This window comes from Cajanus cajan, chromosome 4, assembly GCF_000230855.2.
Source record: "Cajanus cajan strain Asha chromosome 4, NIPB_CcT2T_4, whole genome shotgun sequence".
NCBI lineage: Eukaryota > Viridiplantae > Streptophyta > Magnoliopsida > Fabales > Fabaceae > Cajanus > Cajanus cajan.
The window spans coordinates 75,677,358-75,821,536 of NC_138520.1; the positions used below are offsets into that span (position 1 = coordinate 75,677,358).

General features: G+C 29.9%; 12 protein-coding genes across 27 annotated transcripts; 6 read left to right on the forward strand and 6 right to left on the reverse strand.

Annotated features, from left to right (window-relative positions):
- Positions 1 to 2,785: 2,785 nt before the first annotated feature.
- LOC109814819 (transcription initiation factor TFIID subunit 8) lies at positions 2,786 to 4,791 on the forward strand. The gene is made up of 2 exons (XM_020379329.3): positions 2,786 to 3,061; positions 3,277 to 4,791. Exon 2 carries the CDS (start codon positions 3,385 to 3,387, stop codon positions 4,513 to 4,515), a length of 1,131 nt encoding a protein of 376 aa, XP_020234918.1. The 5' UTR covers positions 2,786 to 3,061; positions 3,277 to 3,384; the 3' UTR covers positions 4,516 to 4,791.
- A 4,180-nt stretch (positions 4,792 to 8,971) lies between these two features.
- LOC109814820 (protein LONGIFOLIA 2) lies at positions 8,972 to 15,007 on the reverse strand. The gene is made up of 6 exons (XM_020379330.3): positions 14,817 to 15,007; positions 14,224 to 14,535; positions 12,272 to 12,324; positions 10,333 to 12,201; positions 10,076 to 10,229; positions 8,972 to 9,752 (listed from the first exon to the last, which is right to left on the reverse strand). The coding sequence occupies exons 2-6, from the start codon at positions 14,372 to 14,374 to the stop codon at positions 9,127 to 9,129; spliced, it is 2,853 nt and encodes a 950-aa protein (XP_020234919.1). The 5' UTR covers positions 14,375 to 14,535; positions 14,817 to 15,007; the 3' UTR covers positions 8,972 to 9,126.
- A 17,257-nt stretch (positions 15,008 to 32,264) lies between these two features.
- Positions 32,265 to 38,930, reverse strand: LOC109814822 (putative FCP1 homology domain-containing protein C1271.03c). Of its 4 annotated transcripts, XM_020379334.3 has the most exons (7): positions 38,783 to 38,930; positions 38,584 to 38,694; positions 34,411 to 34,492; positions 34,204 to 34,270; positions 33,006 to 33,191; positions 32,831 to 32,891; positions 32,265 to 32,690 (listed from the first exon to the last, which is right to left on the reverse strand). In XM_020379334.3, exons 2-7 carry the CDS (start codon positions 38,612 to 38,614, stop codon positions 32,530 to 32,532), a joined length of 588 nt encoding a protein of 195 aa, XP_020234923.1. In that variant the 5' UTR covers positions 38,615 to 38,694; positions 38,783 to 38,930; the 3' UTR covers positions 32,265 to 32,529. The 4 variants fall into 4 exon arrangements, with proteins under 4 accessions (XP_020234923.1, XP_082929216.1, XP_082929215.1 ...); XM_083073090.1 differs by having other exon boundaries at positions 38,584 to 38,898; XM_083073089.1 differs by lacking the exons at positions 38,584 to 38,694; positions 38,783 to 38,930 and adding an exon at positions 36,380 to 36,721.
- Positions 38,931 to 47,478: 8,548 nt separating this feature from the next.
- LOC109814823 (putative methylesterase 11, chloroplastic) lies at positions 47,479 to 53,041 on the forward strand. The gene is made up of 5 exons (XM_020379336.3): positions 47,479 to 47,964; positions 49,160 to 49,396; positions 50,378 to 50,521; positions 51,200 to 51,331; positions 52,111 to 53,041. Exons 1-5 carry the CDS (start codon positions 47,662 to 47,664, stop codon positions 52,381 to 52,383), a joined length of 1,089 nt encoding a protein of 362 aa, XP_020234925.1. The 5' UTR covers positions 47,479 to 47,661; the 3' UTR covers positions 52,384 to 53,041.
- A 9,308-nt stretch (positions 53,042 to 62,349) lies between these two features.
- On the reverse strand, positions 62,350 to 65,673 carry LOC109814833 (receptor-like protein kinase ANXUR1). 3 transcript variants are annotated; one of them, XM_020379347.3, is made up of 3 exons: positions 65,518 to 65,673; positions 63,114 to 63,783; positions 62,350 to 62,956 (listed from the first exon to the last, which is right to left on the reverse strand). In XM_020379347.3, exons 2-3 carry the CDS (start codon positions 63,763 to 63,765, stop codon positions 62,670 to 62,672), a joined length of 939 nt encoding a protein of 312 aa, XP_020234936.1. In that variant the 5' UTR covers positions 63,766 to 63,783; positions 65,518 to 65,673; the 3' UTR covers positions 62,350 to 62,669. The 3 variants fall into 3 exon arrangements, with proteins under 3 accessions (XP_020234936.1, XP_020234934.1, XP_020234935.1); XM_020379345.3 differs by having other exon boundaries at positions 62,350 to 63,037; XM_020379346.3 differs by having other exon boundaries at positions 62,350 to 63,037; positions 65,470 to 65,630.
- Positions 65,674 to 74,610: 8,937 nt separating this feature from the next.
- LOC109791409 (receptor-like protein kinase ANXUR2) lies at positions 74,611 to 76,852 on the reverse strand. Of its 7 annotated transcripts, none has more exons than XM_020350703.3 (3): positions 76,755 to 76,852; positions 75,416 to 76,076; positions 74,611 to 75,340 (listed from the first exon to the last, which is right to left on the reverse strand). In XM_020350703.3, the coding sequence occupies exons 2-3, from the start codon at positions 76,062 to 76,064 to the stop codon at positions 74,973 to 74,975; spliced, it is 1,017 nt and encodes a 338-aa protein (XP_020206292.1). In that variant the 5' UTR covers positions 76,065 to 76,076; positions 76,755 to 76,852; the 3' UTR covers positions 74,611 to 74,972. The 7 variants fall into 7 exon arrangements, with proteins under 7 accessions (XP_020206292.1, XP_020206293.1, XP_029125691.1 ...); XM_020350704.3 differs by having other exon boundaries at positions 75,416 to 76,165; XM_029269858.2 differs by having other exon boundaries at positions 75,416 to 76,437.
- A 2,154-nt stretch (positions 76,853 to 79,006) lies between these two features.
- Positions 79,007 to 87,628, forward strand: LOC109791404 (putative disease resistance protein At1g50180). Of its 3 annotated transcripts, none has more exons than XR_002239019.3 (4): positions 79,007 to 79,160; positions 79,968 to 81,002; positions 85,315 to 87,163; positions 87,278 to 87,628. XR_002239019.3 is itself a non-coding variant. In XM_020350695.3 (4 exons), the coding sequence occupies exons 2-3, from the start codon at positions 79,985 to 79,987 to the stop codon at positions 87,087 to 87,089; spliced, it is 2,793 nt and encodes a 930-aa protein (XP_020206284.2). In that variant the 5' UTR covers positions 79,007 to 79,160; positions 79,968 to 79,984; the 3' UTR covers positions 87,090 to 87,093; positions 87,278 to 87,628. The 3 variants fall into 3 exon arrangements, 2 of the variants coding, with proteins under 2 accessions (XP_020206284.2, XP_020206285.2); XM_020350695.3 differs by having other exon boundaries at positions 85,315 to 87,093; XM_020350696.3 differs by having other exon boundaries at positions 79,032 to 79,160; positions 79,975 to 81,002; positions 85,315 to 87,093.
- A 6,968-nt stretch (positions 87,629 to 94,596) lies between these two features.
- LOC109791408 (receptor-like protein kinase ANXUR2) lies at positions 94,597 to 96,120 on the reverse strand. The gene is made up of 2 exons (XM_020350700.3): positions 95,348 to 96,120; positions 94,597 to 95,264 (listed from the first exon to the last, which is right to left on the reverse strand). The coding sequence occupies exons 1-2, from the start codon at positions 95,988 to 95,990 to the stop codon at positions 94,876 to 94,878; spliced, it is 1,032 nt and encodes a 343-aa protein (XP_020206289.1). The 5' UTR covers positions 95,991 to 96,120; the 3' UTR covers positions 94,597 to 94,875.
- A 20,387-nt stretch (positions 96,121 to 116,507) lies between these two features.
- LOC109791405 (putative disease resistance protein At1g50180) lies at positions 116,508 to 123,873 on the forward strand. Of its 3 annotated transcripts, XM_029269864.2 has the most exons (4): positions 116,508 to 116,617; positions 117,442 to 118,508; positions 122,031 to 123,240; positions 123,327 to 123,495. In XM_029269864.2, the coding sequence occupies exons 2-4, from the start codon at positions 117,452 to 117,454 to the stop codon at positions 123,343 to 123,345; spliced, it is 2,286 nt and encodes a 761-aa protein (XP_029125697.1). In that variant the 5' UTR covers positions 116,508 to 116,617; positions 117,442 to 117,451; the 3' UTR covers positions 123,346 to 123,495. The 3 variants fall into 3 exon arrangements, with proteins under 3 accessions (XP_029125697.1, XP_020206286.1, XP_082929220.1); XM_020350697.3 differs by having other exon boundaries at positions 122,031 to 123,873; XM_083073094.1 differs by lacking the exon at positions 116,508 to 116,617 and adding an exon at positions 116,688 to 117,033 and having other exon boundaries at positions 122,031 to 123,873.
- A 1,709-nt stretch (positions 123,874 to 125,582) lies between these two features.
- Positions 125,583 to 127,216, forward strand: LOC145957536 (uncharacterized). The gene is made up of 2 exons (XM_083073809.1): positions 125,583 to 125,973; positions 126,519 to 127,216. The coding sequence occupies exons 1-2, from the start codon at positions 125,583 to 125,585 to the stop codon at positions 127,214 to 127,216; spliced, it is 1,089 nt and encodes a 362-aa protein (XP_082929935.1).
- A 2,209-nt stretch (positions 127,217 to 129,425) lies between these two features.
- Positions 129,426 to 130,243, reverse strand: LOC109791402 (putative receptor-like protein kinase At5g39000). The gene is made up of 2 exons (XM_020350693.1): positions 130,162 to 130,243; positions 129,426 to 129,757 (listed from the first exon to the last, which is right to left on the reverse strand). The coding sequence occupies exons 1-2, from the start codon at positions 130,241 to 130,243 to the stop codon at positions 129,426 to 129,428; spliced, it is 414 nt and encodes a 137-aa protein (XP_020206282.1).
- An 8,866-nt stretch (positions 130,244 to 139,109) lies between these two features.
- Positions 139,110 to 143,174, forward strand: LOC109791411 (PI-PLC X domain-containing protein At5g67130). Its single transcript, XM_020350708.3, has 8 exons — positions 139,110 to 139,348; positions 139,455 to 139,577; positions 141,176 to 141,313; positions 141,441 to 141,539; positions 141,666 to 141,969; positions 142,079 to 142,302; positions 142,418 to 142,504; positions 142,621 to 143,174. The coding sequence occupies exons 1-8, from the start codon at positions 139,262 to 139,264 to the stop codon at positions 142,654 to 142,656; spliced, it is 1,098 nt and encodes a 365-aa protein (XP_020206297.1). The 5' UTR covers positions 139,110 to 139,261; the 3' UTR covers positions 142,657 to 143,174.
- Positions 143,175 to 144,179: the final 1,005 nt, after the last annotated feature.

A 144,179-nucleotide genomic window follows, 5' to 3' on the forward strand; every position in this document is an offset into this window, starting at 1 on the left:
ATAATGTTGATAACATAGGTGACAACGATAATGATAATGTTAGCAATGACGTCACCAATGTCATTACTATCATCATCGTTGGTATTACTATCACCACTATCATTACCTTCACATGGTGACAACAATGATAGTGGCAGTGATACTATAAACACTACTACCATAATTCTTAATTCTTGATCAATATCATCATAATTTGTGACAAAAAATTATAGTTGAAGCCTTCAGGCCATAGAGAAACAAGAACCAATGTTAGGTTTTCATTTGGGTGTATGTAGTAAGCATTGGATGTGTCTTGAAGAATAGAAGTAGAAGAATAATATGCATCCATATATAAAAGACAAAGAAAGAAAGAAAGTTGAAAAGAAAAAAAAATGCAGCCAAAAGATTTCGAACTGATGCCATGTTAGCATGAAAGAAAGTGAAAATAAGACTCAAGAAATACATCGATGGAAAAAAAGTATTTATACAAAAGGTTAAGTTATTAGCTAATGAAAAAAAAACTAAAAATAAGTTATTTCATATTAGCATAACCTTATAGAAAAACTAAAAAAAAAAATAGGAACAAAAGAAATATATATATATAGGAGGGATCCTTTTACTTAGACTTACTCCATTCAATAACTCATGTTTTATATCAAATTTCAATGATCCAATCGTTCAATTTAAAGTTTTTAATACATAGATTAATTGAAAATCATTTGATACTTCATTTCATTAATTCAAATTAAAGGATAGTCATCAAATCATTTTATACATTGATTCGAATTAATGAAACGAAGTATAAAATGATTTTCAAATTTTCTAAAAATTTAAACATTTGATCTATGCATTAAGAACTTTAAATTGAACGGTTGGATCGTTGAAATTTGATGTAGAATATAAGTTATTGAACGGGGTAAGTCTAGGTAGACTTACTCCGGTAGTAAAAGGATCCCTCTTTATATATATATATATATATATATATATATATATATATATATAGGGGAATGCTAATGTACTCCCACCTATTTTTTAGTGGGAGTATGTTAGCAACCTACACCAATTTTTTAGGACAAAAAAATTACTTATTTATTTTGATTTGGTTCATTCGTACAAAGGATATTATAGTAATTTAATTTAATTTTAAATGAAAATAAAATATTTTCTCTCTCTTATTAATTTCATTCTCTAAATCATTTCTCTCTCTTATTAAATTTCTTCTCCAACTCATTTCTCTTTCTTATTAAATTTTTTCTCTAACTTATTTATCTCTCTCCTATTAAATTCTTTCTTTAACTCATTTCTCTCTCATATCTCATGATGTCTCCCTCCTCTCTCTCTGAACAAATAAAAATTAATTAATAGAAAAAATAAATGAATTGGAGAATGAAATTAATAAAAGAGAGAAAATATTTTATTTTCATTTAAAATTAAATTAAATTACTATAATATCCTTTGTACGAATTAACCAAATCAAAATAAATGAGTGGTTTATTTGTCCTAAAAAATTGGTATAGGTTGCTAACATACTCCCACTAAAAAATAGGTGGGAGTACATTAACATTCCCCTATATATATATATATATTCTTTCAACTACTGTTATTATCATTTTCATTGTTGCAACAAAAATGGTGTTAGTGGTGACAATGATAACACCAATGATGACAATAATGATAATAATGAAGATAATAGTAACAATTATAGTGTCAATAACATTGACTTTCGTCAACACCAACATTGTTACGATTATTGTTATTATCACCATTACTACCATTATTACCTTCATTAGCTTAGACGTTGATACTCATGCCTACTTCACCGCAACTACCATGATCATAGTTGTCCCATTTGAATTGAAATCTTTAGTTGGATTGCTACCATGTGGTTGGGGGCGGGGAGGGGGAAGGTTCGATACAATACAAATCATCCATGTTATTTGTTGTAGGGTTCATCTTTTTGTTCACAATAGGAATCATTGGAATAGTCATGAAAAGTTCTAGGCTAGACATTGCTCTACATGATACTAATTATATGGTTGCACATTTTCATTATGTATTTTCTATGGGAGCCGTTTTTGCTTTATTAGCAGGGTTTCACTGTTGGGCGAGTAAAATCTTTGGTTGGACATACCCTGAAACTTTAGGTCAAATCCATTTTTGGATCACTTTTTCCAGGACTAATCTAACTATTTTTTTTTCATATATTTCTTAAAACTTTTGGATATATGACGTCGCATTTCAGATTATTAAAATATTTACGTTACATGTAATGTCCTTAACAATTTTTACTCTTATATATTCATAGTTGAAATTTGATATTTCTTCGTGGTCATAACAATCACTTCAAAAAATGAAAATGAATAAATAATAAAATGATCAATTTCAAAAATAAATAAATAAATAAACTATTATAATTATAATTTATATTATTGTGATTCCATTTTGTTGAAAAATATTGCAAATAATTTTTCCCTATTTTGACCTCTAAAATCTAAACAAGCATGTTTTCAGCACAAATTTTCATTTTCACTAAAAATAAAAACAAAAAACGGACATATTAAATAAATCATAATGTTAGTGGGAATGGATATCTTTTTCTTTTTTATTTTGTTTTAACAGATACGGAATTGCTTTTATTGTATTTATTTATTCTAAATAATTCTTAAAATGATTTTAAAAAAAATGGAAAATGTTATCAGTTATCACAACGAAAACGACGGCGTTGGTTTCTTCAGGTGAAACGACGCCGTTGTTAGGGAGATATTGAAACATTTTTGTTTCTTCCAATCCATGCCCCTCCCCCCCAATTAACGTTGATTTATTAGAAGGGTTCAAATCTCGAAATCGCATCGTGTCCGTGACCGTAACCCTTCTTCCAAAGTTCCAACTTCCCTCTGCTTCTAAATTCTAATGGTATCTTTCGATCGAAGGGTTTGTTAGGGTTTAAGCTAAACCTACCCTAAACCCTAAACTTCCCAATTTCCTCTCTCGATCTTTCACTCTCTTTCCCCATTTCATAAATTGCGAACCCATACCCTCTCACCTCGTGCCCTCAGATCCAATCACCACCCTCTTATCACTGGTAAGCTTTTCTTTTTTCTTTTTTTGTTGCTCACTTTTTAATTTCCATTAACGAATCTGTATACCTGGTTCCCCCTCCCTTTTTAATGGACGAGTTAGGGTTTTTGCTTAGTTGATATTGTTTGTTTGTGGGAAACGCGGAAATTGTGATCTTGGCGTTGAACTCAACTTATGTGTATTCTGAAACTCGGTTTTATTATTACAATTTTTTCTCAGAAGTGGGTGGCGTTGTTGAGGTGTGGTTCTTGGTGGGTTTTGGGAATGATGAATAATAGTGGTTTGGGGAATGTGTGTTTGGTTTTCAAGTGATATGAAGTGCTGAATATGAGCAATGGTGGTGGGAAGACTGGAAGACAGCTTGATCAGCCTGGCACAGGGAGGAGGAGGAAAGTGGGTGATGGTGATGAATTTGCCCGGGCGATTGCAAAGATTGCGGTAGCGCAGTTGTGCGAAAGCGAGGGTTTTCAGGCGTTTCAGCAGTCTGCTCTCGAGACGTTGTCTGATGTTGTGGTTCGCTATATTTTGAACGTTGGGAAGTCTGCACATTATCATGCTAATTTTGCAGGTAGAACTGAATGCAATGCTTTTGATGTCATTCAAGGATTGGAAGATATGGGATCGGTTCAGGGGTTTGCGGGTGCTTCAGATGTTGATCATTGCCTTGAAAGTTCAGGTGTTATTCGGGAAATTGTTCATTTTGTTAATGATGCTGAACCAGTTATGTTTGCACACCCCATTCCCCGGTTTCCAGTTGTTAGAGAACGGGTGCTTCATCCAAGTTTTTTGCAAATAGGAGAAGAGCCTCCTGGGGAACATATACCTGCTTGGTTGCCTGCATTCCCTGACCCAGAAGCTTATGCACAGTCACCAGCGGTAAATGGAAGAGGGACCGTACCTCATGCAGTCAAATTTGAGCAAGAAAGAGAGAATGGCAAGGGGGAGTGGCCTCTGATGAATTTACAGCAGCAGATGGTCTCAAATATGTTTGAAAAGTCTGCCTTGATTGATCTGGCAGATGCTAAAGCAAAAAGAGTAGCAGCAGCTGAAAGTAACCCGTTCCTTGCTGCACCTTTGAAAATTGAGGACAAGGAAGTTGCTTCTGTTCCTGCTCCAGCTAAGGTGTTTAATGATGTAGCTATTGATAATCCTGTTTTGGGAAATTTTGTTGAAAATGAACCGATTTCAGCTTTGGAGGCATTTGCTCCAGCAATTGAAGCGATGAAAAGTGATTCCAAGGAAGATCTGACAAAATTTGAAAAGCCAACAGTGCGTTTTAAGATTGGGACTAAAAATAAATTATTAGGAAGGTCCATTGGTTTGATCCCACAAAAAGAGGAGCATAAAAAGACTTTGCCATGGTTTGCTATGGAAGATGAAAAGGATGACAGGAAAAGAAGGGCTGAAAAAATTCTAAGGGAATCTTTGGAAAACCCAGATCAGCTTGTTCAGTTGTAAATTAGATTGCTTTAATTAGAATTTGTATACTTGATCAGGAGAATGTCAGGATAGCTAGTTCTGGGATATTGAAATCTAGGTAACTGTCTGGTTATGGGCATTATAGAATGGATGTTACTATTTTGCTCAGGCATGTTCTCACTTTAACAATCTTTCAGGTATGTGCATGTCAATTGCTTGGTAGATCAATTTATGATTCTTTATTGAAGTCCTTTGGCACTCTGTATGATCTTAATGCTAAATTTAGCATATAAAAATCTCTATTTCTGACTCGTAGCAGTTACTCTTGTATTCTGAACCCTTTTACTTTGTAGTTAATGCTACATCTATAACTAAATTCCAAGAGAAAATCATATCCTTTCTGGTTAACCTATTATATATATATATATATATATATATATATATATCGGTAATACTCAATTAAGTCCCATTGTGTCAGTTCACATATTATATTTACTAACAATTGAGAGAAGGTTTCATTAAGTTAGTTAATAGTGACAGATGATCCTCTGGAAATTTTCATTGTAGTACTCATATAAACAAGTAGTACCAAGACTATATTATATGATTTAGTTAGCACTGCTTAATCAATCCCCAGCTGTTTCAAATCACATTAGATTCACTAACAGTTGAGAGGACGTTACATAAGGTTACCTGATATTGATGCTCTGCACATTTTCATTGTAGTATGCTATTGTATAAACAAGTAGTTTCTGAGCTTCATGCCGAAAATTTACAGAGAGAACTATTTGTTTAGTTATAAATTTGTATTTTCCATTATTTCTTCCTTATTAGCATCAATTATTTATTATCTAGGAATGCTCACATTTCTGCTAGTACACAGAAACTGAGTTCCACACTACCATTTTATCTTCATTTTACATATTTTTAATAGTTTTTTATATTTATTTTTCATTTTTCTTATTTTAATTCTGTAGTTATTCTTTCCCTACAGTATAGTGGCCTATTATTTTGGGATTTGTGTTTAAATTGTTTTACTGGACATCTATAAAAGCAGCAATACTTGTTGGCGTTGAATGTTGGACAGTAAAGTACCAAGAAGAGCAAAAATAAATGTAGAAGAAATGATAATGTCGAGATGAATATTTGGGCATGCAAGAAAGTATTAGATGAGGTATGAAGGTATTCAAGTTAAAGTTGTTTCTATTGAGGAGAATATGACATGAATTTGCTTGAAGTGTTTTGGTTTTGATCATGTGAGGGGAAGGTCAAAAGAAAGGCTTTTTAGTGAGAGAAAAATGTAATAATGGATCAAATTTGAAGATAGTTCAATTTAAATCATTAAAATGACGTTCATCAAAGTGATTCCATTGTAATTTGGTTTTTGATAGAGCCCAATGATATTTTTGCTTAATGTTGCTAACTTCATCTAATGTTTTTATCAAATTCTCCCGGATAAGGCATGGTATTTAATTATAGTTATGGTTGTGTGTTCATCTTATTGCTTTGTTGGTGATTTTCTGATAGGAACCATGACTTGGTAGCTGAATCCAAGTCTAAGTAAACCTGCCATCTGGAAGGTTTACTCAAGAAAGAACAATTTACTTGTACTTGGATTCAGCAACCGAACCTCCTCCATCCCCAAAATAGTCATGGTTTCTATAATTTTCAGTTGAGGTATGTGTTGAGCTTGCAAAGGCTTTTAAGTTTTTTCCATGAGTTGTTTGGAAGCTTCGTTTGTGCTCCCGTATTTTGTGCAGACATGTCATTTGCATTCGTTCACGGATTGTCATATGGACTTTTATTGCAAAGTTTTTTTATTAAAAAATTTTCTTTTTAGATAACATATTGACATGAAATGCATGTTGAGGTCCAATCCTTTTGACTAAGAACATATAAAATTGTAAATGCAGCTTGATGATGAATTCTAAATTGGAGCAATTTGTTTTTGAAATGTGCTATTAAACACAAATCCAATTGAAACATTTGTTCGTACTAGGCCTCGTCTGTCCCTCCCACTCATTTTGAACTAGGTGAATTATCTATATGTTGGATCTTGATTTGTTGGACTGTTCGTTCAACATTGTGGAATTAAGGTTAGACATGAACAACCCCTCCTCCCCCGGATCTCTTTCCCACCTCATCTTATTGTTCTGGAATATTTTCTAAATCTTCTTTCACTATCTTCTCTCTAATTCCCTACTTGTTTTATTCTCAAAGTTGTCCTGTGATATACTGGAGTGAGGACAATGTTCTTTTGAATGGGATAATCCTGGATATCAAATTTATCCTGTGTAATCACAATTAATAAATACGTGTTGTCATTGACAAGTGATTGAAGAATTTCTGCAGACTACACTTTCTTGATTTTGAAGTGGTACATTTTAATCTCAAATTTTTAGGATGATCTTATTATCTTATGGAATGCAAATTCAGGGCTGAAAAATGACTTTAGCCTGTTCAATTTGAGTCAAATTTTATCATTTTTTTCAGTTCAGTTTGACGTGACTCATGTTTACAAGCTGTTTGCTTCAGTTCAAAAGTTCGGAGCTCAAGTTCTTGAATTAAAAAAAAAAAAACCGATTTCTCCATTTTTTTGGTGTAGATTTCCCTATTTTTTTGTGTGTCGAAAATGATAGTGGAAAACAAAAATGTAAAAAGATTTCATTGAAAGGACTTCTGGTAAAATCGGGGCGTAAATATTGTGTAAAGCTAAAGAGTAAATTGATTGAGGGTTACAATCTTCAAAATTGGCTTTAACTCAATAATTTGTGTAACTCACTTTTTATATTTAATATAATATTTTCTACACTGAGAATAGGCACCCGTGTCTGTGTATGAAGTTCATGAATTAAACTGATCAAATTATAGTTAGTTCAAATTTAATTTATGTAGTCCATAAATCTATTTCATTAAGCTAATTATCGAGTTGAGTTTGAAATATTTGAGTTGGTTCAATTAATTATTAGTTCTAATTGCGACGATATGAAAATGGTTGTAGGTATGTGTTTTATTTTAAATTGCTAGAGATAAGCAAGTACTATACTGTTCAAAAGAATCAAAACCCAAACTTGTGCGGTCGTTTTTGGATTGGGTTACTTTGAAATTTTGGTTCAGATGACCCACATGACTTGGACCAACAAGATTCATCTTACCAAATTTATTATTATACTTTTAGAAAAGCTCATGACCACTTTTTACGAAGTTTTTTTCCCCCTCCTTTGTCAGTTTAATAAACAAGCATAGTAATGATGATTGTATTAAATGCTCACAATGCAAATCAAGTGAAATAAAAGAATAAAATAAAAAGAACCGTTGCATCTAGACGCTATGGTTGTTTATTGAAAAAATGAGACCATTTTAAGATGGAAGAATAGAAACAAAACATGAGAGAGCTATTAAAAAAAGAAAACAAAAAAACCATAAGAGAGAAGGCATAACAAATTAAAAATAAACAGAGCTGAGGGAAAACAATGTTCTGAAAAGTGGGATGAAATTTTTGATTAAAATAAAAAGTGAGATAATTTGAGAAATTCATTTAAGGAAGTTTTAGTATTACTATTACATTTATAACATTATATAAAATCCATATCTTCTTTAGTAACCATATTTGGTTTTTATTTTTGCATAGACATTTTACTCTAATTTATATTTTATAGTTCTCTTAGTCTAAAATATATATTCTACAATTTTCTAATTTTATTTTATTTAACCTTGAAACCGCTCATAAACGACAGTTTATAAAAGTAATTATTATTTTCTCTTTTGTTTTTTAATGCAGGGACGAAGTGTGTTTTTTTGTTAGTCCCCATATAAATAATTAAGTTAATATAAAATAAAATAAAAGGTTATAATAGATCTTTTGAAATTCAGTAAAGAAAAAAAACTATTGATATAGTTAATAAATAATAATTTAAGCAACTAATACGAGAAGCATTTTTTATTCATGAGTATACAAGAAGCATTGATAAAAAAAACCAATTGATTAGAAGAAAATATAATTAATATTTAAATAAATTTATAAGAGTTAAAAGTTGATTAATATAATTATCTAAAATATATTTTTATTCATCAAATAAAATTAAAATTTGTATAAAAAGAATCATATAGACATGTCCAAAGTTTAAAATAATTGGATGCTCAAGTATGGTTAGGGTTTTTTTAAAAATAATAAATAATATGGTTAGGTTGGATTCAATTCGAAATTGAAAAAGAAAGTGTTCCGTCCATAAACTAAACCGAATACACAGGAAGTCGGACATTGAACCCCACACCATAGAAATTGTGTTATGTTCGTGTAATATGAAAAACTCGTCGTAATATTTTCAACAGCCTGTGAAAGTCGATAATGATATACGTTTATCTGTATTTCTTCATGTATTTACGAAGACCGACTATAAATACATGAAGAAAGACAACAATTTATACAAAACAAGTGAAAACGGCCTAATATGTAGCTAATTGCCCCCACCAAACTATATCATGTGTAGCTAGATTAGAAAGGTAATATATGAAAGACTATAAATGATTCATGTGTAACTCAATTAGTCTCTCTCGGCCGAAGAATACTCTGGGCAACAAAAATAAATAAATGAAAGACTAGAGCTAGATATATTTTTTTTCCCTCAAACTGCATAATAGCCAAAATTACTACTTGGGAAACACCAGTTGCCTGCAATGTGTACGATGCTTTGCAACATCACCTCTCACAACCTCATTTACCAAATCTTTAAAGATCAAACGTTCAATATCCAACACAATATTTGGTACCTCACTGCAGCAGTTAGTCCAAATTGCATGGTGATGCTTCAAATCCTCATCCTCATGCACTATGCTCACATTCCCATTTTGAGCTTGCAACTGATCTATTTCTGTGCATAGCTCATCCAGAAGCTGCTTCCCTTTTAGTGTTGATGCAGAAGAACTGTGCAATATCTGTTTTTGAACTAAAATGTCATTTACAACATCAAATATGAGTTTTCTTTGCATTCTGGGAATCTTCGTGGCACTGACTTCATCATCAAAATGCCTCATCTTTTTCTTCATTTGTTCAAGTTCAAAGAACAAGTTTGGATTAATCAAGTGACCCGGTGAATGAAATATCTGGCTAGGGCTGTGGCCACTGAGAAGACCTGATGCTAACAGTATTTCTGATATGTACTTGTGGTCAGGATCCTTAATGTTATTGAAATTGATGAATTTCTCATCAAACCAGTCAATTTCTTGAATTTCCACCGAGTTCTGTTCACTATCATCATCAGTGCTTAAAGCTTCACCTGTAGCAGAAAATTTGAAGAAAATCAAAATCCTTTCCTGTGTTATTTTTATAATGCCACTAAAATGTGTATCCCGCAAGTTATGTTGGGATATAAACAAGTCCCATATAGATAAAATAAGAGAAGAAATAATAACTTATAATACACACACATATTTCAATGATTGAGAGATCTTTTGGGTGATGACAAAAAATAAAACTCTAAGGACTTAGATCCAAAACGGACAATATCTCATTGTGGAGTTGTGTGTAAAACACCCTTACAAAATATTTGAATGTCATAAATTATTTTAGATTATCCATGATTCAATCTTTGTTGCTTACACAATTTTTTTGAGTTGTCTGATTTCTTTTTCACTGGAGATGGTGGATCTTCCCTATAGAATGCTGCATCAAGAACAGACACAGGACTTGGTTGTTCTGCAGTGACTGTTGCCTCAGCCTTGGATAGTTCCTTCCTCAGATCTTCAAATGCATTCTGACCAACAAAAGAATGTTAACCAATTGATATAGATGAAAAATCTTACTATGCAAGGAACTAGGAGGAAAGAAATGCTTACAATATGATAAATGTCACTCACCTGGATGGAGGTGTTAATGATCTTTCCGGATTGATCAATGCGAATGAATTCAGCCTCACTATGACTGGCTGAGCTTTTGTCGTCAAAATCCGAAATGACATTAAGATGATGCTTAAAATCCCTCCAGTGACAGCTGATCTCACTGATGCGTTCATTTCTTTGCTGCGAAGTCGAGAACTTATTATGTCTCGGTGTTGTACTTGGAGAAGACAATTCCATAGGTTGCCTATTGTGCTCTCTTCTGTTAATCCTGGAATCTGATGATGGACTAATTGGTTGCGAACGCCTATCCAAACCATACTTCTTTTGTAATCTGGGGCTCCCAGTCACTGTTATATAACCGGAGTTGGTGGTACTTTCTTCACTTCTGTCTTGAGGAACTTTCAAGGATTGCATCGACTTTGAAGTTCTTATGTTATTATTTTTATCTGATGAAAGAACTTGTTGACCAAAATGATCCTTGATGCTTTTTGTTGTTGAACTGTTAACTTTAGCAGTTTGCTTCTGAATCAATCTTCCATTTGTGGGATGATTAGAAGAACACCTGCTGAGACCAGATTTACCATGAATTGGCAATTCTGTAGAAGAAGGATTATTGTGTTTTCTAGTAACTTTTGCTGGTTTCATGATGACAATTGGTAATTTACTACCGCGGGTTGAATTTGACAAGTCAATTGTGACAGATACCATGTCTTTTTGTGGTCCTCTTGGGCTTTGTAGTTTTGAGCTTTCATTGAGACTGGTACTATTGCTATTGTCAGATGGGGAATTTGAAGCCTGATCTCCAGCAATATCTAATGAATCTTTATGTCTTTGCATTGCTTCAAGAATCTGTTTAAGGGCTCTGAGATCCTTTCCAGACTTCTTGAACTCGAGTTCCGCCACTCTTTTCTCAATTTCCCCATATACAGTGAGAGAGGGCTTTGAGGCTTTTGTGACAGATTCACTTCCCTTGGAAGCTTGTAATTGAGAGCTTTGGCTTGCATCAGGTTGCCTCCACAGAGATGATTCTAGTGAAAATCGCGAATATGGTGTCACATTTGTGATTGAATCAGCCTTTCTAGACTGAGGCAAGGTGAATCTTTGGTGTTGCTTGTCTTCATCACTTGTGCTAGATCTTCCCAAGAGCTCATTCTTTTTGATAGGGCAATTAGGTGTTCCCATTGGACCCCCACAAGTTTGTGTGCACTCTGGGAGGGCTTCAAGTCCCATCAACTTAGCTACAAGACTGGAAGATCTTTTGGAAGTTTCTGGTTCATGAGGCTGGTTGATCATTGTGCTAGAGTTTCTCCCATACCCTTTATGTGAACCCTTCAACTTGTTTCCTTCATTGAAACCTTTATTGGACCCTTCTCTGCTGTCCAAGGAAAGCCTTGGAAGTTCCTTATGCTTTGTGGCAGATTTGAATGTGTCGTCATAAGAGAGTCGCGGCGAGTCCCAAGGTGTTTTCTTGGACTTGGCAAGAGGGTGTGATAGTTCACTGGAAACTGTATGCCCTTCATTGAAGGATCTGTGTGACCTCAAAGGCCTAGGGGAGTCTATATGTTTCAAGACATTAGTGTGAGCCTTCTTTTCCTCTTTAACCACAGTTTTCAGAGACAATCCTTGAGCTTCCTTATGCATCGAGTCTTTGACAATATGATGGAAATCTGGTGATTGCTGGCATGGCGTATCAAGTTGCTTCTTTGCTACTTTTGGATTTGTGTTTTCATGAATTTTGATATGATTTCTTGATGGGGATTGTGTCTGAATTGTTCTGTTAAACTCGAGGGAAGACATGCTAGATGAACAAGATGATGAAGACAAAGAAGTTATGGATGATTCTGTGGAGAATTGTTGCTTTTCTCTGGCATTCTTCAGATTCTTTGCCTGCATTCGTACTAATTTTTTACTGATTTTGCTAAAAAGTTTCCAAAGAGTTAAGCTACTGCTACGTTACCTTAGCTTTCAGAATTGTACCATTGAGCTCTTTGATTTCATTACCGCTTCCAACTGAGAAGGAAAGGAAATTTTAGTCAGAAGTAATATGGAATATTTTCTGAAAGGTTTAACTTCAACTCAGTTCATTTTTCTTCAATCTTTTTTCAAATGTCTGTTTACATGTTTACTTCTTAAATCAATGATATTCAGTAACTTTCAAGGATTTGAGTCCAGCATAAACCTGGAAGATGTGGTGAGAGAAACAAGGACGTTGAGACACAAAAATCTTTAAACATGCATGGAAAATCCAAAACATGGAATGATACTTGGGAGAATTTTCAGCAACTTCAAGCACCCTTGTTGCATTAAAAGAGGAAAATGAAATAATTCTACATATTCTACAATTTACTTAAAAGATATGTATATATTTGTATCTCTGACTCTTCATGATCACAATGTATCACTCTAAAAAAATTATTTTTCTTTCAAATATATCTGAAGGAGAACATTATCTGAACATCTATTAGTGTCCTTTTATATAAATTTCCAAATTCATATATTGAGCATCTGGCATCTTTTGAGTCTGTTTGGAGCCTGGCGCAATGGTTTGTTTATTGCAATATGGGTCTCTGGTTCGAGACATACATGTCCTCATCCAAACCAAATCAATAATAATAAAAAAAGCATCTGGCATCTTTTCTTTTGAATTCAAAATAGGAAAAATCAGCTTCATATATATATTTCGAAACCGGTTACATAGATTACAGAAGCTAATCGTTAGCTGAGCTTTTGATTAATTAGCTAGTTAGTTATTTGTTTTATCTTTTATGTAATTTTATATTCTGTTATCTTGTGCGTTCGTTAAGATAGGATCAAATTAACATAAAAGATAACAGAATATAAAAGATAACATAAAAGATAAAATAAATAACTAACTAGCTAATTAATAAGAGGTCAGCTAACAATAGAGGAAATACCCTACAGAACTTTTATCAACCAAATTGGAAAATATGTGAATATAGAATATGTTATTTTGAAAAACATACCAAAAAAAAAAAAAAAAACTCCAGCCCCAAAATTTAATTACAATTACTTGATTATCAAACCTAAAGTTGTCCACTAAATTTATATATTCAATAGAAGATGAAGTGTAAGAAATTTCATTAAAATGTGATTTTCTTACATCTGCGGCAACCAAACAAATCCTAGTTAAAGATTCGGAAACCAGAATGTATAAACTGCCATAATTTAAATCGAAGCCACTGAATAAAAGGCTATGCTTTCTTTTTTTAAGGTTCTATTCTTTGTCTTATAACTACATGCAGTGAAAGAACTTTAACTACCCCTCCCTCCCTCCCCTCAGAAAACCAAAATAAAAACGAAGGATTTAAATGAAAAGAACACAGAACTCTGTCCGAGGACAAGTTACTGACATATATTGAAATAGGTTAATTGTATCAGTATACATTACTGTAGAAGAAAGCGAATTCAGATATAAAAAAATATTAGTAATCCATACAAAACTTTCCACACATACTCCGGACATGAAGAGCAGCAATTGAATCAGCAACCCAACAAAAGTTCTGTCTCAATGTGTGAGAGATATCAGAGAAATTTTGCACGTACACCTAACTCTTTTAATTTTATGGTATGATTAAAAAACATTTAATATTTTGCATTCAATACTTTCAATTGTTTTCTTAAAAAAAAAAATTTTGTGCTTTTATATTATAAAAATACTTTCTATGTTATTAAAAAGAATTAATTTGTTTACTTAACCATAACTTTAGCATTTGCCTTAATTTTAATAAGCATGTCAATCAAATTTTCTCAATTATTCATGCTTTGTCAAATTCCCCCCCCCTCCCCAAAATATTAAAAATACAACAAAACTTAAAAGTAGTACTTAGCAGTTAGCACCGTTATATCACTTTCAGAATGAAGAACAGAAACAAGTATATCACAGAATACCTGAAGTATTGTGTTGAATGTAGCTACTAGTGCCTTGGCCTGTGATGAAACGGTGGCGGTCAAAGAGCTGAAAAAATCCAGTGATGCATCCAATTTGCTTCTGTAAATCTGGGTTTTCATCCTTCAAGGATTTCAAAGCCTTTCCAGACATTTCTTTTCTTCAACTTTGCAGACTCCAACACAAGGCTCTGAATTGTTAAGCAGCAACAACAACAACCATGTCTCTAATGAATAAAGAAGGAGAGATCTTATGTTTCCAGGGCTCAACGGAAGCAAAAGATTTTGAGTTGTAAAGGTGATTCTGAACAGGACCTGGCCGCAAGAATCAGAAGTTTCAAAACAAGATAGTGACAAGAATTTGCATGTTATATGCCTGGAATGCGTAGGCTTGGTCATGCAAATTTCATGTGGGGTGGTTTTTGTGTGTTACATGTGTGTGCATGTGTACAAAAAAGAGAATGTCCTTGGACAGGATCAAAGAGAGAAGAATGAGATGCAGTGGAGAGAATATTATCTACTGCAGAAGCAGAAGGAACAAAAGAGAAGTGGAAACAAAGCAATCACAAAGTGCTACTGCTACCACTAGCATCCACCTTCTATTGACCAACAATGCACAAATTGAAGAGAGAAAACTGAGCCACCCAAGGAGAGAGATGTTTTGTTAAATTCTTCTGGGTTTGCCCACAGAATAAAAGGAATCGCTTTTGTTTTTTGTTTCTCAACTGCTGCAGAGGCCAGAGTGTGTTGTGTTGTGTGAGAGAGGAATTGAGGTGTTGTAATTATTATATATGAGAGGCAAATGTTGAAAAACAGGTTGCTTAGAATATGGTATAAGAAGTAGAGACAATCTTTTAATTACATTACGTAAGAGAGAGGGAAAATGGGTGGAATTTGGGGTGTCAAAATCTGAGTGTCTCAGTGAGAGAGTTGTTAAAAAGTTGAAGGAAAATACTCCATTATTACTAGGTTGTAATTTTGATTAATTTTTATATGATATATAGCTTAGTTTTATTATATTTTTTTGTAAAATGATTTTTTTTTGTTACATGTGTTGAGATTATGGACATATAGATTTAACTTTTATAATAACTAAAATATAACTCCTTAATAAAGAAAGGGGAAGGGGAGGTGGGATAGGTGTGTGAATGTGTGGGTCAGGTAACTGAGTTCTGCTCTTTGGTCATTTCCTAGCACTTCCATGTGGACAAAACAACGTGGGTGGGACTGTGGCTTCAACCCCTCCCCATGAGCATGTGGAGTTTGTCAGAGAGGGAAAGAAAAAAAATGTACAAGTGAGGAAGTGGATTTTGTACCAAAAGAAAAAAGAAAAGTGAAAAGAGATCATTCATTGAAAGCCTGCAGGATCTAAAGCTCTTGTTCAACCATTCCCATACATATCCCACTTATCACCAATTTGCCCTTCATGCCTTCTCACCTTTTTCTCCATACTTGGGACCTGGCCTCTAAATGGACCTCATATCACATTTATTCACTTAGCCAATCAACATGCAAAAGAGCCTTAAACTTTTGTTTTCTTAGTCAAGTATTTATTACATGAATGTCACACACATTTTTACCTTAGTGCACTTGCAAGGCACAGTGGCATAAATAGTCCACATTATTATTCTTTGAAAGGGTAGTCACATGTTTAACCTAACACATCATACATCATAAAAATGGGAATCATAGAAACTTTATAGAAAATGAATTGTTATTAGAGAAAATATGCACTTTCATCCGAGCACAAATTACTAATTATGATAAATTATTATTAACTTTTATAAAAATAACTATTAAATTTATATTATATTCATTATGTTGCATATGCTAACCTAGAAAATAACAGGACTGGTCACTCTCCCACTGCAATATGGTGGGTTACGCTTTTAAGTTGATACATTTAGCACTAGTGTGGTCCTGCTCCAATATTGTGTGTCACAGATATCATGCAAAGCTAGACAGTTACAAACTCTAGGAATATGTTTGGGCCATGCATTAGCATTTTTCAAAATAATGAATATGAGAGATTAGGATAAAATCTTGAGGGAGTCCTTTTGGAAAACTCTTGTTTCCGCCGCAAAGTTTTGCTGCCACATTACTGATAGGACCACGTTATATGCTTTGGTACCGTATGAGTTAGATTTTACTTAGCTATATGCATATTTTATTTGATCAAATAAAAAGCTATTGATGCAATGCTATTAGAATTAAAGAAGATTATTCGTGAAGAAATAGTTGAAACAGATGAATGGGATTTTTCTCTTTTAATTCTAGGTGTCATTGTTTGTTTTCTGAAACTAGTACAAAGACATGAAAATTTTCCTCCCTACGATGCTATGCAAATTTTATATTAGTAAAACCAGGAAAAAGAAATAGGTCTATTGCTGAAAGAATTCATCCCTTCACTGAGATGGATTGCAGCATCATCATGGAAATGCTAACGTGTGATTGTCCATTATCGAGATCTCAATGGGAAAATACTATTCTTTAGTTTCTAAACTTGATAGAAACTCAAATGTTACGTCTTTTCTTCACTCTACTTAAAATAAAATTGGCATTATGACTAACCTAAAATAAATACATTTCAACCATAATTATTTTTGTTCCATATAGGATAGAACACTAGGATGAATGCTATATCTCACATTTAATCTAGGATGGAGCTTCACAATTTTAGTGTCTGGAAGAAAATATAATTTTGTCTTTACAAGCGATTGTTATGCTTGATTTTAATATATAATAATGCGAGAGATTACGTAACAACCTCCGGTTAGACCATATTTATAGAATCCTTTCACATGCATCTATGAAAATATAAGGTTTAAATTTACTTTACGTGTTCCATTTCAATATGACTTTTAATTAACGAAGGTAAGACCCATATTATATGTCTCACCGCATAGTCCTACAATCGATTATTCTCATAATAACCTTATGTAATGTAATATTGTTAAAGGGAGCAAAGATGATAATATAAATGGTTGTTATTTAATCAGAGATCGAAGTTAATCTTGGCTCATGATATATATAATTTTTTTTAATAAGTACATCTTTGTTTTTTTTTATTTTAAAAAAACACTCTTTTTTATACTTCTTTCCCTTCTATTTTCAATTTTCATATGCAGCTCCCTCTATTCTTTCTTACTTTTCACCCTTCATAGATAGTTTTTTTTTTAATGTTATTTTTTCTCTTTTTTCAATTTTTGCACTATTACCTTCTTCCTCCCCACTCTTAATTTTTATATGCATCTCTATTAAAAATATTTTAAGAATTTTTTAAAAAAATAAAAGACTTATTTTTTTTTTATAAAAAAGGGTGTATGTATCATGAGACTTCAATCTTTGTTTTGGATATTGAGTTATAATTAGAGGAATTTTTTTTCTCCGAAAGGAATGGATCTAATAAAAAAATTATACCAAAGAAAATTTAATTTTAATTGAAAATATTATAATTGAAATGATCGTATTGATGATCAAGGCAAATTCTAAGCATATACACGATGCTATTCATGTTTTTATTCATTCATTCATTCATCATATGGAGCATTAATATATGTGACAAGAAACCAAAAAATCAACAATCGTATTAAGCAATATTTGTTTGTTGATAAATTATCGGCAGAAATTGTGATCTTATAAAACACTAGGTTAATTGTCTCATAAATCTCACATTGATTATCGATAATCAATTTTATATATGAATAAAAAATAATATTTATTTTACAAGCTTGTAAAATTGAGTTACATGAAAATTTGTCATGCATGAATGTAAAAATAAAGTTCATTAAAATAAATTAAAAAAATTAAAAATTATTTTTATAAGTCAAATTAAATTTTATGAACTGTTTCAAACGTTACATAATTACTCGAAGTTATTTTAGTTGAATTAATAATATTTAATTTGAGTCTCGAGTATAATAATACATAGATGTATGAAATACTTAAAATAAAAATATTTACCATAATAATTTTGCTTTTGCCTGACTTGAGTAACATTATTTTCATTAAAGATAGAGGTGATTAAAATCATAAGGTCCCCGTATATATGTATGAAGGTAGAATGTAATTGAAGCCCTTAGTTTTCCAAAATTCTGCATATAGACATTAATGCTTGAGAGACACTATGCTCAAACGCCAGAACGATGCTTTTTCCATTAGTGGTGAAGTTTATTTCTGGACTTGAAATTTTGTCGCAGAACTAAAACTGCTGTCTGAATATTCGTCTTACGTATGTAATGGTAAATTTGGCTAACAAATAGTGATCATAATAGAATAATAGAGCTGCATATTGCTCGTTTTAGACCATTAGTAGTTGCATTCACCTAATTAAAATGTCACCTATATGGTATAGTTTTTGGACCAAGCAAATGTGTAGGGTAAGCCAAGTTCTGCGTACCTGAAAACTCTTCATCAAAAAAGCATATATTATATGTCCATGAATGGTATTGTCCTGCCAATTATAAATGCTACTATAATCATTTTTTTCTATCTAACTTTATTTTTAGCCATATAAATTAAACATGAGAGGGGAAAATGTTGTTTTCCTTGAGAAGTTTGAGTCATCCAAAACCAGAAATTTATATAGCTATTATAACTTTGCCCATAGTATAATTAGCTTCTAGTTTTAATTCGGGATCCATCTGCACGCTGTATCTATGAAGGTAATAATTGTCCTCCTCAATCTTTATTTCAATGATGTCTAAATTGATTTCACGAAGGAAAAAAAAAAAGAAGCTAATACTCAATTACTTATTTCACAAATTAAAAAAATAGTTAATTTAGTTACTAATAATAAATTTTTGTCTTAAATATATATATAAATATTTTTCCTTCTAAAATTATCCTTATATTACTTTTTTTTCTTCTAATTAAAGCTTATATATCTTTTAACCAATTAAAATGTATGACTTATACTATTTATTTTTTATAATTAATATTTATTTTTCTCCTAATTAATTAGTATATGTTCTTTAAAGAGTTTATAATTAATATATTTTATTAAATTAAGAGAACATATTTTAATTAAGAATATTTTAGTTTAAAAATAATTAATATATAAGACAATATAAATTAGATATTATATAAACAGAATAAATAATTATTTTAAGTTAAATTTTATAAATAAAAACGGAAATAATATTAAACAGAGATAGATAAAAAAAAAATTTATTATGCACGTGTATTATTATTAGTCTTTTGGAAGGGAGTATACTTAAACTTAGGGTCGATTTAACTTCAACTTTTGATAATTTATTTTTATAAACTAGGGCATAACTTTTTTCTCTTAATTAAATTTAAATCCTTTCCTTAATACGTGTTTCATTTAATGATATATTTTTATTTATCAAAAATAATATCTTCACGCAATCACTAAAATATATCTCCGAAATATCAAATAACATTATTTTTAAAAGATAAAATTTAATTACTTATAAATAAAATATTAAATATCATTCTATCTAATTTCATTCTTAATTTATACTCTTTTTAATTTAAGCATCAGAGTATTTTATTCATAATATATGTGTGAGTGAAAAGATTCAAGTTATTTTAGGAATAATTATATATATATTTTTTGACAAATACTTTAGAAATAGCTTCATTGATAAAATTACTCCCTTCAATAATTTTTTGCATAATTAACTATGGAAGATTTAAAATTATTTAAAAATCATGTAATTAAATTTTAATTAAACCAATTAAACATTGATAGTTATGTAATCTTATAGTTATATTTACTTATATATTTAAAAGTATATAGTTTGTTACGTTTAATTTATTTAATAAAATATTAAACGATTTAAAAGCTATATAAGAAAAAATTAAATTTAAATTTATTTAAAAAAAAACTTTAAGTTAAATAATTGAATTAATAAAATTTAATATGTACAAAAATTGAAGTCCAACAGATTTTATTGATAAATAAGTTTAATAAACTAATTAATTAAGTCTTAAAATATTTTTGAGTTGATATTTTATTATAAATAATTTTGAATTGATTTTTTTATTAAAAAAAATATATTACAAAGACGCGACAATAATCAAACTTACAATATATTTTCTCAATTAGATCTTTTGAGCTGGTTTGATTATATTAGCAATCCTAAATTGAAGTAGCAATTAATACCAAGTGCGACTTGTAACACTTATTGTTCACATGACAATGTCTAGAGTCCAGTTTACGAATAATGGTGGTTGGGAAAGGATTGCAAACACATAATTATCATCTATGAAATGGGAGCCAATATTTTTATTATGCACAGATTTTGCGTTGAAATAAAATAATTCATCCAATAAAAAAGTTACTAATAAACATAACACACACATAATTAATATATATATAGTCAAGTTGAATTTACATTTTATTTATTTATTTATTTCCCCATTAAAAATACTTCATATATTACTATGTAGTAATTGACTTTTTTTACTTATGTAACAAATATTACATTTAAATATGTCTCAACGTGAGGTATATGACGAAATATTGAAAATTAGGAGAATATGGTATTAATTGATTACACTTATTTCCGTACTCTTTAGATTAATTACTGTAATCGAAATTATCAAATGTTATTTTGGCCTAGTTCTTCAAATAAAATTAAAATTTTGTCTCGTAAAAATCACTTATAACATTAGGAGAAAAGAAATCTTATATATAACAATTTTATGAATATGGTAAATTGAGATCATAATTTTTAAAATGATTTTTAAAAATTTATATTATTTTTCATTTTTTTTTCATTTTTTTTGAAAAGTTTAGAAAAATAAAATTCCATTGCACTATTTCCATACAATATATAGTCATTTATTCTGTCATAATTATTTTTTTTAATTTTTTTTTTCAAAATAAATAAGACATGTAAAAAGTAAAATAATAAATATTTCAATTATACGATATAAGTATAATTTATTTTATAGATATGAAAATAAATTAATAAATAATTATTTTGTGAAATGGACAACATGAGTGACATTTTTTAGAGTCTATTTGAATAAGTTTTTCATATTTATAAAAGAGAAAGATAGGAAAGAAAAATAATTTTTTTTCCATAAACTAAAATAAATTACCTTCTCTAAAATTTTATTTTTTTAACTTTAAAATTGGTTAGTTTTAACTTATAGAAAAAATTAGTGTAATTTTTTTTAATAAAAAAACTCATTTTAATTTTTTTTTCTTAAAAGTGTTTTTAAAAAATATATCCAAAAAGATAATTAATCATGTGTATTATTCGAGTTGACTATTACTTGGCTAAGTCAAACTATTTGCATGGTTATTTTAGTATTAAATTGCAATATTAAAGATTGGTTTAGTGACTATTTTTTTTTGTCCATAATTTGTCATATTGTGAGAGTGACTTTAAAAAAGTGGTCATCGGATCAATTTCCATAAAATCAATAGTTACATTCTTATAAGAGGTTGCTAAATCAATCTTCTTTAATAGATCGTTATAACAAGTGTTATAAAGAAAATTTTTAGTTTAATTATATAAAATGAATTGTTTGATCAATTGTCAAATCAGTTTTTAAATTAATCACTGCAATTATCAACTAAAGGTTTAATTGTTTATTAAAGTTAGTTTGCAATTTAGTTATTAAATGATTTAGTGACTAATGTTTAAAATTAACGACTGAATTTTTGGTCTCTAAATTGAATTTTCTTTTATCATAATAAATAACAAAAATTGTGATTAGTGATCATATAAGATTAAGAAACAAACTTTTTTTTTAATAATTGAATTATATTTTTTTTACTTGATTTTAACTTTTAATCCTCTATCTTGAAGTTCTTGAAGTTGCTTAGTAAATTATTTTTTCAACTTAAGCACATAAAATACATCATTAACTAAATTCACAAATTCATTATTTATAAGTACAATAGTATAGCCTTAAGTCATCCTTAATAAAAGAGAATCAATTCTTTCCACATGTAATATGGTTGCTATAAATTGAATCAACGAACCACATGTCTTGTGCGTTTGATTCTCCATCAAATGAAAGTTGTGTCATGTGTAACATTGCTAATTCCTTACTAGCCTCAACATGGTTTGCTTTGCTATCTTGCAATATCTTTGGACTTTCGTATTAGAAATGTCCAAAACCTTTTATATTAGATATGTGTCTCTTCTGCCTCTACCTTTTTCCTCTGTAACTCCATCTCAAAATTCACTTCTATGACTATCTTCAACACTTGTCTCATATCTCATATGCAACCTTTTACACTATTACTTATCATCAGGTGAATTATATATGGTCATTCATTTGTTTCTCATGAGCTAATAAACTACTTTAACGCTCATATAGAATTATGAAAATCATGAGATTCTTCAATAGAACATACTACAAAAATTGTTTTACGAGGTCATAAGAATTTCTTCCCCGATAACATGCATTAAGATGATCACTTTTTCACATATACTTCCTCACTGTATTTCCAATGGTGGCTATTTTTAATGTAGAGAGAAAAAAGTGTAAATTCTCCAAATTTTAATTATTGCATTTATGATTCATTTTAATTTGGCTATAATCTTGACGATATTTTTTTTAAAAAAAATTAATGAATAAGAATTGCATGATATATTAATTCACCATATGGCGATGACCATGATATTCAATAAGTTTTAAGTATAAAATATCTTTACAAAAGTATATTGGTTCAACCATCAATCGCTTAAAAGATGCTATGGTACTCCACCTTCATAGGGAAAGATAAAAATAATTTGATTATTGGTGCATGCATATTCCTAAAGTAAAGGGGATGAAGGGAGTACAAGAGTTGAAGTGGAAGTTTGAAAAGGGATGCATAACCACATGGAAAAAGTGGAGCATCACGAGGTACCTTACTTTTTATTGGCAATGGACTAACTAAGCAATCCATCTACATCATCTTAATTCCCAAACTAAGGTTACAACAAACTTTATCATCGGTCATATTGTTGGCACATGGTGTTTTCATCAAAGTCATCACCAATTAATATATGTTATTAATTCAGCAAAAGTGTTGGTTTAATTTTAAGTTGATAAGGATAAATGTTGTCGGGCTGGCTTTAATTTTATTAGGTTTGATTTGGACTGAGCTATTTATAAATATTGTATAATTAATTTACATACATGTTTTGAAACATGGAATCCTCCTGTAATTTCTTTAATAAAATTTTCATATAGAGAAATTACATCTAAATGTCTTAACACATAATCAGAAAAAATTAATCAAAATACTAAAATTCTCTTACAACTTTACTCAACGTACAAATAATGTTAAAATTTAAGTATGAGTGATAAAAAAAACATTTTCGTAGCCAAATTTCTTGATGATAATTGATCATCAATAAAGTTAGTCGATACTATACATCGTAGATTCGTAGTTACTTAAAAAAAAATTTCATTAATTAAAAATAACTTATGTAAGCATCCTATGTAAAAGGATTTATACTTATTTTCTTAATCATTATTTTAGCTAACGATGTGATATCAGGTTAATTATTATAATTTGTAACTTACTCCATCGTTATATTATTGAATGTAACGAATAATTTGTAAGAGAATAATAAAATATATTGTTAATTTTGAAACAACGTCAACATGAAAACATTTTTTTTTATTCAATTTTATCAAGAAAGTTGTTAATGACATAAACAATGTTGCATTTTTCCTATATATAGAGTAATTATTATAACTAGAGTAAATACGCGAATTTCTTTTCCGTTTTACAATTAAAATTGATTAAGCAGTTTTCAATACGAAGATTTATAAACATATAAATAATAAACCTATAAAAGTATTTTTTCATGTATTGATCGATTTTGCTAAAATATAATGAATAAGCAACTAAAGGAATTAATTTGACAATAGAAAAATGCAGATATAATTTTTATAATGCAGAGTTTGAGTGATAAGCTGATGAAGTAAAATAGAAGTATAGTTTTTTGTGGGTTTTATGAAATAAAAAGGAGAGAGGATGACTAGAAGGAAAGAAATTGATCTGAAGAAAAAGAGAAAAGAAAAGGGAGCTAAAACTAGAATCTTATTAACATTTAAAGGAGTGCCCAAAAGGGTCCCTAGATGGTGTGACCATTAAAAAAGGGACAGATGATATTGTTAGAGAAAGGCATATTGAATCCTTCATCCTATCTTATCCTATTTCATATCACATGACAAGACAGCCTTTCAAATCTACCATGTGCCATCCAACCTATTTATATGTCATTAACATTCAATTACATACTCTAATTCTAATTGTGTTCGGAAACACAAGTTTTTTTTTTTTTTTTTTTTTTTATAATTTACTTACCAAAAATAAAGATCATTATGATTTTAAATATGAAATAGATAATATTGAAAGAAAAATATCCCGTTGCACTCTATGTCTTTGATTAAAAAAATAATATATTTTTTTCTTACACGTTCGTGGGACAATTTCAAATTCAATAATTGAATGTCGTTAGTTTCATTTCCTAATATTTTAAGATGAAGAAGGAAATTGAGTACCTAAACGATGATTTTTTTAACATCAAATCCGTATAACTATATTTAATTTTTGAATTTGGTTTGTAAAGTTCGTGGACTTGGTAGATTTAATCCACAGACTCGTGAGCTAGTTCATAGACTTCACTAATTAATATTTTTAAATATTATAATTTTAATATTAAGTTATATATTTAATTTTTAAATTATTATAACATTAAAATTATGTTTAGTTAGTATATATTTGTTATTTGAATTATTTTTATGACATTTTAATACTTTTACTATTAAAAGTTTGATACTATTATTTAAGTATTTGTAATTATTTTTATTTTAATATTTTAATATTTAATATTTTAAACTATTTTAACTATTGATAAATTTTAGTATGATAAAATTTAGTTTATAAATAAAAAAAATATTTTTATCATCTAATTTTATGTATTTTTATTTTTTAAAAATTTATTTTTTTAACAATTATTTAGGCTTGTGGAATAGTTTATTATCCGCGCAGGCCAGACATGAACTTAAAAAATAAGTCCATCTATTTTACAGACTGGACTTATTCAGCCCATATAAAACGTAAATTTATGGACCAGACCTTAAACGAGCCAGAGCGTGTACCCACCACTTTCATACGTGAGGATTCGGAGCTGGGTAGTTGATAACTTGCATAGGCAAAACTTGTGATATTTTCTGACAATTTCTTATTTTATGCAAAAAAGAAAAAAGATCGGCCACAAATCACAATAATAGGTGTCACGTGGAGTAAGCATTATAAAAATGTTTCTATTTAACGCAATCTTTATTAGAATATTAGAAAAATAAACAAAACATTTCATGTCAATGGTAGAGTCAAAAATAAATCATAACAGGTCATGAGAATCAAAACCGTTCAGCCTCACATGCCCCATATACGAGAGTCGCAATATTTTTGGCTCAAAATAAGAAGATTCCATTCTGTTTTCTGGTCTTGTCGTTTCGAAATTCAATTGTTCCCATGGGTCGCAATTTAATTTATTTATTTATTATAAAAATATTCTTAAAATTCAAGTACGATATACTTTGAATAAGAAAAAAGTATTAATTACTTTAAGAAATGGTCAATAAACAAGTTAGATGGTATTTTATTAAATAAATAAAAGATACATTATACTTTTTTGATACATTTTAAATATTTATTTTTTATACATCTATTATAATTAATTCAATTTAAAATGGATTCAACCAATCTGCTTGACACCCTTGATTACTTGCACACGTGCATATTACAATTTTAATCAACTAGTATTTTAGTTTAGGAAAATAAAACTAAGGGAGGAAAAAGAGTAAAAAATAAAATGTAATAAATGATGGAATAAAAAATTATTATATAAAATAAGTAGCGAAAATCGATTCATATAATTAGTAAATAATTTTTTTCTACATGCACTCTCTCGATCTCTCTCTAGAGGTGCATACACTATAATAACGTTCAATATGTTTTGTTAGACGAATTTTAAGAATACGATCCCATATCTCCAAAGTCCAAACCCAATTAAACAATGACCACGTTATTCTTCTCAAGTCTCATTTATAATAGCATCCGTACCTACTAATCTGCTATAATTTGACATATAATTCAGTTTAAATGGAAAGTCCAACCAATCTTTTGTTTAAGAGAAATTTTTGATATATATATAGTGATTGCAAACTTTGTTGATGCATGAATTAGTAAAGTTATACCTTTGCCTTTTAAAAAAAAATGGTGAAGTGTCTTGTTAATTTCTTAATCTTCTGGACAATCCACATGGTTTGAAGTTTGATGAAGTTAATTAATATTAATCCATAACAAAATGGCAATTTGAATCATGCCTTGAACTACTTCTGCTAAGTTTGTGTTAAAATAATTATGCCAAAACGGATCGACTCTCTTAGACCGGTTTCTTTTTGCACTACATCCAGACTCAACTATAATGCAATGACTTTAACTTTTAACATTAACTAATAGTATTGTATTTGATTCATGTGTCCACTTGTCCACTTGTATATGATATGATACCAGCACAATAATATTGTTATGTGGTAAAAGTTTTAATTTTTTTTTTTTGGTTCGTCCTTGGAGAATCCAAGGCCGACAGCAGTGACTAATCTCCTCGCTACGTTGGAGGCATCTCAAAGGGTGGGATAGCTGGCCCCAAGATTTAACGCGGCTGCATACATAAGGCAGGATTCGAACCCCTGACCTTGCTTAAGCGTGAATCAACCCCTACCGCTGAACCACACGCTTGGAGTTGTAAAAGTTTTAACTTGACGACCAACCTCCTAATATAATTATTTTCTTTATCTAAATTTGAGATAATAATATAACATTTTAAAAATAATGATACAGGCAAATAAAAAATAACAGCAAAAAATTGTATGTATTTTAAAAGTAGCCAAAGAATTGGTCTAGAACTATATTGCATAATATCGATGCCTGCCTGAACATGATTATGTGAATATGTATGTGCAATCGACCAATGTGATAATTTTCTTTAAGTGTGTGTATAAAAGTCTTTTTAAAGGATAAAAAAATTCTAAATATTAAATTAATTAATTTAATTGTATTTGGATTAATTTTTTTAACAAATTTATATCAAACCAATTCGACAAAGAATGGATTGATTCAGTTCCAATCATTTAAAATCTTAATTAAAATATATGAAGAAAAAAAATTCTAAATCTATCACAAACATTACCTCAAATTGTAAAGAAAATTACAGCAACTCTAATGCAATTTTTGCAATTGCTTAAGTTGATTCTTAAAGTTAAACAACTTAATAATATTAGTAAGGTAAATGATTTTTTTAATCAAATTCTTCTAGAAATTACTTATATAAGCAACTACAACCAAGAATGTTCAACCATTTAAAAACAATTTTTGTAATTAAAATAAGGATTCTTGTATTGTGGAAAAATAAAATGGATATACTAAAAAATAATTTATAAGAATTTAAGTTGGATTTTGTAACGACATGATATGTCCCTATATTTTACAACTTAGCAATTAAGCAACGAAAAATATAACTCTAATTATTTAAGGTTAACATATAAACGGTGTTTGAATATACATGCAATAATATATATGTGTGCATATATGTGTAAAATTCATCAATTGTAAACATAAATGTAAGCTCTTCAATAATGAGACTACCACTATAAACTACACATACATATATACAGTAATTTAAACTAAGAACATAAATTTAGATTGTTGGTCAAACAACTACTACAAGTTACCTGTATTAAAATAGCCCAAAACAACCTCGTTGTTCTCTAGCATGGCTATCGAAAAGTGCACATTCTTTAGCCTATTCTTGTTTTGCACTCATAACAAGTATGATCATTGTAATTCAATCATACAAAAAATGTAAGAGTAAGCTTGGATATAGAAGTATTAAACTACCATTTAACAATTTCAACATACAACTACAACTTGATAGCATATCCAACTTGATATATCAATAATACGACTATTCAACACGACATGTGGTTAACAACATAGCTCATTCAAGGACATAAAATCAACACAATAGTCCACAAGACAACTATTTAATAACACAACAACTTAAACAACATTACAACATAACAACAAATATCAACCCTCAACACACATCAATTTCACAACATATGAACACAACAACAACATGATGCATCATCACATATTTCAATTAAGAGATCGTTTACTACATAAGTGAGTAGTCTAAGTAGCTTAACCTTACTAAACCAACTTAACAATGCAACCTTTTAGGACTTGCTAGATCAACAATAAATTTGTATATTAATCTACAACACAATATGATTTCTCAGATTTCGTCACTTAAACTAAAAAAATTCAATATTCCTATTAGGGGTTGTTTTTCCATCCGTCGCAACCAAGATCGCGATGAGGGTAAAACAACTTGGGTGTGAACCTATCACGACCTTAGCATGCATAACTAAATTTACATGGAATTTTAGCTTGTTGACTACCTTCCAAATACTACACCTTTTTTTAATACTTAGTTAGGAATTCTAGCTCTCGATCTCATACCTTACTCAATTGATCATTTCATGCACGTATGGTTCGATCTTGCCCCCATACAGTTCCACATTGGTCGTTTATAATCAGTATGACTCAACCTGACTCCTCCACTGTATCAATTAAGGATCTATAGGAGACTCTACACTCTACTTCAAGAGACAACTATACTTAATAAGGATTTTTCAATAATTGGACTCGCAAAGTACCATAATATCAATCTTGACAATGACCAAGTTAGAGAGCTCTTCACTAACTCACACCTGACACTACCAATCCATGTTTAACATCAGTGAGGTAGAGAGCCTTTAACTTATCTCACGCTAGACATCATAAAGTTGCATTCGATGCAATGGGGATTTTTGCATTTGGCAAAATCATGATTTTTGACTCTCATTGCCTGAAATTCAATCCAAAGCAACATGCAACACCAAAAATCACAACTACACATCATGAGCTACTCATATATACCATAAATTTTAGCATGCAACCAACAACCATTCCAAATCAACACTTTCTCCTCAACTTCTTCAAAAAAACCCACAAAAGCTCAAAACATAAGCATTTCATTCCTTAAATCCAATCAACACAACCATGACAATGCACAATTCAAGCAAGGATTCAATAAAACAATTTAACAAAGAAGATCTAAGAGCTTCCCTTACCTTAATCACAAGAAAAAAGGAAAAAAGAAGAAGGAAAGACAAAGAGCACACATCCTTTGAGCAACTTCACATAACAACACCAACACTTCGATCCCCAACTCTTTAAGCTTTGAATCACAACACCACAACTCAACTTCGCTCTCAGGGAAGAATCAAAGTCTGCTATGGAGTCAAAAGGATGAAAGATCACTAATGGCTCATAGCTCATCTCTCTAACTTCTCCCTAGGTTTCTTAAGAAATGAACTTATGAAGTTCAAGTCTTAAAAAAAATCTTATATATTCTCTCCTAAATTTAATCAACTTTGACCTCTACTCAAAATAATTCCTAACCAACTATACTCATTAGAATTCCTTAATTCTTAGAGTTTTTACAACTATTAAACAATTAACCACAACAACAATTAAATTATTAAAATTAGCAATTACTAATAGATTTTTACTGTGCTACAAATGTTACTATTAAAATTAAAAATCAAGGAATATTTTAATTGAATCTAAAATATAATTAAGAATCTAAATTGAATTCTTGAGTTAAAGATGCACTTATTTATTCATGTTCCAATAACAAAGATGGACTATCACCGAAGGACTTAAGTATTTTACATTTTACTCTCTCGTCTATGTATCTCTCAAAATGAGCAGCATGCCTATCTTCCTTTATGAGTAAAGTCTACTTTTCTCTTATTGTCGTTCCTTCTTGTTGGATATTTTACCCTCTACCCTCATAATTTGGGAATGATCTTTTATCTATTAAAGATCAGGGATCATGTTATCGTTAAGCTTATGATAATAACTGACTTATCCTAACATGATATTCGCGTATCATGGGACATGTCCCGAACAATATAACTACTTTTATCTTGTTATTGTTGCTTCAAGTTAAAGATAAGTGACCATGCATTCTCAGGAATCACTTGTGTCAAACTAATCAACAATGACTCCTAATCTTGAATTTCAAATATATGATGGTTACGTAAAATCTTTTCACCCTAACTCCATCAAAGACTTATGAGGATACATAACTTCTGCGACTCGAGTCTTTGTAAAGACGAAGAATCTAAAAATACCTTTTTCTTCACCTGAACTTCGACGACAATCTAGAAAAGTATAAATTATAAGAATTTAAATTCGATTCTTATTGGTGGTAAAAAAAAAAATACACTTATTTATTTATATATAATTGATTAATTTGTGGAGTACTATGGTTATGGGAAAGGAGCCTAACAAAGTTAGAGAGTCAAAGATAATGATTTGGAAAACCGTACGTAGGCGTGCTCAAAGGTAGCTATCAATTTCAGCTACGAGTTAAAACTGGCACCATGATGGCCATGTAAGAAACCCTTGTGTACTCATCATATCACAGTGTATTGCATCGTCATAGCAGTTTTTATTTTTAAACAAACCATTTCATATTATCAAATTAAAATATGAAAGATATTGATATATTTTATATATAAAAAAAAAAAATTGCAGTGACATCTGATTTTTAATTTGGGTACATTAAATGGTAAGGTATATAAGGCGGAACGCAGAGTTTCCCTTGTTGATACTCGATAATGAATTAGTGATCTTATTCTACGAAAAGTATTATAAAGATATTTTCGAACAATATGACTCAATTTTAATATACACCTATAATAGTATTTAGTGCATTTCTGTAATAATTAAATTTCATTTGGTATTTTAATTTCGATGTAATAATATACTTCCCGCATTACAAAATAATTATTGTTAATAATTAAAAAATTGAAGTAAAATCTTTTAAAAATAAAGAAAAATTTAAAATTATTTTAGAATAGATGAAATATACTATTATACACTACTGCTTAATGTTATACAATGTTTTCAAAGTTGTTTATTTTTCACGATGTCACGTGTTACATTCGTCGTATCATTTTCATCACGCTCACTATATTAGGTCAAAGCTCCTTTAAATTCTTCCTTTTTCATGACTAGGGTTGATGGATTCAGATGTCATCTTGACAGTAACCAACTTCGATTCAATGAATTCATCATGAATTTTCAAAGCATTCGGCATTTAGTGTTAGCTGAAAATCGACACCTTTTATTCATTCAAAAAATTGCACCAAAATGACTAAGAATGTGTCACACAAAATGGGGACTAGCTAGTTAGATTTGACAAAGTTGAAAAGATTTTCACATGCACAATAATAATGGTAAGGGAAATATCATCAAACAGGAGCATAAGACTCATTAATCATATTCACGTTTACAGTGAAACTTGTCTCCTTTCTCAAGTACTTATCCTCTGCCATGCTTCCAAATGACTGAACAATACCCTTTACGATCATTTGACATGAACTGATCGACATTAAATTTGAAATTTCCTGCTTCCATCCTAATAATTGTATGATTGAAGGTTTCCAATAAGTTTGTGGCCCATTCCACGAGGTGTGGACCATGGAAACTTTGAGGCCAGAAATGACTCGGCCCAATCTTAAAGAGCCCTCACGTCACGTATATAACACCAAAGTAATTTTGGAGCAGACATTGAAGCAATTACAAGATTAAAGATATTAGAATTTTTTAAATATCTTTTTTCAGCTCTTATACATTTAGTTCAATTAATAGAAAAAACAAATAATCCATGATCAAAATGCTGAAGTAATGGATTACTTTCTAATGAAATCCAAATCAACACACATTTTATTGTTTGTTCATCTTCTAAAAAGTCAATTTAGTTACCTAGCAAACGGTCACTCTTTAACAAGTGTGTTGTCTTCATAAACAACGAACCAATAATATAAAAGCGTAATGAATGTGTTGCTAACATTCCTATATATATATATATACACACACAACGAGTATGTAGCAAATAACAAAAAATCTAATAAAAACAACATTGAAATTCAATGATAAACAATACTTCAATTTTGAGGTCTCACCCTCTTATATTCCTTCCAATAGCCAGCTTGCTGTTATAATAGTTTTGCAATATACTCAAAGAAGGTTCAAAAATGCAAAAAACAAAAATAAAATTGATGTATTATTGATGAGAAAAACAAAAGGAAACGCCTTTTATGTCTCTATCTCTTTGGAAAAACACTATCTCGTTTAGCTAGCAGTAAACATTGTTATCCATGTCGAGAGACACACTATTTCCACTTTTCAGGTTAACAGGTAGAAAGACTATCGAGAACTTTGAGGTAGAAGTTCCAACATTGACTTTTTTCATTGATACCTTCTTGACCGAATGGGTGCTGTTCAACATACTTCACCATATTTTCAGCATTTGCCAATCCATCCAAATATTGTCGCAGATCACCTCCAGCACCTGTCATAATTCATTTATGTCGTTAATAACGCTTTGCATATAAAAGCTTTGGGAATCATAAAAAGGAGTATGCACTGATCAGTGAACCACGATCCATAAAATATAAGTTAGTGGTCATTTTGTAGTAGTTTGTACCATACCTAGTGATTTGTCGCTCTGGCTCTGAAATTTGAATGTGTGTGGAAACACCGAGTTGCATGGCTAAAATATTTTATCAAAACATTTAAGAGTAAGTTGGTAAATAGTAGAGAAATATGCTGGTAATATAGATATTCTTAAATGAAAATTAGAAAAAATAAGGAAATAGTTATTTACAGGATTAAGTAATGCCTTGTATGGAGAATCATCCAACAGCAATGTATTTGATTCATTGTAGTATCCCTTTTCCCATGGAAGATTAGAATCATGCTTATCCCAAATTTTCCTCAAATCCTTGAAAACAACTGGCTTGTACTTGTTTTCAAGAGTTTTGAAACTTGTTTCGGTACAATGTGAAAGATCCTATCAAAATCAAGAACATTTAATGAGATGAAAGTAGGCCATTGTTTCGAGGTAACTCCATCAAAAGCAAGGGTTGAAAAAAAAAACATCACTCAAGAAAGAAATTGAACACAATTTTGCAAAGAAATAGCCCGCTTGTTTCTCAAGAAGAGATGGGAAACATGCTCAAAGTTTTTTTTCGTCTTATAGAAATTATTTTAGACCTCAATTTATTCAACAATTGGATCATTGGGGTTACCGTACTATTAGTCTAGGTTTTATCTTTTTAACGATAGGTATTATTTCAGGAGCAGTATAGGCTAACGAGGCATGGAGATCATATTGGAATTGGGATCCAAAAGAAACTTGGGCTATACAAGCAGCTGAATATTTATTCCATAAGGACTTATTCGATTCAATCGTACCGGACAACACATAACATATCGCCTTCATTTTTACAATTTTTCTATTCAATCTATTTATTCAATCTATTTAATATAAATAGAAAAATTGTATAAAAAAAAAGGGAGAAGCACCAGAATTTCCTGAAAATTCTATATAGTATATATATATATATATATATGCATAAGATACCTGGCATGGTAAATTGTACTACAGAATAAGTATAAATGTGTAATGCTTGCAAGTTAATGAAATCTCATATCATGCCTTGTACAAAACAAACATCCGAAAGAGGGGGGAAAAGAGAAAATTTATATTTAAATTTAATTTCCACTGATTGGCAAGATCACTAAGGAATATAATTATACAACTGAAAACCTGTATAGTCCCTAAAATTGAAATATGTAAGAAATATACTATCAAGTACATACAGAAACAAGAAAAAATACTAAAATCAATGTTAGCTATTACTTAAAATAGTCAGACAAAATATCACAAGACTGCACATATATGATTTATACGAAATTTACTATAGAGAACAAATGATTTGAAAATGAGGAACAAAAAGAGTAACATATAACATATAGTAGTATAACACAGTCAATTAAGAGATAACAGGTAAAATACTTACCCAACAAAATAGCAATCTTTGTTTCATGTTTCCCATCAAATAATCAATGATACTATCGATATTTTTCCTACAAAAAAATAACACCTTGAAATTAATACGCCACAGCTAATTGCTTGTAATATGAAGGGTCCACATAGGAAAATGGGGTAGCCACTAAAATGTAGACAATTTTTAAGTGACATTTTAGAAAAGATGGCAGAAGAATACTTGGTTCTCGAAGACCAAACACCCACTTCAAATTTCTCTAAGCAGAAGTTCAGGAACTCAAGATAAAAAGGCCTCTTGAATACTGAAATGAAACATAGCCCAATTAGTAAAGAATGCATAAAAAGGATGGCCCAATGCACGTGGTTGCAACCATTGTGAGGCCGGGGGAAAGGTCACAAAGCACCTCTTACTCTCTTAGTATAGAAAAGTAAAATAAGAGTATTATTTTTAATAAAATGATCTATGATTACTTCTAAAAAAAGAATAAAAAAGTAAAATATTTTTTTTTTCAAAATTAAAATTAACTTATACATTAACTAATTTGTATAAACTAATTTTAGTTTATAAAAAAGTTTATTTCATATTTTTTTTCTGAAGAAGTTTATAAACATGTTTTAAAATAGTTGTTTCTCACTTGCTCGCCTTCTTATGGTTGCATCAGGTTTGCGATACTTTGGAGGGGAAGAAACTATGTCCACAAGCAGCCCATTTACATCAAGAACAATAAGCTTTTTCTTCAAACAAACGATTGGTCGTCCAACTGAAGAAATTCGCAGAGCCTTTTCCCTATCCTCTTCATCTATGGTAAAAACAGATAATTTTCTCATTTCTTCACTACAAGAAACTTGTTTGTCACTGTTTGCTTCATCTAATTCAGCTGACTCAGTATTCATAGCAGTTTCTATACCTTCGTTTGGTATGTCAGCAACTACTTTTTTTCTCTGCTCTCTTAGGGGTTCCATCCTATGTATCTTTTGTACTCAAGTAAATTAATGACACAAGTAACACTGTAACACTATAATCGCTGTATAGATGAAAACAATCTTAATATACTTAGCTCCCAAGGGTTATAGAATCCTCTACTGTACAAATGAACTCTGCAAATATAAACACCAAAGGATACAAATGACGTAATGGAATTATATATAAAACAAGCTAGTAAAAACAAATATAACTTAATACTAACAGTTAAGGATTGCATTAAAATGTACATATTGTTAATAAACTATTAATCTTCACAAAATGATGCAGCTTGCAGCTATGGATAGGAATCACTTTGCAAGTGACCTTCAAGTGTATGCATGGTGTGCTTGAAGAAATAGGCGGAAATGAGAATGACCAATATTACTACATTATTCTTCAATTCTGGTCATAAAAAAACTGAAATTAGAAGAAACTTCGTTTACTACCCTGAAAAATGGATTGTTTATTTAGTATGTCAAATGCAACCCCATTCCCAAGGTCTCTTGTTCCCCAAGAAATAACATGGCAGTCTAAGACAAACTAGAAAAGAGTTAGTGCTTTCAGAGATTCTATTTCGAAGTCAGCAAAAAGCTGCAGGGTAAGGTACCCAAATTATGTTTGTCCATCAATAACATCATGGGGATACCCAAAAATAAAATAAAAGGTTAAAAACCCATTTTTTTACACTTTTAAAAAAATGATTTTTGTACACCAAAAAAAAACCAATTTTGTATATAAGAACATTGAATGTAATTTTACAATAAATGAAATTTGAAAATATAAACATATAAAAATGGGTTTCATAATGGAATAAAATCTAACTATAAAATATGTTTCATTTCTTCTAATATTCCTCTTTTTCATCATCATCATAAAAATATTTAAGCAACAGAATTATAATTTTATTATGATAAAAAAATCAAATTACATTAAAAATGTATTAGCAAGATTTTTTTTTTTAAAAAAAAAAACAGAAGTTTGGTTGCTGAAACAAACGAAAAACCCAGCAATTGATCGCAGAAAATTGAATTAATAAACAAATGGAGCGTACTATTGGCAAAAATTCCAAACAAGCAAACATTTTTTTTCAGAAACACCAAAATATATCATAAAACAGTAAATAACATGAGTTCTTGCAAGTTTGCAACAACATCTGGCTATCAAATAATAAACAGGATGACAAAGCAGAATTGCAAGAAAGCGATAAAGAAAGAAAGAAAGGTACCAAGAACATATATCGGTGAGCAAAACAAAGTTCCAAGAACACACTGCAACTTTGGAAGATATGCAAGGTAGAAGAGAATGGTTTTTCTTCTTTTTTTTGACGTGTTGCCGAAGAAATAGAGAAAGAAAACGTAAATAAAGACAATAGCATAGCATTGACGCTTAATTATAACTGCTTTTTGACTCGAAACAGTTGCGGAAAGGACTAAGAAACATCCAAGTAGAGACCTAAAGAATTTCATTTCATGCCTATATATACAATAATAAAGTCTAAAAGGAAAAATTTAAAAAGTGGGGACTATCTACAATGCACTAAACTTTTGAAGTTTTACCTTAGATTGATCTAATAGAAAAACCAAGGAAAGAAAGAAAACAGCATCCGATTAAAAGAAGAGAAGCTACTTTTTTTTTTTTTTTTTTTTTTTTTTTTTTTTTTTTTTTACCGTTTGGTAGTATGACATATGTTTTTGTCAAATTTTCATGAATGAATACACGGATAAAAAACATAGAGTGGCACGATTTTTAATACAATAAAAATATAATTTAATTTTCATGTAGCTTAAAGATTGTTTTGTTATTGACAAAAATAATCTAAATATGAGTATTTTTAATTAAAATAATTATTAAAAAATTGATAATCTTATATTCTTATCATATATATATATATATATATATATATATATATAATTATTTGTAATTGGATATGATAATATAATTTTTTCACACTATCAAAGAAATCTAATTAAATTCTTAAAATTCACATTTTTATCTTTATTTATTATTTTCATTTTTATTACTTTCTTATTTAATTTTTTTCTTTTTTTTTCGTTGTATCTATATTCTTTTCTTTTATCTTCTTTTTATTTTCGTTCTCAAACTAAATGCATTGTTAAAGAATAAATTATTTTTGTATCGTGATTTATTTTAATTTTAAAATTTTAAATTATATATTTTTTTGTTAAATTTTTGTAGTTTAAACATTATCATCAATAAGATATCACTGTACCTATTATTCAAGATCCATCATCAATCAGATGTTGAATTATAAAAATTAGAGCTTAAAATTCTACTACAATGCACTAGATCAATCATCAATCAAATGTTGAATTATAAAAATTGAATCTTAAAATTCAATTACAATGCCCTTACAATATAAAATCTTTTGATACGTGATATACATATAAAAATTTATATAACATCATTTTTTATGTATTTTTTTATCATATTATTTATTACATTTCTCACTTATCTTTCTATCTCTTAAATTATAAAAAATTTTGTGTATAGAAGTGTTAACAATGGCATGATTAAAAAAATTGAGTTGAAAAAGAATAGGACTATTTAGATAATTTAGTGAGCCAATAATTTTTACTCCTGCAATTTACTGAACCTATTTTATCTAATATTTTTATTTGTAAAATTTAAATAAAAATAAAAATAAAATGACTAATTTGTTATAGGCCAACGAACCAACCAGAGTCCAAGACTAAAATTATAAGCTATAATTTGTTAGGTAAAGAATTTAATTAAAGTATACAAAGAGCGGGTCCATGATAACGGCGAAAATTTGATTATTTTAATAATTTATTATCTATAATTGATTGTTGCTATAATTGATTATAATTAAAATGAATTTTTTTAAAATAAATTTGTTTAAAATAATTTTTAAAAAATATAATTTCATATAATTATAGAAAAACCAACTTTAGAAAAAAAAGTTTTATAAAAAAACAATTATAAACTTCGAATTTCTACATACCTAAAAATAATTTATTATATTTTTAAAATTTCAGCAATCGTTCCAGCTTAATTTTGCAAATAGTCTTTTTACTAAGAAAAATAAAACAGCTCAAAACTTCTAAACTATTTTTTTTTCAACCGCACTCTTAATTGTCAACCAAACTTTAAATTTTTATATCATTGAAAATCATTAATTTTCTGATAATCTATACCCATTTATAACAAATTATTATTGAGAATTTAAACTTTTAAAAAAATTACAAAATAATAAATAATAAATATGAGAAAAGACATGGAAATTGAAAGGAAGACACCAAATAGTTTTTAGCCGCTTGTTATTATAAAATTGATGTAGTCATATTTAATTAGTTGATACTACTAAACTCCTAAAAAAAATCATAGTAAATTAGAAAACAGTCTCAATATATTATTAATAGAGAATGGTAGTTGTATTGTTTTACTAACCTGGCAGTCGCAGACGGTTGATGGAGCCCATCCTTTTGCGGTGCCTGAAGCCTCTGCGGCGGCGCGTGGGTGTGCTTCAAGCTTTCCTTCTCGCTGCTCTCTTCCTTCGTTCTGAAGAAAATTGATAAAATATACTGTGCTAATGCTGTGTTCTTAAAATTTAAATGACCATAAATGAATCCAATCATAATTAACTAACCCTAAACCGCAACAATATCACGCTCTTTAGAGAAGAGCAGTTTCATTGCTATATTGAACTCAGGAACCATAAACAAAATTCAGTGTTGTTCTCTATGAATTTGAAATGATGGAAATGTTTGACATGTTAAATATTGTTTGATTAAAAGAAAGTATATTGGGAAATAAAAGATGCATTGTAATAATACATTTGTTTTGGGCTTGAGTATCTGTTGTTCGCCCATCACAAGCCCAACCTAATAAGTACAACGGCCCGTGATAAATTTCAACATCCCCTTCGAAAATTCAAGCAATTGCATGAGTGCGTGCTGACGCAAAAACACGAACAATAGTAAAAAATAAGAGACAACTTTAATTGGTACTCATAAACATATTTGTAATTTTGTACAAATTTATGGAAATGTAAAAATTACATACACCGTGTAAAGACATAAAACTTGTATATTTTGCATGATGGATAGTCGTAAAAAAATACATTAATTACATGTTATTAGATATAACTCTATGTATAAATAAATTATGTTAATGAAATATTTATATCATATACATTACGGTAATCATTAATGTTTTGCATTAATATAATATTCATAAAAGAAATTAAATGCATCCAGTAAAATATCTTTAGTCAGGTCATGTGATATAATTGAAGACGTTGAATCTTTAACAAGAAGCCTAACTTCTCCACAGAACCACAATTATTTGGAAATTAATGTTGAAATTATTGGTAGTACACCTCCAAGTGCAAGTGCTACGTAGGGCCACCAAGAGGACAGATAAGAAGAATGAAAGTTAAAACCTAGCATCATCACATGATAAGAAAAATTCTTCCGTGCAATGGTAGGTGCGTCGAATATTGAATCAAACTAAGTTATTTGTATATACAAAAAAAAAAAAAAATTAACAGGATTACCAGATTTTTTTTTATCAGTATAAATATAAAAAAGAAAAGAGAGTTTTTTTTTTAAGTGTTTTTTACATAAAGCAAAAAGGGGAAAAAATTTTGCTTCATGTAAAAAAAAAAATTTAAAAGTTATCTTCTTTAAGATTTGTATTCCTTGTGTCGGCGCTCATATGTACGACTCAAAACCAGGTCTCTTGCTTGCACAAGTACGTGTGAATTCGCCACAAACTTATATGCTACGCAATAATTATATGTTTTTCCAAAGGTGATTTTCCATTGAAGAATTCAACCAAGCCAGAGAGTTTTCTAAATAAATGAAGAAACATGAGGAGTTTTTAGTTTCAGAAAAATATTTTTTTTACATTTTAATTTTTAATTATAAAAACAATCTCTTAATTTTCTTACTTTATTTTTAATTTTCAAATGTATATTTAAAAATATTAAGAATAAATTTTTATTGTTTCCAATTTTCATACAAACTTAATTATTAAAAAAATAAGAATTCAAATATAAAATATGTTTTTTTAAAACCAAACAACTCGTACAATACAAAAAACAGTGGAAGAAAGAATTATGAATTTTATATAAAAAAAAAAAAAAAAAAAAACCTGACCTTATTGTTGTTGTAAACATGTGTTTAAAGTTTGTAAATGAGAAATGTATGTTTAGAAGGTGTTGGACAAAATATACAATAAATAGGAATTGGGTATGTTGTTTGTTGTTAATAAAACAAGATGAGAAGGTTCATAGAGGAATTGTTGAGTTATATCCGCATGATTAATTAGGGAACAAACTTTATTAAAGGGCACCGCCAGCCACCCACTACTTACAAACAATATATGAAGAAAACTAATTAAGGTAGCTATGAATATTAAATACTGTGATGTCTCCTTAATTCATGGCTCATGCATCATCAAATGTCACACCTAATTTTCCAGTGCACCGACCGACATGTCCGTGAAACGAGTTCGCAGTTCCGACCACGCATCAATGCCACAACCACATTTTCACCCGCGTCTCCAAAATATTTAAATACTCCTTATTATCTTTTTTATTTCACACTATCTTTAAATCAGTTTTTAGTATAAACCTCAAGCGTGTGGTTCAGCGGTAGGGGTTGATCCACCTTTAAGCAAGGTCAGGGGTTCGAATCCTGCCTTGTGTATGCAGCCGCGTTAAATCTTGGGGAGCTATCCCACTCTTTGAGGTGCCTCCAATAGGTGCACCTAGATTTGTAAGTTAATAGATACATTAAAAATATTTGGTAGAATTAACTAATAAACTATTTAAAAATGTAAAATGACATAAAAGTAAAATATAAAAGAAGGTAAAATAGTTTTGAGTAAATGAGTGAAAATAAAAAAAAATAACTTATCAGTTAATTAAAGTAGTTTATGAATTATTAAAATAACTCATATTAAATGAAATTATTTTAATTATAAGCTAGTAATGTTTATACTACTAGGTTGAAACATGTGCGGCCATTAATTTTGCAACTATGAATTTACTAGTAGTAATTTAATTTACTAGGTTCGAACATGTGCGAACATGTGCGAACATTGATTGTAAAAAGAATCTAATGAAACTAGCTTAGAGTCTTAGACTAACTTGTAAGTTAATAGTAACTTGTCCGATACACTCTAAACTATATTAAAGCCGCGTGCAGTCACAAACTCAACGTGTTTACAAAGTAAAACCAAATTTTAACCTTTGTTAAATATTAGTTATGTTACTATAATGATTTATTGAGATTAATAATAAATAATTAAATTATTTTCTTGTCATTAATAATATCTTCATTTAAAACTTTACTAAAAAAATACTCATAAAATTAGACAATATAAGCGGTAGTTGTATTTAATAACAGTATTACTTAAGAGTGAAGGAATAATTTTTTTCAATTAATAAACATGCCTTATAATATTAATTGTTCCATATATGCATTTATTTTCATTGAAAATAAGTAAAAGATCAGTTAATAAACTTATATTAAATTAAAAGTATAAATGATTATATTTAAAAATAGACTTATATTTCTTATTATCAAGACTAAAATAATATTCTTATTTTTCACTAAATATTTCAAAAGACTCATCTGTGTGTTAGTTCATCAATTAATAAGTGTCGATTTTACTTAAATAATTTGACTTTTTTGATAATTATTTAATTAGTTTTAAAATAAAATCTAATTTTTACACCTAAAATATTGCAAGAATAAAAAAAAGTGTAAATAAATTAGTTTGTGAAGAGTTGATAAATGTTGGACTAATGAACCTTTATTTTTCACACAATTTTGATCAAGTCCTAAGGTTTTTAAAATTTACAAAATCGCTCAACTAATTTGAATGTACTCAATGAATCAAAGACAGAGAGTAAAAGATCACATTAGAAAAATCTGCTCAACTATTTAGAAACAATTGAGTGTATTTGACATAGAGAAGTAAGAGATCTATATACATTCTAGAAAAAGAGTTGGATGCATTAGAAAGGACTCAACAAATTAAACTTTCTTCATCATGAATAATTCAAAATCCACTTAAGCGTTTGAAAATGATGGAGCAGATTGGTCACTTATAGCATATTCTATTTTAATTTCTTGGACATATATAAGGGAAGAAGAGAGAGAAAAATGGGGATAAAAAAGATACAAAAAGATAATAGAGTTTTGAAGGAGGAAAGTATCAAGACCTTTTGAGGAGAAGGATTTTAGGTTCAATCTTTTCTTTTGTATGCTTTTATTGTAAATAGAGATTGCTCTCACCATCATGAGTAGTCAATCTTCTTTTCTATTGAGATTGAGTGTAATCTATCAAACCCTTTTGGTTTATATATATAATACCTTGTTATTTAGTGTTAGTGGTTTTGTTCTTAAGGCTTAAGGAGAATTGATCACTTACCTTTAATTTGTGATATAAATCTTGATTGAGAAATATATTATAAATATGATTTGAATCAAATTACCTGATGATTATAAAGGTTAGGAATAAATTTATAATTGTTACTTGCACAAATTTTTGAACTTAATATAAGGACTTTGATTTAGTAAACTAAGGAATTGGTTATTGAATTAGGATCCTTAAAATTTCTAAAGACAAGAAATTGATTTATAATGACCTTAAATAATTCAATAATACTAAGTAATAAGAATCATATATAGATATCTAAGAAAAGAAGAGGAGTGAAATAGATGAAATTTAACCCCAACAATCTCTCTCACTGTCATCTTTACAAAGTTACGTTGCCATTTGATTATTTGTTTACTTACTTATTTAATGTCCAATTTCAAAACAACAAATTTATAAACAAGTGTAAATCTTTCTTTTACAAGCTTTAATTAGAATAATAAAAATTACAAAATATAGTCCAAATTTGTGTGGATACAACACTCAAACTTTAATTTATAATATAACAGACTTGGTATGCTTATCACAAAAATCTAACACCAACCTACTTCTAAGTGAGGTAGGCCAAGATTTTCAGTCCGTTTTAATCAAGTAAGTTAGCTCATTTCATCCTATTTTTGATAGATTGGGCCAAAATAAACTAGGTCAAACTAACCCATTTTGTCATTTCTACTAACAATTAATGACTGATTTGTATTTTTTTTTTACTAATTTAACTGTTACAAAAGTATTTTTTTATATAATTATGATATTAGAATGAAATATTTATTAATTTTATTAATGACTAATTTGTGTAAAACAAAAAATTGAGACATCACTTTTATGGAAATCTTTTTTTCAACCATATATTTTTTTTATATATTCACAAAACTTAAATATGATATCACTTATTTAAAAAAACAAAGTTTTGTCCCACTTAGAAACGACTTATTGGGAATTGTTATAATGCGATTGCATACAATTAACTAAAAATGACAAATTGGAGTACGAACAGGAATAGCCACATATATCTATATTGGACAAAAGAAAAAGGAATCGCCTAGACTTTAAATGGAACTCATTACATAGGTACATGAATCATTGCAAGTATGATGTAAATAGAGGCACTCATCCCTATCTTTAAAAGTTTTATGGAGAATCATAATCATATGTTATAAAAGCATTTACCACAAAAACATATCTTATGTTATCCAAGTTATGAGCAGTCTTAATTGACCAGATCCTTGAAGTTAATTGGTCTGGTCTTGCCAATAAGTTCAAACATCAGTATTTCATATTGTAACTTGTTACGTTACTTTGCAGAAGGTTCACTGGGATCATGTGCATCTCATGCACGCCATGATTGTAGATTCACATGCTTGAGCAGATTTGCAGATACAATGTTCATAGTTGTAAGATATAAATTGAACTCTTTTGTAATGGCCCCATAGAAGCATCCTTCTGCTGAAAAGCTACAAGAGAGAAGTGTGATAGCTAGTGGTCCTGATTGAGAAATTTTTAAAGAGTGGTCCTGAGGGAATGGAATTGGTATATTTGAGTGGATCATTTTCATATTTGAAGAAACCACATATGTAAATATATGGTATCCTGATTGAAATACTAAGCATGTTCCTCTTTTCTTAACAATTAACAAATCGGCTATTCTGTTTTTCAGCGTATAGAAAGTTTAGTTGCCTTCTTTGCTTATTATTAACACACACTTCCGAAACTTAGCTTTTTCCGGAAAAAAAGGGATGCCAATTGCCAAGCACGTTATCTAATTCGCTTTCGTAGGGACTACTTTTGGTTTGGTAGCTATAATTTGTGTATACGATTCACTTTGTACATGTCTAATTTTATTTTCTAATTTTTAAATTAACCTTCAAAATTTTAATTATTTTAATACTCTATTATTGAAATAATCTATTATAATCAAAATTATTATTTTTGTTTATTACCGAAAAATAATTTCAAGATAATTAATTTTTTTAAAGACACTTATTTATAAACATTTTTTTAATATGTTTAAACAAGTCAATCCATAATGTATTCCTTAATAATTTTTAATTTAAAGATCATTAAAAAATTTAATGTAATATATATATATATATATAAAGTCTAAATTATATAAAATTTAATACTTATATTCTAAAAAAATATTAAAGATATTGAATAAGTTTAAACTTATATTCTAAAAAAATATTAAAGATATCATTGATTTTAATATCAGATGTCAATAGAATCTCACTATTAAATAATATTATTTTCGTTCCTTTTTATTTATCATTTAATGTTTATATGCATAAATAAAGAAATATAATACATTTTTTTATATGTTAATATGAAGTTTCCAATTTTATTCATTGTATTATAATTATATAATAAATAACTACATATTAGTGTTTTTTCATTTTCATTGTGAGAAGTAAGGATATATTTAGTAAAAAAATAATTAATGTTATCTTAAAATTTAAAAATATATCTAATATGAAAAAAATGTTCCAAAACCATGATAAGTCAAAAGAAACAAAAAAAGTTGGAAATAAATGTTCTTAGTTCAAATAATTCAATACATATTTTTTTTAATAAAAATTATATTTTGATTCCCATTTTTGGACGTTGGAGATACTACTTATAAAAGTAGACTTCCATAAATAAAAAAAAAAGTTATATTTCTTTATAAAACTAAGGGGGGTGTATTGGATTAGGATTTTAAAGGACTTTTTTAGTTAAAAAAAATCCTGCGGATTTTAAAAGACTTTGCAGGATTTTCATGACTTTTAAGATTTTGCAAGAATCTACAAGACTTAAAATCAGGATTTTAATGGATTCTGCAAGACTTTTAAATTAGGATTTTAATGGATTCTGTGGGATTTTGTGGAGTTTTGACATTTGATAAGATTTAAAAAAAATTATACATTCAAATTTAAAAAGAGTCAAAGATAAAAATAATAAATAAAAAAAATAATGTCTAGATAAATAATAATAATAATTCTCTATAATATTCTATCCTCTTTTTATAGCATCCACTATTAATTGTAACAATTCATCGGAATCATCCTTAATCCAAGCTTCATAGTTTTCTTTCTCTTTTCATTTTTCTTTATTATTTCCTTGTGAATCTCCCATTTGAATTACTAAAACAATATATGTTAAAAAATAGTTATATAAATAATTACGGATAATAGACAAAATCAATAAAATTATATTATTATTTTTAGAAGCACACCATCATACAAGATCGAATATATTTTTGCTATCCAAATGGATCAAATACCTCAGTTATTATAAAAAAAAATGTAAAAACGAAAATATAGAAACATAAGATAATTTTTTATATAAAAAAATTAGTATATTCGATACTGAAAAAATATTTAGATATATAATTTTTTTTATATAAACAGAAGTATTTAGATATAGAGAATATATATATATATATATATATATGATAATTTTTAACGATATTTATAAATATAAATTATTCTAACAAATATTTTAACAATATTTTCTTTTTTAAAAAATAAGTTAATGAAGGCATAAATCCTAAACTCTAAAAAATTAGATATTGCAATGTCTTATGTTAATTTTCTTTTTTTAAAATATAAAAAATCTTAATTTCATAATATAAAAATAAAAAAGAAAAATTCATAGTAAAAAAAATAAAATAATTGTTGAGTCATAAAAGGAGGAGGGATAAGAGTAACAAATTCAAGGGAAAGAGAGAATTCGCAATTTTTATGCTAAGAGGGTTCTTCCCCCTACTAAGATCCATTTTTATCTCATTTTACTCACAAAACCCTAACAAATTCATCTTTTATATATATATATATTGTTGAGATTATGATATCAATTTCATCTTTCACCTTTTTCTTTTCTTAACGTGTGTCATAAAAAAAATTACCACTTAAAAGTTAAAATTTCAAGTATTTTTTTGTGTTATATAAAGGAACAAATTCAACTACATAGAATAAAATAAAGTAAGTCAATTAAAGAGAACGAACAGAAAAATAAAACAAGTCAATGACACTATCATTTACATATTAGAGTTTCACAAAATAGGAGAATGGTATGAGAATAGTATTATATATGAGCAATGAACAATAGTGTAGTATTATTAGTAGAGAAAAAATGGAGAAGACAGGAGCATAGAAAAAAAAGATGAAAAACTCACTTGAAAATTCTTAAAACACTTGAAAAATCATTTCAAACAATCCTTCAAAATCCGATGGGTTTGGATGGGATTGTTTTATGAATCTGGTATTTATAGATAACACTAGAAAGTCTTTCAAAATCTCTCTCACACAACAATCCTTTAAAATCCTTAAATTTTTGAATACCAATGGATTGTTTTTAAGTTGTAAAAAATCTCAAATGAATACCAGTGGATTTTAATGGACTCTTTAAAAAATCCTAAAAATCCAGATTGAATACCACTGGATTGTTTTTAAGTGACATAAAATCCTGATTGAATACCAATGGACTTTTTTACTCAAAAAAAAGTCTTTTAAAATCCTACGAAATCCTAAACCAATACACCCCCCTAAAAAAAAAGTCACTTAATTAATAGAATAAATGATTATTTTTACCTTTTGAAAACATTCTCCTAAGTTAGAAAAGAGTAGTTACGCAAAGTTTGATTATGAATTTATGAGGGAGATCCGATTATTATATTATACACGTTTCCCATCCGAAAAGGAAATTTCAAAGTATCAATTCACGACCATTATAATATTTAATTAAAAATTAATTCCTGGCAGACCTTGAGCACGTCGTTTGGAAAGACGCAAGAAATCACGTCGAGTGAGGGAAAAAAAAGGCGAAAACCCACGTGGAGAGCAGAGAAGCAAACAGAACGCAAGGGTAGTATTGTAGTTTGTGTTTGTGGATCCATAATAATACGTACGTTAGAAAGGAAAATGTTATGTGAATTGAATTCCCGTAAAGAAACAAAGTCTCTTTTCTCCTGTTGCTGCCAACTCCACCTGAAGCTTCCCCAACCCCACGCCACGACGCTTTCCCTCTTTATTATTATTATTATTATTATTATTATTTGTTGATAGTGTTGTTCTGCATGCGCCACCACAATTGATTCCGATAATGGGAAACATCTGCGCCCGTTTGAAGCGGTCGCAACAACCACCCTCTGCCAAGAAGCGTTCCTCTTCGCGCAGAGAGAGGAAGCTCAACGACGCCGCGATTCGCGAGCAGGCCATAGCCGCCGCGATTCTCTTCAAGCACCACCACCACCAGCAGCAGCAGCATTTCGATCGCTCCACTTCGCTTCGGTACCCCAATGGAGGCTCCAAGAAGAACAGCAGCAACGCCTTGCCCAGAAGTTCCAGTTCCAGGTCGAGGTCCCTCACCGACCCCCTTCTTCAACCGCATCAGCTTCTTAATCAGGTTCTGCTTAAGCGATTATAACACTCTCTTTGCTTCTTCTTTTGTTAATTCTGGAGGATTTGATTTCACGATAGCGTCTTAAGTTGCAGTCACTGTCGCTCCTTTGATGTTGCATGAAATTATGGACAATTGAAACTATGTAATTTCCAGTTTTTTTTAGCACTTTTGAGGCGAAAAAGGGGATTTTTTTTTACTAATTTTTGCTTGGTTGATTTAGTTTGTTGTTGTACTTGTATCAGATGGTTTTGGAAAATTTGAGGATTTAATTAGGTCTGGTGGGTTTGGTTTGTTGTACTGGTGTGGTGATTAAGGTAACTTTGGAGTGATGGGACTATTGTTTTCTGTTTGTTAGATTTTTTTTAAAATCTGTGCTTGATTTCATGGGCGTTTTTATGAAGTGAAACTGAGTATATGATTCTTGTCTGTTTTGATGTTTATGAGATTTTCTGGATTCGGGGCTTGGTTGAAGACATGCTGTTGATAATTACTGGATGGAGTTTCTATGATGAAGTATTTTCTTTGAGTTGAAGTTAAAGTAGATGAGATGTGGGAAATGGAATGAGATGTTCATCTGTGATGATCATTTTTTTTTTTTTTTTTTTACATCCCGTACTACTGTTCGTTCGAGAGGAAATTGTGCAAGACATGTGTTGAAGCATTTTGGGGGCATGTGCTGTAGGCACTTAAAATAGAATTTTGTACAAGAATAATGTGTTCTAGAGTTGGATAATGGGAGGGTGTAATGAGGAGGCGAGGTTTGTTCTATTGGAGTGTTTTTTACTGAAAGTTAGGTATAGCTTTGAAGGTAACCTTGTTTTGCTTCTCTCTTGTCACAACAGTGATGTTGGGGTTTCTAAAATGATATTGACATTCACATAGATCTAGTGCTGTTCTGTCTTAATTAAAGTTGTAATATTGTGTCATTTTCTTGGTTAAACATTTACATTGAAAAATTCTAATCATTTGATTTTGGTATGGTGATGCATAAAACAGGAGTCCACTCTTTTTATTTATTTATTTTTTAAGTGTAGCAAAAAAAAAAAAATGTATGTTGTAATACTTTCATGTTATATTTGGCAGGAATGGGGCAATGCAAACACATTATCTGTTATTAGTTCAAATACTAAGAGTTCTCTTTACTTGTCATGTTCCTGTATTCCCTTTAGCTTATAAATACTGCTTTTCAATTTGACAGGGTGTGAAGGTCGATGATCTTGAGACAAGTCATATTGTCCTTGTTCATGGAGGTGGCTTTGGGGCCTGGTGTTGGTACAAATCTATAGCACTTCTAGAAGAAAGTGGTTATAAAGTAGCTGCCATAGATTTAACTGGTTCTGGAGTGAGTTCGTTTGATACAAACAGCATAACAAGTCTGTCACAATATGTGAAGCCACTTACTGACTTCCTTGAAAACCTTCCAGAAGGCGGAAAGGTACTTATATTGCTTTCCGATTTTATAACTAATGGATTGATCTATTCTATCTTTATTATATATATTTCCATTGGCTGTGTTTAAGTATTTAAGTGCAGGTAGAATGCTTGGTATTGCCAGCTTCTGATTAAACTATGACTTTTGTGACTTGCCCACCCCCTCCCCCTAAAAGTGCTGTGTAAGAGTTTGTATTATGGCTATGAATTCCAATATAGATTAATGGCCTTGGACAATAGCTAAGGATTCTCATGGATAACGATATCCTATATGTAATATTGTGGTTTAAAATAATAGGAATTTGATTTTATTGTGGAAAAAAAATAGGACAAAAAAGGGTGCTAAAAAGCAAAGCAATTGGATTTACAGAAAAAAGGTGTAGAGAAAATTATGAATGATTTGGATTGAAGATTACAATTGCAAAAATTGTAAAACAACCAAGTTATTACCTTACTTATGGTTAAATAGCAAAGGAAAAATTATCTGGTTATCTTAGTTATTTCTGTATATATCTGAATACAGGCAATTGGAGTTATGCTTTACTTGAAATTTTCTATTCTGTAAAAAAAAACAAATAGTACAACTGTCCTGAAACTACTTAGGATATGTGGTGACTGGTGACATTCTAAACAGTGTTGCAATATTAAGTTCTCTCTCTCTCTCACTGTCTCTCTCTCTCTCTTTATTTTTCTTAGAGTTAAATGATTCAATTTAGCTTGGTACTGATTTAACTAATTGTATCTGGAAACAGACTGTAGTCTTCATTTGTTTCATTTAAGTCACACTGTTGAAAATCCGTGTGAAATGTAAATGTTTCACCCTCAGTTCACTCTTGGGAGGACACTGATGGTTTGCTGTTGGGCCATTTGGCATTGTTGCTTGTTAGGATATGATATTTGGTATTACAAAAGCTATGTCTGAGTATAAGCTCTCTGGGAATTCTCTTTCCCTATATCTCTTACTTTTGTTTGGATTGTTATGAAGGTGATCTTGGTTGGACATGATTTTGGAGGGGCATGTATATCATATGCAATGGAGATGTTTCCTGTTAAGATTTCCAAGGCTGTCTTTATTGCTGCAGCAATGCTGACTAGTGGACAAAGTACTCTCGATATTATTTCTCAACAGGTTTTCCATCTCCTGCTAGCATTAAGATTAATGCATCTTCATTTTCACTCGTTCTGTAATATGAAAATCTCTACCAAAAAAGTTGCACAAAGCTTGAATGAAAAAGGGAGGGTAGGTGAGGTGATAGGGATTGAGAGTCATTGTAGTTATTTTATTATCCTGATTCCTGAATTTTGTTAAAATTGTTTGAACTAACATTCTATGTACAGCTATGTGATTGGATCCTTCAACAACGACTTCTATACTTTTAATTTCCTCTTTGCATGCAGCTACAACTGGCTTTTGCACGGCAAAAGGCAGTGCGTTTTACCTCAATTCCATTAGGTGGTTTATGTTGAGAACTTTTTATAAGTAATCAAAAATGCATATGTTCAATTCCAACCAATTAAAAAGTCATTTACCAGTATTATACACCTGCTTTATGGCTGCTTCATAATAATATGCATTAAATTTTTGCTAAACTGATAATCTTACTATCATTCCTAGTAAAATTATGATATCGCACCCCTTTGGAGTAGAATATTTATGTTTTGGAAGGGGCTAAGATTGAAAACAGAGACAGACGGCATTATAATTATCTGTAATTTTTTCTTGTTGTATGCAATGCAGTTTCATTGTCTATAAATGATGAATTCTCGTATCCTTTAGTGATGATTCGATTGTGGCTATCTGTTGCAGGCAGGTGGAAATGATCTTATGCAACAGGCTCAGAATTTTATATATGCTAATGGGAACGATCACCCTCCCTCAGCCTTTGATCTGGACAAGTCATTGTTGAGGGATTTGTTATTCAACCAAAGTCCCGCCAAAGTAAGTAGTTTGGGTGGTGCCATATTTCCATTTCCCTTTCAAAGAGAACAAACAGAAGTTCCCTTGGTCCTGCTACATTTTATTTATTTATTTATTATAATTAAAATGGCAATACCTGGGAAAAAGACTCATCTTTACTTCATATCCAATCTCTTATTCAGTCTGAGTTGATAAAGATCTACAAACTATTTTTTTAGCATTTGATGACTGGATTTTTATGTGCAAATTATTTAATTAGTTGATCTTAGATTTATTAGGGACTCAACTAGTCAACTGCTAATCAGAGTGAGAATTTGGCACAAAATAAATGTTGGATGACAAGGGAAATTGTACAATTAGTTGAATAGCAGGCAACTGCTTTATGAGTGCTTCATAATTTTCAAAATGGTTAGTTTTCAATGTTCTCCGTTGATCTCTACTATTTGATGAGTATGTTGCAAATTAAACATGTAGAATTTCTCAGAAGGATTTTGCTCGGTCTTTTATCTGTTACTTTATAAAGATGGTTTACATATGCAATATGCTGCAGGAGAAAGCTGATATCCCGTTAACTATAACACAGTATAATATATTTTATATGTAGTCCTTCTGTAGTGAATCCTTGCTGTCAGGATCTCTCCCTAGCCAATTAAATATTGTCTCTAGCATACTATGTAAATACACATTTGTATATGTGATTCAGAATCTAAGCTTTGTTTCTGCCCTTTCTCATAGTTTTTTGCGACCTTATATCTATATCCCCTGACCCTCCTCGTATGTTGTTTGTTTTCTAAATGCAGGATGTTGCACTAGCATCTGTCTCGATGAGGTCTGTACCATTTGCACCAGTTCTAGAGAAGCTTTCCCTTTCAGATCTGAAATATGGATCTGTAAGGCGGTTTTATATAGAAACCCTTGAAGACAATGCCATACCCATTTCACTGCAGGAGAACATGATAAATGCTAGCCCCCCAGAAAAGGTTTTCCGTTTGAAGGGGGCTGATCACTCTCCTTTTTTCTCTAAGCCTCAAGCCCTGCATAAGTTATTGGTAGAAATCTCAAAGATCCTCTGAGAACGTTCATTGGCTAAATTGTTTGTGAAGCCCTACTCACGTTATAGCTTCTGTAACATGAAATAAGAATGTTCACATGCCTTTTATAGCCTATTATTGTGTGCAAGTTACAGGTTTCATTCTTCCTCTTCTTTTTTCTCTTTCTAGAGTTAAAATTTTGAAAACTAGCTTGTATATCCTGTAATTTGCAACAGATATTACTTGCAACGTAAAACTCATGTTATAGCGCAAGTATTACTAGTTAAAAGTGTCAGTATCTGCTGATTAGTGTTGCAAGTTATACCCCTAGAACTATAGAAAAGAAAACCTGTAACTTGCCACCGATCCTATGTCAACAGTGTGTTCACCATAGCAAGAGATCATCACAATGCAAAGCTTACATTGCAAGGAAGAAAAAGTCTAGAGCATCAAATGTGTTTACATTCTTTTGATGTTCCATTAATACTGCTGGTTGCAGGAGGTTTACATTTTGAGAATACTGGAGACTCCTTGGAACTGCATTTCTTTACAGTCTGCACTCCCCCCTTTTGTTTTAGGCAGTTTTTCCCATACTTTTACACGCGACTCTAATAAGTGTTTTCTTAGCAACATGAGTACATAAATTCCTCATGCTTTACAGGATTGCAAGATAACTGATATGCTGTAGTGTTTTTCTTAATCTCTTGACGTTTTATGGTGATTACTGATTCTGTTGTCTCGCATGGAAAAGTTACTGATAAATTTAGTATAAATAATCATTAAATCCTGGTTAGAGTTATTGCATTTTATAGAATTTAACTAATGTTAGGTAAGTTTATAGGAATATAAAACATTATTTTAAATTAACTCAAATTTAAATTTATTTAATATAATTTTCTTAATTATTTATTCAAACGAAAATGTATTTTTACTTTGTATACTTCAATTCTTTAATCAGTTTTAAATATAATAAAATGTTTGTAAATCATCAAAAAGAATTTAAGGTTTTAAAATTTTAAAAGTTTAAGTGTGTTTAAATTATCATTATTAAAATATGTATCTATCAGTCAAATTAATTTCTATTGTATTTTTAATTTTTAATTTAATTTCTTACATTTTTTTTAATAAATATAACCATATGTCAGATTACACCACGGATTATTGATTAGTTGTATAATCAGTTGCACCGTAATGATTTAGACGTCATTTTAAATGCCATCAAAGCCTCCTCTTCCAATTATTCGGTTTTCACCAAAGTTGTTCGATGATATTATTATATCAGCCAGAAAAAATTGACGGCACAACTCTTTCCATGATTGTGAAGATTGCTTTTTAGATGAATTTGAATGCATTGAAAACTAGAAGCCCAAACATTTAAGAAACATTGTTCCCATTAGATTTTTATTGGTTGTCAATGACCGTATTCAGCTTAACTTGTTTAATTTTCATTCCTAACCTCACGTGGAACCATCATGAACAAGAAAACTGTAATTATGACAATGTGACCAAACCCAAAGCGTTGATACATTGTTTAAAATAATTAATGCCCTAGTAGTCTAGTACTTCCGACATTTTTTTTTCAATACACAAATTTAGAGTCATTCCTTTTTTTTTTCTTTTTTTTTTTTTTAAAATCTCCAATCAAAACTATATTCTCCATTAATAAAATAATTTTGAAATAATATTTTATATGTGACTAACACATCTAATATTCTCTACAAAAAAAATAACTAAGGTTAAATTAAGTAAGTACTTTCTTGAGGTTATGCCTAATGTGATTCTATTGTTATAAGGAAGTCCTTAATCTCGTGGTCTTTTCACACTGGAGACTATAAAATTAGTAAGTGGAATAATATAGTACAGCTGTAGCTACATAAGAATTAAATCACAATGAAACACTAGTACGCATCCCTTGTTGCTGAACTAATTCTAGGGAATCTGGGAATGGAGGCAGTAATTGTAAGTACAAATCCTATTCGTATATAACTAATGATGACCATATTACAATTCATTAAAAAAATATACAACTTTGCCTATGCGTCCAAATGGTTTGAAGTTGAAGCAGCACAGAAGGCCGGTATAAAACAGGGATCAAGTTCTTCAAGAAAAATATTTTCACCAGATTTGAAACTCCTATGGTGTCAGGCACAAAATAGCAATCCCACTAATTTTCTTTTTCTATCTATGTAGATATTTTTCTCACGTTCTGGTTTTGTTATGTCCTGAAGATGGCTACAAACAGATTGTTTGTCTTGATAGATTCTTTAAGCCGCATGAACGGTTCACCATGACTGGTTAACCGTAAATAGATCTCATGTTTGTTAAAATAGAAATAAAGTCTCCTATCAATAAAACAAGAAAAAAATAATAGTTTATAAAATACACATATTCTAATGATTAATAAACATTTTAGATTATAATCAAAAGTAAAATTATGCGAACTTAAATACAAAGTGGACAATATTTTATTATTGTAGAATTCTGTATGAAATAATTTTATAATTATAAACAAATCATGGGTGTGAGAAATTTTCCATGCAAAAAGAAAAAAATGGGTGAGTAATAAAAAAAAACCCACATTATGGTAATTTTACGATTGTCCACCCTTAGATACTGTGTATGTATGCTACAAATGATTGCGGGGTGTATGTTTTAAAATATATAGTGATGGTATCATGGAAATAAAGCAGAAAACTACAAACTTGTGAGTAACTTAGCCTTCTGCCTTCTGTTTTGGTTATAATAATACATGTGATTATAACTGTTATAATTTGTTATGTTTTTCGGAAGGGGGATATTCTAAAATTTCGGAAGAATTTTATTCTTCAATGGTTCAAAGATTTAATGAATGATGTCTACAATGATGCAACAGTTTGGAATGAAACACATTGTGAATTAGAGCATTTCTAATTAATTTTTTTATAAGATATTTATCAAGGTTCTTATTTTACTTTAAATCATATCTATCATGTTATATTACTCTTATGCAATTCACATTACATTTTTACAAATTTTATTCGATGATTATAAGTAACACACTTTTATAATATTGTTTATTTACGGTTCACATTTTGAAAACTTAAAAATAATTAATATAATTATTATAATTAAATATTAATTTAATTAAACATAATAAATACTATTTCTTAATTTATGGAAGTGATTTTTCAAAACAATTTATATTCCAAGTGAATCATTTATTTATAAACAATTTCCTGTATCATTTATCACACTCGAATGCGAGTTGTTAATAAATATTGTTGTTATTAATAAGATACATCACAAACACTTTATATTTAAAAATATAATTATTAAACTTATTTGTTAGTTTATTTAACATTGTTAATGCAAAATAAGTTTTTAAATAGTTTAATAGATTAAATCAAACTTTTAAAAATATTAAATTAAACCTATAAAAAAAGTTTATAATAGATAATATGTCAAATTTAGACTTTAATTTATAGAATAGATTTAACATGTATATTTAAAACCTGACATATTGATAGCAAACTTAGGAGAAGTGATGGATGATCTTCTCCACGGATTTGCTTAGGCCGGATCTTCTTCAATGGAGACTTGATTCTTCAACTCAAGAACACTTAGAAGCTAAGAACTCACGGATGAACTCAACCTAGAACTAGGAGGGAAGCATCCAAGCTCAAGCATCAATGGAGAGCACACTTCAAAGAGGAGGATTCTAAGGTGAAATCCTAAGGTTTTGAAGATGAACTCTAAGGGACTTTTGAGAGAGGAAACTCGGCCAATGGCTCACAAATTTCAATTATGATCAAAAGTGAATACAAAAGGTGAAAGAATGGCTTAAGTATGCACGGAATTGTGACCTATAGGTGCCTAAACTAAAGCCTCACAAAATGGCGCCTAAAATTTGAATTCAAATTTGAATTTTGAATTCAAACTTTGGTGCACATGTGTAAGTCCGAAAATTTAGGTACCAAGGTGCATTTAGGTGTGATTTGAGAGTCATTTAGGGTTAATTTGAGTGGCACATGTTCAGCCACCCAAGGTGCTTAACATGTGACTCAAATGTAACTTAAATGACTTCCAAATTAAACCTAATTTAACCTAATTAGCATACTTTAGTATTCCTTGTATTTTCCTATTCTAATGACCTAATTACATTGGTCAAACAATTACAATGGAAAGGAAAAATTACAAGAATGAAAATGAGCCCAATATTGGGTACCAAAAGCCCAAAGGCCCATGAAGCCCAAAACTAGGCCCAACTAGCCTAAAACCTAAAATGCTACTCTATGTGGTCCAAAATACAAGACCAAAATATATGATACCTATACTAACATGATGTATACAAAATATATGAAAATAGCTATAACAAACTATGGCCCATGAAAAGTTTAACTTGGGCCTTCCCAGGCCCATAAGGCCCATTGGGCCCTGACTGGCCCAAACCTTCATGTCTAGCCAACTCCTCTTGGTTCTTTGAGTATGTCACCTCTTGCACTCCAAAGCATGATTCCATCACATATTCTCGTTCCTAGCCACAACTTTTAACTTCTGAATCTCTGTGTCATTGCTTTTTACAATTTAGGTCCTGGTGTCCACTATTTTTACAATTCAAGTCCTCATGCCTAGTGTTTTCTACATTTTGAGTCCTTGTATCTAACATTTTCTATATTTCAGGTCCCCATTGCTTTTTAGAATTTGGGTCTCCACGTCACATTCCGAGTTCCCATGCCCACAACTTTTACCTTTTGGATCCTTGCATCTAATGTTTTCTACATTCTGGGTCTATATGCCCACCACTTTACATTTCAAGTCCTCGCACGCATTGCTTTTAAATTTCAAAACATGATGCTTATTATTTTTATTTTTGAGTTATCATCTTTTTGTTGGGTATCTTGCCTATTGTTTTAAGTATCAAATGAAATTAGAGTTGTCTTCACTTATATTTTACTAAGTTAATATGAAAAAGGTGAATTGTTCATATTATCTAGTAAAATTAAATAAAAAGGGACAATTATAGTAATCTAATTTTGTCTAAAAATAATAAAATTTGAAGGAAAAAGTGATAAAAATGGGTTAAAAAAGAGGAAATATAAAAAATAAAATATAATACAAAATGAAAATAAAAAATAAAAAAGAGAAAATTAAAAAAAATAATTATAAGAGGAAAAAACAACGAGTGAGATGTATGTTCATTTTTATCTAAGTAAATAACTTAGAAAAAAAAGAGAAAATAAATTTTGAAGTTTTTATGTTAAATAAATAAGTTCACAATATCATATCTTTTGCTATAGTGTTCTTTGCACTATTGAAAGCTTGACAATAAATCTATAATTGTTGATTCTAGTATTAAAATCAAAATCCATCTCCATCTTGATGAAAATCAATCCCAAAGTAGGTGATTTATTGAGAAAAAAAAGTTCAAATTTCACTTTATTTTTTTTTTCAACCAAAAGGTCTAACATTGCCTACAATAATTTCATACACCTCTTCCTTTCCTCTTATCGAACCACTCACAAATGTATAGTTTTGCAAATTTCGCGTTCGACATGCTTAGTTGTTCGTGTGAGGCAGTGTGTTGGAGATCTTGTATTGACTAAGAATAGGGTCATAATAATGTATAATATAAATAGAGAACAATCATTTAATAATGATGGATGTAAGAGAATGTATTAGGAAAAACCTAAGTCTCGCCTTTCCTAGATATTTAAAAAGGGTTATTCATCATTTATTCTCCTATAAAGCTCAATAGTATTAGACATGAGGAGGTGTATATTGAAAAGAACCCAAGTTCCACATCATTAGAGATAAGACAATTAAAAAAAACTCATGCAAGAGACAACCTTCACCTTACAATCCAATTATATACGATTAATTTGGGCTTGTAATCCACATTTTAAGAAATAAAAACAAAACCATTTTGCACAAACATCCAATAGAAATATCATATTAATAAATAAGATGATGCGAGAACGTAACTAATCTTTATCATATGTTTAGAGAAAAAAAAAACTTTACACTAATGATGTGTATAAATTAAATTCGCTGCCTATAGATTCATCAATTGATATTTGTTTGAATTTTGGTTTTGACTCAAGAAATTGCAACTCTAAGGAAAAGCCAAAATCTGAGAGTTCAAGCACCACATTGTTTTCCAAAACAATGTTTTTGGGTATTTGTTGCCCAATGAAAGATGGTGTGCTTGGGTCCTCTATGAAAGTAATGTAGTCATTCACTCCTTTGAAGACTTTTTAGCCTATGCACCCAAAATAGTGATATAATTTTCATATCACTACAATTTAGGCAATTATGGAGAGATCCATTGGCAGTGTAGTCATTCACAAATCACAACAATCTTCTTGTCTTTATGGTCATAAAATTCTACTAGAGACACAAAATATGTGTTGGACGTTGGGTGGCGAAGCTGGCAAAGAACTTGATTTCATTCTTGAACTTAAAATCTTTTCCTTTGATTTCCATTCATCTGCTTTATTGTTACATTGATAAGGAAAAGAAAATTATAGAAAATAATTTTTGATAACTACACTTCATCAATTTTTACAAGAAAACATTATAACTATTTAAAAGATAATAACTATAAACTTTGTAATTGCCTACAAAATAATTGACATCACACAACGATAAATATTCAAAACATTTGACTAAGCAACAACTCGACTCCACATCAACAGTCCTAAACACAACATTTAACACTCCTCCTTACTTAAGGAACTGTAAATACCAAGTTTTGATCTCAAAAACTCAACCTTGCTAATTGATAATGGCTTGGTGAAAACATCCACAACCTAATCTTTTATTCTACAATAAACAAGAGAAATTGTTCCATCTTTTTGTACTTCCTTCAAAAAGAATAACTTAATGTTGAAGTGCTTGGTTTAGGCCACAAGTTCTCATCAATTCTACTATACCAAGCTTGTGGAGCTTGCTTCAGGCCATAAAGTTCCTTTTTAAGAAGATACACCTTGTCTTCTTCTCCTTCTTTTATATAGCTTTTTGGTTGTTATACATAAATCTCCTCATGTAGAAAACCATTTAAAAGTGTTGATTTGACATCTAGCTGGGAAACCTTCCAATTATTTTGTGCTACAACGAGTAAAAGCTTGATGATGTCTAGTTAAGCAATTGGTGCGAAAGTATCTAAGTAGTCCACATCGAGTATTTGGGCATATTCTTCAACCACAAGTCTAGCTTTTTGCTTGTTGATTGAACCATCAACATTAAGATTGGTCCCACGTACCCAGTTGACTACAATAATTTTTTCATTTTTAGGTTGACTAACAAGTTGCCAAGTTTTATTTTTTTCAACTATGAACAACTCTTCCTCCATTGCAGCTATCCAATTTTGATTAGTCTTAGCCTCTTCTTAATTGGTAGGTTCACAAACATCAATATTGCATATTTCATAAACATCAGAAAACAGTCTTGTGCTCCTTGTAGGACTCTCATCTACCATTCCATTTTCCCAATCTTTAATGCTTTCACCCACTTTGTCTAAAGTAGGAAATGGGAATTTTGACTCTTTTGAGGTTGGCTCGATTGCCTTTGCATCATCCTAGTTCCATTGTTCATCTTCCATAAAAGGCAAGTCCTTCTACTTATAATATATATATTTTTTTTTATTTTGAGGCTGAAATTTTTTTATAAGCTTTTGCTACATAACTATAGCTAATAAAGACGCTTGAAAGAGCTCTTTTATCCACTTTATCTCTCCGGATCTGTGGAACATGAGTGAAACACACACTCAAATTTTCAAAGGAAATTTAGAGAAGACTTATAACCATACCAAGCTTCAAATGGTGTTTTATCCCTCACCCCTCTTGTGCAAAGCCTATTTTGCAAAAAAAAAAATATATATTTGTTGCTTTTGTCCAAAATTTACTTGGCAAGTTCTTCTTATGTCACATACAACGTGTCATATCCAATATGAATCTATTATGTTTCTCACTAACTCCATTTTGTTGTGAAGTGTATAACCTAGGTAATTGGTGATGAATTACTCCATCACAAAATTGACCAAATGTTTCATAAGTGTACTCCTTGCCATTGTCTAATCTAAGAGTCTGAATTTTGCAACCACTTTACTCTCAACTCTAGTTTTGAATTTTTGAAAAACTTGAGCGACCTCTAACTTTTGCTTTAGAAAATAATTCAAACATATGAGTGAAGTCATCAATGAATGCAACATAATAAAGACTGCCATTCAAGGAAGGTGTTCTTCATTGGCCTGCAATTTCGGTATGAATTAATTGTAGCTTCTTTGTTGCTTTCCACACTAATGGCTTCCTACTTTGCTTTCCAAACTAATATGCTTTGCAATTTGGAATATGATCATCAGGCTCTGGAATATCATTCACCATATCTTTGGATTTCATTTGTAGCATTTCATGATGATGGTAGTACTTAAGTCTCTTGTGCCACAATTCAGTGATATTTTCTTTGATTTGAAAAATAATTTGCTCCTCTTTCAATGGGTTTAGAGAAAAAACTTTTCCCTTTCATTTTTACTTAATTTGAAAATATCTTTATCATCCACATCTTTAATCAATCAACTTTTATTTTCAAACAAAACTTTATAACCTTTTTCAATTAGTTGTCCAACACTCAACAAATTTTGATCAATTTTAGGAACAGACAACATATAATAAATAAAATTTATACTTGAATAGGTTGAGATCACCATTGTTTCTTTTCTATATTCATAATGATATATTTGCCATTTTCAACTGGAACCTTAGATGAGTTTGTGTTGCCTAGTTCCTTGAAAAGATCCTTGTTGTGTGTCATGTGGTTAGTATAACCACTATCAAGACGCCAATTCTCACTTGATTCAATTCTAAAATTTATACTTGAATAGGTTGAGATCACCATTGTTTCTTTTCCATTCATAATGATATATTTGCCATTTTCGACTAGAACCTTAGATGAGTTTGTGTTGCCTAGTTCCTTGAAAAGATCCTTGTTGCGTGTCATGTGGTTAGTATAACCACTATCAATACGTCAATTCTCACTTGATTCAATTCTAGAGAAACATGAAGCAACACACAAGTGATCTTCCATGTTTTCATCAATAGCTTTTGCCTCTTCAGCATGTGGTTGATTCCTGATTTTGCACATAAAAACTTCATGTCCCATCTTATTACACTTACTGCACTTAGCATGAGGTCTTTCTATAGTGTTAACAAGGTGGAAAAGATTTCTTTCTAGTTTTCATTCTTTCCTTTTGCATTTGTTGGTGTTGAACTTGATCTAATTCTATCAAAATTTTGTTACATGGTTGGTAAAGCTCCTTTGATTTTTATGTCCTCCCAATTCAATCTTCTTTGTTATTGTGCCTTCAATGCATTAAACAATTATGCCAAGGGAATTTTTGACAGATACTTGGAATTAGACTATGATAGTTGCTTCATATTTTTCAGACACTGTTAAAAGATTTATTTTTTCAACAATTTTTAAGTTAGTAAAATCCGACCCTAGCTAGAAGTCTCACATTATTTGCAATACTAAGAAGTCTGTCAAAGTAATCTTTAATAATCTAAAGTTCCTTCATTCGTTGAATTTTAAATTCACTAATCAACTTTCGGATTTGCATGACTTTAATTTTTTCGTCTCCTTCATATTCTTTCTTGCGATAATCCGATATCTCCTTTGCTGACTTCAAAGACATAGTTCGAGTGAAAATGGTGGTTGAGGCAACAACAACTAAGCAAGCCTTTGCCTTTGATTTCTCTATCTTCTTTTCCTTTTGCACTTTTTTTGTGCCATGGTAGGATTAGGTGGAAGTACTGGAATTTCATAGTCTTCTTCCACTGTTTCCCAAAGGTCCAAAGCTTCCAAATATGTCTCTATACGTACTGCCCAAAAATGATAGTTGCTTCCATCAAACACGGTCAGATGATCACGGGAAGACTAGCTTCGACCTCCATGACTTGTCAAACATGCACACAAATCCCGTAGGAAGAGGGCTCTAGATACCAAATGTTGTTACGGTGACAACGAAAAGAAAACTACAGAAAACAGCTTTTGATAACTGCACTTCATCCGGTTTTACAAGAAAACATTACAACCACTTAAAAGATAATAACCGTAAACTTTATAATTGCCTACAAAATAATTGACATCACACACCGATAAATATTTAAAACATTTGACTAAGCAATAACTCGACTCCACATCAGCGGACCTATACACAACATTTAACATGCTCTACTGTGATTGAACAATCGGTTGCACTGTTAATCTGTTATCATTGAGATAACCTTGGTAGTTCCATCATCCATCAATTTTGTTTTCAGTCAGCTAAAGTTGGAGTCTATTCTGGTCGAGGACTAATTAAGAGTAGTCAAAGATAATAAGGTATAATCTTCACAAGTATTTCTGATATCTGCTTTTTCCTGCAGTGACAGAGCAAGCTCAAGCTGAACCTCTACTTCACCCATTGCTGGTCGCTCATTTGGATCAAACTTCAAGCATCTTTCTGTGATATCCATAAATACCTCCCAACATTCTGCTGCAATCTTTCCTTTCAGACTTGGATCAATATTCTCTTCAACAGGCTGCCTCTGCCTATTCTCAACAATTTTTAACTTGTCTTTGCATACCACTTCTAGTAGAACTACACCAAAGGAGTAAATATCGCATTTATCTGTTAAAGCATTGTTTTCTGAAATCTCGGGAGCCACATATCCATATGTACCTATAAGTGAAAGTCTTTAACGAACAATAAAATGAAACTATTTTCAATAAACTAGCCACACAACAAGAATAAATACCTATAAAGCCATCTTTTGATATTGTCTTTGGTTTTGGCTTTGATGCATAATGTGGTCCTTTTAAGGAAATTCGGAAGTCTACGAGTTTGGCCACCATGTTGCTATCCAAAAGAATTTTATAAGGTGTTATGTCACGATGAAAGATGATTCGCTTGGCACCTGTGTGAAGATAGTGTAGTCCACGTGCTGCTCCTATGCAGATCTTTAGCCTCTGCTTCCACGTTAGTGGTACCTTTTTTGCATCACTATGATATAGGTGATGATGGAGTGTTCCATTGGCCATGTACTCATATACGATAATCTTCTCGTCTTTGTCGTTACAAAATCCTAATAGAGTGATCAAATTTGGATGACGAAGCTGGCAGAGCATCTCAATTTCGTTCTTGAACTGCCTAAGTTTTTCTTCGGTGTTTCCCTTCATTCGCTTGACTGCTACTATACACTCAGTAACACCATTGTATTGGAAAGAACCTTTATATACAATACAAAGGTCATCACTTCCAATTATTTGTTTTTCATTGAAGTCGTTGGTTGATTTCCTAATATCAGACAGTGAAAATTGATGGCATAACTCTTCTATCACTGTTGGATACTGTCGCTGAGATGAACTTGTTTGCTTCGAACAGCAGAAGCCCATATATTTGATAAACATTATCCCGATTTTAGATACCTGTTATGTTTCCAATCACAATAAGATTCAACTTTCAATCTTCATAGGTAACATTGTCTGAACTTTAATGTAGGATGAACATGAATACTTATCTTTTGGAACCAAAACTAAAATCAATAGAACCTACCTCTTTTTGGCGATGATTTAGACTTTATGTATGAGGATTGTAATCATGAATTTACAAATTAAGTGTAACTTATAGAGTAACATCAAAATGTACAAACTTGATTGCTGCATTTTATGGTTTCAGGAAAGCGGTTTGAACGAATAGGCGTAAATGTATGGTTTATTGTACACACACATACACTGCACTCCGGATCGTTTTATTTCTCGGTTCTTACACTTTCCTTTTCAATATTAGCATGCCTCTGTACTACCAAATATCATAAAAATAATCTCACCATTGCTATCAGAATCGTAAGGGTGGAATTCGATAATAATCTTCATTATCCCTTATAACTCATAACTGATGATGTGATATATAAAAACAAAATTCTGCTGCATGAAAGGTTATTTTCTTTGTTTGAAAGGTAGATTGTTAAAACAAGTCTCACATTAATAAAATAAGAAAATATAACAATTTATAAAACACACTCATACTCCAATGATAAAGAGATTTTTTGAGTAATGATCAAAAATAAAACCGTGAGGATTTAGGTACAAAGTAGACAATATCTCATTATTGTAAAATTATTTTTTTTTAAAATAGATTACAGGAAAGATTACGGATGTGTTTATTTCATTCTCACATTTTGCGTTTTACAATCAAAATCATTTGTTCAGCTAAAAGTGATGATAATATATAGATACAGATTTATATCCCTATATCAGTAGCTAAAAGTGGTATAGCTAACCCCACCGGTGCAGATTCATTAGATCACCAAACATATTAAAAACTTATTTAGATACAAGCGGGAAACCTTTCGAGGGCTTCCCTTATTATGAAAATAAATAATTATTTTCAATAAGGAAAGTAAAAAATATAAACTTCTATCTAAATATACTTTAAATGTATATATTCAAGTATGGAATCCAAATATATGTCATAATATTTAGAACATTTTAAATCTATTTATTTAGTAAAAGTGGTATGTCTATATTGTTATGATTATGTTATTGATATTTGTTTGAGAAAATATATTTATATAGAAGAGAAGACTTTATCTTTATTATTTATATGAGAATATTTACACACACAATTTTATAATAATGAAATATTGTCTATTTTAAATTTAAGTTCTCACAATTTTTCTTTTAATTATTTCCAAAAAAAAGTTTCTCAACACCTGAATTGAAATACATGTCATAATATCTAGAAAATTTTAAATCTATTTATTTAGTGGAAATGGGTGCCTATATTGTTATGGTTATGTTATTGTTATTTATCTTACATTTATTTCTTATTATCTTCCAAAAGATATTTCAACTATTAAATTATATGTGTATTTTATAAATTCTTATATATCTTCTTATATTAATCATATGAGACTTTTTTATATCTCATCAATTGTATAGAGATCTTATTTATATTCAAGTAGACCTTGTTTTATATCCGAACTATACAACAGATATCATATGGCATCCATTTATTCAATGGAAAAGTAGAAAGCAAGTTTCATATGTAGCGGTGAGGAGGAAATATAGAAACCCAAAAATTAAAATAAAATGAGTTGAATGGGAGTTTACATGTTTTTAGAAATAGAGAATATGACATAAGATTTCATTGGTTGGAACCTGGAGATGAAGGCAAAGCAGAAACAAAGCCTGAGGATCTGTTCAGCTTAGGGACCCTGTTTCTCAGTTCTCACAGAAGACAATGTCCTTCTTTTCTTCAAAAGATATAAATGCACCGTTTGAAAAAGGAAGTGCAAAAAGATATAAAACATTTAAGGAAGGGTATAGACTTGTAGTTAGAGGTATAAAGAGTTTGGTTGGGTCAGGTTTAAATAGATTTATTATTCGAATTAATTAAAATTTAATGAGTAAAATTGAATCAAGTTTATATGATTTTTTTTAAAATTCAACTCAATTCAATCCGATTATAAATATATTTAATTTAGTTGAGTTAATCAGGTTAATATAATTAAGTTTATTATTTTTTTTAAGAATTTAAATATTTCAAAATAAATATAAATTATTTGATGCCTTGTTACACATATAATATTATCAACTTATGAAGTAAATAATAATAAAATTAAATTTAAAATAAATGTATTAGTTTGTTACATTATTATTAATTCAAAAAATCATTAATTAATACAAAATAAAATTAAAATAAACATTATATTATTACGATGTTATCAACCTAAAAATACAAAACTCGTTAATAAGTAAGAGTGATTGAGTATTGTCTTGAACAAGTGATCTTTTAAACATTATTATTACTATTATAATTATTATTATTATTATTATTATTATTGACTTTTATTTTAATATATTGTTATTTATTTATGTAAATACATTGGGCCATAAATTATTCACTTAAGTGACTCATTTTCTCGACCCAGGTGAGAAATTGATTATTGAGTAATCGATTTTTCAATATAGCTATTAATTTTTTTTTTGGAAAAAAACCTATTGAGAAAATGGTTATCCAGTACTCATCGGGCCTATTTTTTTTATTTTTATTTTTTTCATTTTTTCTTTTCTTATTTTTAAAATTTAAAAAATGATTTTAATTTATTTTAACTTTTAGAATTTGAAAATTATATTTTAGTATTTTAAAGAATAATTTAAATTTTAGAATTATACTTATCTCTATTTTTTTAAAATAAATTTCTATTTTTATAAATAAATAATTTTAATATTATTTTTATTTTTAACATAAAATTAAAATATTATACATAATTTTAAATTTTTTACATATAATCATAATATTCATTATTTAAAAATTAAAAAAATATAATTTAATTATTAAAAACCATTTTCAAATTCTGCAAATTAAAATAAATTAAAATATTTTTTATATTTTAAAAAACAGAAAACAAAAAATCAAAACAATAAAAGGTCCAATAAGAAATCGATTACTAAGTGTTACAACAAAGAAATACACACATATATAAATATATGTGTGTATATAAATATAAAATTTAAGTAAATATTTTTTATAAATATTAAAAATATAAATTCATTGTTTTCATTATCAAATAATTGAAATTATAATAATAATTAAGTACAAACTTAAAATTATATATTTAACTAAAAATATAATTTAATTCTTAATTTTTTATTTGTAAGTTATTTCTTATTTATTATTTTTATATATTATTTACATTATCTATACTAATATATAGAGGAGATACCACTTTCAATAACTACTTTAGTTTTCTTTTTATATAGACTATTTTATCCTTTGTTTAACTTTTAATAACTACTTTTTTATGAATAATTTTTTATTTTTATTTATTTATTTTTTTCTTTTAATATAATACAGACACAGAGTATCTTTTTTCTGTTAGTAATATAATAATAAACTTAAATTTTAATTTATTTAAAATATATAAATAAATTAAAATTATAAAAAAATGTGATAGATTCCCCGTGAGTTTATCCAAAATGGATAAAATCCAATGAGAATAGGATGAACTCGAATCCATTTCATCTTTTATGGGGATGAAGAGAGCAAAATTCACTTTCGATCCATTGTGATGTCATTCCTACTTCCTTATAATGAATTAAGTTTAGACATCATAATTTTCACCACAATAAATAAAGAAAATAATGGAGTTGAAATTATTAAAATTAATATAATATTATTGTTTAACTATTATAATATTGATTGATCAACATTTACATATTATAATTATTATTATTATTATAAGATTTTTTTTTGTCATGATCGATATTTAATGTCCTTTTTATATTATAAGTTATGTGTATTTATGTTTTTTTTTTTATCATTTATACAATTTAGTCATGTTTATATATAATTCAATATTTTCATACATGTATATTTTTTAAAATTTATATTAATGTTCTTGTACCCAAGATTTTTGAAAGTTTTCATATGTTACATAATGATTTTATTTTACTCGAACATAATTGTTTTTTTAGGAAATATACGTAAGTATAAAAAAGCTAATTAATTCATTATTATGTTTAAATCCCAATAAATTAGGGTATCATTTGAAGAATAAAATTAATAATACCTTTCTTTTTTTATATTATAAAGTGACAAATACTTTAAGATAGAAAATTTTCAACATGAAATGAGAAAGAGGGAATAGCATACCTGAGGCATTTATTTCCTTGCTTGAAAAGATATATATGTCTCCCTTAAAGAGGAGTACACGGTACATTCATCTACCAAAAAGAATTGCTACTAGGATAATGGGGTATGAAAGGAAACACAAGAAATTGCCGATATTGGTATGATGGATTAATCAATCAAGTTATAGCTGGGAGAGGGTGAAGATCTAAGAGAGAAATTATTAGGTTGAATTAGTTGGTCAATTTTTTTTTTATACTATTGAGAATGTGAATTAACATCTATTATTTGAGTTTATTTCAAATTAATGGAGTATTATTAGAATTTCTACGGTTAAGAATTTTAATTATAAGAATTATAGATGTTGTTACACTTTTATGAATATTTATATTTGTAAGTTAGTTTTATGTTTATGAATAGAATTTGTATCCGCTTTTAATTGTGTTTTATGTATTTAAAGGTTGCAAGTATGAATAAAAATACATGAGTTTCAACCTTCTAATTTGTCTGAATTCATATAATTGGTATAAGTAGGGGTGGACAAATTAAATTGCACTAAACTGAACTGTTAAAAATTATATTAAACTGAAAAGTAGTTCAATTAAATTGAACTGAAAATTAAATTACACAAACTGAACTGAACTGTTTTTTATTCTATTAAACTGTACTGTACTGAATTATACTGAACTATAATATAAATTAAACTAAACTGCTCTGCAGCTTAATCTATTTCTGAACTGCACTATTTTTGAACTGAACTATTTATGAACTGCTTCTAAACTGTGCCACCAATTTATGAACTATATCAAAATCTGATTATTCAACTGCCTTGTTGCCCTTGTACGTGTTTATCAATTGCTTTTGTACATCATGAGAAACTGGTGAATGTTCCTTATATTCCATAGTGAATTCGCCTTTGCGCTGCAGTTATTAAGGAACCACCAGGAAATTAAAAGCCAAATATAAATTAATATAAAAAACATGAAATATTCTAGTGGCGTGATATTTACCTGTGTCATTGATCGAAGAGCTGTGGAGTACCCAAACATATTGTTAAGAGGAACCTGAAATGATTAATAAACCTACTTAGCAATGACAAATGGACAAGTTATAGCTATAGGTTCACGCACTAAATATTTCAAATAAATAACAGAAGCAAAATAAAACCAGTAAAATATTCATTGCACAGGAAATTTCCAATCTTCCAAAATAAATATTTTACAAGCAGATTTTATAAGTCCCATTAAGCCCGTAATTACACATAAATATTGAAGCATGCTCACAACTATAGTTTAAAGATCTAGCAACAAATCATTTGTAGAAGTTTGCATTTGCAGTTGCATATACATAACCAAATGCTATTAGTGTTGAGGCTTCATGGCAAAAACTATTTGCAGTTGTAGTTACGAATGAGCATTTTCGCACAAAGGGAAAATTGCATTTTCGCTTCCGGTGTGAATTAGGGATTCCGATTCCTGATAGCGTGCGTGTGTACAAGAGCTAAGCGTCGTGCCTGTGCGTGTTTTTATTTTTTTAATGTGTAGTTATTTATAGTTAAGCAAACTATAACTTAAATAAGTTCAGTTTTTTAAAACTGAATTAAAAAATAGTTTAATTCAGTTTTATTTTAAATAGTTTTAGTTTTTTAGTTTAAAATAATTCAGTTATCTAATAGTTTTAGTTAAGTTTAGTTAATTTTGCCCACCCTAGATATAAGAGCTTATTTTGTTCTTGAAGAACCTGGTAAGGTTGAGAGTTCCACCAAACACCTAAACATTTATATTGAGAATTGAAAATGCAATTCGATTATTCAGTCCAAACACTACCAACATTTGATGGTGAGAATTATCACCTATGGGCAATTGGAGGCTTTTCTTAATGCAAATGATCTTTGGAAAGTTGTTGAGGAGGATTATGAGGTTGGTCAATTACCAGAAAATCCAACACTTAATCAAAGCAAGTATCATAAGGAAAGAAAGCAGCGAAAATCAAAGGCAAAGTCTTGTCTATTTTTTGCTGTTTCTCAATCAATCTTCACTAGAATTGTGACTCTAAAGTCAGCAAAGGCTATTTGGAATTTTCTCAAACAAGAGTATGAAGGAAATGAGAGAGTCAAAGGGATGCAAGTGTTTAATTTGATCAGGGAGTTTGAGATGCAGCGGATGAAGGAGTTAAAAAGGGTGAAAGAATACTCTAATAGTGTGACACCCTTCTACCCCATAATAGATAAGTAACAACAATAAGAATAATTCAATAAATATAACATCAAGAAGGGTCCACATATTTTAATAAAAACTCATAGGTTCACAAGTCTTGAAATAAATAGAAATAATAATAATAATAATAATAAAGTTTTACTTTTAAAAGAAAATTATCAAGGTCTCTAAAGAAAAATGAAAGGGATCCAGAATTTACAAATATAAGGTGAATATAAAACTCCTAAAAATAAGTCTCCTCAAACGACAAATAACAATTCATAACTAAAGCATCCTAAATTCATGCCCCAATGTCACATCCTATCAGAGCAGAACCCTTTCCCTTTAGAATTCAACACTATGAGTGCCTTCATCTTCACCTAAAAGAAAACCACATAAAAACAGGACGATGAGAGATAGATAACATCATATATGAACATAGAGCTACCCAATTCCCACCCCACACCGTGCACCAAAATATCATTATTAACTATAAACAACAAATACATCTCATATAATTACCAAACATCATTTTTTTTCAATCATACAAGCTTTCATACACATGCTCACTATATGCTCTTACACATCTCCTCTCCTAAGAGTCTCAACTTGGCACTCCGCACAATGGGCGTACCTCGTCAATTCCCTTAGTTGTTGCCAATGCGCGCATACCGTTCTCACACCCTCCCAGGGCCGGTATGTTGCACGGTTAAACACCCAGCGGCCCGTGCAAAGGCAATCTACCCACCGTTAAACCCTCTGTGGCCAGTGAGCTGCGCAGTTAAACACCCAACGGCCCACGCATGGAATGCCTCCCGTCATGGTCCCCCCTGTCTCAACCCCTCTCTGGGCCCAGGGTCCAATGCAATATAGCCACGTCTGGCTTCTCAAGCACCACATGCAACTCATAAGTCTCATGCATCCCACGTAACTCATAATTAATGCATCTCCATTATATAACATCATCACATGTCAATAACAATCCATGCAATATCATCCTCACATGCTAGGTACCTATCATTAAGTTATCAACATCATAGACCACAAATTTCACATAATTCTTCACACACATCACAATATCTATGACATTCAGTTAATAATTTAACCATAACTCGAGATATACATATCCTTTCTAAGTGATCCCAACTCCATTAGAATCCTAACATCAATATCTACAACTTTCATGAAGAACACAAATCCTAATAAAGTCGTTTAGGTTACCATTCAGGGCTCACAAAAATTGATGTTGTGGTTCGCACACAGATTGGAAGGCTCAAATTGCAACTCACATAACTTGATCAAATATTAATATTTTTACACGATTCTTGTGTCTAAATGGTAGCCCCAGATGTCTAGTTTCTAACAAAACAAACGGCACTCGATTTGGATAATTACACAGAAAGATATCGCAAAATTACAAACATATGTCGGGGTCCCGACGCCCGACGCCCAAAACTGGCGCTGAGCGCCCAAATCTCTGCCGAGACTCCCCTCTGTGCAATTAAACCTGCGTTTATATTCTTCATACGTTCCAAATCAATCCATACACATCTCAAGCCTCAAAAATTGGTTTCCATTGATTTTACAAAAAAAAATCTAAACTCTTCTTAACACATAAAATTCAAGTCATCAAATTTAAGGATAAAGAATTAACAAGAAAGCCCCAATGAAATTCAAAGACAATTCAAGAAATAAGTTCTTCCAAATGAATTAAGAATTTAGAACATCGATTGCACAGATAATCGTTCAGAATTTTAAATAGAGTTCCTAGAGGGACTTAGGGATTGCCCTCACTACCCGAACATCCCTATATTCACATATGAAGAAACCCATCCCCCCGTACCTGGATGAGCAGAAGATGAATGGTCTTGGTGTGATCTAAGATCGTTCCTGAGTACTCTTCCTTAGAGCTCTTTGTTTCTCCTCTTTTTTTTCCCTAACCCTTCAGAACGCAAATGAGGCAGATAGGGTTAACACCACCTGACTCCTTTCTTAAAATTAATCCATTGGACTGGGTCAACCCAACCCATTTTCCTTCTCTTCTAAATCACTTCTAATTTTCCTTAAAATAATTAAATAAAATAAATACATGTATATTATAAAATATTTTTTCTCTATAATAATAATATATTTCTGACCCTAAATATAATAATATAATTTCAATAACAAAATATCATATAAAATCAACCTTCTCTTAAAACATATAAATATTTATTTAAAAATGCTAATAAAAATACTTATTTAATACGTACAAAATAATTGTCCAAAATAATAATTATTTAAAACGTACAAAATAATATTTCTCTATAATTATTAAAATAATTATGACCAAATACCATCTAATAATAATAATAATAACCTTTTTGAAAATTGGGGTGTTACAAATAGACTTCTAAGCACTGTAAACAAGGTGAGGTTGCTTGGGACATAAATTTTCGATACAAGGATAGTGTAGAAAATCCTTGTGACTCTTCCTAAGAGGTTTGAATCCACCATATGAAGAATTGTTCAAGGAGCTAGATAGGAAAATTATAATTGGCAATGAAAAGTGCATAGCTGTGAAAGGGAAGGACACTATTGCAATTGAAAGTTGTTCAGGTACAAAAATAATCACTGTTGTACTTTATGTACCTGAAATTAATCAAAGCTTGTTAAGTGTTGGACAGTTACTTGAAAAAGGCTACAAAATTTTGTTTGAAGACAAAATGTGTTTGACCAAAGATGCAAGTGGACATGATCTGTTTAAGGTCAAAATGAAGGGAAAAAGATTCTCTTTAAGAGGAGTTTTGCATGATTGAAAAAGAACCAAACTTGGGAATTGGTTTCTAGACCTCAACATCAAAATGTTATTAGTCTTAAATGGGTGTTTAGAACCAAACTCAATGCATATGGTTCCATTAATAAGCACAAGGTCAGGCTTGTAGTGAAGGAATATGCTAAAAAAATATGGAGTTGATTGCTATGAAACATTTGCTCCCATTGCCCGACTTGATACCCTCAAATTGGTTCTAGCTTTTGCAGCACAAAATGGCTAGAATGTGTTTCAACTAGATATAAAATCTGCTTTTCTAAATGGTTATTTAGAAGAGGAGATATGTGTAAAACCTGAAAGTTGTGGTTAAAGGACAAGAAGACAAGGTCTATTTGCTAAAAAAGGCCTTGTATGGTTTGAAGCAAGCTCCAAGGGTCTGGTATAACACAATTGATGAGTACTTACTGAGTATTGGCTTCACAAAAAGTCTCAGTGAGTCAACTCTCTATGTGAAATGCTTTAATTCTGCAATTTTAATTGTTTCTTTGTATGTGGATGACCTTTTAGTGATAGAAAATAGTATTGCATTTGTTGAGGAGTTCAAGCAAGATATGATGAAAGTTTTTGAGACGAATGATTGTGAAAAAATGGCTTTCTTTCTTGGCTTGAAAGTCAAACAAGACCATAAAGGAATTTTTATCAATCAGAAGAAATATGCAAAAGAAATTTTGAAGAAGTTTTAAATGGAAAACTCTAAGCCTATGAGTACTCCAATGTTTCAAAAGTTGATGCTTTGCAAAGAGGACGGTGCAGAAAAGGTTAATGAGGCTGAATTTAGAAGTCTTGTTGGGTGCTTAATGTGTCTTGTGACAACAAGACCTAATATTTTGCAAGCTGTAAGTCTTCTCTCTAAATTCAAACATGTAAGTAAAGTACATCTTCAAGCTGATAAACGTGTGCTAAGATATGTTAAAGGTACTCTTGACTATGGAGTAAGGTTCAAATATGATCAAGAATTTAATTTCCATGGATTTTTTGATAGCGATTAGGGAGGTTCATTGGATGATATGAAAAGCACTTCTGGTTATTGTTTTTACATCAGGTTCAAGAATGTTTTCATGGGCCTTAAGAAAGCAAGAAGACAATGTGGCATAGTCAACTACAGAAGCAGAGCTCATAGCTACTGCTGAAGCTGTTAATCAAGCTTTATGGTTGAGGAAAATTCTAGATGATCTACAAGTGGTTCAGACAAATCCAACTAAGGTATTTGTAGACAATCAAGCAGCAATTGCAATTTTAAAAATCCAATCTTTCATAGCAAGACTAAACACTTCAATGTTAAGCTGTATTATGTTAGAGATTTTTAGAAAAAAGATGATGTTGTGTTAGTATTGCAAGACAGAAGATCAATTGACAAACATCTTTACAAAGGCACTTCCAAAAGGAAAGTTTGAAAACTTGAAAGGGAAACTTGGAGTCAATAGCTACTGATACAAGGAGGAGTGTTAAGAATCTGAATCAACATCTATTATATGAGTTTATTTCAGATTAATGGAACATTATTAGAATTCCTACAGTTATGAATTTTAATTATAGGAATTATAAGTATTGTTACACTTTTATGAGTATTTACATTTGTCATTTATTTTATATTTATGAGTAGAATTTGTATCAGCTTGCAATTTTGTTTTGTGTATTTAAAAGTTGTAAGTATGAATAAAAATACATGAGTTTTAGCTTTCTAATTTTTCTAAATTCCTACATATACAAACAACATTAAAAAATTTCCTATAGAAACGGTACCCCTAAGGAAAAGCCAAAAAATATGAGAGTTCAAGCATCACATTGTTATCCAACGCCAGTACAGAACCTCTCCTGCCTCTCCATCAAATATAAACTTCAAATTCTTTTCCCCTTCATCTGCTCTACTGTAGTTGAATAACCAGTTGCACTGTTATCATTGACACAACCTTGATAGTTCCATCATTCATCAGTTTTGTTTTCAGTTAAATATGGTTCCTATTTTGGTTGAAGACTAATTAATAATGGTCATAGATAATAGGGTATATTCACCACAAGTATTTATGACATCTGCTTCTTCCTGCAGTGACAGTGCAAGCTCAAGCTGAACTTCAACTTCACCCATTGCTGGTCGCTCATTTGGATCAAACTTCAAGCATCTTTCTGTGATATCCATAAATACCTCCCAACACTCTGCTGCAATCTTTCCTTTCAGACTCGGATCAATATTCTCCTCAACAGGCTGCTTCTGCCTCTTCTCAACAACTTTTAGCTTGTCTTTGCATACCACTTCTAGTAGAACTACGCCAAAGGAGTAAACATCGCATTTATCTGTTAATGCATTGTTTTCTGAAATCTCGGGAGCCCCATAACCATATGTACCTATAAGTGGAAGTGTTTAATGAACATTACAGAAAATTATTTTCAATAAACTAGCCACAAAACAAGAATAAATACCTATAAAGCCATCTTTTGATATTGTCTTTGGTGTTGGCTTTGATGCATAATGTGGTCCTTTTAAGGAAACTCGCAAGTCTGAGAGTTTGGCCGCCATGTTGCTATCCAAAAGAATTTTATAAGGTGTTATGTCACGATGAAAGATGGTTCGCTTGGCACCTGTGTGAAGATAGTGTAGTCCACGTGCTGCTCCTATGCAGATCTTTAGCCTCTGCTTCCATGTTAGTGGTTCCATTTTCACATCACTACAATATAGGTGATCATGGAGAGATCCATTGGTCATGTACTCATATACAATATTCTTCTCGTCTTTGTGATCATAAAATCCAATTAGAGTGACCAAATTTGGATGACGAAGCTGGCAGAGTAACTCAATTTCGTTCTTGAACTGCTTAAGTTCTTTCTCTGTGCTCCCACATATTCGCATGATTGCAACTGTACTTTCACCATTGTGTTGGAGAGAACCCTTATATACAATACCAAGGTCTCCACTTCCAACTATTCGGTTTTCATCAAAGTTGTTGGTTGATTTTCTAAGATCGCCCAACAAAAATTGTTGACATAGCTCCTCTATCACTATTGGATACTGTCGTTGAGATGAACCCGTATGCTTCGAACAGCAGAAGCCCAAAGATTTTATAAATATCATCCCAACTTATACCTGTTTTGTTTTCATTCACAATAATATTCAACTTTCATTCTTCATAGACAATCTTATCTGAACTTTGCATCCTGAACATGAATGCTCATCTTTTTGAAACCAAAATTAAAAACATTAGAACGTATCTCTTAGGGGTGGAAAATTTGTGGGTAATTATGAATATACAAATTAAGAGGAAGTTATAGAGTAGCATTCTTAAGTGCAAACTTCATTACCCTATTTAATGATTTCAGGATTGTGGTCAGAAGGACTAGGTGTTAACCTACGGTTTGTTATTGACAAAGATACACTGCACTCAAGATGCTCTCCCACCTTGTTTTCTTTCCTTAGTTTTTACACTTTCCTTTTCAATCTAAGTCTGCTTCTGTACCAAAAAGTTAATCTGATTAGTTTTGATTTCACATATCCCTGCGTTTCATTTCAAAATGGAAAATAAAGGAAAGATAAGGAAAGTGCTTTTTTAATTCTCATATTTTGCGTATAACAATCAAACTTTATACAACTAGATCAAATTTAAAGTAGATACTGGACCATCTTCTATGCAAGTGATGTAAAACTAACATTAAACCAAAGAGGAAATATAGACACCCAAAATAATAAAATAAAATGAATTCAATGGTAGTTTGCATGTTTTAAGAACGAGAGAATATAGAGATGTTGAATATTACAAAAGATTACCCGGAGATGAAGGCAAGGCAGAAACAATACTTCAAACTTCTGTTCAGCAGGGACCCTGTTGCTTCTGTATCGCTTCCGCCTATTCTCAATAAGCTCGTCAAAGAGTTTAGTTAAAATTAGGCTAAAACTCTATTTTAGTCCCTTATAATTTTTTTTATATTTTAATTTAGTCTCTCATTAATTTTTTTGTCTAAATTTGGTCCCAAACTAATTAATTGGTTTCAATGTCGGACTTTCCGTCCAAATTGCTTTAACGGTGTTAACTTTTGGCCACGTGGACGCCACGTAGATGCATATGTGGCATCCACGTGGATGAGAATTTTTTTGAAAACACCTGGACCTAGAACGGCCCGTTCTGAAACCGGAACGAGCCGTTCTGGGTGCACTTTTGGTGTGTTAATTTTGCATCCGGAACGGCCCGTTCCAAGTGCAAAACTAACACACCCAAAATGCACCAGAACGGCCCGTTCCAGTTTCAGAACGGGCCGTTCCGGTTTTATTTTATTTTTTTATATATAAAATATTAATAATTTTATAAAATATCATAATAGTATGATTTTTGTTTCTCCCATTAAAAATTAATAATTTTAATATATATATATATATATATATATATATATAATGTTTTAAAATTAAATAATTATTTATCTATTCAAATTAACGTATATTATAATTTTCGATATTATATCAATAATATTATTAATATATTTATAGATAAACTAATAATTTGATAAATATAACTTGTTATATATTAATATACTTTTACAAAAATATAAGTATATTAATTAGAAATATATATCTGATCTTATATAATTATATTTTTGTAAAAGTATATTAATATATATTAAGTTATATTTATCAAATTATTAGTTTATTTATAAAAAGGGTAAAAATATTATTGATATTAATTTATCAGTAATATTAAAATACTAATAATATATAAATTTTATTTATTTAGTAATAGTAAATATATATCATTTGATACATTAAAAAAAAATAATATACGTTAATTTAAATAAATAAACAATTATATAGTTTTAAAACATTATATATATATATATATATTAAAATTTTAAAATTATTAATTTTTTAATGAGAAAGACTAAAATTCCACAATTATGATATTTGAGAGATTAAAATTGTTCAATTAAAAATTGTGAGACTAAAATTACACAATTATAATCTTTTAAGGACTGAAATTACTCAATTAAAACCTTAGAGATCAAAATTGCATAATTATAATATCAAAAACACAATTAAGTAAAGAATATTTTATTCACAGTTCTGGAACGGGCCGTTCTGAAACCAGAACGGCCCGTTCTGATTTCAGAACGGCCCGTTCTGCTTCACTGGTGGTGTTTTAATTTTGCAACCAGAACGGCCCGTTCCGGTTTCAGAACGGGCCGTTCCGGGTCCAGGTGTATTAAAAAGAATTTTCTCATCCACGTGGATGCCATGTATGCATCTACGTGGCATCCACTTGGCCAAAAGTTAATTCGGTTTAAATAATTTGGACGGAAGTCCCACATTGAAATTAATTAATTAATTTGGGACTAAATTGAAACCAATTAATTAATTTGGGATCAATTTGAGACCAAAAATTAATGAAGGACTAAATTGAAACAAAAAAAAATTATAAGGGACCAAAATAGGATTTTAACCTTAAAATTATTTTAATTTTTCCACGGCCAACTTGTCAGGACACGTGTCCTGAAATTAACACCCGCACAAAGTCACATAAGTTTCTCTTATTTATTTATTTATTTATTTATTTTAACGTTTTTTTTTACTATTTTAGTTGACGGAAAAAAAAATTTCAATGCTTCAATTGATAGAATTTGACCACATTATTATTATTATAAGAGAGGAGGACCTATTTTTAAAGTAATATTATTTAGATTTATTTTATTTGATAATTTTAATTTTATATTAAATTTTATTAATTTAATTATAAATTTAACTTTTTTTAATATATAAAATAAGTTTATAAAATTTTAAAATTATTTAATATTTTATTTTATTAATTTAAATTGACAGATAATTATTAAAATATTTTATAATTTATTTGAATTAATGACATAAAATATTAAATATTTTTTAAAATTTTAAAAAATTTATACATTTAATTTATGTATTAAAAAAATTTAATTCAATAATTAAATTCTTAAAATAATCTATTCTAAAAATAAAAATAAATTTAATTTTAAAATAAATAAATCTCTCGTATTTATATTAAGTAATGATTGAATAACATTAAAATAAAAATACCATATTAATAGTATGTAATAAAATATCTTATATCTCTAGTGGGAGTGGGAGCATCTAAGGTGTCTCCGTTGCAGAACCACACTTTTGGGTGATGAAGAGGCTAAAGACAAGGGCAACATATTCTCTACTAAACTGAAGGTGATATCTCCATCTTCTCAACTCCTACATGTCCATTCCTTAATCTTTTTCTGTCTTCCATGATCCTATCATACTTGGATCTAGTTATGTTAATGCTCATACTTTGCTCTTGTTATGTCAATGCTCCCCTAATTTATTTTATATCTAATTTTCCTGTTTTCCTTTTCGGATTTCACGCTTTGGACTAATTCCTCGCTATAGAATCATACATTAGTTTCTTAAGATTTTTTGAACACACATCATTTCTTCTAAAGTCAACGCCAGTCTTCTTCCGACATTGTAGGGATTTACTTTGCAATTGAAGTAGTAACAAGCTCAAAAGTACACCAAGACTGGATTTTTATGGTTACTGGAACATGGATCGGAGGAATATATTATAGATTTAACTTTATATACTAAAGTTCAACTGCTTTCAAGATCATCTCCCCTTTTTACTTCTTATAACTGCTTTTCAACCTTAAGTTTATCCTTTCCAATTTTAGCCTGTTTCTGTACTTCAAGTTTAAATATTTTAGTTGTGTCCGGTTTTATTTAATCCCGTTTTGCAATTTGAAATGGCAAATGAGGGTAAGTAGGAAAATGTTTCTTTGATAACCAAATACCAAGAATTCATGTATTAGAGTAAAACCATTTGGTTTGCAAAATCTTGTGACAATTTACCTAATTGGTACATTGTTTGATTTCCTTCCATCTATTTTAGTTGTAGCAGAAGACCTGTTTTATAAGAGTGAAGCATCTGTGTCAAAATGTAATGCTTAGCATATATTAAAACAATTTTTAACTCGAGATTTTTTTTTTTTCTTGAAGGAAACAGAATAATCAAGATGGTTGAGGCAGTTGTCTCCTTTACAGTTGAAAGGCTCTACGAACTTCTGATTGAAGAGGTCAGATTGTTAAATGGGGTGAGTGACAAAGTCAGGGACATGCAAAATGAACTAATGAGGATGCAATGCTTCTTAAGCGATGCTGAGAGAAGGCAGGATGAGAGTGAGAGTATTAAGAATTTGATTTCAGAGATCAGAAAATTAGCTTATGATGCAGAGGATGTGATTGAAATTTATGCCGTCAAAGTTGCATTTGACATAAGTATTGGAACTAAAAATCCACTCTCCAAAGCTAAACATCTTCGCAAAGCCGGATCTGATCTCATGACAATAAATTCTCGAATAATTGACCTCACAAGAAGTTTACAAACTTATGGTTTGACTGCAACAAGAGTCAATGAAGAGAATCGCTTTGCATTTGAGACGCAACGACAATTGAGATGGTCTTATTCTCATATAGTTGAAGAGTTCATTGTTGGCTTAGATGAAGACATAAACAAAGTGGTGAAATGGCTAGTAAATGAAAATCAGCATTGTCGAGTTGTTTATATTTGTGGAATGGGTGGTCTTGGTAAAACTACTCTTGCCAAAAGCATTTATCATTACAATGATATTAGGCGAAACTTTGATGCTTTTGCTTGGGCCTATATATCCCAACAATGCAAGAAAAGAGATGTCTGGGAGGGAATTTTACTGAAGCTTACTTCCCCTTCCAAAGAGGAAAGGGATGAGATTTTGAAATTGAAAGATGATGAATTGGCAAGGAAATTATTTAAAGTCCAACAAGATAAAAAATGTTTAATCATCCTGGATGACATATGGAGCAATGAAGATTGGGACATTCTAAGTCCAGCTTTTCCATCAGAAAATACAAGGAGTAAGATTGTGTTTACATCCCGCAACAAAGACATTTTGCGTGTAGATCCTAATGGCTTGCTTCACGAACCTAGATGCTTAAATGCAAAGGATAGTTGGGCATTGTTTCACAAGAAAGCTTTTCCAAGACAATATAATTCAGGTACCTACAAATGTCTTCTTTGAGCAACCTCATTTAACCTAGAAATATATACATAATTTGTGTCATTATTTCATCTTTTTATCTCCTGTCTCTCATTTGTCTTTCATATTTATTAGTTATTAGTTTCTTTCAACTTTGTTAGTTATTATTTTAAGCGCGTATTTCATCTAAAAGAAGTGTTTCTCTTTTTTAGGAAGCATAAAAAAATGGGTCTTATGTTTTTTTTTTTTTTTAATTTTAATTGGCTATATAATAAGTGATACTTCAGGTGTTTCTAAGTCTAAGGAATAGCAAAACCATGTTGAAGCCATATGTTGTAAGTAGATGTTCACCTTTGTGCACTGGTAAAGAAATGTATATTTTGTATTTTAAAGAGATTAAAATTATATTAAATTATTATATTTAATAAATATTAAAAAATTGAAATAGGAAATATATAATAATTATATATCAGATACATATATATGTTTGTGACAAATTATGAGAAGATTGGTTAGACATTAAATTTTGTTGTAATATTTTAGTTTTTTTGAGTCCACGGTGTCATTAAGAAAAAAATAGGTTATATTTTTGTTTTAGATTTTTACTACATTGATTTTGAAATACTACTCAATTATAAGATGTATAGAAGGATATTTGAAATTAAAAATATAAAATTAATAAAGATGCTACAAATAAAAAAAATAACAATGAACATATAATGCTAAAATTAATGTCTTGAAATCTAGTAGTCAGAGAATACATTTTAATTCATATTTTGCAATTTTGCAATTCTCTTTCCAAATCAATTCGTAAATAATTCAATTAAAAAATAAAAAATTATGTAATTCTTATAATATAAGATTTTTTTTGCACATTTTTTAAAATTATTTAATTCAAACTATTACATGTTTTGTGTGTGAAATTTGATGATCTTTTCTAAATTAACTTGTAAATAAAAGTAAAAAAGAAAATTTAGAGAAGAAAAAATTATAATAAAAGATGATATTAATTATCAAACTTACTTTTAATCATTTTTTATAAAATAAAATTCTTTTCGCAGACTTAATTATCTAATAAATGACTTTAACTAACATTTGTTTTTTTTTAAAAAAAAAATTAAGAAGAAAGGTTACAATTAACTCTTCTTTCATAAAAAAAATTGAATAAATAGTATAATGTACCAGGAAATATCATAATGATATGATAATATTTTGTTTCATAACTTACAGTGTATAAATATAAATTATATATATAAATAAGTATTTATTTCATTTATAATTAATAATAATTACTTATTATTCATCTATATATATATATATATAATAACTAATTAAATATAACTTTCAATTATTGGTTATTTAATACTAATTAGTTATAAAAATATTACTTAATATATTTTTCACAATTATAATCTTATAAAAAACCAACTTTTAATTAACTAAAAATTTTAAATAAAAATACATATTTTAACTCTTTAAGAGGAAAAATAATTAAAAAAAAGTGATGCAAGATGAGAATAAAAAAAAAGAATATAAAAGATTGTAAAATATACATGTTTTGACTAAAGATATGAAAAAATAAGTTTGATTAGAATTTTAACAATTCATTGAATTTCGACTTATTTTTTCCTTTAGAACAATGGAAAAGAAAATAGAAATAATCATGTTAACTACTCTCAATTTCTAAAATTCACGTAATCTGCATTGTTAAAAACTGTGAAAAGAAAAAAAGAAAAGAAAGTTTCATATAGAAATCAAAACAAAACATACCAAAAAAATAATTGATTTCATAATAGAAAATTATTGTGTTGTTAGTTTGTGAGAAGGGTTATCAAATCTTAAATTATGTGAGAGCACTACAAGAAAATTGTCATATAGTGACACACATCCTTTAATAACACAATATGTGTCATTAAAAATTACTTTTACTTACACAATAAATGCAATATATGTTGGTATAATGTTAAAAAGTGTGGGTATAAACTATAGTGATATACAAAATATATTGTTAAATCTCATTCAAAATAACACTAAAATTATGTGTAATTATATATCAAATAGATATATCCTATATATATTATATATATTAAATAGATATTTTGTAGTGGAGGAAACAATTTAAGAATATACTTAGAAAAAAAAAACTACTTCATACCTATTTGACAACTCTCTCAATTTCTTGATTATACTTATGTTTGTACTATTAAAAATCACAATTATATAACCTCTATCAGATTCTCATTTAAAAGTGGGTTGTGTATGCCTACTCTTTTAGAGATAAAAGAATTAAGAAAAAAGTGATGTGATAAGAGAATAGAAGATAACGAAATAAGATTGTGAAACATACATGTTTTGATGAAGGAAATGAAAAAAATAGGTCTTATAGGAATTTCAAAGAATTCATTGATTTTCAGTCACATTTGATTTTATAGAAAATAGAGATTCAATCAAAACAAATCATCAAAAAATCTATTTCACAGTAAAGGAACATTGTTTTGCTAGTTTGCAATTGCAAATCAAGTTATCAAATCCCAAATTATGTGAGTGAAAACAAATTAAAAATATAGTGAAAAAAAAAACTTTAGAACATTGTTTTGCTAGTTTCCAAAACAGGCTATCCAATAGAAACGGATTAAGAATATAATGAAAAAATAAAAAAAATAACAGATTAACTCTTATGTTAACTTTCTTAATTTCTTGATTCTTCTTATGTTTGTGCTATTGAAAATCACAATTGTAGAGTCTCTATTGAATTCTTATATAGAGGTAGGTTGTATAGAATATTTAGAAGTCAAGACTTGTAAATAGAAGACAAAATTGTAGTAAAATTGACATGTTTGTCACATTAAAAGTCGTAATTGGTGAGCCTCTCGGATTTTCGTATAAAGGGGATTGAATACAACATTATAGTGAGAGTTGTAAATGAAATGCAAAATTGTAGTGAAATGTAAGTGACAGAGGAGCAGCCGCCACTTGTAAGCAACAAAGGAGAGACTGTCACAATTTTGACTTCAATAAAGAAGACGTGGCTAGTGAAGATTTGGAGGATTTGTGGGATGGGCATGGAAGGAGTGGATAGGTGGTGAGGGACAATGGAGGCAACAAAGTGTGGTCGTTGCAAGTGGAGAAGCTTTGGATGTTCTTAACGGGAGACCTATTGGAAAAGTAAATTCAAATATTTAGAGTTTATGGATATAGAGATATAAGATTTGTTTTGAAAATATATTAGAATAAGAAATATACTATAGAATGATATGTAAGTATTTTTGCAAATATGACAATGTTTTACATATATTTTAGATTAACAGATGAAATACATAATAGTTCAACTTTTATATTATAAATAAATATAAAATTCAAAAGGAAATTTTAGTGTTGAGAAAACATACAGTGTCCTGCTTTCATATGAAACTAGATATTGTCTGTGTTGTGCGGATGGATAAATTAAATTATTTTGCATTTTATTTAATTAAAAACTATTTTTTGTTTTATATTCTAAAAAATATATAATGATTAATTTTTTGTATGATGTTTTGTTTAAATAACTATGTGTATGTTTAAATATAAATGATTTAGTAAAATCTTTACCGTAAAATATATGATTAACTCTTATATTTGTTTCCTCAAAAAAAAAAACTCTTATATTTATAAATTGTAATGGATGAATCTTTAAGCTAATACATTGAAAATTAATTCTAATCATTTATGAGCAAAAATTGTAAGACTCGTAACATGATGGATAAAGATAAGCCAAAAGTACTCTGATCTTTTATGGAATAACAAATAATTTAAATATAGTAACTCAAATAATTAAGATGACTTAATGTTTAAGAATTCAAATAATAGCTCAAACAATGAAGGTAGTATAAAGAAAATATAACTCAGGTAGATGAAGAAAAATAAATAAATGAAGGAGAAGGTAGCAAATCGTAATGCAATGTGAGTCTATAGTTTTTTAACTTTACATGACGCGTTAGAGTCAAAATGGTAAACAGAGGATGACATGAACTTTATGCATTTGGTCTCCTTAAAACCATTTTGCTTGTTTTGAAAAGTAAGGTATGGACCTTTTTATCGAATTGTATTTGAGAATGAGTCTTAAAAGAAGCGTTCTATGTTGTTTAACGAGTTATTTGATCAGTAATAACTCTTGTTTAAATTCAAAGCTGTATCTATACTAGTTTCTACATATCTTGAATGGAAACATAAAAATGTGTATAAATTTATTGTCTTGTTTTTCTGCATATACCTTTTAGAAAGAATTAGTGTATGTTTTTTAATGGTACCATTGTTCTATTAATGTTATAATTTTTGGCATATGGATTTTGCAGAATCCACAACTTTCGATGACTTTAAAAGATTAGGGAAAGAAATGGTTACCAAGTGTGCTGGTCTGCCATTGGCTATCGTCGTTCTTGGAGGGCTTTTGGCTACAAAAGAGACAGTCAATGAGTGGGAAACAATACATAGGTACCTAAGTTCATACCTAATAGGAGGAGAGGTACATGAAAGGCGAAGATTAGCTGAAGTATTGGATTTAAGTTACCAGGACTTGCCTGTTCAACTGAAACCATGTTTTCTCTATTTAAGTCAATTCCCTGAAGACTCTGAGATACCAAGAACTAAACTAATTCAGTTATGGGTAGCAGAAGGTGTTGTTTCATCTCGATATGAGATTGAACGAAATGAGACAATGGAGGATGTTGCTGAACGCTACTTAAGTAACTTAATTAGCCGCTGCATGGTTCAAGTTGGTCAGATGGGGTCTACTGGTAGAATTAAAACCTGTCGGCTCCATGATTTAATGCGTGATCTGTGTTTGTCAAAGGCCAAAAAAGAAAATTTTCTCTACATTATTGGTGGATCACAACAAAATGTTACCACTGATGTTGCTTCTTTGTCTAATGTATCAGATGCAAGGCAAATTGATGTAGTTCGTAGGCTTGCTGTTTTCTTGGATCAACGTGTTGAACAATTGATTCCACAGGACAAACAAGTGAAAGAACACCTCAGGTCCCTTGTCTTTTTTCACGACAAGAAATGTAGGATGGAAAATTGGGACCTTGTCAAAGGTATTTTTGTGAGGTTCAAATTACTTAGACTTCTAGACCTTGAAGGAATTAAGGGGCTGAAGGGACAGTCATTGCCTAAAGAAGTGGGGGATCTTTTATGGTTGAAGTTTCTTAGTCTAAAAAGGACTCGTATACAAATACTGCCATCTTCCTTGGGCAATTTGGAGAATTTGCAATTCCTGAATCTGCAAACTGTAAACAAAGTGAGCTGGGATTCAACTGTGGAAATTCCAAATGTAATATGGAAGTTGAAACGGTTGAGACATCTATATCTTCCCAATTGGTGTGGGAATGTTGCTAACAACCTGCAACTGGAAAATCTGATCAATTTACAGACATTAGTGAATTTTCCTGCCAGCAAATGTGATGTGAAAGATCTATTGAAGTTGAAAAATCTCAGAAAATTAGTATTGAATGACCCAAGACATTTTGAGAAGTTTAGTGAATGTTTCAGTCCCCCTAATAAAAGGTTGGACCGCCTTCTATCCTTGTCTTTAAAGACTGACATGCTTTCCTTCCCTGATAATGTAGTTGATCTTGAAAAATTGGTGCTTGGCTGCCCTTCCCTCCATAAACTGCAGATAGAAGGGCGAATGGAAAGGTTGCCAGAAGCTTCACTGTTTCCGACACAGCTTTCAAAGTTGACTTTATGGGGTTGTAGACTTGTGCAAGATCCAATGGCAACATTAGAGAAGCTTCCTAACTTGAAGTTTCTAAATGGGTGGGATATGTTTATTGGAAAGAAAATGGTATGCTCTCAAAATGGTTTTCCTCTATTGAAGGTTCTAGTACTTCGTGGCTTGTCTAATTTAGATGAGTGGGCAATAGAGAATAAAGCCATGCCTAGTCTTCACCGATTGAGCATATCTGATTGCAACAATTTAAAGAGGGTTCCTGATGGACTTAGATTTATTGCTAGTCTTCGGGAGCTAGAAATCAGATGGATGCCAAAATCATTCAAGACCAGGCTTGGAACTACTGGAGAGGATTATCACAAAGTCCAACACGTGCCATCTATTGTATTTTTGAACTAAGGATGTAAGTTGAAAAGATTAACTACCACATTGAACTCACTTTCTCAAAATTCATTGTTATTAGCTTTCCATTGGTATGTTCTTTGAACTTTTATGCTTCTCTCTTATTATTCAATGAGAAAGGAAGTTATTTTTTTATGATTTGTTTACACAATAATTCCTGCTTACAATTTTTTGTACTTTTGCAGTGAACAAATAGGTGTTTTCCTTTACTCTTGTGCTTTCGAAGCTGAAGTTGTAAACCTGTAAAGCCTGAACTTTTAAAGGACGTACCTTTGTTTGTACCTGGTATTTGTTTGCACGGTGCCTTGATGGATTCAGTTGTATTTATTTGTTGACTTTATATTTGCAATATTTTTTGTTGAATACTTTTGAGTGAATTTCGGAACTTCTAACTCCTAGTGAGAAAAGTTTGGTGGTGGTTGTATTATTACAAACTTGTAACAAACTAACAACAATGATTTGTGTTTTCATATTGTATTTAATAATTACGATTTGTTCACACAGTACACTTCGACGAAAGGAGTACATTTTTTTTACTCGTGTACTTTATTTCATTTAACTTTCTTCTAGTAACATTTTTTTCTTATTTTAGTTTAAAAGGTTTCAGTGGGAAAAAGAATAATCGTACAAAAGTGAGTGTTGTTATTTTAAAGGAAGGAATGTATACCACAGGTGGATAAAAAAAATTATCACAAAAGAATGTATTGGGTTTTAATGTCATGAGTATGATAACATACTTGGCACTTTGCGTGAGGAATGTTAGTAGTTGAAATTTTTTTACTATCATAATTAAATATTTTAATGTTTATGTAATTTTTTATTTTAAATGTTAGTTTGGTTAAAAGTTACTTATGTTCAGAAAAAGTAGATTCTGTAGACAAGTAACGTTTACTTGTTAGTTTAGTCATATTTTGCTGTTTATTTTATCTGATTAGGGGCTAGTCAATTTTAGTATTTAAGCACTTGTTATAAACACTTTTATAGTGTGAAAAATTGAGTTTATAATTCAAATATATTGTATCAGTTTTTGTTCCTTTTTTACTTTTGATGTTGCAAATTTTCTAATATGAAACTTTATATTTTGTTGTCATATATCTCTCTTTTTCATGTTTTGTTTATAACATGGTATCAAGAGTTTTATTGATCTTTAAGGACCTGTGAGAAAACAAGGGAGAGAGGGAAAACCAGCGAAAAAATCACACAAAAAAAACTTTATACAGAAAAATGGCTTCGAGTAGTAATTCTTTACCTTCACCTTCTATATTTGCAGGTGAAAACTATCACTTTTGGACTGCAAAAATGAAGACTTATCTTAAAACTCAAAGTTTGTGGGTTATAGTGAAAAATGGAAGTAATCCATTTTCATTACCAGAAAATCCATTATACAGGCAACACTACATGATGATGTATTTATCAAGATTCTGACTCTTGAGACAACAAAAGAGACATGAGATAAACTATGGCAGGAGTTTCAAGGGAGTGAAAGAATGAAAAAAAATGCAAGTGTTGAGCTTAAGGAGAGAGTTTAAACCGTAAAAATGAAAGAAAGTGAATTTGTCAAAGATTTTACTGATAGACTTTTGAAAATTGTTACTCGAACTAGATTACTTGGTGGAAAGCTTAGTGATCAAAGTGTTGTGGAGAAAATCTTGGTGTGTCTTCTGAAGAGGTTTGAATTTAAAATATCTTATCTTGAAGAAAATAAAGTTTTTTTTTTCTTAAATATCAATTGTAGAACTTGTCAATGCTCTACTAGTTACTAAACAAAGAAGATCTTTAAGGATGGAAGAAAATACTAAAAGTGCTTTTGGGGCATACCCAAAATACAAAAAACAAGAAAAAAAAACAACATAAATGGTTTTAAAAATAAGTTTCCACCATGTCATCACTGTAAGAAGAACAATCTTACTAAAAACTTTGTGTTGGTTTAGGCCAAGCATTAAATGTAGGGCCTACAATCAGTTTGGTCATGTGAAGAAGGTTTGTAAAAATAAAACAAACCCGCCAAAACATCAAGCCCAAATTGTGGAGCATGAAGAACAACATGAGGAACATCCATTTGCTGATACGTCTTATTCAACGAGCAAAAGCAAAGAGACATGACTTATAGAGAGTAGATGCATAAATCATATGACTCATGATGATGCAATTTTCAAGAAATTAAATCGGTCCCAAATTTCCAAAGTCACCATAGGCAATGGAGAAAGTGTTGATGTCAAAGGTAAAAGAGTTGTTGCTATTGAAACTCCTTCAGGTATAGAATATATTTTAGATGTTTTATTTGTACCTGAAATAAATCCAAACCTTTTGAATGTAGGACAAATACTTGAAAAGAATTATCCTTTGTGTTTTAAAAATATGGGATGCACAATTTTGTATTCTTCTAGGTTTGAGCTTATGTTCATTAAAATGAGAGATAAAAGTTTTCCAATAATATGGGGAGGGGGGGAAAGGAATGCATGTTATTTTAAATAAAGATGAAGATTTGAAAAATGGGTCACTTAAAGAGGCACTTTAGATTCTAAAATGTGATTCAAATGGGCTCACAGTAGAAGCTGCTCATGATAAAGTGACCTTTGAAAACAACAAACTTGAAGAGAAGAAAGAAAATGAGATTTCAAAGCTTTTGAGATTTATGGAGAATCCTTTTTTTATGGTCATGGAAGCTATAACAAATTAACAATCATGGTTATGACTTTGGCCAATGGAGGAAATAATTTTTTTAATTGGAAGAATTTAGTTGGAATTATTGTATTTCTTCTTATTAACTCAATAAATTTTATGAAGAAGAACAATGTTGATAATGTTGTTGCAACTTTCATGGAAAAGGTTTTTCAAGATGAAAAGTGGATTAAGAAAATTGTAAGGATTCTTATTTCAAATGACAAAATGTTAAGCTCGGAGATGCTAAATATGTTGATAATCATCTACGTGTAGGAGATCCAACAAAGAAAGTGTAAAGGATGATAAAGATCAAAGCTTAAAGTGATGAAGAAAAGTCTCAAGGAGGAGTGTTGGCAATTGAAACTTTTTTCACTATCATAATTCAATATTTTAATATCTCTTTTTCTATTTTACTTGTAAGTTTGGTTAAAAGTTATTTATGTTCAAAAAAAGTAAATTGTGCAAGCAAGTGATGTTTACTTGTTAGCTTAATCATATTTTGTTGTTTGCTTTACCCAATCAGGGGTTAGTCAATTTTAGCATTTAAGCACTTACTATAAACACTTTCATAATGTGAAAAATTGAGTTCATAATTCAAATATATCATATCAACTTTTGTCTCTTTTTTATGTGTGATGCTATATTTTCTAATTTAAACCTCTATATTTTGTTTTATCATACATATATGTTTTTCATGTTCTGTTTACAACAAAGAAGATAGCAAAAGCAATAACAAAGTTGTATGATAGTTGACGATTTTTTCCTTAAACATCTTATTGATTAGAGCATGAATATACTTCCTTTAACTCATAGTATAACAAAACAAAACTGAGGATACCCTTTTTCTGTTGAGGTTGAAAAAGACCAAGTTTGTGCAAAAAAAAAGAAAAGGAAAAAGACAAAGGCTGTATAAGAAAGGGAAAGAAATTTTTCTAAGAATTTATTTGGATGAAAAATTTAAATGGAATAATTCATTTATTTAAATAATTTCAAATTTTTTGAGGTGAAATACTTTGTTTAGATGAAGAATTTACAAAAAATTTGAAATTCAAGCATTTGTAAAATTCTTTGAAATAGTAAAATTTCAAATTCTAAAAAAAAAAGTAAGAATTTGAAATTTCTCATTTTTTTTTTCTTATTTTACTTATATATTTTATTTTATCTTTTATCTTTTCATGTTTTTAATTATTAAATATTCAAAAATATTTTTAAAATTATTAAATATTATCTAATATTATTTTTTAAAATTATTAAATATTTAAAAATTAACTAATATTTATTTTTATAAAATTTAATTTAAAAATATTAACCTATAAATATATTTTTAAAATTAATTTTACTATGATAAAATTAAATTATCATATTCAAATTAACAATTTAGAATTTAAAAAATTTGAGTTGATTTATCTAAATAAAATATTTTAAAAATAATAAAAATAAAAATTAAAATAATTTAAATATAAAAAATTTCAAATTTGTTGAATTTATAAAATTTTTCATCAAAACACATTTTCATGAATATTTTCCAACAATCTAGTGCAATTTTGGACTTAAGAAACGAATCAACCATGTTTTCTGCATGTAACTAGTGAATAACTCGATTTATTCACAAGTTGACTACGTTCCAAATACAAATCTCGCTCTTGCTTTGCACTCACCACTTCCAATAGAACTACACCAAATGAAAACACATTTGATTTCACAGTCAAGATGCCATATGCTGCATACTTAGGATTCAGAAACTTGATTGCAACAGGGGTGGCACCTTTGTTCAAATAGCCTTTCTATACAATCCCGAATGAATTAAAATAATTTAAATTCAGAATTATTTCATTAATGTAAAATCCACACATAATAATATTTATCTAAAATAGGTTTGTCATTGGAGGTGAAGCTAGGTCAAAAGGGCAATAATGTCAGGATAGAAAAGTTCAAAAAATTTAGGGTTTATCGGATTAAGATATTTAAAAAAAAAAATCATAATACCATGATTACTTAAACATATATTTTTTTAATAAATTTTTTTTTTATGATTTTCAATCAATATTTTTCACTAATATAAATAAGTTTTTTTTTATATTTAATCAAAATAATAAATATTTTGTAAAGGAATATTTCAAAATTTGATTAAAATGTCAGTTTTAAAAAATAATAAATAGTTTTTTTTGTTAAGATAGAAAAAAATTATAAAAATGATCATAATGAAGATTAAATTTATATTCTACTCCAATCCTTCTTCACCCAATTACTAGACTAATCCTAGTGATCAAAAAATAATAAATAATTAGATAAATAATACTAATTACAATAAATAAGAATAAAAAAGCAAATTTATTGGCCAAAACCTATAACTAACCCTATAAATCAATTGATTTTTTAGATAAGATACTATATATTTGAAAGAAAAAAAATGTTAAGTATTTTATCAATTTTTTAATTTGATAAATATTAATACAAATTGTCTTGTAATTTAGTTGGAGGTTAACACCTTATTTGATTTAGTTAAAGTTACTCAAATACCTTTATCTTCATTTTTAATTAAGTTTTAAATTAAAAAAAACTTAAAATTAGGTCATTAATTTTCTACCATTTTTATAATTGAGTAAATGGAATTAATAAAATTACCGCAAGTTGTTATTTTTATAACAATTTCAAGCGGCCATAAAGACATACTAATTTTAATTAAAAACTTAGCTACAAAAGGTTGTAGAAGATCAATAATATTTTTTTAATTAGGAACTTAAAAATTTTAAAATAAAATTAAAAAAGTAGAAAAATTGAGAGTGAGTGGTGCTAAAGACCGGGTTATCACAAATTCAGGCAGTGCAAGACCTGTCTATTTTGTTAACCTAACAAAAGAATCCTTTTAGAACCTGCAAAGCCTCTGATAACTCTAACTTCTCCAGTGTTCAGACCTGTGACATTTGAAGAGTTGTGGGAAATTTTTTTTATTAAAGGCTCACAATTTGAAGTAGAATTTCACATAATAAACTTCCTAAAAACAATGGCAAAGAAATGAAACCATTGCAAACGTATTTTCATACGACTATACAAATTTATATTACACTTGAAAGAATGAAGTTTACGTCATGTACAAGCTAATGAATTACTATGTAGTGAATAAAATACACTTCAATGGCTTGTGGCCAAACTCTATTTAATCTTACGTACTCTTAAATTTGAGGAATTCTTTTGGGAGTTAACTCAAAATTCTCTGTTTGTCTTCTGTTCCGGTTAATGATCTCATATGTAATGAGAATGTGAAATCAACTGATCAATAAGGGATTGGATCGTGTGAAATATAAATGCTCCAATAGTTGAGAAGTAAAAAAATCCAATACATAAAATATGGAGTAATCAAAGTGTTAGGCCAGAAGAGAATGAGAGAATAAAAAAGTCCAACGTGTTTACTATAGAAAAAAGAAATCAAAAGAGAATAACCATTATAATCAAGTCGTGGTTAGAAGTCAGTTTAAAAGTAGTTACTGGGCATTTAAAGACAAACCTATAAATACAACTTCAGAAGTAAATGAGAACAGTTTTTGGAATTCATTAGTTAATTGACTGATTTTTTCTGTGTGAAGTAGAGGGCTCCTTGTGTAGTTCTTTTCCTATTCTTTCTGAATAAAGAGATCTATTCCAATTACTTTGTTCCAGTCTTTTTTGTTCTAGTTTTTTTTAAGGATTCCTACCAGAATATTAGAAATGCTAAGTATGTTCGAAAACGTAATTAAAATGTGGTTTTTGGACAAAGCTTTATGTTCAAGATTGGTAATTGGTGTGAGAACTTTTATACTAAATTATGACTGTGCCGTCAATCCATTTTTTTATATTGAAGTTTTGTAATATGTACAATCTATTAAAGGGTTAGATGTCTCATACCGAAACATTCTATAAATCTGAAAGACCAAAATAGCTACTCAGCCAAAAAAACACAAGATTGAATTAAAATGAGAAGTATCACATATGCCAGGTTTCTCACATGTAAAAACTTATAAGCAAAACATTATTGTTCTCTCCAACTCCAAATACAATAGAGTTATTGACATTACCAAGATATGAATTGATTATAAGGTATACAAGGCTTAAGTTCACTGGATAAAATAGTCTGAAACAAAGATATGAGAACTATTAAGCCAAGTAGAAGATAGGAATAAAACTACTAGCAAGAATTATTCTTCCAGAGCTGGATGTTACTAGTTAGAGCATTAGTAACTAACCAAGAAAACATTAAAGAGGGTATTTTTTTTATGCCATTTAAAATGAAACTCTAAAAATCTCCAAAAAAAAAAGAATGAAAGTACTGTATGAAAATTATATTAGCTCAAAGCAGTCTCATGATTTTGAATAATTTTGTCACATTATAAAACAGTTGAAAAGAAATCACAAACGCAATTACGGAAAAAATGAAGGAACAAAGTATAAATTTGCTTACTTATACTCCTATCATATACAATAGCAAATCATCTTTTTATCTAGAATCCAAACAACGAGAGAGACTGAGCAAAGATAGAGATTTTTGAGGGACTAGAGAGAGCAGCAAATTTTCTCAATTTAAACGACTTGGTAAAAGACTCAATCTGTATATAACTTGAAATTAGTAGTAAAAATAAAAAATTCTTGTAGTCTTGCCATTAAATGCTCTGTAGCACCATTAAGTATGAGACAACCTTGTATTATGTCAGTATGTGCCAAGGCTTCCTCTATCCATTGATCTGTCCTCACTCCTCATCAAAGTTGTCAGTTATTTTTTCTTTTGTAAGGTTGGCATGTATAGTTGTATATCAGTTTCTCCCAGTGTTATGGAGTCTAGATTAGACACTAAGTGGAAGAGAAAAAATAATACTGAAGCAGGAATTCCGTTATTGCTTTCAAATTTATACTAGATTACTAGTTCAAGAAAAATACAATGACAACATGAGATACAATCAAAATGCTACAAACGAGAATTGGTACAAAAGCTTGAGATATCTCAATTAAACATAACTACCAAAAAGTATACACTTACTCAGAAAGCTAAAACTCTTGATTTGAGCTCACCAATTTACCCCTGTAACATGTTCTCTAAGTCACTGACGTCTTCTAACATTCCATAACTATCTTTCTCTATGATATCTTCCTAATCCTTGCATTGGTTAATAATGGTTTTGGACAATAAGATATATTCACCATCAGTGTTTGAGATATCTGCTTGTTCCTGCAATAACAAAGCATGTCCAAGTTCCAAATCTACTTCACCCATTGTTGGTCGCTCATCTGCTTCATGCTTCAAGCATCTTTGGGTGATATCTATAAAGACTTGCCAACACTTTGTTGCAATCTGTCCTTTGATATTCGGATCAATATCCTCCTCAACAGGCTTCTCCAGATAATTTCCACTACTTGTCATGTCGAAAAGTGTTCTTCCCCACGCCACTTCCAGTAGAATCACTCCAAATGAGTAAACATCACATTTATCTGTGAGGGTACCATCCTTGAGATGCTCAGGGGCTATGTAGCCAATAGTACCTATAAGTGAAAGTGGTACCTTAGTTTAACTCACTAAAATCCATTATTTTTATTTAGTTAGTGAAAGTGGTACCTTAGTTTACCTTTAACATTCTCTAATTGAATTGGTTTGGGCCTTGATGTAAAATGTGCTCCCTTTACGCCAAGGCCAAAACCTGCGAGTTTTGGGTGCATGTTGTGATCCAAAAGAATGTTGTTAGGGTTGATGTAACGGTGAATGATGGTGCGTTTGGCTCCGGCGTGAAGGTAGTGTAGTCCACGTGCTACTCCAATGCAGATCTCTAGCCTTTTCTTCCATGACAGTTCCCCACGTTGTAGGCATTCATAGAGAGATCCGTTGGGCATGTACTCATACACAATAATCTTGTCATTTTCATGGTTGCAGAATCCTATAAGAGAGATGAAATTAGGGTGACGAAGCTGGCAGAGCAACTCTAATTCAGTCTTGAACTCTTCCCATCCTTCCACTTTGAATCGCTTCACTGCAACTGCGTAATCAGAAGCATCTTTATCATTGTGTTGAAGATATCCTTTGTATAATTTACCATATCCTCCACTTCCAATTTCTCTGTTTTGATGGAAGTTATTGGTTGATTTCCGAAGATCCGCGAGAGAAAATTGACGGCAGAGCTCTCCAATTACTATTGGATAGTTTCTCCGAGATGAATTTGTGTTGCCAAAACAATTCCAAAACATTACTACTTCCCTGTCACTTAACAAAAACATTACTCAGAGGGACATGACTTGGCACTCGAATCTTTCTTGGAGGAGAGAATGGTTCACCTGCGAAATTCAAAATGATCTGGATGAGGTGGTTATCAGTAGAACAATGAAAGATAATTGCTTTTTGCTCGGTTATGTATCGGGCAATTTCTCGGTTAAGACATAGTTTGACCCTTAGATTGCAACATTTAGATTTTTTTTTTTTGATGTTCTATAAAAGTAATTAGGTTAAAAATTTAATTTAGTCTTTTATAATATATATTTTTTTAATTGTCTTATTTTAATTTTTTGTTTTAATTTGGTTTTAATAATTTAAATTATTGTAATTTGGGACTTCTCTCCAAATAATTTAGACGGAGTTAACTGTTGGCCAAGTGGATGCCAAATTTTTTTAATGCATCTAAAGTCAGAACGGCCCGTTCTGGTTGCATACTTGGTGTGTTAATTTTGCACCAGGAACGGGCTGTTCCAGATGCAAAATTAACACATCAAGAGTGCAACCAGAACGGGCCGTTCTAGTTTCAGAACGGGCCGTTCTGAGTAACAGATCCAGAAATTTTAGATCGTGGGGGCAATACTTATTTATATATTTGTAATATTAAAAATTTTACATATAATTTTTAAAAGTATAAATATATATTATAATTATTTTTTACAAGTTTTTATATCTACAATTACGATTAAGGATGAAAATAAACTAGGTCAGATTATATTATATTATAATTTAACAGAATTAAACCTAATTTTTATTAAAAATACATGTTATTAATATGATATATTTATTTGTCATAGACATTTTTTAAAATGTTTGGTTAGAACTACAATCTTAAAAACATATTCAATAATAATTTAACACTAATAAAAATATAAAAATAAATATGTTAAATCTTATAAAAATCAAATTTAATTTATTTGTTGTAACACCCCAGTTTTCAAAAAGGTTATTGTTATTATTATTATTATATGGTATTTGATCATAATTATTTTAATAATTATATAGAAATATTATTTTGGACAATTATTTTGTACGTATTAAATAAGTATTTTTATTAGTATTTTTAAATAAATATTTATATGTTTTAAGAGAAGGTTGATTTTGTATGATATTTTGTTATTGAAATTTATTATTATATTTTGGGTAAGAAATATATTATTATTATAGAGGAAAAATATTTTATAATTTACATGTATTTATTTTATTTAATTATTTTGAGGAGAAAGAGAAGTGGGTTAGAAGAGAAGGAAAATGGGTTGGGTTGACCCAGCCCAATAGATTAATTTTAAGAAAGGAATCAGGTAGTGTTAACCCTATCTGCCTCATTTGCATTCTGAGGGGTTAGAAAAGAAAAAAAAAAGAGGAGAAACTAAAAGCTCCAAGGAAGAGTACTCAGGAACGATCTTAGATCACACCAAGACCATCCGTCTTCTGCTCATCCAGGTAAGGGGGAGTGAGAAACCTCGCTCTGGGTGTGGGATTATATGCTGGGTAGTGGGATTGGCCCTCAATCCTGTGTTTGTTGCATTTTTTGTATGCTTATGTATGAGGGTTTTTTCCAATTGTATCTGTTTTGTCTATTGTTTTCTTATATGTAATTAATCGTATGAATTGATATTTCTGTTTTACCTTCTAAGTTTTCTCTTGTGTTTCTTGATATTTGCTGAGTGTAAATATGTATATAATCTTGAAAATAAACAAGTTTTGATATGAATTAGAGTGCTCTGTGGGTTCCTGTGGGAACCCTATGAGAAACAGGCAAAATATGAATATTTTCTGTTTTGCTTTCTGATTGTTCTGATGTATTCCTTGTTGAATGAGATGTATAAATATGTGTTTATTTTTGAAAATAGATCAGTTTTGATATGATTTTGAGTGCTCTGTAGACACTATGTGAATATGATGAGATGATGTGAAAAATGATGATTATGTGAATATGATGAGATGATGTGAAAAGTGATGACTATGTGAATATGATGAGATGATGTGAAAAGTGATAATGAGACATGATAATGTGATATGGGAATGAGAAATGATAATGAGATATGAGAATGCATAGAGTCTTGAATGACATGCATCATTTGCATAAGTGTTTTAAGGGTACGATATGGAATACACCGCCAGAGAAGGCCCCCTAGTGTAAAAGCTTTGGGGATTAGTCCTTGGGGATAGCTCGATTTGGAAGTCTCAGTCTCGCCCATTGTGTGCATGGGATGTATCTTGCGCGGCTTAGCTATCCCGACGAGACTCTGGTAGTATATCCTTCTAGTGAGAGTGCACAGAGGGTGTGACCCGGCATGTACTCCTAGACTACTCTTCGTGTATTGCTAGCGGCAATATGCCATGTGATGTTTTATTGGTGCCACATGCATGATAATATGTAGTCCGTGTCCATGCATATGCATTCTTAATGTTATATGATAAAGTGATGGTTTATGTCTTGGAAAAGTGTGATGTTATTATTAATTTATCTATGTTATACTTGTTTTTGTTTGTGTTTGGCTATTTGACATATATTTCTACACTGTGAGTCAGAGTGAGATGTTTCTCACTCTCTTTTCTCTTGTGTTGTTTTCTCTAACTGTCATACAAGTTATTATCAGCATGAGGCTGATGATGTTGGTGATGAAGTTTAGGCTTCTATGTTGGGATTTGCTCTGATAGGACATGTGACATCGGGGCTTAAATAGGATTAGATTGGAATGTTATTTTTATTAAATCATTTTGAAAAAAACTCAGTTTCATTTCCTTGTAATTTCTCTACATGTTATTTGGATTAAGTTTATGAATGTGAACTTTTTACCCTTACGTAGTTGGAAATTTGATTTTTAATGATGAATTTTTTTAATATTTTTTATAATTACTGTATATGTATGTTGGGGTAGAGGGTGTCACATTAAGTGGTATCAGAGCAGGTCGATCCAATCGACCGTGTGTGTTATGTGCTTGTCACAACTCTATTGTGTGCTCTGACTGTGTCTTGTTTGTTGTGTACTATGATGATGTTTTGCTTTGATGATGATGATGTTCTTCTTGTGTTGATATTGTTGAGTTTGATATTGTTAAGTTATTTTGTAATTAGAAGAATGATAGTCATGATAGTGTTAACTAATACCATTATGACCGCTTTTCTTCATTCTTATAATTTCTTATTTGTTTGATACTTCTTGCTTACGTAAGAAGTAGTGGTTGAGTGATATCCTTGTGTTGCAATCATATGTGCGAGTAGTGATAGACGAGATATTGTGCTAATATTTTAGGAACTATTGAGGCCTTAGCTTTGGTTAAGACATTAATTTTTTTTTAGTGTATTAAGAGTTTACGATTGGTGGAATTTTTGAAAGCTATAGTTGTAGCGATTGAATCCAAGGATGATGTATGTTGAGAATTAGAGTTTTGGTATTCTTAAGGAGAGATTGAAGTGTTGATGATTTCTAGAGTTTGATGGTTGTATGTTGACCTTTTATGGTTTAGGTACTATGTGAATTTTATTTTCTAAGTCTTTTGTACTGAATATGTGAGTTGTTTGGTTTAGATTTGTAGTGGGAAACTTTGATATGAAGTTGAGGTGTGAGTTTGGAAGGGTTGAGGTATTTTTGTGGCCTTAGATATATTGATACACTAATGCTGTTTGGTGTAGAGGATATTTTCGCTGCAGTTTTGTTGTGCCAGTATGAGTACCGTATTGACAGATTTAGATTTTATGGTCTTCACAAAAGTTGTAGCCTTGGACGTTATCTTTCCAATGGAACTGGAATCAGGTAAAACGGAGGTCTAGAACTCCAGTTATAGCTACTTTGGTGATCAAAGGTCTAGCTGTAAGCGCTGAATATATCTACTGTGGTTTTTGAAATTTTTAGCTAAGAACATGATCTTTTTAGAATCTTATGTCTTCGTAGGAGTTGTAGCTTATTCTCTTAGCTTTCTTTTGAGATAGGTTTGAGATCATTTGGATGAGTATAAATCTCTAGGTATCATTTTCTTTGATCATTGTTGAAGGGATATGTATGGTGTCATGATATTTTTGAATCGTTAGGCAATGCAAGGATAAAAATTGATTTTGTTAAGATGTTTTGGGGTGTTTTCATGTGGATTGAGAGGTTGTTTAAGGCTGTATGATTCTATGTGGTAAAGGTTGTTCATGTACATGCTTATGGATGGTATATTTGAAGGTTTAAAGTAGGTATTCTAATATGATTTAATATGCATGTATGTTAATATGTGGATAGATGACCTTAGGGATCAATTGGTGAATGTCGTGTGGTTAGTGAGATTGATCTTAGGGTGTGATATGATCATATTGTAGTTGAGGGTGGAGATATATCCAAGACGGTTCTATATTAAGTTATCTAAGTATTACTATTTTATTTTATTTTATCTTATTTTATTTTATTTATTTATTGATTTATTTATTTATTTATTTTGATTGTATGAGATAAGTTTTCTAGTTCTTGTAAATTCCAGTTGAGGTAAACATGGATCTGTCTCAGGTAGAAGTTATGTTTAAGTGGGGAGATATCTAAGACAATTAATAGTGAGGTTAAAAGTTTTCTTAGATAAGCTTATTATTATAGGAGAGTTATTGAGGAAATTTCTAAGATAACATTACTTTTGACTAGGTCAACTAGGGAGAGTGTTGTCTTTGTGTGGGATAGTAAGTGTGAGAGTAGTTTCCAAACTCTTAAGGAAAGATTGATTAATGTTAATACTACTAGATTTAGTAAGTCTTTTGTGGTATATAGTGGTGCTTCTAGGATGAGTTTGGGCAGAGTGTTGATGCAAGAAGGAATGGTAGTAGCTTATGCTTCTAGGAAATTAAGAATTCATGAGAGGAATTACCTTACCCATGACCTTGAGTTAGTAGTTATGATATTTACACTAAGATTTGGAGACACTACCTATATGATTCTAAACTTGAGGTATTTAGTGATCGTTAGAGCCTTAAATATCTTTTGACCAAAGGATATAGTTGGAATTTCTTAAGGACTAGGATTTTAATTTTAGTTGTTATCTAGGTAAAGCCAATGTGGTGATCGATGCTTTGAGTAGGAAACCTTTATATTTTCCTTTCCTTATAGTTAGAGAGATGGATCTTTTGGCTTAGTCTAAGGATTTAAGTTTGGCTTATGAGGTTACCCTTAGTAGTGTGAGACTAGGTATGACTCGAGTAATGTGTGGATTGTTGAAGGAACTTGGAGAAGCATAATTAGTTGATTCAATTTGGTGACAAGATATGAAGCTATAGGACAAGGTAATGGAGAGAAGAGTTGCCTTGGGTATAGATGAAGTGGTAAGACTTGGAGACCGATTCTGTGTACCTAGTGAACTTACGCTTAGGCACTTGATCTTTGGAGAGGGTCGTAGAAATAAAGCTATTATTCTAGAAGATACCTTGAGTAGGATGATCTTTCATCTATCATCTTTGATGATTTAAGAGTTGGATTTGATTGAAGAGTTTAGAGACTTAAGCTCGGTGTGTGAGATTACCTTTAGGAGCATTGAATCAATTATGTTGAAAGTGACTAATGAATTAATAAACGAGATTAGAGAAGCCTAGGAGTTAGATCCTTTCTTAGTGAACCAAGTGGAGAGGATTGGTAGGGGTATAGATAGCCCTTTACCAGTGGAAGTTGATGGTGTTTTGGGGTTCAATGATAGGATCTATGGCCTAGTAATCTTGAATTTAGGAAAATGATCTTAGAGGGAGGACATAAGAGTACTCTTAACATCCATTTAGGAGCTACTAAGATGTATCAGAGTGACGCAGCGGAAGCATGGTGGCCTAAGGTGAAGAGAGGAGTAGAGGAAGCTTGTGTACTCATGTTTAGTATGGTATAAGTCTAAGATAGAACATCAGAAGCCTTTTAGGACTTTTGTAACCTTTAGATGTCCCTGTTTGGAAGTGAGATAATGCGTCTAGACTTTGTTGTGGGTTTGCCTAGGAAGTTTAGGAAGAATCTTAGTTTAATGAAGGAGTCATAGTCGAACCTCTTCATTTTAGAAATTCGAGGACGAATTTCTTAAAAGGGGAGAAGTATTGTAACACCCCAGTTTTCAAAAAGGTTATTGTTATTATTATTATTATATGGTATTTGATCATAATTATTTTAATAATTATATAGAAATATTATTTTGGACAATTATTTTGTACGTATTAAATAAGTATTAGTATTTTTAAATAAATATTTATATGTTTTAAGAGAAGGTTGATTTTGTATGATATTTTGTTATTGAAATTTATTATTATATTTTGGGTAAGAAATATATTATTATTATAGAGGAAAAATATTTTATAATTTACATGTATTTATTTTATTTAATTATTTTGAGGAGAAAGAGAAGTGGGTTAGAAGAGAAGGAAAATGGGTTGGGTTGACCCAACCCAATAGATTAATTTTAAGAAAGGAATCAGGTAGTGTTAACCCTATCTGCCTCATTTGCATTCTGAGGGGTTAGAAAAAAAAAAAGAGGAGAAACAAAAAGCTCTAAGGAAAAGTACTCAGGAACGATCTTAGATCACACCAAGACCATCCGTCTTCTGCTCATCCAGGTAAGGGGGAGTGAGAAACCTCGCTCTGGGTAGTGGGATTGGCCCCCAATCCTGTGTTTGTTGCATTTTTTGTATGCTTATGTATGAGGGGTTTTTCCCAATTGTATCTGTTTTGTCTATTATTTTCTTATATGTAATTAATCGTATGAATTGAGATTTCTGTTTTACCTTCTAAGTTTTCTCTTGTGTTTCTTGATATTTGCTGAGTGTAAATATGTATATAATCTTGAAAATAAACAAGTTTTGATATGAATTAGAGTGCTCTGTGGGTTCCTGTGGGAACCTTATGAGAAATAGGCAAAATATGAATATTTTCTGTTTTGCTTTCTGATTGTTCTGATGTATTCCTTGTTGAATGAGATGTATAAATATGTGTTTATTTTTGAAAATAGATCAGTTTTGATATGATTTTGAGTGCTCTGTAGACACTATGTGAATATGATGAGATGATGTGAAAAATGATGATTATGTGAATATGATGAGATGATGTGAAAAGTGATGACTATGTGAATATGATGAGATGATGTGAAAAGTGATAATGAGACATGATAATGTGATATGGGAATGAGAAATGATAATGAGATATGAGAATGCATAGAGTCTTGAATGACATGCATCATTTGCATAAGTGTTTTAAGGGTACGATATGGAATACACCGCCAGAGAAGGCCCCCTAGTGTAAAAGCTTTGGGGATTAGTCCTTGGGGATAGCTCGATTTGGAAGTCTCAGTCTCGCCCATTGTGTGCATGGGATGTATCTTGCGCGGCTTAGCTATCCCGACGAGACTCTGGTAGTATATCCTTCTAGTGAGAGTGCACAGAGGGTGTGACCCGGCATGTACTCCTAGACTACTCTTCGTGTATTGCTAGCGGCAATATGCCATGTGATGTTTTATTGGTGCCACATGCATGATAATATGTAGTCTGTGTCCATGCATATGCATTCTTAATGTTATATGATAAAGTGATGGTTTATGTCTTGGAAAAGTGTGATGTTATTATTAATTTATCTATGTTATACTTGTTTTTGTTTGTGTTTGGCTATTTGACATATATTTCTACACTGTGAGTCAGAGTGAGATGTTTCTCACTCTCTTTTCTCTTGTGTTGTTTTCTCTAACTGTCATACAAGTTATTATCAGCATGAGGCTGATGATGTTGGTGATGAAGTTTAGGCTTCTATGTTGGGATTTGCTCTGATAGGACATGTGACATCGGGGCTTAAATAGGATTAGATTGGAATGTTATTTTTATTAAATCATTTTGAAAAAAACTCAGTTTCATTTCCTTGTAATTTCTCTACATGTTATTTGGATTAAGTTTATGAATGTGAACTTTTTACCCTTACGTAGTTGGAAATTTGATTTTTAATGATGAATTTTTTTAATATTTTTTATAATTACTGTATATGTATGTTGGGGTAGAGGGTGTCACATTAAGTGGTATCAGAGCAGGTCGATCCAATCGACCGTGTGTGTTATGTGCTTGTCACAACTCTATTGTGTGCTCTGACTGTGTCTTGTTTGTTGTGTACTATGATGATGTTTTGCTTTGATGATGATGATGTTCTTCTTGTGTTGATATTGTTGAGTTTGATATTGTTAAGTTATTTTGTAATTAGAAGAATGATAGTCATGATAGTGTTAACTAATACCATTATGACCGCTTTTCTTCATTCTTATAATTTCTTATTTGTTTGATACTTCTTGCTTACGTAAGAAGTAGTGGTTGAGTGATATCCTTGTGTTGCAATCATATGTGCGAGTAGTGATAGACGAGATATTGTGCTAATATTTTAGGAACTATTGAGGCCTTAGCTTTGGTTAAGACATTAATTTTTTTTTAGTGTATTAAGAGTTTACGATTGGTGGAATTTTTGAAAGCTATAGTTGTAGCGATTGAATCCAAGGATGATGTATGTTGAGAATTAGAGTTTTGGTATTCTTAAGGAGAGATTGAAGTGTTGATGATTTCTAGAGTTTGATGGTTGTATGTTGACCTTTTATGGTTTAGGTACTATGTGAATTTTATTTTCTAAGTCTTTTGTACTGAATATGTGAGTTGTTTGGTTTAGATTTGTAGTGGGAAACTTTGATATGAAGTTGAGGTGTGAGTTTGGAAGGGTTGAGGTATTTTTGTGGCCTTAGATATATTGATACACTAATGCTGTTTGGTGTAGAGGATATTTTCGCTGCAGTTTTGTTGTGCCAGTATGAGTACCGTATTGACAGATTTAGATTTTATGATCTTCACAAAAGTTGTAGCCTTGGACGTTATCTTTCCAATGGAACTGGAATCAGGTAAAACGGAGGTCTAGAACTCCAGTTATAGCTACTTTGGTGATCAAAGGTCTAGCTGTAAGCGCTGAATATATCTACTGTGGTTTTTGAAATTTTTAGCTAAGAACATGATCTTTTTAGAATCTTATGTCTTCGTAGGAGTTGTAGCTTATTCTCTTAGCTTTCTTTTGAGATAGGTTTGAGATCATTTGGATGAGTATAAATCTCTAGGTATCATTTTCTTTGATCATTGTTGAAGGGATATGTATGGTGTCATGATATTTTTGAATCGTTAGGCAATGCAAGGATAAAAATTGATTTTGTTAAGATGTTTTGGGGTGTTTTCATGTGGATTGAGAGGTTGTTTAAGGCTGTATGATTCTATGTGGTAAAGGTTGTTCATGTACATGCTTATGGATGGTATATTTGAAGGTTTAAAGTAGGTATTCTAATATGATTTAATATGCATGTATGTTAATATGTGGATAGATGACCTTAGGGATCAATTGGTGAATGTCGTGTGGTTAGTGAGATTGATCTTAGGGTGTGATATGATCATATTGTAGTTGAGGGTGGAGATATATCCAAGACGGTTCTATATTAAGTTATCTAAGTATTACTATTTTATTTTATTTTATCTTATTTTATTTTATTTATTTATTGATTTATTTATTTATTTATTTTGATTGTATGAGATAAGTTTTCTAGTTCTTGTAAATTCCAGTTGAGGTAAACATGGATCTGTCTCAGGTAGAAGTTATGTTTAAGTGGGGAGATATCTAAGACAATTAATAGTGAGGTTAAAAGTTTTCTTAGATAAGCTTATTATTATAGGAGAGTTATTGAGGAAATTTCTAAGATAACATTACTTTTGACTAGGTCAACTAGGGAGAGTGTTGTCTTTGTGTGGGATAGTAAGTGTGAGAGTAGTTTCCAAACTCTTAAGGAAAGATTGATTAATGTTAATACTACTAGATTTAGTAAGTCTTTTGTGGTATATAGTGGTGCTTCTAGGATGAGTTTGGGCAGAGTGTTGATGCAAGAAGGAATGGTAGTAGCTTATGCTTCTAGGAAATTAAGAATTCATGAGAGGAATTACCTTACCCATGACCTTGAGTTAGTAGTTATGATATTTACACTAAGATTTGGAGACACTACCTATATGATTCTAAACTTGAGGTATTTAGTGATCGTTAGAGCCTTAAATATCTTTTGACCAAAGGATATAGTTGGAATTTCTTAAGGACTAGGATTTTAATTTTAGTTGTTATCTAGGTAAAGCCAATGTGGTGATCGATGCTTTGAGTAGGAAACCTTTATATTTTCCTTTCTTTATAGTTAGAGAGATGGATCTTTTGGCTTAGTCTAAGGATTTAAGTTTGGCTTATGAGGTTACCCTTAGTAGTGTGAGACTAGGTATGACTCGAGTAATGTGTGGATTGTTGAAGGAACTTGGAGAAGCATAATTAGTTGATTCAATTTGGTGACAAGATATGAAGCTATAGGACAAGGTAATGGAGAGAAGAGTTGCCTTGGGTATAGATGAAGTGGTAAGACTTGGAGACCGATTCTGTGTACCTAGTGAACTTACGCTTAGGCACTTGATCTTTGGAGAGGGTCGTAGAAATAAAGCTATTATTCTAGAAGATACCTTGAGTAGGATGATCTTTCATCTATCATCTTTGATGATTTAAGAGTTGGATTTGATTGAAGAGTTTAGAGACTTAAGCTCGGTGTGTGAGATTACCTTTAGGAGCATTGAATCAATTATGTTGAAAGTGACTAATGAATTAATAAACGAGATTAGAGAAGCCTAAGAGTTAGATCCTTTCTTAGTGAACCAAGTGGAGAGGATTGGTAGGGGTATAGATAGCCCTTTACCAGTGGAAGTTGATGGTGTTTTGGGGTTCAATGATAGGATCTATGGCCTAGTAATCTTGAATTTAGGAAAATGATCTTAGAGGGAGGACATAAGAGTACTCTTAACATCCATTTAGGAGCTACTAAGATGTATCAGAGTGACGCAGCGGAAGCATGGTGGCCTAAGGTGAAGAGAGGAGTAGAGGAAGCTTGTTTACTCATGTTTAGTATGATATAAGTCTAAGATAGAACATCAGAAGCCTTTTAGGACTTTTGTAACCTTTAGATGTCCCTGTTTGGAAGTGAGATAATGCGTCTAGACTTTGTTGTGGGTTTGCCTAGGAAGTTTAGGAAGAATCTTAGTTTAATGAAGGAGTCATAGTCGAACCTCTTCATTTTAGAAATTCGACAAAGGGGAGAAGTATTGTAACACCCCAGTTTTCAAAAAGGTTATTGTTATTATTATTATTATATGGTATTTGATCATAATTATTTTAATAATTATATAAAAATATTATTTTGGACAATTATTTTGTACGTATTAAATAAGTATTAGTATTTTTAAATAAATATTCATATGTTTTAAGAGAAGGTTGATTTTGTATGATATTTTGTTATTGAAATTTATTATTATATTTTGGGTAAGAAATATATTATTATTATAGAGGAAAAATATTTTATAATTTACATGTATTTATTTTATTTAATTATTTTGAGGAGAAAGAGAAGTGGGTTAGAAGAGAAGGAAAATGGGTTGGGTTGACCCAACCCAATAGATTAATTTTAAGAAAGGAATCAGGTAGTGTTAACCCTATCTGCCTCATTTGCATTCTGAGGGGTTAGAAAAAAAAAAAAGAGGAGAAACAAAAAGCTCTAAGGAAAAGTACTCAGGAACGATCTTAGATCACACCAAGACCATCCGTCTTCTGCTCATCCAGGTAAGGGGGAGTGAGAAACCTCGCTCTGGGTAGTGGGATTGGCCCCCAATCCTGTGTTTGTTGCATTTTTTGTATGCTTATGTATGAGGGGTTTTTCCCAATTGTATCTGTTTTGTCTATTGTTTTCTTATATGTAATTAATCGTATGAATTGAGATTTCTGTTTTACCTTCTAAGTTTTCTCTTGTGTTTCTTGATATTTGCTGAGTGTAAATATGTATATAATCTTGAAAATAAACAAGTTTTGATATGAATTTGAGTGCTCTGTGGGTTCCTGTGGGACCCTATGAGAAATAGGCAAAATATGAATATTTTCTGTTTTGCTTTCTGATTGTTCTGATGTATTCCTTGTTGAATGAGATGTATAAATATGTGTTTATTTTTGAAAATAGATCAGTTTTGATATGATTTTGAGTGCTCTGTAGACACTATGTGAATATGATGAGATGATGTGAAAAATGATGATTATGTGAATATGATGAGATGATGTGAAAAGTGATGACTATGTGAATATGATGAGATGATGTGAAAAGTGATAATGAGACATGATAATGTGATATGGGAATGAGAAATGATAATGAGATATGAGAATGCATAGAGTCTTGAATGACATGCATCATTTGCATAAGTGTTTTAAGGGTACGATATGAAATACACCGCCAGAGAAGGCCCCCTAGTGTAAAAGCTTTGGGGATTAGTCCTTGGGGATAGCTCGGTTTGGAAGTCCCAGTCTCGCCTATTGTGTGCATGGGATGTATCTTGCGCGGCTTAGCTATCCCGACGAGACTCTGGTAGTATATCCTTCTAGTGAGAGTGCGCAGAGGGTGTGACCCGGCATGTACTCCTAGACTACTCTTCGTGTATTGCTAGCGGCAATATGCCATGTGATGTTTTACTGGCGCCACATGCATGATAATATGTAGTCCGTGTCCATGCATATGCATTCTTAATGTTATATGATAAAGTGATGGTTTATGTCTTGGAAAAGTGTGATGTTATTATTAATTTATCTATGTTATACTTGTTTTTGTTTGTGTTTGGCTATTTGACATATATTTCTACACTGTGAGTCAGAGTGAGATGTTTCTCACTCCCTTTTCTCTTGTGTTGTTTTCTCTAACTGTCATACAGGTTATTATCAGCATGAGGCTGATGATGTTGGTGATGAAGTTTAGGCTTCTATGTTGGGATTTGCTCTGATAGGACATGTGACATCGGGGCTTAAATAGGATTAGATTGGAATGTTATTTTTATTAAATCATTTTGAAAAAAACTTAGTTTCATTTCCTTGTAATTTCTCTACATGTTATTTGGATTAAGTTTATGAATGTGAACCTTTTACCCTTACGTAGTTGGAAATTTGATTTTTAATGATGAATTTTTTTAATATTTTTTATAATTACTGTATATGTATGTTGGGGTAGAGGGTGTCACATTTATCATATAAAAATGTTTTTGATATGTGATATAAATTTTTATAATTTTTTTATTTTTTTTGTCAACATATACAATAAATTGAAAGTACAAAAGTTTGATAAATATGAGATAAATGAATAATTCTTCAAAATTTATATTTTATACATATGATAATTTAAATATATATATATATATATATATATATATATTTATTAGAATATAATTTTTAATTTTTAAAATATATTAATTTTAGATAAAAAAAATTATGTATGTGTAAATGGTTTGTCTTTGATCTTTGTTGGTTGGCGTTCTGGAAGGCCCGTTCTGAATCCGGAACGGCCCGTTTTGGAAACCAGAACGGTCCGTTCCGATTTTAGAATGGTCCGTTCTGATGCACTCGTTGGTGTTAAATGATGCATCTGGAATGCCCATTCCAGATGCAAAATTTACGCACCATGAGTGCAACCAGAACGGTCCATTCCGGTTTCAGAACGGACCGTTCTGGTTTCAGATGCATGAAAAAAATTATGCATCCACGTATGCATCCACGTCCGCATCCAAGTGGTGTCCACGTCACCAGGAGTTAACCCCGTTTAAATCATTTGGACGAAAGTTCCAAATTGTAATAATTTAAATTATTGGGGACCAAATTGAAACGAAAAATTAAAGTGGGACTAAATTGAAACAAAAAAATATTATAAGGGACTAAATTAGGTTTTTAACCAAGTAATTATTTACATCCGGAGGATTTTATTAATAAAGATGTCATCTCAAGACAATCTTATCAAGAGAAATATTCAACTTATGGAGGAGGATGTTATGTGTCTTGCTTATAGAATTGAGGTGAAATCTATAATTCAAGTCTTATTTGGGTGAAGAAAAATTCAAAAGGTCTAGAAAACGTACTTTAGGTGGTTTCATGTTGTGTCTGTTCTCTCAGCTACATCAAGCTTACATTTTTATCATTATCCTATATTGTCTTGAAACACTACTTATAAAAATAGATGGAAATTATTTTGGTGCATTGTGATCTAGTATATTTGGAGATGCAAATAATTTTACATAAAAATTAAATTTTTGACTCTTATAAAATAGTGCAAGATATTCTATTTTTTTTCATGAATTTAATTAAAGGAATTGACAAAAAATTTCACATATTTATTTAGTTAATGAAAAAATTCACGTAGAATTTATTTATGTAATTTAAACATATTTTATTAAATTTGTCTGGAAAGGTAAATATTTCTTATTTATTGGAGTGTACAAATTACCTTTATACTTTTGAATACTTGTAAAGTCTACCTATTAATAAATTTGTTTTTGCTGAACAAAAAAAATCTTAACAAAAACATTCACCTACTATTTCCCCAATGCCCAATTGCCACTATTTATTCTAACAAAGCCTGCTCCCCTCCCAGCTTTTTATTTTTATTTTTTAACGCGTTTAGAAGTCGGCTACCAAACTCCGAAATTTTTACTTAAATAATATTTTTTTTAAAAAAAATTACAAAAGTATCAACTGTGCAGGTTTATTTATCAATGTAGAACTGTTTACTGTTCATGCTCAGAATTCGGTTCCCGGGAAACCGAATTCTGAGCTTCAAAATCTTATTTTTTTTGTTTTTTCAACTCAGAATCCGGTTCCCGGGGAACCGAATTCTGAGTTACTTTAAATTTTTTTTCTTTTTTTTTTCGTGTTTCTGACCCATTTTCGGCAAATTTTGGAAGTGGAACGGCCCGTTCCGAAATCAGAACGGGCCGTTCTGCTTAAAGACACAGAGGCCTTTTTTTTAAATTAAAACGGGCCCAGAACGGCCTGTTCCAGAGGCAAAATTTTATCATGTTTTTGAATCTGGAACGGCCATGAAACGGCCCGTTCCGGAGGACGTTTTCAGGAAGTAAACCTTGGTTTGGAACGGGCCGTTCTGGTTTTGGAACGGCCCGTTCTGAGCAAACAGTAAAAAAAGATTAAATTTTTTATTTTTTATTTAAAAAAAATAATAATAAAGTTAACAAAAATTATAATAATATCAATTAATCAGGATTCAATTTGATAGTGAAATGTGATAATTTGACCCTTAATTTTTTAAATTTAATTTATAACAAAATATATTATTTTAATAAAATTGATTGAATAGTTAAAATTTTATCCGATAATTATATTGTTGGAGAGAATATATTCCCTATAGTTCAGGGATAATTGTACGTTTTAAGCGCAAGATATTATCTTAAGTGATTGTTTAAATATATTATTTTAATAAAATTGATTGAATAGTTAAAATTTTATCCGGTAATTATATTGTCGAAAAGAATATATTCCCTATAGTTCAGGGATAATTGTACGTTTTAAACGCAAGATATTATCTTAAGTGATTGTTTAAATATATTATTTTAATAAAATTGATTGAATAGTTAAAATTTTATCCGATAATTATAGTCGGAGAGAATATATTCCCTACGGTTTAGGGATAATTGTACGTTTTAAACGCAAGATATTATCTTAAGTGATTGTCTAAATATATTATTTTAATAAAATTGATTGAATAGTTAAAATTTTATCCGATAATTATAGTCGGAGAGAATATATTCCCTATAGTTTAGGGATAATTGTACGTTTTAAACGCAAGATATTATTTTAAGTGATTGTCTAAATATATTATTTTAATAAAATTGATTGAATAGTTAAAATTTTATCCGATAATTATAGTCGGAGAGAATATATTCCTTATAGTTCAGGGATAATTGTACGTTTTAAACGCAAGATATTATCTTAAGGGATTGTCTAAATATATTATTTTAATAAAATTGATTGAATACTTAAAATTTTATCCGATAATTATAGTCGGAAAGAATATATTCCCTATAGTTCAGGGATAATTGTACGTTTTAAACGCAAGATATTATCTTAAGTGATTGTCTAAATATATTATTTTAATAAAATTGATTGAATAGTTAAAATTTTATCCGATAATTATAGTCGGAGAGAATATATTCCTTATAGTTCAGGGATAATTGTACGCTTTAAACGCAAGATATTATCTTAAGTGATTGTCTAAATATATTATTTTAATAAAATTGATTGAATAATTAAAATTTTATCCGATAATTATAGTCGGAGAGAATATATTCCTTATAGTTCAGGGATAATTATACGTTTTAAACGCAAGATATTATCTTAAGTGATTGTCTAAATATATTATTTTAATAAAATTGATTGAATAGTTAAAATTTTATCCGATAATTATAGTCAGAGAGAATATATTCCCTATAGTTCAGGGATAATTGTACGTTTTAAACGCCAGATATTATCTTAAGTGATTGTCTAAATATATTATTTATAGTTGATATTAAATGTTTCTTAACTTCTAAACATTAATATTAAATATTATTTCATGAATCCTGATTAATTGATATTATTACAATTTTTATGTTAATTTTATTATTTTTATTTTAAATAAAAAATAAAAAATTTAATCTTTTTTTTACTGTTTGCCCAGAACGGGCTGTTCCAAAACCAGAACGGCCCGTTCCAAACCAAGGTCTACTTCCTGAAAACGTCCTCCGGAACGGGCCGTTGCATGGCCGTAAAAAGGCCTCTGTGTCTTTAAGCAGAACGGCCCGTTCTGCTTTCGGAACGGGCCGTTCCACTTCCAAAATTTGCCCAAAATGGACCAGAAACACGAAAAAAAAAAAAATTAAAGTAACTCAGAATTCTGTTCCCCGGGAACCGAATTCTGAGTTGAAAAAACAAAAAAAATAAGATTTTGAAGCTCAGAGAGCATGAACAGTAAACAGTTCTACATTAGTAAATAAACCTGCACAGTTAATATTTTTGTAATTTTTTTAAAAAAAAATATTATTTAAGTAAAAATTTCCCAAACTCCACTTTTCAACGTTTATTATTTTTATTTAAAGTACAAAATGTTTTTTTATTATTTAAATAAGAAAGATCTCATAATGATACTTCTTTTTTTATTTTTAAAAAGGAGTCTATATATGTACATTAATAATGATAGCTACATACGTGTAAGTTGCTATCATTTTATTTATATCAGTTCTGTTTACATAATTTTTTTAAAAACACTTTTAAAAAATAATAAAATAAAATAATTTTTTTCATAACATAAAAGTTAATTTATACGGAAACTAGAGAAACTCTTTTTTATTAATTTCTTTAAAAATATCATTTTTAATTTGTATAAGTTAGTTTAAATTTATGAATCTTTTTATTATTTTCTTTTTTTTCCTAAAAGTATTTTTAGAAAAATTTATTAAAAAAAATCTATTATAAATTTTTATTTTGTAGGACATGTAATTTGACCCTTCTTCGTCCTTTCTCTTGCCTGGAAATTTTAAAAAAAATAATAATAATAAATTTTTTACTTTTCTTTATATTTGTAGAAATTTTTATTCAAACATTTTTATTCTTATATCCGTATTGAAACAATGATCAAGAGTCGGCAACATCATTGCTCAAAATAAAATTTCCAAATAGCCTATAAATGTTTAGAACTTAGGATTTAAAGAGAATCTGTGTGAGTGTGACCAATTCCAAAACCAAGTTTAATTAGTAATTAGCAATTTAGATGATTACTGCAGAAATGGGACTTTTTGTCATGTTTCAGATCACTCAGAACAACCAACTTTGCCGCCGCTTTGTGCTAAAATTTTTTGTATTTGAATTATTTGATTTCAATTTTTATTATTTTTAAATATTTTATTTTGATAAATTAATTTAAATTTTTTAAATTTTTAAATTATTAGTTTAAATATGATAATTTGATTTTATTATAATAAAATTGATTTTAAAAATATATTTATATATTAATATTTTTAAATAAAGTTTTGTAAAAATAAATATTAATCAATTTTAAATATTTAATAATTTTAAAAATTAATATTAGATAATATTTAATAATTTTAAAAATAATTTTAAATATTCAATAATTAAAAACATAAAAAAATACGAGATAAGATAAAATATATAAGTAAAATAAGAAAAAAAAATAAAAAATTTTAAATTCTTACTATTTTAGAAAATTTTGAAATTTTACTATTTTAAAAAATTTCATAAATACTATAATTTTAAATTCTTTATAAATTCTTCATCTAAATAAAATATTTTACTTCAAAAAATTTAAATTTTTTTAAATAAATGAATTACTTTATTTAAATTTCACATCCAAACAAATTTTTAGATAATTTTTCAATAAAAAATTATTGTAAATTTTATTTCAATCTGTTCTTAGTGCAAATTTGTATAAAGTATCCTAATGGAATTCGATATTTTCAAAACCGGTAATTTTTTACAAGATCCAAATTAAATGATTAAATTTTTATTCGTGAGACTAATAAATTTAATGTTGCAGTGAGTTCTTTATTAGCGAACTAGCAACTAAATTTTTAACTTGATAAGGTTTTGTGCTTTGAGATTATATATATTAAATACAAAGTACTCAACGTATTCAATTCAAGAAAATATAGTAAAAAGGAGTTATAGGTATAAGAAAGTGTTATTGAGAGAAGGAGTGCAGCAGAAAGGGTTATAGAAAGAAGAAAGAGTCGCAGATAGAAGAAAATCGAGAAAGAAGTACTCTGGTGTGAGAGGCGAATTACATATACTTTTTTAGGAACCTTGGGTCATTAGTGTTGGCGTGAATGGTGTTTAGAGTCTTGTATTTGATGTAATTGAAGAAAAAAAAATGGTCAATCCTGCCTTATTTATAGTTTTGTAGTCTACCAAACAAAATATAAGACTTTGAGATATGTACAATAACTTCTTAAATATTACAAGATTCTGGCATGTATTCTCCAGAAAGTTATTTGTCTCGATTAAAGCAATACTTTTTTTTAATGGTTGATAATTGCTCCCAATTTTTTTTTTTTTTATATCATTGTATTAATATGAGTCTTTATCAACTTTATTAATAATTAGTAATTATTTTCAATTTGATCACATTTCTCAAATATATGTAATTATATTTTAAGATATTTGTCAAACTATTTGAGGAAACGTAATTGTTTTCTCAAGATAACTATTAAATATCTTGAATAAAATTTCTCAAAATGCTAACCATTTTATCACATTTCTTTTGATGTTGAATCTTCTTTTTAATTTTATCTAACCATTAATTATTTTTTAATAAATTTTTACAAAGTAATGACAAGTATTTAACTAAAATTTAATTTTTTTATTTTACATTAAGAGTAGTTCAATAAAGGAACTTTGATGTTTATAAGTGCAACACATTCTATAATATACTCCTTTTAATACAATTTTTATTGATTATAATTTATTAAAAAAAACACAAAATCATGAGTGAGAAAAAAAATCATTAAATAGAATATAAGATCTACTAAATTTTTTTATATTTTTTAAAAATAAATTTTAGCTAATTAAAGGAAAATATGTTTAAAAGAGTTTGTGAAAGAGTATTACTAACATTTATCTATTCATGTTATATATTTAACCCCCTCCTCCTAATTTTGTCAATTTAGACAAGGTATTATATTGATATCCCAATCACATTGAAATATATTTCACCATGAAATTCAAAGATATAACTTAACTTTAAAAAATCCTAACAATAAATTACATTTATTTCAAAACCAAATTTTAACTGAAATCAACTTTAACATGAACACGAAGACATTGTCTTCCTAGCATTTTGTCTTATTATATATTACTTCATTTTTATATGCATATAAGACCTTTTAGATTTTATTGTTAATCTCTTTATACGATATTTTAATTATATTTTGTATTAATTATTATTTTTTATTTAATTACACCTTTAGCCATTTAATTTTAAAATTATATATTTTATCACTCAACTTTCAAAAAAATTATATATTTTATCATGTTATTAGTTAATTATCTAACATTGTGAATTAAATATTGATGTGAAACTTATGTTATATCATTGTCTATATACCATATCAACAATCAATATGTTAATCATCAACATAATCAACTAATAAGGTGACAAAATATTTAAAACTTTAAAAATTTAGTGACAACATATACAATTTTAAATATTAAATGTAAAAAATCATGAAATTAAGAAATATGAGTGACAAGGAAATAACTAAGTTTTTTTTAAAAAAAATATTTTTAATTGATAAACATTTTTTAAAAATAATAAATATTAAAAACTAATGAGATAACATTTTTCTAGACAATTTTCAAACATTAATTAATTGATTAAAAAATATGGCTAAATAATAATAAAAATAATTAATTTAAAAAATATATAATATATTTTAAAAATTTTAAATTATGAATAAATTTAATATTATTAACTAAATTAACAAATTTTATTAAATATATTAACTTTAGGAAATTTTATATTTTGTTTTGGTTTTGTTCACAACAATTTTCTATCTTCAATTTTAATCTCAATTTGTATACAAGATCTAATATTTTTATAATTGTTTTGAAAATTATTTTCAAAAAATAATATAATATAAATAAGTTGAAAGAGTGAGAAGACGGAGGTAGTATGTTATAATAACTTCACCGGAGCCGGAGCATCCAAAGTGTCTCCGTTGCATGACAAGACAAGGACTCCCATGTTCTCTACTTAATTGAAGGTGACATCTCCTTCTACATGTTCCTTGCTTATCTTTTTCTGTCTTCCATCATTTGCTCATACTCACTCCTACTTGGATCTTGTTATGTTAATGCTCCCATAATTTATTTTATATCTAATTTCCCTGTTCCCCTTTTCCTAGCTCTAGAATCATGCTTCTTATGGAATCATACTTCCTATTCTTTTAGATTTTTTTATGATACATCATTTTTTCCAAAGTCAATATGCCAGTCTGCTTCTGAGAGTATAGGGATTTACTTTGCAATGGAAGTAACAAGCTCAAAAGTACACCAATATTGGATTTTTGTGGTTTCTGGAACATGGATCGGAGGAATATATTATAGATTTAACTCTGTATACAAACTTCAACTGCTTTCAAGATCCTCTCCCTTTCTTCTTACGGCTTTTCAACCTTAGGTTTATCCTTTCCAATTTTAGCCTCTTCTGTACTTTAAGTTTAAATATTTTTGCTGTACCCAGTTTATATTTTTTTAATTTTTAAAATCCCTGTTTTGCAAATTGAAATGGAAAATGAGGGGAAGTAGGAAAATGTTTCTTTGATTAACAAGAATTCATGTATTAGAATCAAAACCATTTTGGTTAGCAAAAATATTGTGACAATTTAACTAATTGATGCACATTCATGATTTCATATATAAACTGTAGAAAAAATGATTTCCATCCATCTATTTTACGATTCATATTTGTATAAATAATAGAAGGGCTGTTTTACAAGAGTGGAGGATTTATGTGAAATGTAATGCTTAGCAATTAGCATATATGAAAAGAAGTTTTAACTCATGTTTTTTTTCTTGGAGGAAACAGAATAATCAAGATGGCCGAGGCAGTTGTCTCCCTTGCAATTGAGAGGCTTTACGAACTACTGATTGAAGATGCCAGATTGTTTAATGGGGTGAGTGACAAAGTCAGGAAAACGCAAAATGAATTAATGAGTATCCAATGCTTCCTGAGCGATGCTGAGAGCAGGCAGGATGAAAGTGAGATTCTTAAGAATTGGATTTCAGAGATCAGAAAATTAGCTTATTGTGCAGAGGATGTAATTGAAATTTATGCTATCAAGGTTGCATTTGACATGATTGTTAAAACTAAAAATCCACTCTCCAGAGCTATATATCTTCGGAACTTCAGATCTGATCTCTCCAGAGCTATATATCGTCGGAACTTCAGATCTGATCTCATAACAATCAATAATGGAATAATTGACCTCACAAGAACATTACAAACTTATGGTTTGACTGCAGCAAGAGACAATGAAGAGAATCGCTCTGCATTTGAGAGGCAACGACGATTGAGATGGTCTTATCCTCATATAGTTGAAGAGTTCATTGTTGGCTTAGATGACGACATAAGCAAAGTGGTGAAATGGCTAGTAAATGAAAATCAGCATTGTCGAGTTGTATATATTTGTGGAATGGGTGGTATTGGTAAAACTACTCTTGCCAAAAGCATTTACCATCACAATAATATTAGACCATACTTTGATGCTTTTGCTTGGGCGCATATATCCCAACAATGCAAGAAAAGAGATGTCTGGGAGGGAATTTTACTGAAGCTTACTTATCCTTCGGATGAGGAAAGGGATGAGATTTTGAAAATGGAAGATGATGAAGTGGCAAGCAAGTTGTTTGAAGTTCAGCAAGAGAAAAAATGTTTGATCATCCTGGATGACATATGGAGCAATGAAGATTGGGACATTCTAAGTCCGGCTTTTCCATCAGAAAATACAAGGAGTAAGATAGTGTTTACATCCCGCAACAAAGACATTTTGCGTGTAGATCCTAATGGCCTTCTTCACCAACCAAGTTGCTTAAATGAAGAGGATAGTTGGACATTGTTTCAGAACAAAGCTTTCCCAAGACAACAAAACTCAGGTACTTACAAATCTCTTGACTCAGCATCAGCAAACTCGCCTTTTTTACCTCAAAGGATAATTTATTTATTTATTTTCAAAAATTTTATAATGAATAAGTTTAAAAAAATATTTAAAAACGAGTAAGTCGTGTTTATAAAACACTGAGTTGGCCACAGTTTTTTTTTTTTCTTTTTTTAATATATATTTTATTTACAAAAGTCGTGTTGGTAAAAATGACTTTCCATTTTTTAGTACAATGTAGGGGAAGTAACCACGGCTTCCTTTGACTTTTTTTTTTTTTTTTTAACTGTTAAAACAATATTTATGTAGATAAAATTTATATAAATAAATTTAGAAGAGAACTTCAATTTTTCAAAAATATAAATAAAGAAGTGAAAGTCTTGTTGGTGAAACAGGACATTCACTTTAGAAGTCATGTTTTACAATCATAACTTATCTATTTCCGGAGTTTTCTTAAAATTTACTTATTTTCAGAATTTTTCTTTAAAAAAATTACCCCTTTGAAGTAAAAAAGTCGAGCAAACTCATCTAACCTAGAAATGTACATAGTTTGTGTCATTATTTTATTTTTAATTAGCTGGTCTCTTATTTGTCTTTTATATTAATTAATCTCTCTGTTTTTTTATTATAAATAAAGTAACTAATTTTACATATATTAAAAAAATTAATTAATTGTATTAAATTTTACTATTCATAATATTTTTCTAAATTATCTTTGTTATAAATACTAAGAAGAGTAGTGCAACTAAAAAATCATGCGGAGAGGTATGTCAAAGATAGTATTATTAAATGAGACCAAAATAATTAAATTTGTTTATATTTAAGAAAAAAATTATATTTTTTTCTCTTATAATAGAGAATAAAGAAAGTAACTACTAGATATAATTCCGCGCGTGCGGTTACCTGATATCTTAGGAGAAAAACTTATAAAATATTTTTATTCAGATGAATTTTTTAAATAATTAAGTAATCAACACATAATTTTAAAATATGTGATTGCATTAGTATTCGGTAGTTTAAAGCCGATAATAAGAAGAAAAATTATTTTTCTAAAGAGTAATAAAAAAATATCTTAAAATTATAAGATTATTCTACTTTAAAAAAAAAATCCTTGTCTATTTTTTCTCTATTTCATTTTCTAATATTTCTATGACATTTGTTTAACTAGTATTTTCCTCATTGTTCAATCTCTCATGGTCCAATCTCTCATGGTCATTACATTTGTTTCAAGATTCAATACCAATAATATGTTTATTTTAGATATAAAGATTCATTCTCTCTTCTAGTACTTGCTTAACATTCAAAACTTTCATTACATTGTTTAAAGTCTATACAAAAATAAAATAAAATATCATAAAAATAAAAATAAAAAAATCAAAAGAAATGACAATTAAACTTGTTGCCACACCAATACTATGATTAAAAAAAAAAACTACTCCAAAACTTAGAATTCATTTCTCATTTAGATTTAAACTATATCTCAAATTTTAAACACTAATATTTTTTTAATTTATGATTATCCATCAATGTAAATTAATGAAATAGAGTATTAAATAATTTTTAAATTTTTTAAAAATTTGCAAACTTGATTTATACATTAAAATTTTTTAATTTAATGGTTAGATTGTTAAAATTTCATATAAAACATGAGTTATTAAATGAAATAAATTTAAATAGACTTATTTTTAAAGTAAGTGAATCCCCTTCATATATATATATATATATATATAGGGGAATGTTAATATACTCCCACCTATTTTTTAGTGGGAGTATGTTAGCAACCTTTACCAAAATTTTAGGACAAAAAAACCACTCATTTCTTTTGATTTGGTTAATTCGTACAAAGGATATTAAAGTAATTTAATTTAATTTAAAATAAAAATAAAATATTTTCTCTTTCTTATTAATTTCATTCTCCAATTCATTTATTTTTTTTATTAATTAATTTTTATTTGTTCAGAGAGAGAGGGGGGAGACATCATGATATATGAGAGAGAAATGAGTTAAAGAAGGAATTTAATAGGAGAGAGAGATAAATATGTTAGAGAAAGAATTTAATAAGAAAGAAAAATGAGTTGAAGAAGGAATTTAATAGGAGAGAGAAATGACTTAGAGAATGAAGTTAATAACAGAGAGAAAATATTTTATTTTCATTTAAAATTAAATTAAATTACTATAATATCCTTTATACAAATTAATCAAATCAAAAGAAATGAGTGATTTTTTGTCCTAAAATTTTGGTGTAGGTTGCTAACATACTCCCACTAAAAAATAGGTGGGAGTATATTAGCATTCCCTATATATATATATATATATATATATCATGTCTTATCTAAAAGAATGTTTTTGTTTATTTAAAAGTATAGATAAATGGGCCTTATGGTTTTCTTATATATATATTTTAATTGGCTATATAATAAGTGATACTTCAGGTGTTTAAGCCATAGCATAGCCATGTTAAAGCCATATGTGTAATATGAAATTCAAAAAGGAAATTTGGGTGTTGAGAAAAACAAAAAACTTTGCTTATATATGAAACCAGATATTGCCTCTTGTGCGAGTAGATAAATTAAATTATTTTAAATTTATTTGATTAAAACCATTTTTTTTATATGTTTCATATTGTAAAAAAAATGATTAGTTTATGAATGATGCTTTGTTAAAATAATTATATTTACAATGTAACATAAATAATTTAGCAACAAATTTACCTAAACAGATATGATTCTTATATTCGTAAATTGTAATGGATGAATTTTTAAAGTTAATATATGGTGTCAAAAAAATCTAATATAGTGAAAATTAATTGTAATCATTAATGAGCAAAAACATGTTAAGACTCGTAAGTCCTAACAATGGTAATGATGGATAAAGATAAGCCAAAACTAGAGTACTCTTTGATCTTTTACGGAAAGTGAAACAATTTAAATATAGTAACTCAAGTAATTAAGATAAATTTTTTGGTACAGAATTTTTTTTAAGATAATCAAAAGTTAAACATTTCAATTAATAACCCAAACAGTTAATTCTAATAAGGAGAATTGTAGGTACCAAGTCCTATGTTGGAACATTGTTGAAGAAGAAAAATAAATAAATGAAGAAGATAGCAAATCGTAATGCAATGTGAGTTGATAGTTTTTTAACTTTAAATGATGCGTTAGAGTCAAAATGGGAAACAGAGGATGACAGAAACTTTCTGCATTCAGTCTCCTCCTTAATACCATTGGGCTTGTTTTGAAAAGTAAGGTATGGACGTTTTTATTGAATTGTATTTGAGAATGTGACTCTTAAAGAAGGGATTTATGCTCTTTAACAACGAGTTATTTGGTGACTAATGACTTTTGTTTAAATTCAAAGTTGGATCTATATAAGTTTCAGCATATCTTGTATGCAAACATGGAAATGTGTATTAACATTTGTGTCTTGTTTTTCTGCATATACCTAAAAGAAAGAATTTGTGTATGCTTTGTTATGGTACCATTGTTTTGCTAATGTTATGATTAGCGTATGATTTATGCAGAATCCATAATTTCCGACGACTTTAAAAGATTAGGCAAAGAAATAGTTACAAAGTGTGCTGGTCTGCCATTGGCTATTGTCACCCTTGGGGGGCTTTTGGCTACAAAGGATACAGTCAGTGAATGGAAAACAATACATAGGTATCTAAGTTCACACCCAATAGGAGGAGAGTTACCTCAAAATCAAATGTTAGGCAAAGTGTTGGATTTAAGTTACCAGAACTTGCCTGTTCAACTGAAACCATGTTTGCTCTATTTAAGTCAATTCCCTAAAGACTCTGAGATACCAAGAACTAAACTAATTCAGTTATGGGTAGCAGAAGGTTTTGTTTCATCTCGATATGTTATTGAAGGAAATGAGACAATGGAGGATGTTGCTGAACGCTACTTCAGTAACTTAATTAGCCGCTGCATGGTTCAAGTTGGTCAGATGGGGTCTACTGGTAGAATTAAAACCTGTCGGCTCCATGATTTAATGCGTGATCTGTGTTTGTCAAAGGCCAAAAAAGAAAATTTTCTCTACATTATTGGTGGATCACAACAACATGGTGCCGTTGATGTTGCTTCTTCATCTAATTTATCAGATGCAAGACAAATTGATGAGGTTCGCAGGCTTGCTGTTTTCTTGGGTCAACATGTTGATCAATTGATTCCACGGGACAAGCAAGTGAATGAACACCTCAGGTCCCTTGTCTTTTTACATGACAGGAAATGTAGGATGGAAAATTGGGACCTAATTAAAGATGTTTTTGTGAAATTCAAACTACTTAGAGTTTTAGATCTTGAAGGAATTAAGGGGATGAAGGAAAAGTCATTGCCTAAAGAAGTGGGAAATCTTTTATGGTTGAAGTTTCTGAGCCTAAAAAGGACTCGTATACAAATACTGCCATCTTCCTTGGGCAATTTGGAGTATTTGCAATTCCTGAATTTGCAAACTGTCAACAAAGTGGGTTGGGATTCAATTGTGGAAATTCCAAATGTAATATGGAAGTTGAAACGGTTGAGACATCTATATCTTCCAAAATGGTGTGGAAATGCTGCTATCAACCTGCAACTGGAAAATCTAATCAATTTACAGACCCTAGTAAATTTTCCTGCCGGCAAATGTGACGTGAAAGATCTTTTAAAATTGAAAAGGCTCAGAAAATTAGTACTGAATGACCCAAGACATTTTCAAAAGTTGACTGAAAGTTTCAATCCCCCTAATAAGAGGTTGGACTGCCTTCTATCCTTGTCTTTAAGGACTGACATGCTTTCCTTTCCTGATAATGTAATAGATGTTGTAAAATTGGTGCTAGGCTGTCCTGCCCTCCATAAACTGCAGATAGAAGGGCGGATAGAAAGGATGCCAGAAGCCTATCTATTTCCTCCGCAGCTTTCAAAGTTGACTTTATGGGGTTGTAGACTTGTGCAAGATCCAATGGAAACATTAGAGAAGCTTCCTCGCTTGATGTTTCTAAATGGGTGGGATATGTTTGTTGGGGAGAAAATGGTATGCTCTCAAAATGGTTTTCCTCAATTGAAGGTTCTAGTACTTCGTAGCTTGCTTAATTTAGACGAGTGGACAATAGAGGATCAAGCCATGCCAGGTCTTCATCGATTGAGCATATCTGATTGTCATAGTTTAAAGAGGGTTCCTGATGGACTTAGATATATTTCTAGTCTTCGGGAGCTAGAAATCAGATGGATGCCTATATCATTCAAGACCAGGCTTGGGACTGCTGGTGATGATTACGACAAAGTCCAACATGTGCCATCTATTCTATTTTTGAACTAAGGATGTAATTTTAAAAGATTAACTACCACATTGAACCCACTTTCTCAAATTCATTGCTATTAGCTTTCCATTGGTATGTTCTTTCTGTCTTTTATATTTTGGTTGATTTGCATTACTATCTTCTGACAGACAACACAGTTGTTCGCCTCCAATGATTACAGATTATGTTCTTTGAACTTTTAGGCTCCACTCTTTTATTATTCCATGAAAAAGGTAGTTGGTTTCTTATGATTTGCTTACACAACAATTCCTGATTACAATTTTTTGTACTTTTAAATAGTGGACCTCTGTTTGGTTACACAGTTCTATATATTTTTTTATTTGACATTATATTTACAATATTGTTTGTTGAATATTTTTTAGTGAATTTCGGAACTTGTAACTCTAAGAAAGTTTGGTTGTTGTGGTATTATTACAAACTTGTAATAAAGTAACAACAATGCTTTGTGTTTTCATATTGTGTTTAATAATTACGATTTGTGCACACAGCACACTTCGACGAAAGGAGTACAATTTTTTATACTCATGTTATTTCATTTAACTTTCTTCTAGTAACATTTTTTCTTACTTTAATTCAAAAAGTTGGGTGCTAAAAAAATAATCATACAAATGTGAGTGTTGTTATTTTAAGGTAAGGAATATATACTAAAAGTGGATAAAAAAAATTCCCACAAAAGAATGTCTCGGATTTTAATGTCATGAGTATGATAACATACTTGGCACTTGTGTGAAGATAGTGAAAAGCAATAACAAAGTTGTTTGATAGTAGTTTTTTTCCTTACACGTCTGCTTCATTAGAATACTCCCTTTACATCACAGCACAACAACACAAAACTGAGGATACCCTTTTCTATTGTGGTTGAAGAAGACTAAATTTAGAAAAGAAAAGGTAAAGGCAAAGTCTATAAAAGAAAGGGAATGAATGTCTCATGAGTCGTGTTAAAGTATCCTTCATAGAGAAAACTATATATATTGCCTTACCAAGTCAACAATAAGCAATCTCAGCTGCCATCCCATTCTGTTCTGTAACTTTGCAAATTATGCCTAGAGAATTTGAAATATACAATATATATTTATTATGTAATCCTTTGAAATATATGGGATACCACTTTGTTGAAAGCCCATTCATAAGTTTTGATACCACTTTGTTTGAAAGAGAAGTGTTTCTAAAATAGAATTCAAACCTTCTTGACACATGGGAAACACTTCTAGATTGTTTTACACATAAATTTAAGGCTCTTCTAATATTTACATAAATACTTTCAAATAATTCTATACTTTCTAATCAAATGCTACATAAATTACTAAATAAGTCAATATTGCATAAATGTCAGGACTTCCACTAAGTACTAACTGTTAGATAATCTTAAATTTTAGAGATATCCGAGTTAGTTATTCGGAATTATTTGTTTAGTTTGTTTTATCTTTTTGAGTTATTTGATAAGATAGTTTTTGATAAGTTTTGTTTTGATAAGATATTTTATTATCTTCTTGTTAGTTCAGTACGTTGTACAGTGGCTATTTAAAGGCCATCTCTTATTCAATGAAATAACAGTGAGTTGCTACGTTCACCCACAATTTTAGTATTACTCGTCTCTCTTATTTTCTACAAATTGGTATCAGAGCTTTATGCTCTGAGTGCCGAGTGTGAGAGGAAAACAGCGTGCGCCTGTGAAGGGGAAGAAAGAAGAAAGAGAGAGTAATGGCGAAGGTTGTTAATGGAATGACCGTACCACAACTGTCAAAGAAAACCAATTATGATAATTGGTGTATACAGATGAAGACCCTGTTGGGTTCCCAAAGTCTATGGGACATAGTGGAGAAGGGGTTCCAAGAACCCGAGGAGGACGAAAACCAATCTGTGGCTCAGATTGCCGCATTAGAAAAGACACGAGTGAAGGACAAATCGGCTTTGTATTTTTTGTACAATGTCGTGGATGAGTCAGGTTTCGAGAAGATTGCAAACGCTGCATCTTCAAAGGAAGCATGGAAGATCTTGGAGGTTGCGCACAAAGGTAACCACCGTGTCAGACAGATCCGACTTCAAACTCTCCGAGGAGAGTTTGAGTGTTTGAAGATGGAGGATAAGGAACAAGTATCCGAGTACATAACTCGGGTGGAGAAGTTGGCTAACCAATTCGGAAGCAATGGGGAGTCAATGCCAGCAAGTAGAATTGTGGAGAAAATCTTGAGATCATTAACAGATGATTTCGAGAACATTGCATGCGTAATTGAGGAGTCAAAGGACTTGTCACTTCTCTCAGTGGAAGAGCTCGCTGGGTCACTCGAAGCCCACGAACAAAGGAGGAGGAAGATGAAGGATACTCTTGATCAAGCATTACAGGCGCAACTTGATTTGAATGAAACTTGGAACACCCAGGGCCGAAGATCAAGTGGACAAGGACGAGGTGATCAAGGACGAGGCAAAGGACGAGGTGATCAAGGACGAGGTAGAGGACGAGGTGATCATGGAGGTGGACAAGGACGAGGTGATCGTAGTCAAGGAAGTCAGCCAAGGTCGGAGGTGGAATGTTATAAGTGTGGCAAACTCGGCCACTACGCAAAGGAATGCAAATCGGCAAATTGCTACAACTGTGGCAAATACGGTCACATAGCAAAGTATTGCCGAGCTAAAAGCCGAAGTGAAGAGAAAGAGAAGAATCTTCTCACAGAAGAAGAGGACGAGGAAGCAGGAATTTTGATGATGACGCAGAGCTCAGAGACCAAGCTACGTCCGAGTTGTGCTTCGGAGGTTCAGCTAAACTTGAGTTGCGTGGAGAATCAGTAGTTGAGCTTCCAAGCTCAGATGAAAAGTCAGAAGCCGAGCTTGATTCAAGTTGCTTAAACAACTCGGTCTGGTATTTGGACACTAGGGCGAGCAATCATATGTGTGGAGAAGAGAGTTTCTTCAACGAACTCATCAAGGTGAAGGCTAGATTCGTGTCATTTGGGGATGATTCCAAGGTGGCGGTAAAAGGGCGTGGAACCATCAAGTTTATGCAGAAGGATGGACGAGTTGGAGAAATAAGAAATGTCTACTACGTTCCCGAACTTAAGAGCAACATCTTAAGCATGGGGCAGATGATGGAGAAAGGCAACTCGGTTCTGATGAAGGATCGAGTGCTTTATTTGAAGGACAAGCATGATCGCTTAATAGCCCGAGTGGAGATGAAAAAGAATCGGATGTATAAACTGGAGCTGAACATCATTCAAAATAAGTGCTTAAAGCTGGATGTGAAGGATGAAGATGATGAGGCATTCTCGTTTTGGGCATTTAAACTTTGGAGGTTTGGCCGAGCTATCAAGGAAGGAGTTGGTGCACGGACTACGTGGTATTGGGCATTCAAGAACAAGTTTTCCGAGCTTGCCCGAATACAAAGCAAAGGAGCAAGACATCTACAACTCCACTGACGAGTTACATGTAGTATGTCTATTGATAGGAACAGAAGATATAAAGTTTGAAGAGGCGATACTTGATGAGAGATGGAAGAAAATAATGGATGAGGAGATCGGATCAATTGAGAAGAGTGAGACGTGGAAGCTGACAGATTTGCCCACAGGAGCTCGGCCAATTAGTTTGAAGTGGGTATACAAAAGGAAGACAAATGCAAATGGCGAAGTGGAGCGCTACAAAGCTCGTCTTGTGACGAGGGGTTATAAACAACAGAAAGACATTGATTATGATGAAGTTTTTGCACCTGTGTCAAGGATGGAAACGATTCGATTACTACTGTCCTTAGCAGCTCAGCATGGATGGAAGATACAACAAATGAATGTGAAGTCATCATTCTTGAATGGGGTGTTGGAGGAAAAAGTCTACGTGGAGCAACCTCTAGGGTACATGAGGAGAGGTGAAGAGAAGAAAGTGTTGAAGCTCAAAAAGGCTTTGTACGGTTTGAAGCAAGCTCCTCGAGCATGGAATGAGAGAATAGACACCTACTTCAAGAGAAATGGTTATGAACAATGTCCGTATGAACATGCTCTCTATTTAAAGAAGTGCAAAGGAGATATATTGTTCGTTGCTCTGTACGTGGATGACTTGATATTCATGGGAAGCAAAGCTGAGCTAGTTGAGGAGTTTAAAGAAGTGATGAAGAGGGAGTTTGAGATGACCGATTTGGGCATCATGAAGTACTTTCTGGGTTTAGAGGTGGACCAAAGAGCAACAGGTATTTTTGTGTCCCAAAAGAGGTATGCCGAGGAGATTTTGAGCAAGGCAAAGATGCTGAATTGCAATCCAGTTTCTACTCCCATGGAACCTGGAACGAAGTTATCTAAAAATGGAGAGACTGAAAGAGTTGATGCAAGCAGGTACCGAAGCCTAATCGGGAGTCTAAGGTATCTGACGAGTACAAGACCCGACCTGATGCTAAGTGTGGGAATTGCAAGCCGCTTTATGGAGGATCCGAGGTATTCTCATTGGAAAGCATTAAAGAGGATACTAAGGTATGTGAAGGGGACGATGTCACTTGGACTGTGTTTCACTAAGTCGGACAACTACCGACTTATTGGGTACTCGGACAGTGATTGGTGTGGAGATGTGGATGATCGGAAAAGCACAGCTGGGTACGTATTCTTCATGGAAAACTCAGCTTTCACTTGGCTATCAAAGAAACAACCAATTGTAGCTCTATCAACGTGTGAAGCTGAGTATGTAGCAGCATCTTGGAGTGTCCAACATGCAGTTTGGCTTAGAAACTTGCTAAGCAAACTGGAAATTATGAAAGCTGAGAAAGTGTTGATCCGAGTAGACAACAGGTCGGCAATCGAGCTAGCCAAGAATCCAATCAATCACGAAAGAAGCAAGCACATCGACGTCCGATTTCATTTCATCAGGGAAAAGGTGAAAGAAGGAAGCGTGGAGCTCGAACACGTAGGAAGTAAAGAGCAGGTGACTGATATCTTTACAAAACCATTGCCGACAACAACATTTCAGAAGTTAAGGAAGTTACTCGGAATGAAAGAAGAAGGAGAAATTTAAGATTATGAGGGAGTTTTGTTAGATAATCTTAAATTTTAGAGATATCCGAGTTAGTTATTTGGAATTATCTGTTTAGTTTGTTTTATCTTTTTGAGTTATTTGATAAGATAGTTTTTGATAAGTTTTGTTTTGATAAGATATTTTATTATCTTCTTGTTAGTTCAGTATGTTGTACAATGACTATTTAAAGGTCATCTCTTATTCAATGAAATAATAGTGAGTTGCTGCGTTCATCCACAATTTTAGTATTACTCGTCTCTTATTTTCTACACTAACATCATCATAGTATCATTCACATTTATATCTGTTGTAAAACAGTTTAGACTTTAGAGAAAACCAACATTATAGTCAATCTAGGTTTCAATCTGCTTCCTCCTGCAATTGAAACGCCAGCTCAAGTTGCAACTTCACTTCACCCATATTTGGTCTTTCTGTTCCATGTTTATGCAAACACCTGACAGATATGTTGATGAATGTTTTCCAACAATCTGGAGCAATTTTGGACTTAAGAAACCGATCAACTATGTTTTCTGTATGCAACTCTAGTGAATAATTCGGTTTATTCACAAGTTGATTACGTTCCAAATACAAATATCGTGCCTGCCGTGCCCTCATCACTTCTAATAGAACCACACCAAATTAAAACACATTTGATTTCACAGTCAAAATGCCAGATGCTGCATACTCAGGATCACAATATGTGAAAGTATCATGATTTCTCACAAGCAGAGATGACCTTGCAACATCAATAGGTCCCCTTCTGGGCAACAATAAACCAGAAATTTTAGGGTCACAGTTCTGGTCCAAAAGAATGTAATGTGTTTTGAAAAAGTTGTGTATGACAGAATGCTTGCCTCCAGTGTGTAGATAGTGCAATTCATGTGCCACACCTGTGCAAATTTGAAACCTCCACTTCCACGGTAGTGGATCAACTTTGTTGTTGTTTCTGTGATGAAGGTGGTCAGTGGTCACTGAGGGAACCATTAGGCATGTATTCACGAACAAGAATCAAATGGGGTCTCTTCCAATGCAAAAACAATTAAAGGCGTGATATTGGGGTGGTGGAGTTGATAAAGGAAGAGAATCTCATTTTTCAACTGGGATTCTGAAAGACCAGAAAGTGATCATTCCTTATTCAACCACTTGATTGCAACAGTGGTGGCCTCTAAAGCACGGATACGTGAAAATAGATCCCGTATCCGTATCGGATACGTATCCGATACGGATACGTTTTGATACGTGAAGGATACGTATCTTATCCGTATCCACACTGATTTTATTAAAAAAAAAAAAATTTCAGATTTGTTCTCAAAACGAAAATATTCGGAAATCAACTATAAAATAGGAGGAAAATACAAATTTGAGAGGGAGATACTTTGCATTCCATAGGATTTGCTGCGTTTAGACACCGAGTCCGACTCAGAAGACAACCGCACACCAGACCCAGTTCCGGTCATGCATAGCGAGATGGAAACCTAAGGCTCTGGTCTCGACTTTTTTTTTTCTGGTCTCAACTTTGTTCCTCTGTTGGGGGGGGGGCTCTGGTCTCGACTTTGTTCCTGTGTGGGGGGAGGGGGGACTCTCTGGTCTCGACTTTGTTCCTGTGTGGGGGGAGGGGGGGAGGCTTTACGCTTTTGGGGGAGAAAATTTATCTGATGCGTATATTTTACGGTCATGCTTCATGCTTTTTGATAAAATAATATTAAAATATAATATTAAAATAAGTTAAATATTTAAATATTAATTAAAAGGTGTATATAATATTAAAAAAATTAAAATCAAAGCAAATATTTTTGAGTCTATTGCCATTTCATTTTTTCTTTTTTTTATATATTTTACTGTGTTATTTGTACCTTTATTTAATTTTATAATTTATTTAAAAATATAAAAAATAGTAGCATATTAATTTTATAATTTATTTGTACTTTTATTTAATTTTTGAATAATATTTATTTACAATTATTATTTTATATATATTAATTTATTTATTTTTTAATACGTATCAACGTATCGTATCCTATATTTTTAAAATTTGACGTATCGCCGTATCGGATACGTATCGTATCCGATACGCGTATCGTATCCGTGCATCATAGGTGGTGGCACCTTTGTTCAGATAGCCTTTGTACACAACCCCGAATGAATCTTTTCGGCTTTTCCAATGACCAAAGATTCCTTAAAGTTTGTTAGTGCTGACTTTATCTCTACAAGTGAAAAGTGGTGGCAAAGGATGTTGAAGGTGGTTGTTCCGAGTAATCTGTTTTCCCTTGGCTCACGGATAGAAAAACATGACAAATATGAGAAAAGTCCCATTTGTGTAGTGGTTGAAGAAGTGTAAGGCATAAATAATAAATAAACTTGGATGCGATATGAGCCCGAAGGATCAAAATTCGAGTATCCCAAATCATGAATTTTTTTTGAACAATTTATAAAAAAGTAAAGAAATTAAAAAGACAAAAATATAAATTGAGATAAGAAATAGAATAATAACCTAACAATAGCCGTAAATTGATAAATTGAAAAAAATTCACTACTTTAAATTAAGAAATTCAAGGATAAAAAAAAATATATCTTCTTAAATAAAAAAATATTTAAATTTAAATAATTTATTATATACCGAAATTCATACAAAAGATTCTTATTTATAAGTTTAGATGGACATCAATACAAATTTTCACTAAAATTCTACTCACAAATAAATTTCTACTAATTTTCATTAATACTTAATTTTTACTATAATTAACTCTCCACTATCCCAATTATTATTATTATAATATAAGAAGTCTAAAAATATTAAAAATTGACTTAAGTAATATAAAAAGACATATAAATTATTTAAATATAAAAAATACGAAAATTATATTAATAATTAACAAAATGAGTTTAAACAACTATTTAACCCAAAAATTAATTAAACTCTCTACATCTGTACTTCTTTTTTATCATATATATTTGAATTTGTCATATTATCTTCAAATTGGTCTGTCTTCGTCAAAGATTTAAAAAATAATATTAGATGATATCTTTGTAAATTTTATCATGCAAATCAGTTTATTTATTTTATTTGTCAAACTTTTTCAATTACATCGTTTGATAGATTCCATCATTTTGGAATAGATCGCACACACACTCACGTCTCATATATTGTGCTTCGAAAATATTGCAATAATGTTGCCCAGTCTTGATAATTGTCCCAATAAGAGTATAAGACTGAGACAGAGAAAAGCTACATGAAGCCTTGGATCTTGGTCATTGATATAGGGTTCTTGAGTTCTTGGTCTTGCACCTCTTGGCACCGTGGTAACGTCTGGTGTAATAATATTATATTAGGTTAGTTACATTCTAAGCTTTGAATGACAAGACACAAATTATCATCGTATACAAATAATTATCTAGTTATCTTGCCTTTTTTTTCTTCTTTTTTTTTTGATAAAAAACACATGTCACTTTTATATTAGAATAGCCATTCTTTGATATTGCGACTTGCAAGTGCTGCATAGAAAAATATTACTACTTCCGTCTTTGTATATAACACTATTTTCGCAATAACTTATAATAATATTAACTATTTCTATTAATTTAATATTTATCTTTATATATAATTATTATTAATTTATATATTTAATATTTATCTTTGTATGTAAATATTATTAATTTATACAGTTAATATTTATCTGTATATATAAATATTATTAACTTATATTTAATATTTATCTTTATATATAAATATTATTAATTAATTGTATATAATTATTATTAATGAATATATTTAATCTTTATCTTCATATATAAATATTATTAATTTACTTTAATAATTTTATGAATTTTAAAATTTATTATATTTTTATATTGGCTAAATAATGGTTTTGATTCTTTATTTTATTTATTAAATTTATTTTAATTATATATCTTTTAAAATATTTATTTTGGTACTTTATCTCTTAAATTTGAATTAATTTAGTGATTTTGAAATAATATTTTTTTTTAATTTTGATGTATGATTTGAATTAATTTTTTACTGATCTAAAACCTAAACTTATTTCATTGGATTCATTTATATGAAAATTATTGAACGCAATTTAATTTCAAATAAAAATGTGTTACAAACATGATAAAATTTGCATAAAAATGAGTCTAAAAGAAAATTTAAAATTTTTAAAATATAATTTCATATTATTTTTAATTTTTTTATGAGACATTTTTCACACAAATTGTTCTATGTTTATAATCTTTTAGATTCAGCATCAGTTGAATTTCATAATTTTTATATAGTTGAATCTAATGTTACAAGTTTCACGTTATGAATAAGTTGAAAATTGATTTTAAAATTGTGTCATAAAATAAAAAAAATTATTATTGTTTCAAAAGGACAAAATTAATTTAAATATAAAGATAAAAGATTAAAATAAATATTTTAACAAATAAAAAATTAGACAATAAGATAAAAATATATATATAATTTAATCTTTTTATAGTTGTTTTATATCTTATTCATTTTAATTTTATTCCAAATTTGGAACAAACTAGAAAGTGACTTTTGTTCTTAAATTACTTGTGAGTATAGTTTTAAATATGGGATGTGTTTACGGTGGAATTTGTTTACGGGTTCTTTTTATTTAGACTAGCACAACAAGTGTTTCAATTTAGATATACGTTTTCGAGCTCTATAGCATGAAAAAGAATGGAGTAGAATGATCAATGATTACTAATTTCTAAGCATTCATCAATGATTAACACATAATAATTTTCATGCACGTAGACGCTTAGATGAATAGAATGAACGATAATGACATTGCCAATACAAATCATGGTTCACTTTATACAAACCTCCAAAATATTACAGCATTGATAACGATCTAACATTACGAGATTTGAAGAACAAGAAACTACATTAATTCTACTCCTAAGACGAAAACAGGAAAATGGCCGAGAAGAAATCATACCCAAAAACAATTCGTTGCACGAAAGCCATATGCGCAGGCAGAGAGTGCTTCAGAGTTAGGTTTTAGTATGAGTTTTCCGACCACGTGAAAGACCGAATTTTGTCTATTTATAGAGCCTCTCGAGAGTAGTTTCTTTTCGTATGCATGGGTTGTGGGTGTATAACTGCTCTACACGTTCTTTGAAGCATAACTTCCCATAACCGTTCTTTGCACGTGCTTTTTATCTCTTCGATTTATTTTTTGGTAATCGCTCTGGCATAACTACCTAATTGTTCTAGAATAAACCTTCGTCTATTTTTCGAGTAGTCCTTATTATTCTTATTCGACTATACCTCGAGCACAAACAAATAGGACTTCATGTGTTCTCAGCAGGTACTGATTTGACGTTTATATTTTTCTCGAGTATCACTGTTAATACAGTTTTTCTACTCTTATGGTTTTTGAGTAGTTTCAACATGATGAAATTGTTCAATTTGGTTGTTTAGATTTTTTTTCTTGCCACGGTCTACGGTATCTCTTGTATAGAGGGTCAAAGAACAATTTTGTTCTTGATACTTTACGGGCGCTGTCTTAACGCTCGAGTTTTCACCCACGGTAGGAATTCAACGTTAATTTTCTGTTAAATAAATTGTTCTTGCAACATGTATGTGAAGAGTGTATAATCTATATGTTTACCTATCGAATTATTTGATTCTTTGGATTCAGAACTGGTTTGGATAATTCCGAATCAATGGCAAATGATTGATTAATGGAGATTAGTCTGCCACTAAATTGTATATTTTATAACAGAAATTATTCATTAATAAATTTAATAAATATTTTGCATCGTTAATATAATTATCTAAAAACAATGCAGTCAAAATCTGGTCAATAGCGAAAAATAGTATATCTAATTGGTATAAAAATTTTACCTAAAAAGATTGTTTCAAAATTAAATTAATACTAATTTAATATTTCCAAAAATAAATTTTAAAAAAATATGTAAATGCAAAATTAAATTAATTTAAGTTTTATAAACTTAATTTTTTTTTAATAACTAATTGGTTGACCAGTATAATGCATGGAATTATTTAAATTTATCTTTTTTAATGTTTATTAACCTTATGATGAGATGTCTAAATTTATTTGTGACACAAATTATGTCAAATAGATTAATTTGCATTATATATATATATATATATATATATATATATATATATATTATATTATTTTATTTTATTTTTTTGATAAGTGTTTAAATTATATATTTTTATCTTTAATTTAGTACTTTTTTTTGGGAGAGATGTAATTAATTTTGGTTGTATTTGAATCCTTAAATAAATAAATTATGATTAATCTAAGAAGTTGCAAGAGTGTAGTTTTCTTTAACTAAAAATATCTCTCTTTGTATAGATTTTGATGAAGTTGGAAATCCAAAGCTATAGCTCCAAAGTCAGAGTTGTAGTCACAGAACCTGAGTCAAAAAGAAGTATTACAAAAAGTTGAAGCTTTAGTCATGAAGCTAGTGCTCCCACCTTGGGAAACAGAGCATTCTGGACAATCCAGACATCCAAAGCTACGGGCTCTAGAGTTTTCTTCATCCTTAAGTACTTTTTGGAGCCGCAACCACGGATCCAGAGCTACAGCCTTGGGTTAAAAATCTCAACTTCCTCCTATTTTGGAAATAAAAACATATATACATAAAGGGTTATAGAGAGAGAAAAGGGAGACATATACATATAGAGAGAAAGAAACTCTAGGAGAGAGAGCGTGAAAATTAGATTTGAAGATTGGATTGTTTGAGAATGAGGACTCGTCTTCATTTCTTCTTCTATTTTGTAATTTCTTCCATGAGCAACTAGTTTCTCTTAGATTGGATTCATTGTAACAACTAACTCTGTTTCTTCTTAGATCTATATGATATTCAATTTCATACTTGTGTTTGATTCTTCTTTTAATGCTTAATTTAGTTTGATCACCTGTTTTATGATTTTTGGTTTTTGAACTCTATTGGGAAATGTTTTCGAAAACTTGAACTAAATCACACACCTAACAATCTCTTGTTCTAGGAATAGACTTGATTTTGTTACCCACTTTTGTTCAAGTTGTTATTCTTAATTCAAGGTATTAATATTAAATCATAGAGGAATCATGTTTAGCATTTATCACCTTAAGACTCAATTTTGAGTGATCTGATTGAGTTGTTTAATGAACTTGAAAGTAATTGAATTGAATTGAAAATTAAAGGGTTAGAAAGTATATTTGAATCCAATCTCTTTCTCATACAAATTTTTCTATTAGTTTTGCACTAGTGCTTTTATTTGCTCTATTATAAATTTAAAATAATATTTCAACCATGTCTCCACAAACAAGATAGGAAATTACTAGTATCACTAAATTCTTATAGACGATATTAAATTATTATAATGAAATTGGTCCGTTTGTCAAGAGTGAATATATATATATATATATATATATATATATATATATATATATATATATATTTCATTGATAGAGATTAATGAAATTTTTATTTATTTTAATTGATTTTTTTATTTAACCTACTAAATTTACACTTATAATATGAAAAGAAAAAAATAATAACGATGTTTATTTCTATTTTCTGATATATATATATATATATATATATATATATATATATATATAATTAACAAAGGGCAATAACATAATTTTCAAATTTTATTCTTTCATTAACTTTAAAATCTTGTCCGATCAATATTTTTGCTGTTATTTACATTATGTACAAAGTAATAAAATACATTATAATTTATACAATTACTTCAATTATATTATAACTGTACAGAAATAGCATTAAGATAGAAAATATTTGAATTTAATGTGTACATTTTTTATAATCATAATCATAACAATTTGAATTTGAATGTCCATAATTTGTGGGTTACTAGCAAAAACCAATAAAACTTATTTGTGCGTTTTAATAGTGTAATTAAATTTATTAAATACTAATAAATATGTTTTATAATTTATAAAAATATTTAAATTTAACATATATAATGAAATAATTGTACTCATAAAAGAGCAAGAAAAAACTTTAATCGGACATATATTTGCTATAAAATCCATTCCTTCATTATTTGCTTATTATAGTTTGATGTAATTGGGCATATATTTAATTTTTATCAAAATAAATAGATAAATGAATTCATTTTAAACTAAATTAATCATATTTAATTTTTTTTTTTTAAAGTTTGATTTGTGATTCAATTATTTTCTTTGTTTATAGTTCCAAATATCTAGACACGGAAGGCCATATTTTGATTTCTTTCTTCCATATGAATCGATCATGAAAGGGAGAACATATGGCCCATTAATGTAGCGTGGAAATAATACATATGAATTCTAATTAGTTTTGCAAAAGCAAATAAATGATGTATAAGGAGGGTGTGTTGGACTGAAATTTTGAAAAAATATTTTTGTATAATTTTTTTTTATAAATTTTAAAATATTTTGAAGGAATGTTATAACTTTTAAGATTTTTTCTAAAGAGACTTTTAAAACATAGATTTTTATGAAAATTTTATAATTTAGATTTTAATAGATTTTGATGGATATATATCATAATATTTTAAAGAATATTATGGATTTTACAAACATGGATTTGTAAAACACAATTAATGTTACCAGAATTAATAAAAATAATATAATATTAATAATAAATAAAAGTAAAATTAATACAATTTTTTTTATCTCTTGATAATTAACTATCTTTATCTTTTGACAAACAATTAACTTTAATGTTCTCTTAACTAATATTTCTCCACATATTAAAAATTATATTAGTCTTTTATACATTGATATATTATCTTTCATATTCTTGAGTTTGAATAATATATTCAAAATTATGGTCTTCATTTAGCATTGAAGATGAAGATTTTTTGAATGAATATTCAATTAAAAATTTATTAGAACCACATTCTTTGCCAATAAAGTTATGTAATGTTACATATGTTAATACAAGTTCAACTTGTGTCTTAAATAAAAATGGAGATATTGACTTAAAAATTGTGAAACATGATTATTCTCTTGATCAAATTTCTTAAGGATACATAGTGTAAATTGAATACTTTATTTTCATTTTCAGAGTTATTATCATGATTTAAAAAATCTTAGAGATATTATTGCACACATCATAATGGAGCTAAAAATTGACGTCTATTAGAAAATCCATAGTTCGCTAGAAAATATTTAGCTAATTACATATACAACACATAAAATTAGCATGAAAAGTTAATAAATATATATATATATATATATATATATATATATGTATGTATTAAAAAATTAAATTAGGACACTTTAAGTCCATTTTTCCTTGTCAAAGCATCACTCAACTTTGAATCATGATTTGAACCCTCCCACCTACCAAGAATATACATAAATTCCAAATCAAAGTTACAAGCTATTAATACATTTTGTGATATCTTTCTATGATGATTACAATAATTTCTTACATCTTGTTCTCTCACCATTGCTAAAATATGAGTGCTATTAATAACTTCGATGTAATTCAAATTTCTTTTATATATTATTAACGTTCAATCATTATAAATCCATCAAAATATAAATTAAATACTTCAATAAAATAGAATCAAAATGTCACTTAAAAAATATACTTCAACCAATATACAATCAAAATCACAACTTGAAGTTTATCAAAGATGAACATTCTTCTAATGGTATCTTAAAGAAAATGTCCTTGTTTGCTTTAGTATCAAACAAATCAGTAACTATAAAACAAGTTTTGTCATCCAAATTTGATATCTCTTTTCTAACATCTCAAATATTATTGTCTTTATCTTTCTCTTTGTCTTTTTCTCTTTTCTCCCTTGTTTTTTTCTCTTTTTTTCAATATGTTAGGTATTTTTTCAAAATTAACAGCAATAGTCCTAATGTCAAAACTTTCAAAAGAAAGGTGCGAGAACAAAAAATGAGAAGAAATAAATTAAAAAAAAAAGTCATGTGAAATCTAATTTTTTTTTTTTGTGAAATTGTTGGAAAAGTGAATTATATGTAAATTTTACTAAAAAAATCTCTCAAAATTTATCTTTCAAAATAATTCATTGAAATATCTATATTTTTGAATCTCAGTAAACTTTTTTTAAGTGAAAAATATTTTAATTGAATACTATCAAATTTTAACATACTCCTAAAAATATTCCGATTGTCTTAATTGAATATCACCAAATTTTGATATACTGTTAAAAAATCATAATTATCTTAATTAAATAAGATATGACTTTTATATATTAAAAAAGTATTAATTGAATACCATAAAATTTTTTATAATAAATTATTTTTAAAAAAAGTGAAATCTCAATCCAATATAAATAAAAAAAAAATTCTCTTATGAACAACTTTGCCTTTAATTTGGATTATAGTGTGGGAATATTCCCATGAATTTGCGTAGTTATCTCAGCCGAGACACAATCGATCATTAAGCATTCCTATAAATTGGACCTCCTTTGTAGATTCTAGTCTCTTCGCTTGTTATTTTCTTTAACCATTGCCCACATGAATTCTCTTCTACCGTGCTTGTTTGTGGTTATTCTTCCAATTCTTTACAATGTTGCCGCCGATTGTTCTAATGGAAGTTGCAAGGTTTGTACTTTGTATCCCCACTCCACGACTTAGTCAATTCATAACGTTAATTATGTTTTATTGCTTTCATCTTTTGTTGATTTCAAACTAATCTTTGATTACTTAGCTTCTTGATGAGTGTTCGTCCGATGGTGATTGTGGCGCCGGGCTCTATTGTTTTTCCTGTCCACTTGGGTTTTTAGGCTCAAGGTGTGTGAGATCAACCATCACAAATCAATTCAAGCTCGTAGTAAGATATCTATCTCTCTTCTTTTTGCCTAATTCTTTACGAACATTGAATTTGACAAACGCGGAACTAGAAAGAGTAATGTTATTCTCGCAATTTGCACAACTTTTTAATTACTAGTGGACAAATATTTTAATCATCATCCATCAATCTGTTTAACGTTGGAAAATTAATGTCACGAAAGTGAAAGGTCGTGTACCAGACCTTAATTTACAAAGTTGTTGTAATTAGATTTAATCAAATATCATTATTTACGTGTATACAAATATTCTATCTCATCTAAAAAAAATTACTCATCATATCTCAAATCTTCAATTTCTTTTATTTGTTTTCATCAAATGGACTCTCAATCCTTAATTAAATTTGATGCAAAATTCTCAATCTCTCGTTAACCTAGATTTTCAAAATTCTCTAGTAATTTTCAATTTTTTAAACTTGCATTTCTATATCAATTTATTATGTTTCAATCACAACAAGTTAATTAACCTCATCATAAATCATGTGTCTTTGCCTTTGTGAAAACAAAAGAATGACAGATATGATATATGATATTGGAAAAATCAATGACGCATATTTTTCAAATTCAAACATGTACATTGTTCACGTGTTAACGTATTATTAAGTATCCTTGTCTTTGTGTCAGAGAAATGAGCGACTATGATTGTATTAACAAAATCAATGGCACACATATTTCTCATTCAAGCACATACATTGTTTGTGTTAATGTTTTTCTTATCATTTTACATAAAATTTAATTCATCAAACTTGATTGCTTTATTTTTTTAAGTTTCATTTCCAATTAATAAAAAAAGTGTTATGCAAAAAATAGTACAAATAAATCTTTTTTTTTTATTTTATTGTTTCATAAGTAAGATAATTATAACTTAATAAATAAAATTATCATTGAGGAAATTTAAGGGCTTAAAGTTATTGGTAGGACTTAGTAATTTTATTTTTACTTTTTGAGGATGTTAGGTTGGAAGGATTGGGTGCTTAAGTTGAAAAGATTAAAAAAAAAAAAAAGTAATGTGTAAAAATAGAATCACTTAAAATCATAATGAAAGATCTTGAGTTGTAGATGGCCTAAGTAATTGACAAGTAAGTTCATTCTGTGCAATGTTATAAACAAGTTATAACCTAAGTGAATGGATGTAGTGAAAAGGTCAAAATGATAATGGGCCCGCCCATTTGCTAAAGGCCTACTTAGCAATAGAAAAACAAATCAATAATAATAATATGATAAAATATGCTTTTAGTCCCTTAAAATATTCTAAAATATTAAATTTAGTCTCTACAAAAAATGTGTTTTTATTTTTTACATTTACATGATTTTAATCTCTTCAAAAATTAAAAATGTGTGTTTTATTAGATAAATACATGGACTAAAAACAAAAAAACTTTATAGAGACTAAAATTAACATTTTAAAATATTTAAGATATCAAAAACATATTTTACCAATAATAATATAAAAAAATTATAGTTTTCTGTATCCATGTAACTTTATAGATACCAGCATGATTTTTATTTTACAGGTTGAGAAAAAAAAATAGACGTGTTTAATCTTTATCACTAGTTAATTCAATAAATTGTTTCTGGATAGAACAATTCTCTACCATTCAACAAATATGCATTTTTGACAACGCACAATGCTTTTGCCATTGATGGGGAGCCATCTCACACAGGCGTGCCTCGAGTAACTGTCACCAACCAGGAAGACAATGTCACTCAACAACTAAATGTATGTTATTCACTACTATTAATTATAGCTCTAATATCATTAATTTCTTTTCTAATGCTTGGATTATCATAATCTATATATGTTTAAGTCACCCTTGTGTTTCATTTCAACCGTGGCTAATTTGTAGAATGGCGTGCGGGCACTAATGCTTGATACATATGATTTTGATGGAGACGTGTGGTTATGCCATTCATTTGGAGGCCAATGCCACGACATCACAGCTTTTGTATGTAAAATCATTTACCCAATTGTGTTTATTTTGGTCTATGCTTTTCAAACTTATTTTTGGAGAAAAAAGTTTGAAAGATCATTTCTACACCGAGATCGATCCTAACTTGTGATTAACTAATAGGAACCTGCTATAGACACATTGAAGGAAATTGAAGCTTTTCTATCAGAAAATCCATCAGAAATTGTCACAATTATCTTGGAAGACTATGTTCATGCCCCAAATGGTTTGACAAAGGTATTCACTGAAGCCGGTTTGATGAAATATTGGTTTCCTTTGACAAGCATGCCAAGAAATGGTCAAGATTGGCCTCTAGTGAGTGATATGGTTGCCAAAAACCAGAGATTACTAGTGTTCACTTCTATCAAGTCCAAGGAACAAAGTGAAGGCATTGCTTATCAGTGGAATTTCATGGTTGAAAATCAATGTAAGAAAAAATCACCCATTAAACCTATTTCATTCTTAAGCATTAATTTGTTCTTGCTTCCCTACCGCCAACTTTCAATTTAGTCATGTTGTTGTTTTGAATTATGCAGATGGGGATGGTGGTAGGAAAGAAGGGAGTTGTTCAAATAGGGCAGAATCACCTCCTCTTAATGACAAAAGCAAATCCTTGGTGTTGGTGAACTATTTTCGAACAGTTCCACTTAAGGAAATCACATGTGATGATAATTCGGGTGGACTAATTAACATGCTACACACATGTTATGGTGCTGCTGGTAACCGGTGGGCTAATTTCGTTGCTGTTGATTATTACAAGGTTGGGTTTTAGGCAAATTAATTTTCTCTCTTCCAAATTTTGTTGCTAATTAAAACATCAAATTTTCACCCATATTCCTTGTATTCTTCATTTCTTATGATTTATTATTACACAGAGGAGTGAGGGAGGAGGATCGTTTCAAGCAGTAGACACTCTCAATGGAAAGATTTTGTGTGGATGTGATGATGTTCATACATGTGTGGTAATGGAATTAACTTCAATTTTGGTTTCTAGAAAGCATAAACACAATTTATGCTGGTATTTAACGTTTAAGTTGGTATATAATTCTACTAACACTAATGATTTTTTATGTTTCAGCCTGGATCAACATCACATGCTTGCACACCACCATAAGAAAATCTTAGTAACAAGACCAACCATCTGAAATAATTCAGGCATTAAATTATTGTCATTTTTTTGTTATTAAAATCATTATTGTTTGAGATTAACTCATTGGCAAGTAGCTAATCCAAGGCAACACTAAGAATATCCATTACAGTAAATTCATTAAAAGAATTTGGTCTTGAATTCAAATATTCATTATTAGCCCAGAGAAGAATCCATCAATTCCTTAATTTATAAAGGGAGGGGCTAGGGTATGCTTGCTTGTAAAAAATGAGAAATTAAGAACAAATCCCTAACCCCCACCCCTACCCACCCCCCTTTTTGCAGGCTCAAATGATGCCTAATGCATATTTTTTATTTCTTACTCATAGACAAAGACTACTTGTAACTAAAATTAGTAAAAGAAATTTGAATGAAATTATTAATTTTTTTTCTCAGGACGTTTAGTGCTGCGAATTGGCACCCCAGCTTTGGTTAACAAAATGTAACTTAAAATCGATGCTTCAACACTTAAAAGGATTTAATGGTAAAAATTATAAAATTATGGGCCTTTGATTAATAAATTATATTTATCATTCTTGATTTCATAAAAATAATTTTTTCCCCTTCAAATGTAAGTTTATGTTAGATTATAGGCAGACATATAACATTACTTTCTGTCGATGTCTGAATAAATTTGCGCTCTTTGATTGATTGCCGAAATCAAATGAACTATATTTATGTGTTTTTTTTTTAAAATTATTAACAGTTATATATTAAATATAAATGATTATTTTGTATCATAAATGATTATATATAAATTGTATAGAAGCTATATATATATAGAAAGAGAGGAGGGTTCAAACAATACTATTATTAAGTATTACTTCATATATTTAAATATGAATTTTGTAAATTCAATCGTTGAATTATAATTTCATATCATTTTATATGTTTATATCAAATTTTGTTAAAATTAAATAATAATTTGAAAGTAATCAAAGTGTTCATATTTTATTATATTTTAAAATATATATTATGTCAATTTTTTTTTATAAAAATAAAATATCAAATTATCTTAGATTAAATTAATATAAAATTTTATACATATAATATAAAAATAAAGAACTTTCAATCTAACAGTTAGATTTATAAAATTCACATTTAATATAAATTTATTAAACAGTATAATATATATATATATATATATATATATATATATAATTTTATTTTTTTTTATTGATAACACACTGCATGGAATCTAAAATAAAATCCATCAATTCTAATAAATTCATGCAAAAGTTTGTTAAACTTATTCTTCAAGTAAAATGTTAATATCAAGGCCAAAATGGTTGTTGTTAACCGTCCATGCATGCAGTCCTGTTTGCTTTACATTAAAAATGGTCCTTAATTTGCCAACTAATTTCGGGGACACAGTGACAAAATTCTAAACAAATAAGAATCTCAATATTTTTTATTTTAATTTTAAGAACCTCAATAATTTAGGATTACATGTGTCGTATCTAGTTTTATAAAACTCAATAATTTTGGAC

Bases quoted from the DNA above. Each gene is read 5' to 3' on its own strand.
- LOC109814820 (XM_020379330.3), bottom strand. From the start codon at position 14,374: ATGTCTGGAAAGGCTTTGAAATCCTTGAAGGATGAAAACCCAGATTTA. The intron at 12,325-14,223 runs GTATTCTGTGAT...TTTCCTTCTCAG, and splicing joins CATTCAACACAATACTTCAG to TTGGAAGCGGTAATGAAATC. The intron at 10,230-10,332 runs GTGAGTGACATT...TTTGTTGGTCAG, and splicing joins TCATTAACACCTCCATCCAG to AATGCATTTGAAGATCTGAG.
- LOC109814833 (XM_020379345.3), bottom strand. From the start codon at position 63,765: ATGTTTATCAAATATATGGGCTTCTGCTGTTCGAAGCAAACAAGTTCA. The intron at 63,038-63,113 runs GTATTTATTCTT...TTTCACTTATAG, and splicing joins ATCAAAAGATGGCTTTATAG to GTACATATGGATATGTGGCT.
- LOC109814819 (XM_020379329.3), top strand. From the start codon at position 3,385: ATGAGCAATGGTGGTGGGAAGACTGGAAGACAGCTTGATCAGCCTGGC.
- LOC109791405 (XM_020350697.3), top strand. From the start codon at position 117,452: ATGGCCGAGGCAGTTGTCTCCCTTGCAATTGAGAGGCTTTACGAACTA. The intron at 118,509-122,030 runs GTACTTACAAAT...TGATTTATGCAG, and splicing joins CCCAAGACAACAAAACTCAG to AATCCATAATTTCCGACGAC.
- LOC109814822 (XM_029274657.2), bottom strand. From the start codon at position 35,153: ATGGAACCCCTAAGAGAGCAGAGAAAAAAAGTAGTTGCTGACATACCA. The intron at 34,271-34,410 runs GTATTCTTCTGC...ATTTTTTTGTAG, and splicing joins GTTTGGTCTTCGAGAACCAA to GAAAAATATCGATAGTATCA. The intron at 32,691-32,830 runs GTATGGTACAAA...GAATTATGACAG, and splicing joins CCAGAGCGACAAATCACTAG to GTGCTGGAGGTGATCTGCGA.
- LOC109791409 (XM_020350703.3), bottom strand. From the start codon at position 76,064: ATGATATTTATAAAATCTTTGGGCTTCTGCTGTTCGAAGCATACGGGT. The intron at 75,341-75,415 runs GTATTTATTCTT...TTCCACTTATAG, and splicing joins ATCAAAAGATGGCTTTATAG to GTACATATGGTTATGGGGCT.
- LOC109791408 (XM_020350700.3), bottom strand. From the start codon at position 95,990: ATGTTTTTGTTAAGTGACAGGGAAGTAGTAATGTTTTGGAATTGTTTT. The intron at 95,265-95,347 runs GTAAACTAAGGT...TTTCACTTATAG, and splicing joins TCAATTAGAGAATGTTAAAG to GTACTATTGGCTACATAGCC.
- LOC109791411 (XM_020350708.3), top strand. From the start codon at position 139,262: ATGAATTCTCTTCTACCGTGCTTGTTTGTGGTTATTCTTCCAATTCTT. The intron at 141,540-141,665 runs GTATGTAAAATC...ATTAACTAATAG, and splicing joins GCCACGACATCACAGCTTTT to GAACCTGCTATAGACACATT. The intron at 141,970-142,078 runs GTAAGAAAAAAT...TGAATTATGCAG, and splicing joins TTTCATGGTTGAAAATCAAT to ATGGGGATGGTGGTAGGAAA.
- LOC145957536 (XM_083073809.1), top strand. From the start codon at position 125,583: ATGAAGACCCTGTTGGGTTCCCAAAGTCTATGGGACATAGTGGAGAAG. The intron at 125,974-126,518 runs GTAGAATTGTGG...ATGATGACGCAG, and splicing joins TGGGGAGTCAATGCCAGCAA to AGCTCAGAGACCAAGCTACG.
- LOC109791402 (XM_020350693.1), bottom strand. From the start codon at position 130,243: ATGACCGGAACTGGGTCTGGTGTGCGGTTGTCTTCTGAGTCGGACTCG. The intron at 129,758-130,161 runs GTATCTCCCTCT...TGGTTCCCTCAG, and splicing joins CAAATCCTATGGAATGCAAA to TGACCACTGACCACCTTCAT.
- LOC109791404 (XM_020350695.3), top strand. From the start codon at position 79,985: ATGGTTGAGGCAGTTGTCTCCTTTACAGTTGAAAGGCTCTACGAACTT. The intron at 81,003-85,314 runs GTACCTACAAAT...TGGATTTTGCAG, and splicing joins TCCAAGACAATATAATTCAG to AATCCACAACTTTCGATGAC.
- LOC109814823 (XM_020379336.3), top strand. From the start codon at position 47,662: ATGGGAAACATCTGCGCCCGTTTGAAGCGGTCGCAACAACCACCCTCT. The intron at 47,965-49,159 runs GTTCTGCTTAAG...TCAATTTGACAG, and splicing joins CGCATCAGCTTCTTAATCAG to GGTGTGAAGGTCGATGATCT. The intron at 50,522-51,199 runs GTTTTCCATCTC...TATCTGTTGCAG, and splicing joins TCGATATTATTTCTCAACAG to GCAGGTGGAAATGATCTTAT.